The 119614-nt window shown below is 40.5% G+C and overlaps 1 protein-coding gene across 3 annotated transcripts; it reads right to left on the reverse strand.

Annotated features, from left to right (window-relative positions):
• Positions 1-28966: 28966 nt before the first annotated feature.
• Positions 28967-86292, reverse strand: GABRG1 (gamma-aminobutyric acid type A receptor subunit gamma1; the record flags this gene model as incomplete). 3 transcript variants are annotated; one of them, XM_082482687.1, is made up of 10 exons in its annotated part: positions 28967-29245; positions 34176-34387; positions 37505-37657; positions 37787-37924; positions 39206-39288; positions 42367-42587; positions 58421-58456; positions 58676-58743; positions 69084-69232; positions 86201-86292. In XM_082482687.1, 10 exons carry the CDS (start codon positions 86290-86292, stop codon positions 28967-28969), a joined length of 1431 nt encoding a protein of 476 aa, XP_082338813.1. The 3 variants fall into 3 exon arrangements, with proteins under 3 accessions (XP_082338813.1, XP_082338814.1, XP_082338815.1); XM_082482688.1 differs by lacking the exon at positions 58421-58456; XM_082482689.1 differs by lacking the exons at positions 58421-58456; positions 58676-58743; positions 69084-69232; positions 86201-86292 and having other exon boundaries at positions 34128-34387; positions 42367-42494.
• Positions 86293-119614: the final 33322 nt, after the last annotated feature.

Raw genomic sequence — 119614 nt, forward strand, 5'->3', positions numbered from 1 at the left:
TCCCTTGGCCCCTCAAGGAGCCTGCCTTTACCTTTTTCTTCCTTTTCCATCACTTCTGAGAAGAGTCCACCTTCTTGCAGGTAGACTGGATTTGATATTGGCCTTTGTGCCTGAGAAAGTATTTGAGAAAGTATTTTTTCAACAGATGAGAAACGCAGTCAGTAATGTGGAAAAATAGTCTCGGTCTTTTGTTTCTGAGAATACTCATTTCAGTGCTCTGCACTAGAATTTTGTAAGCGCACAGGGCTTCAGAAATAATTTATTTCTACAGTCCAACCAGCAGCAGTCAAAGTTATAAACAGCTGAGGATTGCGTTGCTACTAAGAACAAAGAGAACTGAGCAGTACTGTAGTATTTGCTGAGGGCAAGCTTAGTATTGACGAAGAACCCAAGTAGAAAACAAAACTGGGGCATGAATTCACAACAGATCCAAGTTCACCTGGGGTCAGCTTTAGCCAGCGATTGTTCCTCCACGAGCTGACCTTTAATGCGCTATAGGCCATTTTGCTAGCAAGTACGGAGTCACACATGATGCAGGCTAAGAACGACGGTGTGCGACCCAGCCTGCGCAGTCTGCCCGTCTCAGCTGGTGCCTGTATATGAATTCCGAAAAGGGACAGAGAGAACCAACACCAATCCCAAAACTGGGAGGCCGCGCATTGGTAGTACAGTTCCCGGTCATTTTTCTTCATATGCAGAACTTGAACAACATACCTTTTATCCCCTCTGCCCCAGTCCACAGCACTTTCTTCAAGCAATACTTCAGTAATTTCATGGGCAATCGTACTCTGGAATGACACTGAAATTAAAATTTAGCTGATATAAGCCATTGATGCAGAAGTAAGCAATCAAAAGGAAAAGAACTGATTGTGTAGGAAGCAAGATAAACCGCGTGACCTGAATTTTAAAAACCTCTCCTTTTATTAGCTATATTAGCTGTTTGTCTTTTCCCACCACTGTCTTGAAACATGAATGCGTGCAATGTAAAAGAGCATCATGCAGTGGTGATAACTATTTTGGAAAGGACATAACCTTTTCTTCTTGGACATCCCTGTTGAATTCCAGCTGATGCCTGCTGATGGAGACTACCTTTGCTCTGTCGTGCTGATGAGCCAGTCCTGCAGACGCAGCAGGGTAACTTCTCTCTCCGTTCCTGACATTTGCTTACTTACACCTATCACAACCATTTGCCAGTGCAGCTGAGGAGCTTCTTCCACCTCAAAGTCCACTTTATAAAATGCTGTAAAACATCTAAGGACAGCTTTGGGTTTCACTAGTCTTGCAGTAATGTGGACAGAGCTGTAAAAGCATCCTACCTAGTGGTATTTCTGAAGGAAGTGGTTTTACGCTAGTGCTCGCTCAGCTGCCCAGTAACCACTGTTTATGGAACACACACAGAGTGACAGGTGTTAAGCTGTGCTACCCAGTTTCTCCTGATCATCTTGCTAAGCATCTGAATTCCAAGTAAGATTATGTAAGAGAATAAGAGCTGATTTAATTTCACAGTGTAAGTACCACAGCACAATACTTGCCTCGTACCAAGTGCACTTTGCTCATTCTTTTTTTTTTTTTTTCATCTATTTCTTTAGGAGAATGTTACAAAAATACTAAAAAAGCTTTTTTTTTTTTTCACTAGATTTCTTAGTGTCAAGATGCTAAATCATGTAATTTCAACTATGATGAATTATTAGAGCTGATTACTGAGTCTACCACTTGCTCTTTGTAAATGTCATGGGGGAAAAAACCCAAGGTACTGAACTTAGAAACATTTGCAGACAAAGCATTTGCCCTACTAAAAACCACAAGCTCTGTTCTTGTTTTAAAGTAAGTTTAGAAGACACATTTGTATAGCAACTAGCAGACAGTAAAATCACAAATTCATCTTACAGTTTTATATCTTTATTCTACAGTTACCAACAAAACATGCAAAATTTTACAGGATATTTTTTCTTTCTTTTTTTTTTTTTAATGCTGCTTTGTTACTCAAGTTACACATACACAAAGTACAGATGAGAAGTTCTAAATCGGTAGCAAAATAAAAGCACTTATTAGAAAGAAATCAAAGCTATAGTGTAGAAAGTCCCATACCTCTCTGATGAAGACATTCTAAATGGAAGTGCTGACAGTCACATGGAGCAATGACAAATCACATCGTACACTATAGGACAGAATCAGCTGGCCAAATCCCTGATCAGATTTGAACACAGTCTGGTCTCCCATCACCAGATTCAGTGAAGAGGCATTATTTACTGCTCAGTTACTGATTTTAACCCCATCAAGAGACAATGTCAAAATGTTGATCATTTCACTAAGGGTCAGCTGGTTCTGTTGGTGAAAATATGCTTTCGCTTATGACACACAATTCGCACAATGACTGAGTTTTTTTGCAGGAAATGCAAGTCTATTTAAAAAGAAAAACAAACAGCAACCACATTAATCTGTTTCTTTTAATCTGAACTATAATACAGGATTTACATCTTTTCTCTACTGGTTTTCCAAATGTTTTAATCGATAGGACATTTTAAAAGTTTTCATTAGCACTTTACCATTGTCTATTCCTACAATGAACTGCTGATAATAATTTGCCAGATAATTTGACATTAAGGCCCAAGTTTTGACTGCAGTGTCTTCTTTAATGACAGTTAATTCTTTTCTACTGTCATTTGATAAATAAACAACCTTTTCCCTTTTTCAGTCAGGTTTCATTTGAGTGAACAATGTCTAAGGCGGCATCTGTTTTACTTGCATCATGTTGTTAAACTTTCTTCTTTTCCATATTTTTTCATGGTACCTAATTGGCATGAGAGGAGTTTTACTGCCATAAGGTCACTGGGAGTACTTTTTAGCAATACCATTGTCATTCTAGCAGTTATAATCTTCTAATCATTAGTTTTAATCATCAAAAACAAGCAGGCACACAGAAATATGCATTTAAATGGTGTCTGTTCTCTTTTTTTCTATCAGTTGTCTTTATCTGTATGCTGGTACGTAGACACTTATAAATGAGTCTGTGTGGAAGCAATTGGTCTTTGACTGATGCTCAGACGCAGCAAAGATGCTCCTGCATAATCAGAGAGAGAGAGAGAGAGGAGTTTTGCCCTCCTAAACTTGTGACGGGCAAAGGGAATTCACAGCTGAGGGGAGCTAAATACAGCTCTTCTTATCTCAGCCACAAACATCCTCTTCTACACTGCCTGACTGAGCTTCACCATAAGAGTAAGTTTCAGGTAACTATATCCCAAAATAAAAGCTCGGTTATTGCAGATGCAGTTTGACGACTTGCTTTGCAGTCCCAAGTCAGCAAAGGAGTGGGCATTATGAGGAGTGGCAGAAATAACTCAAAAGCAAAAAAATCAAGAACAAATAGACCAAGTTTCAAGCCCAGTACGCTGACCTGGGTCAAGGCATTTAAAATGGGCTGAAGAGAACACTTTCATTACTGTTTTTCAGAGTTGTTCATCTCTTCTTGCTCTTTTTAATCCCCAAGGCTCTCACATCAGCATAAATTAAACCTCCTGGAAAACAAATGTAGTTCTAGGAGTCTGCAGTATCATCCAGTCTCCCCTGATGCTCCTTTCATGAATAGGAGCAGCCGGTATTATCTGATGGTATTTCATAAACAGGTCAGAGCAGTAGAACGAAAGGTGAAAACCAGAAAAGGCACCTTTCTGCTGTGCTGAAATACTGTGATCCTCTGACATTCTGGTTTTTGAAAATATACATGGGAACAAGATTTGTGGAGCTATACACATACATCACCAGTCTAAGAACTGATTCTGTACCAACAGAAATTAAGTCTTGGTGATTTCAGACAGCTTCAAGATTAAGGAGATACAATTTGAGGTCACAATTTTGGATTTCAGCGCTAAATGTCTGCATGAATGCTACTTCAGGAATCTGAATCCTTAATCCTGGTCCCTGATCCTATCAGCCTTGCCAAGACCTGGCAAATTTGCACCAGCGTAAGCATATTTGAGACAGTTCTTTCTGTCACCTTTCTAATCAAAAGAGTAAAGCATTTTTATGAAAGAAAGTCTGTCTTAGTCTACCAGTCAAATAGTCAGCAGAATGTAAATGGAGACAGAGACAGAAAATAAAGGGGGCTGGGGAAAGAAAAGGAGATGTAAGAGAGAAAGAGAAAAGAAGGAACCCATATCACACATTCGAATCTAGTGTTGTTAAGTTCAATGGTGGAAATACCTCTCTGACTTATTTTGGTCAGGATGTCTTTCAGAATAAAGTTGAAGGTCTATTGTTGTTGTGATGATCAGAGATGGTGAGAGTAGCAGCTAGAAAGGCAAAACTCGCCTTCTTCAGTTCACCCATGCCTGCAGCATCATCATCAAGTGAAGGTCTACAAGAGGCAGAAAGCCTACTACTTTGTTCCTCAGTTTCTCACAAGAGTTTTCATATGTGTATGTGTAGTTATCCTTCTTGCTTATCTGACGTGATTTTAAATACAGACCTCTGAATGGGCAAATTTAGTCCATCTTTAAACTGTTGCTGAATATTAACGTTTGTCTATTGAGCTAAGCTGGATCTTTGTTTCCTAGGACAACTTGCCAAAATTCCACATATTTCTGAGCATCTAAGCATATTTCTACCATTTAGTAACATGAACTGCTGCTGAGCATTACACTGGAGTCCCCATAGCTCATGCCAGAGCCTCGTAAATGTCTTGCCAAGAGTGGATGCAGGGGCAAATAAAAAAAAGGAGACCTGTCCATTATAAAGCCAGCTGGAAGATGGCAAGCTTCCCTAAAAAGAAAAGAACAAGATATTGGAGAAAAAAAAATAGATTTTCACCTTCCACTAGATTGTTGAGACTAACGGAAATCAGAATATGGAAGTCTGGTTAGGGGTCAGCTGGGAGCTCAGTGGGTAGTATTTTTGGTTTAGATCACTTTTGTAGCTGAGAAAAAGGGACAGTGAACTACAAAAAAAAGGGTGCTGGTTCATTTGAGACCTTTTTTTCATAACTTCAGTTACAGGGTGTTTTAGGAAATAACCATTTTGCATGCATGCAAATAGCTGTCAGGCAGATTTAATCAACTTAAGCACCTCAGGAAGTACCTCTGGGCCCTGGTTAAGTTGATGAGACCACTTATCTTTCTGAAATGGTGTATTTCAGTCTTTAGAGACCAAATTCCATTCAGCCCTCCTGCAGCAGCTGTGCTAAACCTCGAAGGCCTTTTCTTGGCCATGTCTTTCATTTGGAGCTCCTGTTTTAAATTGTCTGGTCTACCTACATAGCTTAGTATTCCTCCAGATCATAACACTGCTTAATGTAATGCGATGCGATGCAAATGTCAGCTTGAATCACTGCTAAAAACAAATGACACTTTTTGGGGCAGCCTAGGAATTAGAAATGGTAAATAAATATTCTGCTGTCAGCACGTCTCTACATCAGGCTGATCAACAGTCTGGCCTTTCCCTGCTGGTGTACTCTGCACAGCAGCAATTTTGCTTTCACGTTTTAATAAGGCTGGCAAACACTATCAAGGGGGCTAGGGCTTTGAAATGGTAAATATTCAGTCTCGTGAAAGATGTTATCCTTGCATGAAACAGGATGAGTACCATGCATCTACAGGGACAAATCAAAACAATGTGGTCTGAAAAACTATTTAGGTGATATAAATAATATTCTTCTTGACAAAGGAAAATTTAGCTCGTTACCAGACTCCATTGCAATGGCTTGTTACCAGTAGCTTTACTTTAACTTGGCCATTCTTAACATCACTCAAGCAGTTAGAATAATTTAATAGTGTGAAAAACACATATAAATTGACCAGAGGAATGTAGCTTACTGACTGTCAGAAATTACCTCTAAACTTTGAGGTTTGCTTGCAGAACTTGCAATTCATCAATGATTTAAATCAATGGTAGTACACTGATACTCAGTGAAGATGAGCTATTTTGTGATCAACAACTATGTTTTTAGACTGCGGCTCTCATTCATGAAGATGAATGACCAAATTTTAACCTCCTGTGATAAGAAATGCATGGTTTCTACAACATCCTTGGGTCCTGGAGGACTTCAAGATGGAGGGTGGTCTTCTCAGTAGTCATGCCATATTATATTTATCCTATGACTGTTTCATAGTACAAAATGTTTCAAGTTTCAAAACACTTTCACAAAGTTTACTTCTCAAACTAAATTTCAGGCATAGCTAGGAATTTGTGCAAGACTCCCTGTTGGGAAGAGACCAGGGTCCAACTGACCCACCACAGGACACAGCTGAGCCCATCAGACAAGCTGATGGCATCTCTGTGAAAGTGTATTTTTAAAAGGGCAGAAAACACAGCACAGGTGGTGGAGCAGGGAACAAAAGAGTGAGAAACAACAGTGGGAACACCAAGGCCAGAAGAGAAGGAGAAGGAGGAGATGCTCCATGGCAGAGCAGATACTCCTGAAGAACTGCAGCCCCTGGAGAGCCCAAGATGGAGCAGAGGGCAAATGTGAGGAGGAAGGAGTGTCAGAGAGAGCCACTCTTTCCTTGCACCACTTGGTGGGGGAGTAGAGGAGTCTGGAGTGAAGGAGTGAGGTTAAGCCTGGGAAAGGAGGGAGGAAAGGCATTGTTTCAGTGTTTGTCCTTTTGCTTCCCCCTACCCAAAACAGTAATTAAGTATTTATTTTAATTTGCAACAAATTAATTTTCCCCAACTGTAGTCCGTTTTGCCTGTGATGGTAACTGGCAAGGGATCTCCTTGTCTTTATCTTGGCCCATCAGCTTTCTCACCCCGTTTCTTCCTATCTTTACCCCCTCAGCTAGCTGACAGGAGGGGAGAGTGCACAAGCGGCTGGGTGGGCATTTAGCTTCTGGCCAAGGCTAACCCACCACAGACACAACCATTTTTTAAAAGGCACTAGAAGCAAAGCGGGGGCATTTTACCTGCCATCCCAGAATAATCAGATACTTAACCATAGCAAAAGAAAAACATTTCAAAGGGGCTTCCTAGCATTTCTACAATACAGGAAAGGAAGGCTTTTCTGCAGATCAATAACAAAGGTTGGTCGTGCTGCAATGACAAGAGCCGTCCCTTTCCAAAGCAATATCCTCACAGCTTGATTCACTTGTGTAAATGTCACCAGGCCTAAATTTCTGTGTTTTGTTTTGTTTCCTTGCTTCAGTCTTATAAAAGCTCCTGACAGAGATATGGGAACAATTTGCTAATGTCAGATGTCTCCATAATAGGATTGCAGCAATTCTCTCAAGTTCCAGTTTGCAGATGTACAGAACGTTCTTCTTTCTACCTCAGAAAGAGCAAGATTGTTATTCTAGCACAGCCCGAAGAATAGGATAGCACACATACCAAATCCCCTCTGGATGGCACTCTGGCTTAGAAACATCTTTTTCTGACCAGAGGGTAAGTCAGTAAAATTATGACTAAGCCATTCTGGCTACTAAGTAGAAGTAGTCCCAAGCCACTGTAATCTGCTTTGTCTCTGACAAACAGATCTTCTACTACAGTAATTAAAAAACATTATTTGCTACAAAGGCATTTCAGTAGGATTTCTTAAACTATTGTGCCAAAGAGAAGCCTCAGCAGCGGTTGAGATTCTTTCCCTTCAGGTGTGCCTTTAATGAACTTCTTTACTTTCCCAAAGATTTAAACAATCAAATCAGAAAAAAGCCTATAATGTGATCAAGACTCATCTTAAACCACTTGGAAATATCCAGCAGGACTGTACACAAGATTATCTAAACCCTACAGTTTCAATTGCAAAGGAAGACTTGCTTAATATTTCCATATTCTCTTTTGTCTGTTCACTCTGTGAACTGCAGAATTAAAAAAAAAAAAAAATCATCTACAGCCTACAAAGAGACTGCAATTCAATTTAAGTTCAAAGCAAACTCTATAAGATCCACAACAGTTCTCCCTGACTCCATTATTTATCATCTTCTGTACAAGCCAAAAGCCTAACCCAAATGATGCTTTTATTCAGGTCCTACACAATGGATTAGGGCTTTCTAATTAGTTCTGCAGATGTTCCTGCACCAAGCTTAGGCTAAATTATTGCCTAGAAGCACAGCTCCAAACAAGAACTGGTAGTTTTGGATGAGCTTAGCTTTCCACAGAGGCACAAGTCACTTCTGAGCAGCCAACAGTATATGTCCTCCAATGCTCTGCTGGTTGGATGTGAGATGTGGGGGAGAATAACTTGTCATTTTAAGGCTGATTCAACCATATCACTTCCAACTTATCCCTGTTGTAACTGCTGTAACATGATCCTTGAAGACAGATCCCTGGGCTTTCAAGTTTCAAAAACATTTGTGAAAATCTCCGCGAGAAGCCTACGTTTCATGTAGAAATGTCACTAAACATGTTAACACAACTGTTACCAGCTATCTACGCAGCCGGAGGCGTTGTCAGGCTTCAATAACTTCCTACTAAGGAGAAATCTCTGATAAATCTCTGATTTGTCCATTTCACATCTACCTGAGCCCTAGAAGGGGTATAAGAACTTCCCCACACACAGCAATGCAGGAAGAGTCCTAGCTCAGGGCCTTACCTCCAGCCAGCACTTCTGCCTCAAGAACGGATTATCAGCGAAGACAAATCACTGGGAACCGTGTGTAGCTACTCATGACAGAAGCTCCTAAAAATTTAAACAAGTAATGTGGAACGCCATGTGAAAGATACATCATACATTGAGAAGAGCTTTTTGGATTATGGGCAGAATGGTCTGATAATCTCTTCCATAGAATAAAGCGAGTTCACATGCAACGCACGTAGCATGGGGAATGAACAAGAGGAGTTAGAGACGTGCATATGCCTGCAGGACTATGATCTCACTGGCACCACAGAGATCCAATTCAATTGATTCAACTCAAATGGTCAATACAGCATATGAGACAGGTGAAACACAGAATCTAAAATAATCTGTATTCATGGAAAAACTACAGCCCGCAGTTGGATTTACAAGAAAACCTAAGGGAGCTGAACGCTCACTGTTCACTGTTTTGAGGAAGTGCTTTTCCATTGTAGACATGTTGCCATATATGCAGTTAATAAATATTTTGGTACTATAAGCCTTAGACCACCTCTTTGACATCTCCAGATGAAGGGCTTCTTCCTTACTCACGTCTTCTGGGAAGAGCTCCACTCAAATTTAAGGCTAAACATGGAAGTATAACATGAACAGGAGTTTTAAAAGTATTGGGAGGCAATTCAGAAGGAAAGAATTGGTACCACGTGAATATACAATGTTAATTAAAATACTGGACATAGAGGTTTCCTCTCAACTAGACCACTCATTAAGCTGATAAGAGAATATTGTGCTCATCCGCTGCATTGAAGAGCTCTCAGAGAACATTAAGAGCTCCAAATACAATTCAAAGATGGCTCTGAAATGAAAAAGAGCTATTTTAGCCTATCATAAAGAGGATTACATTATATGATGGAGTAAAATGTCAAGTTCCCTTCCAGGTAGAAGGTATTGGCTACTCACAGGTTCATTAGTTCTTTAGACACAAACACTACAAATACACTGACTAGTACTTTTAACCACAGCATTCACAGAGAAAACAAGCAACAATGAAAAAGGAGCAAGAAAAACTGACATTTTTCTCTACATTACCAAGTTAAATGGAAGCATCTCCCTTTTCTGAGTTTTAAGTCATGCACAGGCACACTTGAAAGCCTGATGCACTCAGACTTATGTTTTTTGGATTCTGTATTCCTGTATGAACTATATGAAATGTACCTGTTTATGATATACAGTAGGTCATGCCAGATAATCTCCTGGAATCTCCTCAATATCCCCAGACAGCAATAAGAGCAATATCTCTATGTTCTGGAAAGCAATACCTAAAAGAACATAAACCTTTCAGCAACAGGTGTTATTTCAGTCTCAGATGAGAGTCCTCACCAGTTGTTTACCCATGTTATTCACTGACTACGGATTTTATCTCCCTAAAGCATCCTTCTTGAGCAACTTCCTTCTTCCTTAAACTAAAAGTGATTTGTCCAGCTGTCCTAGAACAGTAAGTATACCTTTAAGGCATTGCCACCATGCGAAAGAAAAAAAAATTATTTGTAAGAAAAAAATGAATAGAAGATACAGATTTTCAGGAAAAAAAATGTATCGTGGTCTTGCTAGAAAGAAAGTTAAGGACTTCATCTTACAAACGAGTTGTGTAATTAGTCTCTACTTCTGAACTGAATCAGAAAGAAAAAATGTACAACCTTCTTTCCTATACCTCAAATATCTCTCTGCTTCAAGTCAGGCCAGAACTCCATTTCCTCAAGACCCTCCACAGCTTTGAAGTAGAAGATACCAGACACAGCTTCCATTTTCTGTGTCCTGAGTTTATCGTTAGGCAGTCGTTTAACTCCATCACTTTCAGAAGGTGCCTACTCAGAACCTTGTGAATAAATGCAACTTCGTGTGCACCATAAAGGAAAACATTTTTAAACAGTGAGACCTAGTAACTTTTCAACCAGAAGTTTTTACACAGTTGATCTTCTAGTGTATTCCCTGTTTATTAAGAAAATTTGTATAAATTATAGGCTCCAAACACCTCTTTCCCCTTCATAAATGAAGGAATGATTCCTCACTTATCTCATTGACAGAAAAACCTTCCTAGTAACAAAAACTATTGCTACTGGTGTTTTCAAGTAAGTCCAACTCTTGGCCTTGTGTCAGTTTCTTCAGATGACCTTTTCCATGGACCTCCGTGCATCTTCACATGGTGCACAGGACTGTGGGAGTAGAGAACCCACAGGTGACTGCATGAGTGGGTACCACTTCTCTGAGCAAAGTGCACAGCTGCTCCCCCAGGTGCATCGCAGTCACACTGCCACAGTCTACTTAGCTTTAATGTAGAGTAACCATCCTACTTCTAATTGGAGGGTCTGTGTGCCATGTAGACCTACTAGCACCGTCTAGAACTGAAATTAGTGAGATTCTTGTCAAACGCTGAGATCAAAACTGGCAAATAAAAAAAAAAGTCATATTTGACAGTGGTCTTTTACTTCATAAACATTTCTAAACAGAACAGAAAGACAGACCTATATTCAAAATAACTAAAATTCATAAACAATGAAATTTTCGAGACTAGTTTATTTTTTAAAGAGGTAGTTCTGAAGGTATTTTGACTTCATTCATTCATTCATTCCTCCCTTCTTTTCCTTCCTTTCTTCCCTTTCCTTCCCTTCCTTCCCTAGCAGATGAAAGTAAACATTTGAAATATTTCCCATGAAATTTCTCTGCAAAATCCTTCACCTCTCCCCAGAGAAGATCTGAACGGTTCAGCTGTCAGGTTTAGTTTATATACTTCATCCAACAATTTAAAGCAACTACTCACAGTCCTTTAGGTATAGGAAACATCTTCCTATCTTCCATAAGTTCCAACCTTTGGATCCTGAAATACTTGTTCTCTCCTTCTACGACCAATTCTTGCCTCATATATATCTTAGCATAGCTTTATCTGTTCTTCCTTGGCATAGTCTCAGAAAACCTTCCCACCCTATTTGTAAGCTTTCACAGGCTTCTTCATATAACCTTCTTAGATATACCGCTTTAGCTTTTTCTCAGGTCCATGCAGAGAGACACAAAACTCATTTCTGCTGCTACTCTTCCTGTTGAGGAACTCATATCTGAGAAGGAGAAGATGTAGACAGTAGTCTCTGCCTTTTCTGGTCACTCTTCAGGCTCTTTAAACAGAAAGAGCAGGAAACCCTCATTCCCTCTTTCCTTCACTTTCTGTAAAAGCAATGTTCACATCTCATACAGCTCTTACGCTTTCCCAGCTTTCATGATGAGAAATACTACACAAAACATACTTTTGTGAGTAGTCCCTTGCAACAAGAGTGCGCTGACTATTCAGATCAACAAAAAAAGATCTGAGTAAATTGTTCCGAATACAGTTTCTGGTAACAAGGGTTCCACATCAGAGATACTGCAGTATTTCAGATGATTTGGGTTTCGTGTTAAATCAGGAAAAGAGAAAAGGTTTAGTCTGTAATTCTTTTTCCCATAATATTCAAGATTGTCAAGATGCAGTTTACCTCAGACAGTTTGAATCCGCTTCAACCACTATTTACTTGATCCTAACATGCTTTGACATCAGTCCCCGTAGCTGGGTTCCCCAGCAGCTAATCATATTGTTCTCAAACTTTTATGCCTTGAAGACTAAACCATAGGGTGATACAGTGAAAGGTATAGTGTCTTCCACTGACATTTAAAGTTTTGGTTCGCTCCTTCGCTGCTTGGATCTTTCTGCTTTCTTTGCTTCCTCTTTCTAGGGAAAGGCCCCTGTAGCAGGAGACTGTGAAGAGACTGTTCTCGGAAAGCTTTATCTGGGTAACAAAAAGGAGTAAGGTGGCATCCTCAGTTTCCATCTCCCAGTGAGGGTGTCTCCAGGTAAAATGTGACCTTCATACGGCCTTTCCAAAGGGAATAGCGACTCCTAGAATGAAGCTTTGGTTTACCACACAGAAGACTATCGTTTCTCTGTTGGACTATGAATCATGAACTGGTGGTTTATTTTCAGTCTAAATTATCAGCTAATTATTATTTCTCAGGCAAGCAATAATCCTTTTCATGAGGGAAAGCCTTCAAAGGGAATATTTTCAACCAAGAACACAAAGAGCTTAAAAATACAAAGCAAAGAAAGGTTAATCTCAGCTTGGTGCAAGCTTTCTCCCTTCTCTAAGCAGTCCAGAGCCTCGAGTGGTTGGATAGGCCTGGAATACAGAGATTTTCATTTACCCTTCTGCTATAATCCATTCAAGATGTACAGTTGTGTACCTGACTGATTGGTATTTTAAGGGTAGCAGTCTGAAAGTGAAATGGTGACCAGGCAAGATAAAACAGAGAGACCGAGAAACAGAACAGTAAAATACATGATTTTGGGTTAGCTAATAGCACTAACCAGGAGATATTCTGCAGAATTAATTCTACAAATGAAGTTACTCTGGTATTTTTCACCAAGCAGGAAGGATATAGATATTCTCTCAGATATTCCTTTCTGGTTTCTGAAGTACCGCGCCAACCAGCCCTGAGAAGACGCCAGTGTGAACTGTGGGGTTGGTGTGGAGGGAGAAAAACAGTAGTCTCCTTCCTCCCTGTGAGCCATTAGCCTCTGAGCAGAAGGCACCGCTGCCTTTCTCCCAAGAGGCAGGAGACTGGAGCAATGCCGGGAAGTCTGCCTGTCGGCTTTTAAAGCTTCCTCTTCCCCCACTGCGTTAAGCAGAGATGCTGGAAAGCCTCATGCTGAGTGGAGCAGCTGATCACGAAGGTTATGTGCACAACGCAGGGCAGGTGTGCCTGCAGCACACCACCAGCATGGGGCTGACACCTGGGGAGCTGCCCAGAGCACGCTGATGGTCCACCTGGGCCTCCTGCCCACAGAAATCACCGAACAAGCAGCAGGGTTTATTTGGGTCCTGTCACAGTCTCCCTTGCCTGTCTGATCCCAGCGTTGAGTCAGGATGCAACTAAACCCTACTCTGGGAAAGAAAAAGCACGAGCATAGCTGTGCCAAGGATCACGGCACTCAGGAAAGCACATCTCAGGGGAGCACGGCATAGCGCTCTTCGTAATGCCGAGGGGTCCTCAGGAACCCACATCAATCCCTCTCGCCCCTCCAAAATTCCCTTTTAGACTGAACCTTTTTGTCCTTCATTGTCATGCTTTGCCAAGCGAAGGTCAAAGGAAATTATGCAGCTGCTTTTTTAGTCTGTCACAAAACAAGAATCCCAGAATTTTCATCTGATTTTAGTGGTACTTCTTAATTTCTTGGTCCAGTCCTGCCTGTTTCTCTATCTTTGAACTTTTTTGGGGTGCCTGAAATGTCGAGCTGTTCATCTGTCTGGCTGATAGCTCAAAATGCCATGCAAGCATCACTTCATAGATTGATGGGGTTTTTTAGTATTAGCTCAGCTCATGCAGCTGAGTTCCCCCAAGAGGGAAGTGGAGGTGGGGAGGGGCAGAAGAGACAAGAAAGAATAATGAAAAACCCTAATGCAAGTGAGAGATGTGAAGCAATGGTATCACCAGATGCTAGAACTTGCTGGGATAAGGAGCTGAAGGGATTGCTGAGAGGTGAGAAAAACATTTACAAAATCAAAATACCAACTATTGGGGGAAAAGAATAATGTGAAAAAATTACAAGATTTTACTCGTTTTTAACTAAGGATTAGAAATTGAATTGTAGCAGATACCCATAACCTCTCAGGTGTTGTGTTTTAGCCATATAGGCTATTCTACAGCAGTGATGATTTCCATTCACTTGCATCTCTTTTAAACTCATTAATTATTGTATGGCTTCTAGTTGTTTATCTCCCTACCCAGCATTGAAACTTCTTTAGAAAAAGGGAGCTGTTGCAGTGTACAAAGACAACCCATGTGAGTTCTACACAGTGGTGTAAAATGTCATTCTCTAAACCAGGTTTGTAACAGAATAAACGTGCCTCCAGTGCAGAGTTCGTGGGAAATATGCATTCAGCATTAGCGAACCTGTCTTAAAATCTGAAGGAGGTAGCTAAGGATATTTCTGTTGTGTGTTCCCTCCACTGCAGTTAAATCAACAATCCCAGTCTCTCAGTGGAAATTACAATGATCCTCTTGATCAAGTTCTGAAAACAATGCCTGGCGAAGTGGCTCCTGTCCTCTTTCCTAAGGCAGCAATAAGATGGTACTGGCTCTGCGCTAACTAAGATATTAAAAGGTTTGCTCCTGGAGAGAAGTAACGTGGAATGCTTCAGGACACAAAGTCTGCAGAGGGTACAGAAAGCTGAGAGATGGTAAAGGCAATCATACACTGAAGAATTCATAATTCCCCCTGATTGAATTGCATACTAGGTGGTCCACATAGTCAAATACCATTTATTTCTACACATCTTCGCAACATCCAAGTTTTTGCAAGTTCCTAACTGCCGCCTGTATCACAGGACACTCTGGCTGATAGTGAGTGCACCATTAATGGTTGTCTGCAGCCCAGTTTTTAACCACTAATCCCCAGTAGTCTGGAGGACAAGTCAGTTTTGATGTATAACTTCCCTTAATGTATTTTTTGGAATACTGTGACGATAACACATGCACATTTATCTTCATTGTTGCTGCTGGGAAATTTGCAGGTTTTCTGTAACAAGATTTTCCCATTTAGTTCAATAATCATATTAGGATTTTAAAGCACTCTGTGTTATCAGAAGGCAGCAACAAACCTCTAACCTAACAAATGGCACATGGGTGAAGATATTTTAGCTAATAATATTTCAAAGCCCTTCTGCACATTGCTGTAGAATTCCAAATACATGGAATGAAACCCGGTTCTCAGTAGAGATGACTCTACTGTTAAGTCACAAACATACATACTCAGCGCAACTGACTGTATGGATTAAGTAGCAGCTGCTGCTGAGAACAGTCCTGAACGTTCATTGACAGTCTGAACGATGACGGTGCGATGTCACTATGAGTTTAATATCTGCTGAGAAGGCTGTAATTCCACAAACAATACTTCTTTAATGCAAACCACTGGTGATACTTCTCACCCACGTCAGAACTACAGCCCTTAGTTATAAAATAACTTTTGTCATGCAGTTGCAGCTGTAAGTCAGTGTAATTCTATTGATTTCAGAGGAGTAATACTGCCTTACACTGAGACTCTGCTCCTGTCAACTTTTAAATAAAATTAGTCTTGCTACACAGACCAAACTTTGCTATTAACTTTATTTATTCTCTGACAGATTTTTTTTTCCCGGTCATTCAGACCTTCGGCAGTGCTGACCTGCACTTGTGACTACAACTTAAGTTACTGCAACTATGAAGGTCTTAGAGTCTTCCAATACTGCCTATGGGACAAACTGCAAATAAAACCAATATTAAGATAGTGTGCTTTTTTATCAGCAACAGACCTGAAACAGGCAACAGATAAGCAGGATAAAATTGCTTTTGTATATTATAATGAATGACAACAGAAAGATATCACTGTACTTAGTTTCATGCCTCTTCCAGATAGTTTTCATATTCAGAGGATACTGGTCAGGTAGCTCTGCTCCTGATTACTTCTTGAGGTGAACCCTGATCACTAAGTTCTTCTGAGGATCTACCTTCATTAATGACTGTTTTATTTATCTTTTAATACCTGTGGCAAAAAATATTTGTATTAGTAGGGAATTTCCAGGCACACAACTGGCACCTGCCTCCTTAATCAGTATAGTTCCCACTAAAGAGATGCGCACATTTTCCTTCTCAGAATTGAAGGTCAACAATGTCATTTGTTCTAGTTCTCTGACAAGTCCTTCTTTACAAGAAGAGCTGAGTCCTTTCCATTCATTAATTCAGTGTTAATTTTAACAGCTCCATGAGCAGCATTATTGACATCTTACGGACAGAAAACGAGGAACAGGGAAAATACTAATTTCAAATAAAGCAGAAAATATTTGAGTCACGCAGATTCAGAGGTAGAACAGGAAAAGGAGAACTCTAAAAGTCCAAGGATTAAGGCTTATATCTAACCTTTGATTCCTGCTCTGAGCGTAGCCCCCAGCATCCATCTTAAGCTAGGGTTTCTCATACTGGTGTCTAAATAACAGTTAGGAGCAGGGAAATAAGGTCGTTACGGAGGTGTCTGTGTCCCTACTTGTTTACCCATTGCTGGTAGGAAGCTTAGTTAAATATCTGAACCTTTCCCACATTATCCATCTTAACATGCCATAGGGAAAATGCATTCAAGAACCCAACCAGCTTTGAAGACAGTGCCGCTGAGAGCTCACTGAGCTCGACAGTGGGGCCATGGAAGAACATCCCAAACGAAAATAATTTTGAAGGTCATTTTGTCCTTTCTGTCTTTTGACATCCTTAAGAGAGCGCTAGGAAAGATCTGGTGCTTATTTACCATTTCTTGTCAGATGCCTTCACACCAGACAGAAGTCTCTGAGGGGTTCATCAGACAGCAGGAGGCTGATATACTGCATGGTCAGACTGCTGGTGGTGTGAGGGGGGGAGAGGTCTCATTTCTTATGTCAGCGTCACCTTCCACAGTTCTCATCTGTGAATGTGTGAACTAACCCAGGACTAAACAGAAAATTATAACATGAAGGTGCAGAAGCAGGTAAAAGGATGGACAGTACAGTGGATGTTCAGGAGGACAGAGTGATTTCTAACATAAGGAAGAGAACCAGGTATCAGATTCGCTCAAGAAAGTTATGAGAAGGTGGTAGCTGATAGCTCTAAACAAGGAGAAGGGATGGGGAAACCTGAGGTGGTGTTTCTCGCAGGAGGGAATACATGAGACAACAGAAGAGCAGCAGCTAACCTGGCACAACCCATCAGCGACTGGTAACAGATTAGGAAGATTTCCAGATACCACTGTGTACCCAACATTAACTAATCAGGTCTGAACGCTGTTACCATATGGTGGCTGCTCACTGGCCTGTGTAGAACGACTTCAGTGCTGTCATGGTTCGGCCTCAGCCAGCAACAGAGAGCCACGCAGCCGCTCGCTGGACTCCCACCGCCGCGGGAAAAATCGGCAGAAAAGGGCAAAACTCGTGGGTTGAAATATTATAATTTAACAGAACAGCCAAAGGGAAGAAGAAAGACAGACAATAACACCGATAAAGGAGTATAAGGACGCGATTACAGTACCGCCGCGCAGCGCACCGACCGGGCCCGCTCCGCCGCAGCCCACCCCCGGGTGGCGACTGCCCCCCCGCCCCCGGCTCGCGCCTCTTATAGCCCGGGCATGGGTCACGTGGGAGGGAACGCCCGCCTCCCCTGCCGGCTCCTGGGGGGGTTAACCCCATCCCTGCCGGAGCCAGGACAAGTGCTCACAGGGCCCTTCCCAAAAGAGAGGTGAGAGCGCCACAGAGGTGCCCCTTACCAAGGGCAGCTGGACGGGCAGGCTGAGGGCATGCAGACTGGGTTCCTCCCTCGCAACAAGCCCCAGTGCGGGACCTCCGGGCGGGAGAGGGAGCCCAGAGACAGCTTTACCTACTGCTTCGGAAAGTAGCAGTTGCTGCCTTTCGAGTGGGATTGTTAAACACCCACAGGTTGCACTTGGACAGTTTGACCTCCTCCACACTTGAAAAGAGCTCTTCATTTTCTACTGAAGATATTATTAGCAAATAATAATGTTGCCTATTACTAAGAAATATTTATTTATGATGAATTTTGTTTACTAACTATTACAAATTAAAATCTAGTATTAGCTATTAATAAGATAAAGCAGTTGGGAACTCTTGAAAAGTTACTGCCTTATTCGGGTTCGGCACTGACAATTAGTAACTTCAGTCATCAAGGCTCGTGCCCACCCCAAGTCTGAGCAGCCTCTGTTTTGTGGAAAATAATATACTTGTCAATGAGAAATGAATTCATTTTAGCTCCTTGCAGGCATGTATTGCTGAAATTCACCCTATTGACAGTAATAAAGAAAAATATTTACCTTAAAAATATAGATGGCGAATTTTACTTTGAGGTCTGTACATAAAGGCTTTGCCTAATTCCCTCATTCGTCAACCACTTCAATACTGTGGAAGCTAGAGGTTTGATTCTTTCGAGCTAAAAAGGCATTCAAAACATTATTCTTCCAAAGGTTTGGTGCTATGGAACACCACAGTTTATTGTACTGTTTGTACAACAGCGAGGACACCAACAATCTAAAAGAAGGTACATAGATTCTAGCATACATTAAGTAACCTTAATAATTTAAGTAACAGCTGGCAAGATGTAATACCGGAGGTAGTTACCAGGGAAAAAAGAACATACAATGCTAAAGGGAAGGCGGGTGTTGCTGGCATCCCTGACTTTAGTCTGAAAAGGATGTACGAGACGCTGCAGAAATCTGTGGCGTCTTCCAGAACTCTGAGATACTTAAAGCATCTTTGACCCCTTTCCCAGAGTTTTTATGTTAACTGCATCCCTCATTCATCAACTTTCCACACTCTGCTTGGAATGAATGAAAAACATTCCCTGAGACTGACCACACGGGGAAGTTGACGCTTACAGGCGGATCCTTCAGTGGGCCAGCAAGGACAGAGAACAAAAAGTATTTGAGGGAAATAATGAGGAGTAATTTTCCCCTGGATGTTTGCTTTCAGTGTGACCCCTGCTCCTTGCCCCCGAGCACATCTAATATAGAAAGTTACAGCCTTTTCTAAAAGTGACAGACAAGACAAAGAGGAGGGAGCCACGCATCATGGCCGTGCGGGATCCTGGAAGGGGAAGGAGAGCGGGATTTGCCAAGCACCAGCGCTGGGAGAAGCGAAGGGGCTGGGGGGGAGAGCAGGACCACTCCTCTTGGCAGTAACAAGCGAGAGACCTTTCATTAACTCACTGCTATAAAACTAGTCCCATTCAAAATGGCTGATAAAGTGAAATTTTAGCTCCAGAGCTTTACTTCTGTGAGATGACCGACGTTCTCTTTACATTATTACTTCAGGAAGGAAAGAGAAAGAAAGAGGAGAGGAAAGGAGGGGGGAAGGAAAAATTTTAAAGCAAATAAAGGCATTGCTCTTGGTCAGAGCAGTGTACGAGACTATTTTCACCAGAATGACTGTTATCATCATGGTCCTGAAGAGAAAAGAATATACGGCATGTAGAAAACAAATAACATCAGAAAGTAAGTAGCCAGGCACTATTTATTTTTTCACAGTGTAACCAATCAACTTCACAGCAGATACAGTAAAAACAATGCATTACAACTGCTTTACAAAGTTCAGTGTTGAAACTCTCTTGATTCTTATCAGCTTAAGAGACATCAGAACACAAACATCTAATCTGTTCATTTGGCACAGAACACATGGTATTCAATGGCATTTTTTTTTTTTACTTATTTTTATTTTTTAAGACTATGGCTTTCAGAGTTTTACATTTAGAAAATTACAGGCCACATCTCGGAAACATCTGTATGAACCATGCACCAGGGTGCAAGCACATTTCCATTCAATGCACAAGGACTAGTGCGACATTTATATGAAAATTCAATAGACATCAACATTCACAGTACAGTCATGAGCTATAAAACCTATCCTTCGGCCTACTGTCAGTCCTCTCCTGACAAGAGGTTTTTGAGATTCTGTTTTTTCTAGAAGCCCTTACAACCCAGCTCTCTCCCATAATCTTACTTCAGAAAGTCTCTTTTCAAAGCCTTGAGCAGCCAAGCCCCTTCTGATAATGAGCGCCACAAGCACCTCCTTTCTGAGCTTGTTAGTATTATTCCTGGCATCAGTCTTAAAGTCTCATCAGTCCTCAAATAAAATCAGCTTTTAGCAGCTGATGTATCCTGCATGAGGTATACTGTTGTCAAAAAAAGCCCCACAGGGTGAAATCCCTCCGTTTGCTTTCATCTCTCCCCAGACCTCAAGAAAATAAATTAAAAAATAATAATAATAAAAAAAATCCCACAGGCAAGAGAGAACAAAAGGCTAGAAAATTCTAGCCTTGAACTATATTTGAACTTTCCACAATATTCTATAGCAATCTAAACTTTACATTTATTTAAAGCACTGTAAGTGATGCCTAGTTACTCACTTTGGGAGTGCTTTAAACTGAAAACTTAAGGGATAATTTTTAGAAAAGGCTAAACGTTCACGATCTGAAAAGCAGGCCCGTTTCACATCTCTTAAACTGCACATTGGAAAATGCCGAATCCAAAAACTAAGGGTTTACTAAAAAGTCTAAAACTCTGAGTCGATCTTTTACTACAGTAGCAGTAGAGTTCCCAAAATAAAGAGCAGAATCCATCCACTCCACAAACGCAATCACAGGAATGTCCGCAGCACTGAAGGAATTTGCTCCTACCTGTATCTGTAAATCAACTTTTTACCAGAGGGAATGTTTGTGTTTACCTTCAGTGATATCAATGCCTATCTTCAACCACAACATTTGTGTTCTCCCTTTCTTCTTTAGTGAAAAGGAGTTAAATTTAAACTTAATCCACAAGACCCATCAAATGGAGCGATAATTATTTTAAATTTCCGAACCATTCCTACCTTCTAACTGTGCAAATCTAAATGGGGTTTTTTAGGACCTTTTTGGTCACATTTAGAATATAAATATTAGGGGGGAGGGAAGCTTGTTAAAATGACAATCAGAACTTCGTGTATATGTAAACATTTTCCTATCTTGCTTTTTACATATGGATATATACACATATGTCTTTGCCATTGCCAATATAATTTCTATCACACTCACAAGTTCTCAGCTGTATGGGATTTAGTCAAGAGCATTATCAGTTTATCATCTCTGAAGTTTTCTGGTTCAGCCATGCTCATTAATAACGCTGTCAAATATTAAAATGATGATATCAATGTTTCATTCTAACCTGGCAGACAGACTTTATCAAAATGGAGAAGCAAATAACAATCAATTTAATACCTGCAAATGCTTTAGTTTTGGCATTGCACACAAAAGATTACGGCATTTTAAGAGAGGCCGAAGAAGTCATGGCTTAATCACATTAAAAGCCTGTGAGGATACCTTGATGTTTCCAGGTAATTGAATATAATAATGGATGAGTGCATACCAAGACTATTGGAAAAGTACCAAATAACTGAGTAGAACTGTAAATATCAGCACACTTATAATGATAATAATAATAATAGTCCAACTGAGGAGGCTTCTGGAAGGAAAACTGAAACGGAAGAATAAATTTGCATCAATATCGTGTATTTTATATATAATCCTTAGAAGAAGCACTGAGAGTTACACAATTTATCTTAATGTTCCATACGTTTTTTAGTAAGTTATCCACAAGGGCTTTAACAAATAATTTTAAAAGGAACATTGATGCGCAATATTGCAACACTGTCCACTGGTGCCAAAACACTATCAAATTAAATGCACAGTACAAATGTTCACTTAGGTAGTTCAAAATATTAGCATTTTTTAAAAACAGAATGAAAAAAAAGATGCACTAGTAAGGGGCAAACTGTGAATCACTGAAACACTACGTGAACTATAGATGCCAAGACAGAGACTTGCATTAAGAGTGCAATTGAATAATGGAACTTCAATATAATAAACACTGAGACACAAAATAAATCGATAAGTGTTATTCTTGAAGGATATTTCTGTAAATTTAGGTTTTATTGCATGCATTGTAATCGGTTATAAAACTTCTATCATGGGGAATACAAATTATAGAGGTATTATTTATTTAATTGGAAACAACAATTAAGAACAGATATTAGATTTTTCAAGATAGGAGTTACCATGAGATTGTCAGATTCTGATCCCTCTGTTTCATTTAAGGAAGTATTTATATTATATAGCAATGTAAACTGTAAGTAAATGTGTCATAACACAACCCTTTATGTTCACACAAAAAAATCTAAGCATTCACAGCGGACAACAGTGGTAAATGCAAAAGATATTGTGAAGATGCACAAACCATTGAGATTTTTTTCAGTGACTAAAGCGTGAACACAGATTGTATAGTTACACCAGGCCTATGAATATGCAGATGTCCACGTTTACCTGTCTTGGAAAATCTGAGCCATAGTGCTGGCGCCTTCATTGTTCCCGCTCAGTGGCAGAGGGACGAATATGACTTTACCTGTTTAAAATGACCGTGACCTGTTTTCTGCTGATTTCACAGGCCAAAAGATTCCTATTTACCGTCTTCCTAAGGAGGAAAAACAATTCAAGGGGAAGTAGACTTCTGCAGTGAAATAATGACTCATCCTCCCTTCCCACCCACAGTAGCTGGTTTGGGGTTTTGTTTTTAAATATCGAATTGGCAAAAGGAATATATCTTCTGCAGGGGCAGTACTGGTCATCGTTGTTAACTGTCTTCAGCCTTTTCAAGTCTAATTGACAAAGCGATCCTAATGCCACCCTACAGAGCCAGTCTGCCGCCTCAACTGGAGCAACTGAAAACCACTCTTCCAATGCTTGGTGGCAAGACATCTCACACCTGCAATGCCCAGACAGGGAAACTTCACGGGGAAACCTTTCCTTTTGAATTCAGCAAGGCTCAAACTGTGACGATAAAGATCATTCTGTGGAGCTAGAAACACATAAAAGAATTGCTTCCAACCTGCAAAACGTCTGAGTCTCAGGTAGGCATGCAGAGATGTATGGAAAAGCAGCTACTACAAAGAATTGCAGAAGAGAAGCCTTATTACTGTGAGCAGACTCCTGTCTTTCTTGATCTTGCCAGCTATTGGCATTCAGGCCCTGTTGTCAGCGGCACAACTGTCCTCATTTACACACACCATATGCCTACCCTTCTGAAACTCTGGACTAAGAAAAGGAACTGAGAGGAAGAACACGGTAGAACAGTTTACAGGTCCTCTGTCTTACATCCCCTGTGGCTCTCGTTGCACAGCTCAAGTAACGTTGATCTACCATAAGCAAAATTTGCAGGCAAAGCAAGATTTGTCACTGTGAAGGGGAACAAGATTGCCCAGGAATTTTACAGATTTTTTTTTTTTTTTCCCTTAAAGTGCCTTGAGGCTTTTAAGATTTTTTTAGAAACAATATATTGCTAACAGGCAACAAGATCCACCCATGGAAAAAAGGGCTGAGTCCTTTAGGCTATTACAGTTTTAGATAAACTATTACAGTTTTAGATAAACTATGTCCACGGGCTGTCTGAGGTTTCCTCTAAAGCATTTGTAATGCTCTGGCTTTCTCAGTGAGGTTTACTAGTAAATAACATCAAAAGTTTAGTATTCACTGCCTTTTCACTAGCATCATAACAGATCCAAAAGACAACTCAGATCCCACAATACTGAGCCACGTGACAAGATTTAGACACCTTGCCCAGGAGTGCAGTCAAAACTCTCCCCCTATACCATATGGGGAATGCTTCACCGCCTCATAACAGGACAGTCAACTCAATGAAACCACTCCTGTGCAAAGATAAACATCAAGCGCAGAGATGCTCTTCCATCATTCTGGAAGTTACAGCACACAGCCATCTTCTGAAGGGAAGCATGTACCCCGTTTCAAATCATAGTCTAGCAGGCAGAAATCACCCTTCCTTTTAACCAGAAACTATTACCGACCTTCCCGGAGAACACCAGCTATCCTAGTTCATGCCGGACGTGATCACAATCCACCTTTCCCACTGCCTGAAGGAGAGAGGGACTCAGTGACTGAATACAGTCTGGGTCAGGTTTACCGTTCCCAAATGTTTTAGCCCTCAAGGGCACTAAGTGATGTAGACACCTGGGTACTAGCTCTTTCCCAGTGTCTATTGTACCGAATAATGCTCAATAACTTTAAAAATAGTTGTATCATTAATAACAAAAGGAGAAAAAGTGTAACCTTTTTCTAATTTAACCTGATTTCTGATTTTCTGTCTGACATTTCACCAGAACGATCACTCAAGATAACTGTCTATTGCTCATTCCGTTTGTAATTGATGTATAGGAAATGCACAGATATTTATTATTTTTTTTTTTAAGTAATTATGTTGCAGGGAAATCAAAAGCATTATCATAGATACCAGTGAGAAACCTATTAACTAAATATAAGTCACTCAGATCCATGACACTGGATTCTGGTATCACTTCCCCTTGCGACCTTTCCTCCCCCATCTCTCCCCTTCCTCCACACCAGCTTTCAGTGCAGATTCTTGACGGAATTAAATACGCCCATCATAAGAAGCCATCCCTCTGCCTCCAGCTGCAAGCTCCCATCACCAGTCTTGGACCAGAACAAACGGTCAGAGTCTTGCGTGTTCACTCAGATGATCCCACCCATCTGGTTGAAACATTAGCTTATAAAGAATAAAATAAAGATAAATTTTCAGGTTTTGATTCATCCGGCAACACGGCTTTACAACTGCTGCTGCTGGCACAAGTGAAGAAGAAGCAAGAGATGACTGATAAAGGAAGGACAGATCTACTCCTGTCATTGACTTAAGCCACCCGGGTAGCAAGCCCACGGCGTGAACCAGTGCAAAGGCCTTTTCCCAAGCTCAGAGTCTGTTCTGCCTCTCCCCATGAGTCAGTCTCCCCACAGCACGTTGTTTGGGGTATGGGGACTTTCACTGAGCATTTTCAGAAACAGAAGCACGGCAAGTCCCTCTAATTCCCGGCATTGTATTCTGTAGCTGAGGAATTCTACCTTAGTTTCTATTTTCTATATCTTTTATAATGACTACAAAATACAGTATTATTTCACAAACATGAAAGATCACATTTAATATATAACTGAGAGAAACTACAATGAGATAAAAAAAAATTTATATTAACAACTATTAAAAAAATAAATTAGATGTATTTGCACTAATTCTCTGGTATTTGGCAACAGTAAACTGAAATGATGACTGATGCAATTAAACAAAACATATCTTACTTTAGGCAGATAGGTATTTAAATCCAGACTCCTCCTGTTGGGCTTTCAATTGAAACGTCAAAGGTATTCACAAATTAAAAGCACGGTTCATATATCCATTTTGAACAAATCTGTTACTACCATAGCAAATAAGCAACAGAAAACCCTAAAAACCGTGTTGGAGGTGGTTCTCCTTCAAAGTCTTACGCAACCCTATGTCTCTGAATGTCAGAAAATTGGATAAGGTTAAAGCCTTTGAAGCGCATCAACATGTGAATATAAAAGCTCATGCTTTGGTTGCACCGCCACTACATAAAACAGATTCATTCAGACACAGAAGACATGCACTGAAGATAAGTGAGGTACAATCACAGACAAAACCTTACCAAAAAATAACACACTGAGCAGTACTCACTACTAAAACAGACAAGTGGTGAACACTAATACGGAAATATCAAGGAAAAGTCTCTTTTTTTTGAAAAATACATTTCAGGAGATGCCTAAGATAGGTGCAGTATAAAACAGTTTCCTCAGACTTTCACCTCTTTGCCTTTATGGCAGTTTCTCCTCTTATGTCCTTCTCTTTCAGTGAGAAAACTCCTTACTTAAGAGGCTCTGGCTCACATCCTCAGTGTTCAATCATTTGAGCTACTGAACACTCATTATTGAAATTAGTGCAAATTAAGCATGTGATAATGGCATCAATTCAGCATAGCATCACTCTTTATGACAGTACATAAGCACACGCTTTTCTGAATTCTGGTCTAATTACAGTACTGATTAGGAAAAGGTTTAAGCATGTGCTTAAGCAGTTATGGTCAGAATAATATGACTCCAAATACTGTGATCCCAGCTATCAGTAAACAAACTTTCATCTTGATAGGTTTGAAAAATTATTTCAGCATCGAAGTCCAAGTAATTACAGTCTCTGTTTCTTGCCGTTTTTCTGAGTGTCACTTAGATTTTTTGGAATCGAGTGTTTCCATGCAGGTTAGAAAGAAAACACGTAGGACTAAAATAACACATTTATTACATGCCATGTTACAGTTCACTGCGTTCCCATTTCTATTGCACTCACAGCACTATGGGAAACTAAAATTATTTCATCAGAAACAAATGAAGTACACAGAAAAGTTTGTCAACAGACAGAAGCAAGTGTATCCATAAGCCAAACAGCCATAACATTCAATAGCTTTAATACTCCATTACATTGTTTCATAGAAATTAGAGATGAAAGACTTCTTATCCATCCCTTGCCAATTCAGGATGTTTTCTGTTCTCCAATTCAGTCACTGGAGGCTGACTGGCAACTGACAACCACATGAATAGAAAAAGCTAACTAGATGTGCCAGAGGAGAGCAGGCTGTGAAATTTGTATTTCCCCTTGTGAAGTGCCAAGTTCTTTCAAGTTCCTTTTGTTTAAAGGTGAATTAATGAAAATCGGGAGCTCGCAAAATCCGGGCCTTGTATTGTGTAGCGAGCGGACTGCTTTTCAAGTACAAATCCAACATACTGCTGCCGAAGCCACCTTCATCCCTCCTACAGAGGAATGTGTTTAGTGTGCTGTCAAAAAGCATCAAACTGCACTATGGAATTAAAACTGACACATTTCCGTTGTACTGAACATTTTCTGAAAATGAGACTCTAAAGAAACAATACATTATAGTAGATCAGTGTTGTTAATGATGCTGCACTTCTACGCTCAGCCAAACAGTCAGAAGAAGTTGGTGCCTAGAAAGGTCACGCAACAAGTAATGTCAGCTAACCTTGACAGCAGGCTTTCAGATTCCCTCAACCACTTTCATATTTCATCAGCTAAATACTGAAATAGAGTTTGCATTAATATGGGATCACACTTTCATCCAGAATCACTGCACATAGTCTTGCATTCTCTATTAAACTTTGGGGCTGAACACTGCAGCAACATTTCATCTGAAATGTGTATTGCATATCATGTCTTATTATGTCTGGTACCAACCAGAATATGAAAATACATTAATCTTTTTCTGAGAAATTCAGAGGAGGGAGCACATTCAACAGAAATATTGGGGGGGAGGGGCCCTTCATGTATCATTTTCTATTATTAGCCATTAATCATGTCTTTATCTCCAGTACTGAACATCCTTACCTACAGCCAAATGCTAATCCCATTAATCCTCTTTAAAGATCTGTAAGGTCTTCTGTGTAATTCTGACTTTTACTTAATGCATATCTTAATTTTACAGTGATTTTTGCAAGCTCACTTGAGACCAGTTTCTTTTTGAGAAAGGAGGAAAACCTGCACTTTTCCATAATGAAGACAATGGGTTTAAAAATAGAAATGAGATACTAAATGCTGCCAGCCAGCAACAGTCGACACAGGGAAGTCAGTCCAGAAAGGCTACTACCGAGGAATTGCTACCAAGGTGAACACAGAAAGGCTGGAGAACTGGTCCTATGATCTGGGGGGGGGGGAATACATCCCATCTTGGAGAAGGATCTGCAATGCATAAGGATTATTCTTACCTGCACCCCCACCCACCCCCTCCCAGTAACTGGGCTTTTCCGTTAGAAACAAAGAAATATCAGGGAGGTAATTACACAGCAATCCATACCACAGGTTCAGTAAATTCGTACCATTTGGCATTGGCTCAGTGAGTAGCACACACAGTAACAAGCAGAATCTACGAAATCACACTGTATGCAAAGTGGAGTAGGTCACACACTACACTTTCGGGGCTGGAGATTCAACACAGTGGCTTTGAATACAATGACTATAGCACTGTTGCAGGTTTTCCAAACTCCGATGATACAAATTCTACCAAATGACTTTTTCTCTGGCCCCAAGTACGAATCAGGCAAAGGAGAGGGGAACAGGAAGGACGTGAAGAGCATTATGCTTAACAGCCAGAATCTCAGTTAGCCAACATCAGTCCGGTTTCCATGAAATGAGCAAGCAATGGCAGCTGGGTAGGAAGTTTGGAAAGTTGTAGCCCTCTTGGAGAACTTCGGGGAATTCACAACAGTGAAGTAATGGCAGATGGAGCACAGACATGAATGTAATCCAGGGTTGAAAGCCAAAAGCCTGTATCAATGGTCAGGGAAAGACAAGCTCAGAATTACCCTTGGGGGTTTTGTGATATATCCATTTCTCACTGCTCTAATCTCTGCATTCTGTATAAATCTGAATGTGATTAATTATGACTTAATCACTCTTCTTAACATACTGCAGAGAACAAATGGCTGGTTGAAAAATAGAAATGTTCCATTTCAACTTTTTTAAATCAGGGATTAATAAAATCATCACCTTATGGATGAAATGGATGAGAATAACTAATCCCATTTTATTAAGGCTTTCTTTGTAAAGGTGTAAGAGATGCTACAAAATTCATCTGCATTATCATTGAGGATTAAAATGGAAAGCTTATGTAGAACTGCCCAGTTAAATAGCACAGCCTCCTGACTCTGCATTTTGTTAAAGCTGGACAAAAATACGTGTGTGTTCAGGCAAGTTAAATCTTAGCGATATTTATTTTTAAATTTTCTCTTCAAAATACCAGTATCAGTTCTATCGTTGATCACAAGAGGGAGACTGCATCACCATATTTCCTCTCATTGTTTCAAATTTTTAAAGCATCCAAACAATTTGAATCATTTTGGACCAGCTCTGATCTTTGACTGCTCACTGAAAAGTGTTAATGACTGTTCAATTAGCATTTCTTTCTGAGTTTGTCAAACCTCTGAAACTTAGAGATAGAGATATCCAATCCAGTAAACAAGATTGAACAATGCAAAGGCAGTTGGAAAGAAGATTCGAGAATAGGAGTCAATTTTTGCAATACGGATGTGTATTCTTCCTTCTCTCCAAGATCCTGTGCGGCAGTCTTCAAAACAACAAAAGAAGCTAGCACAGTCTTTCCCTTCTAGGCACTCATATCCATAATCATCATCACGTTCAGGGAGATGATTAATGTTATTAATTGGAATTAGAGTTGATCCAGGTCGAACAGCAATTGCAGGTGGTTTCTTAAGAAAAACAAAAAAGAAAAATAGAGTTTTGCGGGTTATTTTTACCCTCACATTAAATAATTCCATAGGCTTTCCACAGCAAAGGTCAATATAAGCATCTTCATACAATATACAAAAATTCTAATATTAAAGGAAACAGTTTGGGGAGCTTTGTGAATTATGAACTGCTGTATATAATTAGCTCATGCAGGCAAAAGATCATGAATGATTTTCACCTGCCACGGTGAACACTGGGTTGTGCTGGGATTTGGGAATAGTGGATAATTAGTTACACAGACAGGGTTGGCTGATCCCATCTACACAACACAAAAGAACATTCTGAAGTCAGTCACAGCTTGACGACTGGGTCACAAGCAAGTCCACAGGCAGGTCATAAGCATCACTACCAAGGGAATGATGGTTCTCCCATCATTTAAAGTCTTTAGAACAAGACTGGATGTGTTTCTGGAAGCTACGTTTTCACCAAAAAAAAAAAACAACAAAAAACTAATGGGATTAGTACAGCATCACTGGTGAAGTTTGAGAGACTGAGGCACATAAGCCCAGGCTATGTCATCTATCCCTCTGATGTTAGATCCCTAAACAATATGCCCCGCCTTGAGACACCAAGACATAAGACTCCTTAGAAGAATGCCATTGAAGGCAGTGAAACTGATTAATTCAGCTCTTAATTCTTACTTTTACTTTCTGTGGGCATAACTCAACCCTCTTGCAATCTGGTGAAAACTCAGTGTCATAGATGTTAAAGTTCATAAATAATTTTCATAGAAAAAATCTGGGTGCCTTATTGCCTAGAACATGCACTGTTTGATATTCCCTTTCTTGTGACTTTTGCCTTTTCACCTTCCTTTTGCTTGTCCATCTTTCCCCCTTTTATTATTTTGTTTCCACGCAGTTCTTCACTCTTCATACTTGTTTTCCTGAATATTTCAAAAGACATTCTCTTTCTCTGTCTGTCCTTTTTTCCTTTTTCTAAATCTCCTAGCCTTTTTAAACTAACCCATAATCCTCTTTCTTTCAACCCCCCATCCCCCACCCCCCCACACACCTTTGGCATCTTTTCTGAAATCTTCAGACTGAAGATAGGGGTTACATCAACATTACTCTTACATTGTCTTCTTTCTTTTCTACCTTCTCCGTATTTTGTCATGTAAGGAATAAATACAGCAGGAAAGGATGCACTCAGAAGAACTAACTGGCTATTGAAGTGTAGAGAAGAATCTCTCTTAAACAATTAGACGTGACAGGCAATGAAAAGATATGAAAAAAATACAAGAAGCAGGAAGCCACACCACGTACGTTCTTGTTATGTTTCAGAGTCCTGTTGTCCCACTTCCAGAGAATTATGTTGCCCAGTACACAGATCTCTATACATTGTTAAGGAGGCACTATTGCTGCAGGGACATTTCACCCGACGTCCCAAGGGGTGATGTTAAAGCAGTACGGTATCCACCGCGTTTTTAAATGGCTTTATTTAATAAGTGTCTTTAGCAGAGGAATTTCCACACAGACTGCTGTTTCAGCACTTTTTAGACATGATGACCCAGGGAGCTAATTATCATCCTAAAGGACCTCGTTATTCTTTTCAGTAATGATAAAATACTGACAATGCTCACAAACAGCAGTTACATGCTTCTACCCTAACGTGAGGCACTGCAAACAGGGCTTATTTTTATAAAACATCAAAAGTAAGATCAAACTTTTTTTTTTTTTTTTTTGAACTTACAAAATCATTATTTTGTTGAAGATATACGGGGAAAGATGCTTATTTCTGATTCAGGCCTACGCTGGCTTTGCAAGGATTTTCTGACTGTTGGTTCTGCCAAAGTAAGATTCATGGCACGATTCCTTTCTACTAGTGGGGTAAAACAGGAATCCCCAACTGTGAAACACCGTGGGAGGAGGAGGAAATAACAGCACTGCTTTTCACTGCTCGTGTCACCAGCACAGACTGAAGCTGGCTACTGAGTACAGGCCTCTGAGACAGGCAGCAAGACGGTGCCATCTTATAGGTCTCACTACCTGCAGGGAGTACTTAAAATGAGCGTGAGAAAGAAACAACGTGAGGGAAAAGGGGAAAAAAAGAGCAACACCTCACAAGAAAATGAGGTCCTATCAGTTGGCCGAGACTTAAAAAGAAAACCTAAAACCATGGAGATAGAGTAGTACATGCTGATTGTTCGTGTATGTGCCTACTGATACCATAGATAAAACTCCACATATAGAGAGAAACATTTATGATACACTCTGATAGGACCAAAACCAAATTATTCTGTATTAAGACTAATACATGTATAAAAGAAAGCTCTGTTCTGTGGAGATCACAGCACAGGTGATGCATTCACTTCAGGTGAAATGATGATCAGAACAAGATCCACAACTAATTAAGTTTAATCTTTCCTGCCCAAACTCATTATCGTTATTAATGTGGATTTACATAAGCCAATTCACTCTACTTTTTTGTGAATGATGCCAGCACTTATTTTGTACGATAAAACTGCTGTAATCATTTGTAAAATCTCACCATTTTTTTCACATGATCATTTATTGTACCTTATTGGCATCAGTTGCTGGAATAATAAGCTTTTATTGCATTTTGCAACAGAAATAGAAGACCTAGGCAAGGCAAGTTTTCCAAGGAAAAACCACCTGTAAATGAGAACTTTTCAGAAGGAATTAAAATGGCTATTTTAATTAAATTGTTGTTTTGAGTTACATATCCATAACTACAAGAGACAAAGAATGAATAGGAGTCTTTGACAAAGATAAAGGCAGGGGGAGGATTGGTAAGTGTATGACTTCCTACTAATTAATCAGATGGTTCTTTAATTCTTCTATTTGGAACGAGAAATTGTATAGCCTTTTTATAAAACCTCACCAAAAAAGCTATTTATCAAATTAGAATCCTTGCATCTAAGTATATTCGATTTAACACTACCCCCCCTTTTTTTAAAATAATCTCTTATCTAGTATGGTCTTATAGCCATAACGTCCTGAAACATGTTTAAAGAATTCTGTGTGAAAATATGGTTGTTTTTCAACTACCTAGAAATAAAAAGCATACTTTAAGAACACAGTAAAACACAACTGAACAGTGTTTTGAGTATTATATTGCTAATTTTAATCTTAGTCCAAACTCCAGCTATTTATTCTGTAAGTGTCACAGTTTCTATCTCACCGTTATTCTACGTTTTAAATTGTCATATGCACTGAAAATCTCAAAGCATTTGACAGATTATCGCACAAATAGCTGATGTGTGAACAGATTCTGGAAAGTCTCATTACTCCATTCGATAGAGTACACTTGCAAAACACTTTGACGGCTGTTGATCTGCCAGCAGCTGATCTTTAATATCTCCCTGGTTTGAATAAGCAGTATTTCATCCCCTCTTCCTTTTCTCCTTGTTGCTGAGAGGAGACCTATTTCAGCTCCCTGTTCCCTAAGTGGTGTTGAGACCTCATTGCAACAACGTAAAATTGAATCTGCTATGCTGACACTGGGGAGTCCCCCAAATTCTGCAGCCTCTGTTCTCTCTTACCCTTATCACTCCGTTTACCCACATTTGCTTCTACCGCTAACAAGAAGGAGGTTTGAGGTTTCCATTTTCCAGTTCCCTTGGCTGTGCTGGATTCCCTGAGGATCACAGTGATGTCTGACCAAGGCAGTATTAACCCTTCACCACTCGCCTTGTCCTAAATACACAGCTGATCTGCTCAGACCAGCTCACCGTATGAAACGTAAGGACTCTCATTTCCCCGGTATTAAGCCGCAGCAGCCCCGCAGTGCCCCCCGTAAGACAGTCTCCCACAGCAGCCCCGCTCGAAACGGGTGCGCCGGTGCTTTCCGACACTAGTCGCAGAATGGATATGGTTCATAACAGGATTTCTGCATCTCCTTATCCAGGCTTCTGTAATTTCATTTCAATTTCTGTTTGATCTTACGCAGGTGGTATTCAGCCTTCACCCAGAAAAGACAACTGATACTATGATTCAACTATGCGCCAGCTTCCTTTGATGAAATGATCTGCAAGGGGGCTTTATAACATTGTCCTTCTTCTTATTCTCTCCGAAAGATGACTACAATCAAGCCTCAAATATTAAGACTAGTGTTTGAATGAATAAGATATTTAACACCTTTACCTCAATGTTTTATTAGTTTAAAGATTGGCTTTAAATATTTGTACTGGCATCCAACAATAGATCCTTTGGAAGTTCCAGTATTCTTACTACACGAACAGAAAGCCTCTTAAAATTGAATAATACTTTTTCCTAGGCTATGTGGGGATTCACACCGTACAAACATCAACTTGTAAAAGCAGAAGGTTCATTTTACCAGAAAGAAATATGGAAATTAAAAAAAAAAAAAAAAAAAGAAAGAGTTAGAGTAGACTTTCTGAAGTGGAAGGGAATCAGAATACTGACCAATAATAAGCACTTACTCCTTTGCAAAGCTGGCGAGGTAAGACCCAAGTTAGGTGATGCAGATGCAAACAAATCCTCATACCTTCAGTCCATTTACATTATCTCTACTGCTACAGTCACATCTATGCTTCTCTGCCGGGTGCTGTTTTCAGAAGCACTGTGCTCAGACAGAACTGTCTCCATGGGCACACACTCCACGGGCACCTCTAGGAGCACCAAGGGCTTGGGCACGGCACAGAAGCACGGAATAGTATATCAAACTGTTCTCTCGCTTAGGTTTACGTGTTCTCATTCATGTATTAGTGGAATGATCTGAAACCTTTGTTCATTAGTAGTATTTACAGAAAATTAGTACAAGCCCCAAACTCTAAAAAAATGGTAAAATAAATATTAGCGTTAATTATCTTTGAACATAAGCCCTTCTATTTAAGAACCAGTCTCTCAAAGTCAATGCTACAATAAAGAACATTCTGGGTTTTTTTTTTTCTTGTTCAGCTAAACTTACTGATGGCTTAGATTTTGCCTTCTTTTCTTTTCCTTTGTCCCCTTTTCGGTTGCTGGTAAAGTAATGCAAGGTGCCATATTCCATCAAGGCAGCAAACACAAAAATGAAGCAAACTGAAACAAAAAGGTCCATTGCTGTCACGTAGGAAACCTTTGGGAGTGACTTCCTAGCAATTGTACTCAGCGTTGTCATGGTCAGCACCGTTGTAATGCCTGTTTGAGAAAGAAAGAAAAAAAGACAGGAAGAGGGAAGTGTATAAGCAACCCAATCATATTGTCGCAATGAAAAATCCTCAAATTAGCCCTTAATTCATTCATGAGGCACTCAAGAACTGAGCCACAGCAGGGTTCACCACTGATCACATCCACACACATCGGTGCTATTGTAAGAAGCCACCTCTATGGATCCAGCAGCCACCGTGGGATCGTACAGAAGACAGCACATTTCACCTTCGGTTTAAATCTCTCCCATTTTCAAAACACACTGAATAGACACTGACACTGAGAAAGTTTGTGTAATTTTATAAATCTGTTATAGAATGCACTGATAAAACAAATACAACAGACAAACAGGTACAAATGAGCACACAAATTTTATAAACACCCAAAAAGTCCTTTGGCTCTTGAAAGATTAAAACATAGAAAAGGACACATTCAGAAAAAAAAGGTGTGTTATTTATCAATGATTTCAAACTTTCGGAAAACAAGAGAAAAGAATAACATTTTCAATTGTTTGCTTCTGACATGTAGCAGATCAAACTAGATGACCTTTATGGCCTTTCTGGTCTCATTCTCTAAATTACTAGGTATTTTTTCAATACTACATCGTAAGTAATAGAAAATGTTTCCCTTGATTTACTTACATACAAGTTAATTAAAAGAACAAGCTGGCCTTAACAGCAATGTGTTCAGAATCTCAACTATACCACTCTTCACTGGTTTAACATTTAGGTGTTAACACTTTCTTCTTACATTTGATGCTTCAGGGAGATGCAAAGCCTTTTTCATAGCAGTCCAATATTAATACGTGACCTTTCCTTTGGAGAGCAATACTTGAACACACAAATAATTTGTTATTTACATGCAAAGACCTATTGCAAAAAATGTGTTACGCCACTGTGAGGCTGTCTACAGCTTTTAAATCAAGGCATGGAATCAGGGGTTGCTATGGACTGATCCTGCAGCAGGAAAGCAGTGGTGATTTTGCGACAGATTTCCCAATGAAATTACATGCCTAAAAGGGCAAACAGATAACCACAGAGTTTTTCAAAAGTGCTTCGCTGCCACTAGATGCTTTTGAAAATCAATTAGGCATTTCTCCGCACAGTTAAATACCTAAATACTTTTAACCATCTCAATCCTTTCGCTTTGGGAAACCACAATCCGCCAGGATCTTCCAACATATACGGAAGGAAAAGGCCCAAGACTTTTCAGTGTACCAGAGCCCAGCACAGCCTCCAGGTGGGAAGTCACACCCCACCGTTCCCCTTATGGACTTCTGTTCAGAGAGGACAAAAGGAGACATGGACTTTCCCAGTCCCCTCCACCATGAGAAAGGCACACAGGGGGCTGTCACGGGGAGCAAACCTTCCACAGCATCACGACTGCTTGCCACGATGGACCCGGCTTAGTTTTGCCTTTCTTGTCTTCATTCATCAGTGTTTTTCTATAAAACTGTGCCTATTTGACTGGTATTCTCTTTCTTCTTCACCGGAACATCTGCATGTGAGAAAAGTCATCCTACAAACGATGGCTTCTGCATGTTCACACAAAAGCAGCTCAGAGTTAACTGCAGGGAGCTGTAAATATGATATTGCAAACCTTTGTAGTACATCTCAAGTAGATGAAGGTTAGTACTGCTGAAGTGGGAGCATGAAAACTCTGGCTTAACCATGAGATCAAAGGCAGATTTGCTAGGTTCACGGCACAGAAAAAGTACTCTGTAAAAAGAACAAATTGGATAGACAACTAGGAGGATACCAATACAACAGTTTTTCCTGTTATAGCTAGTGTCTTCCCAGATGGTACCCACAATTATGTCCAACAGTCAGTCAAAGAAACCTCATAATAAATTTCTAAATCAAGATTTGAATCTATCAAGAGATAAATTTCACTTTATTCAAGATTTTAGGCTCTCTTCGCTAAATGTTGCAATACTTCGAAACAGCATAAAGTTAAGATCCAAGACTCGGATTTTCTTCCCTTACTTTTTCAGTTGGCTACTGAGCTGTGCTCATTTTTGCTTACTTTACTTCCTGGCTCATTAATCTTGCAGGCTTGACTCCACAGTGGCCCAGTTTCAGTGGGAAAGGCTGGGAGTTAAAGCCTGGACTCACCCTTCTGGTAGGAAACGCTCCTATTACGTGGGAATGCTGTGTTCACAGTCCTATAAGCTGATGAGGAAAATTAACTTACACCTCTCGCTTCCTAAGATACACTCTCAGCTCTTGATCTTTCCCCCAAAACAGGTCGCACTGCTGTCACCAGTTTTACTAAAAGCATCTGTCACTACTAAGCTCAACGTTGCCAGTCCTGGAGTCCTGTGCACTCCACGCACCCGTCTGTCGCGCTTTATGTGGGGACTATGACTCTTCTCCAAGTAAATCCTGAACAGTCAAATGAAGGAGACTGACACAGCGCTAAACAGGTCAGCCAAGACAACACGAACACTGAGTTATCTCCGTAGCAGAACTTGCAACACACTTCAGTACTGTCTGTAGTAAAAGCAGGAGAGTGAGTCAGTTTTTGTGAGTTATGTGCTTAGCTGCTTGAAGCGCAACTTTGGTTGCAAATTTTCTGTCCTATTCTGGGCTTAAAAGAACAACTGAAAGAAAAAAACCCAAAACACCACCAACAACAAAAACAAAAAAAATTAAAAAAAAAAACAATAAAAAAAAACAATTAAAAAACAAAACAAAACAAAACAGATCTTCATGGTTTTCGCCTGTGTAGCAATGATGTCCTTTGTTCCATGATGCTAAGTGAAGTTTAATCATACTTGTCAGACAAATAATTGCCGTATTGCCATCCCTGGAGATGACAAAAAGAATATAGAGGAGAAGAAAATGTATTTATATGAACAACAGCAGATCCACAAGGCTTGGATCAGGATTTCCGGATTTCCAGATTTCCATTCTCAGCTCTCCCTCCCTGGGCCCTGCTGTGCAACCACAGCAGGATGCTCCTACTCCTAATCCCGCAGTTCAAGAGAAAGGGTGACCAATGGTCACAATTTGAAGGGGAACAAACTGTGGTTAATTTACTCCCTGCTGCAGATTTGTATTCCTGGGGAGTACCAGACCCTTCAAGGTTGAAAAAAGACATTCTTACCCAGAGAAGTCCTTGCAGGAACTGCATCCTTATTGATCCAAAATGACACCCATGAAAGAACAACTGTGAGTATACAAGGAATGTATGTCTGAATAGTAAAATACCCCATACGTCTGCTGAGATCAAAGAAGATTGTCATAATAATATAATCACCTATAAATCAAAAAAAAAAAAAAGAAAAAATACTTACACGTCATTGAAAATGGTTTTCAGTTGTATCTTCATCTGTTAGTCTTGTTCTACATTTTACTACATTAAATAAAACTTAACACTTCCCCTTACCTGACAAGGTATGAGAAATTTCAGTTGTATTTCGTAACCCTACAAATGCAAACTGATACAATCTCCAGTATTTTGGATCTGCCACTTCAACAGAGGTTTTTTTCCATTTGTATTCAATTTCATTTCTGGGATATCCATCTAGAATAAAACAGAGCAAATCAGGCATTCAGCCACAATGTATATCAAAACATGTTTTGTGATCTCTGAAGTTGTTTATAAACTAAACCAGGGCTATACATAAAGTGGATCAGAGAGAAAGCCAAACTTGAAATTTAACCCCAAAATACCTACCATCAGTTTTAAGCCTGGCTAAATATATGATTGGCCAAAAAACTATGTGAATACAAACATTTTGAAAATATCTACACAACATTCTGGAACTCAGATATGAAAAACTGGCTCAGAATTGCCACTATGAATTAATACACAAATGTAATATACATTGTCATTAAAAGACTACAAAGAGCTTAAAAGGACTGACACTAATTAGTACCTAATTCGATAAAATTCCTATTGACATTTATTGAAAATTTCTTTTTCTATTATTCCCAGGATGGATTCTTGTGGCCTGATTCACTGTCCAGTACTTCAACTTTAAGGAAGTGCAACCTTTTTGATTTTGACGTGACTCACATGTTGCCCCACATTATCTTGCAGAAAGGCGGAAATGAAATTAAGCAAGACTCGTTTGTGTGGCACATCTATGTAATCAACGGAGCGCTACCAAAGCTCATTTAGCTAGAAGCACTGAAGATGGAAGTACTAAATGAAAATATTAATTTAAAAAGAATCACTGAAGTTTGATTTCATTGCCTATTATTTTTCACATTTAGGAATAGGTCGTTTAGCTGTGTTCAGGTGGTTCAGGTTTCTTTTTCCAGTAATAGCACAATTCCCCTAGGAACATCTTTTTTTTTTTTTTTTTAAATATAGTTTATATTAAAGAATTGAAGCCTGAAAGTTGTGTTTCTTGCTCACATAAATAAGTCCCACTGAAAGGAGAAGGATTTCTTATACTGATTAAGCACTTACAGGAACAGGTTGAAGAAGACAGATGTTACTTTTACTTTTAAGTATATCACATGGAACTAATTCAAAGCTGGCAAGTCTGGCAGGCATAAAAAATAAAGTTCTTCCAGGGCAATAGATTTTCATTAACTGGAATGGGCATTGTATCAGTCTCTTAAGCTATACAATTATTTTTAAAGTTGCAACTAAATAAAATGCATGTAATTCAACTCATTCATCACTGCATTTAATAATGCATTAAAAAATGCAATAAATCTAATCAAAACATAAACAGATCAGTTCTTTCCTTCACTGCAAATCTTTAAGAAGTAAACACTTGCTCTGTTGCTGACAGAATTTAAGGAAATTTAAAGCCTGAATGTAAAGAAAAAGAAGTATTTTACCACCTACAGCTTGAAAACTCCAGTGGGCAGGAGTGTTCATCCATAGGAAAGTTATGAAGCTGAAGATAACATTCAGCATTAATTGTCAGCCTGATCAGAAAAGGAAGGGGAAAAAAAAAAAAAAAAAAGAAGAAAAAAGGTTATATTCAGCATCCAGATACTTCAGACTAAATAGTAAAGAACACGCACAGAAATCAATTTTGCCAATTAATGGATGTTATGCATAGCCAACTGTGTGTCTGCAAAAAGCATCCAGCGTCACCGCCAAAGAACAAAAACTCTCATCATACACAACCTGAGGACCTGTGTTGTTTCAGCTGTCATTTTGAGCCATTTCAAAAATTTCAATTTATTTGGGGGGATCTCTCAGCTCTCTACCAGAAATAGGGGGTAAAAGGGAGGGACTGAAGGCAGGTCAAGGAACGGAGTTTGTCATAGCAAATAAAGGAAGTTTCTGAAGAACACATTTGTCAGGTCAAATTGCATTTGGCATCATTGCATCTGGTGGCTATATACACGAGAGACAAAGTGGGGACACTCTTGGGCTTGGTCTGTACTCACGGAAGCAGCTCTGCTGAAGACAGTAGCATGGATAGGAAAGAGCAGACGATATTTCTGCTCATTTAATGTCTAAGGCATTCAAGCAATTCAGGCAACTAATACACATTTTTAGAAGTAGTTTAGGACTCATACTGGTATCAACTGAATCACTGCTTTTGAAAATACTATCACAGATTTCATATAATCACAGAATCATAGAATAGTTTGGGTTGGAAGGGACCTTTAAAGGCCATCTAGTCCAACCCCCCTGCAGTGAGCAGGGACATCTTCAACTAGATCAGGTTGCTCAGAGCCCCGTCCAACCTGACCTTGACTGTTTCTAGGGATGGGGCATCCACCACCTCTCTGGGCAACCTGTGCCAGTGTTTCACCACCCTCAGCGTAAAAAATGTCTTCCTTGCACCTAGTCTAAATCTCCCCTTGTTTAGTTTAAAGCCATTACCCCTTGTCCTACCACAACAGGCCCTGCTATTTCCAAAGAGCTTCTGGGCAATCAACGCAAAACCCAGTTCTACTAACTTCCACTAGGAAGCTAGAGTAAAGGGCTAGATTCCAAACTGCCTTATTTGCTTTTAAAATACCACCTCCTTTGTTGGTAACACTGTGAAGAAAGTCAGAATGCCTTTTAAAATCAACTTGGAAACTTACCGTAATGCTTACATACTTGACTGTATGCAATACCTACACACTAGACAAAAAGGGATGGGGAAAGGAAGATTCTGCCACACGCTGCCAGAACACTCTGTAAGTCTGTGAACAAAGCAGTTATTCTACACAAAATATCACTAGGACCCTTCTAGACATTTGTCCTGCCTAAGAGAGAGGTTTATAAGGGAAAGTGTATTTCTTGCTCTATACTGGGGGGGGGGGGAAGGACAATCCTCCACACACATTTCCAAGTAAAACACTTGCATCCCTCTGAAGATGCTTTGCAAATTGGCCAACTATGGTATATGTATTTATTGCCTTCGTTTTCCATTTTCAACCTTTGGATAGTCAAACGCTCAAAGAAAAAGAAAACAAAACCAGACTTCTATTAAAAGCAACAGAACTAGGTCTGGACTCACTGATTCAATGAACAGACCAAGGACTACCCTCATAGAAAATTCAGTAAACGCCACTAAGAGACTCATCACATCTGCTCCCTGAATTACCAATGGGGAAAGAGTGGTAGTACAGGGGAGCGCTGTGAATTTGGAGCACTGTCAGATCCTATTGTTGCTCCTTCAATAACCAACATATGAAGCTTTCAATGTTATTCCATCTTACACCAAATTCAGGCCGTATCCTCACCTATACAGATGTTTACATGTTACAGTGCTGGATGAATGCCTGTTCTGCTGGTTTATTACTAGCTCATTGCCCTTCACAGCTCATACTCTAGCACAATAATTCCAACCAATTGCTCTGGGAGAGCTCAGATGGGTTTTTTCTGGTTGCGTTTGTTTCTCTGCGTTACTTATACCCTGTTTAAAAGAAACTGTACACTGAAACATGTCCTTTCATGGACAATGAAAGGGTAAAGTCCAAGTATGACTCTAGAATTGTTAGCTACAAAAATAAAAACAAAAAAATATTAGCATGTCAACAGAAGAGGCTTTTTAGAGATTTTTATAAACACCAACATATAATAAACTGTTTAAAAAGTGCTCTTCAGAGATATTTGTATGCTCTCAAATGAAGCATACTAAGAAAAAATTGAGTGGAGAATCCTTTTGACACATCCCAATTCTTCTTATTTCTGATACAGAAGACTTTTAAAATTGTTCATACAACACAACTAGCCTCCATATGAGAACAGCATAAACGACTGAAAAGACAGTAATTAAAAGGTGCTACTTCTTGTTTAAAATAAATAAACTCTTAAGAGCAGAATCAGATTTGTGGCATCCTCTGCATACACTGCTTCTTGATCAGCTCCTTATTTATTGCAAGATTTTTCAGGCACATTTAAAAAATATAACTGAGAGATGACACTAAAAAGCTTTCTGTAGACTACAGCCTTTCAAGAACTGTTTGAAAAGTGACTCAAAGATCGGTACAGATAGCCTAGATGGAAAGCCTAAAACCAGGCCAAGCATCCCCCATTTGCCAAGAAGAATTATCACCAACATGTTTGCTTTTGCGTAATTTAGATGAACAGATTTGTTGATTTTAATAGTTTGCAAGGGTAAAAATGTTAAGAAGAATATGCAGAACTGGGGCCTTAGCTTTAATCAAACTTCTTATGATTTTTAGTATCTGAAGCATTTCATATTTTACTTACAGAATATAATTTGGTGGAAATTAGATACTGAACTATTTAGAACAGAAAGTCTGCAAAACAATTTATGATTAGATCTGCAGGATGTTAGTGACACACCACCATGGCGCTATGTGCCATGTAACATCTTTTTTTTAATCTTACCTGTACCTAAATGAGATTAAAATTTGCTGTCTCTTTAATTGTCTTTACCCTATTATACAGGTAATATATTTCCTTTCTTAAACTCCTTGCAAATTCCTTTGGTCCACAACAAAAGAGATGCCAAGAATTTGATACATATTCATTTTTTTCATATTCCTGGTCATAACAGTTCTATTTTTTTTTTTCTAATAAAAACCCACCTTAGAGTGTATAATACTCTTCCATCACTCCAGATTCGAAGCAAACGATTTGGCGTTGTAATCCAGTGAGCATCAGATTTCCTTGAGTTCCGGAAGAAAGTGTCTGGAATCCAAATTTTTCCAACCATATTGCTATTAAGCATAAGCACCTTCATTGAGCTGTTAAATTTTAGACGACTGTCATACCAAGTCTGGGCAAAAATTATGTCTATAGTGTATTCCTAAAAACAGAGAAACAACCATATCTATGTATACGTTTACCAAAGTCCGCAAGCCAACAATTTTTAATTCATATATAAATCTGAGGCCACTACTTCTATTCTCTTTTGCCATAGCACACAGCAGCCTATAACCTCAAACAGAGAAATTACAGGCTGATGAAAGACACACACAGCCTTCCGTCCCTACCTCCTCTCCCCCGGCACATTTGATTAGTTAAGGAAGAGCAGACACGATGGGAACCTGCTGTAACTTGGAGGTCCCCGCACAGTGCCACCACCTTTGGGGCCCTTAGGGGCAACCTTAATGCTTCAAGAATAGACTACGTTTGTTAAGACACAGATTCTACATATCTTAAGAAGCAAACCAAATGAACTTTCTATATTTTTTTCCCAAACCTTACAACAGGCAATTTAAGATCCTTCAAGAAATTTCAGATTTTGAAAAATTCATGAATATGTGGGACATAGTTTGCAGAACTAGCTGTTACCATCTGCCTCCTATATCTACCTACATACACACAAAAGTATACATAATCGTCATCAGGCAGGAAATTTCCCTAAAGCAACTCCACTTTACTTATTAAAGCCTCAAGAAAGCTGTTTTTGTGGTAGATAGCCAAATTCCTCAGTAGACTTCTGGCCAGCGAAGAAAGGTAAAAAATAAAATAAACAAATAAATAAAAGGAAAACCCAAAGCCTTTTAATGAGATAATTCTTGACACGGTAAAACTTGGGGGAGATGAACATTACAGATGCAATGAAAGACTGTTTTTCAAAGAATCCAGCCAGTTGTTCCTGCACTCCAGAGAAAGGAGCAACGCAGCAGCCTCTTCTCTGTTGTATTTGTCCCAGGTCCAGACCACGACTCTGACCTCAAGGGCAACAGGCTCTCTACTTGATGGCAGATGTGATCTTTCCTGCGTGGCTGCCCCATGAGGGCTCCAGTGAGCAACTCAGCAGCTCCTCTGCGGGGCAAAAGAGCTGGAGACCAGAGTTAGACACTTGGTGTTGGCTGTTCAGCTCCCAGTCACGGGATGAGTGGGCAGTGGGAAGAGAGAAGACGACAATGGTTCGAACTCTTGCTTGAGCCAAAGGCGTCACTCCTAGTTTACTTGGTCAATAAAAACGCACCATGCAGACAGTCACTTCTGGTTTTAAATAAAATGAAAGTGGAAAGCTTTGCTGGTTGTAGTGGGGTTTTTTTTGTTCATTTTACTTGTAAATTATCACAGCAGCCAAACTGTACAAGTTACAGACTCCTCACACGTTTCTGCAACTGATACCACCCATCTCCCAGGCAAGTTTGTGAAATCTGGCACTTCATCCTTGAGAAGCGCCAAGGCATATATTCCAGGACTACTTAAATCTCTCTCAATTCTCCCACCTCTCCAGGTGGGAGAAGAACAGGTTCAAGAAATAGATACGCGAGAGGGAGGCTTGCCCTCGCTCTGTGATGTGTGGCAGGTAAATTACCACCTGGACTGCGGTAACTCAGTGACTCTCAAAGGTTATGAATAACTAGTGTATGAGGCAAAGAGTGGAGGGACAGAGGGAACAAAAGGACTAATTGAAAATTCATTTTAGAGATGACTTCGCTCTAAAATTCTGCTTATTCCTTGAGAGGCACTGCCATCAGGGGAAGATTCTGCAGGTCAAAACACGTCCTTGATTATTTTATTGCTGTGAATAACATTCAAGACACCTGTGAAAACCCAGGGCCTGTTTAACCTTAAAATTCAGTTTTCTGTGCTCATCTGTAGTGGTTACAACGGGAAAGGAAACTTGCCTTGCTCTAGTGTGCATAAGAGCCCAAGGCAGTGCACCAGAGAAGTGTTTTAATGGGCTTAAATGGAACAGAATGAACAAAGACTTATGTGTTGCCTTTACAGTACAAATAGGAGAAAAAAAAAAGAAACCAATGGGGGAAATCAACAGACGCGACCAAATTTATGAAAAGAGCAGACTGTCTGAGTTTGAAGGTGCTACTCTAAGCAGCCACTTCACAGTAGGACTGCATTTTCTGAGAAAAAGAGATTTATCAAAGTGTCATTACAGTCAAATCCACCCAGAGCAAGAAAACTCAGGTTTTCATAGAATACCAACCACCCTAACAAATTAAAATAAAACAGGAAGATGAACTCACAGATTATTTTGAACACACAAAGGAAAGGAACAGCCTCAGCGGACCCAGATGCTCATGTTCTCTTACCTTTCAGTATTAAATGTTTTTATCACACACATGTATTACAGGTGTTGTTTAAAGAACTTTAAAAAAAAAATAAAATAAAAAAGAAAAAAACAAAAAAAAAACCAAAAAACCCACAACCCTTTGTTGAAATCCTTCATGAAACATTTATGACTGTTCAAAGAAAATCTAATACATAATAGTTTAATATCATAAAATTAGTAACTATTTGCTTTCAAGAACCTTGCTGAATGTATAACAAGAGATCCACTTCCTAGCTTCTTGTCACATACCTGCAGAAGGTGGTCCTCCATTCGTAAGCTGACACTTCAGCACCCAGACACCTCCCTCACCCTCAGGGGTCAGCCAACCAAAAGCATAATCCCACTATGCATCCCACCTGAAAGATGTGGACTTCAGCATCAGACGGTGGGCAGCAGCAGCAGTTCATCCCCCTCTTCAGCAGGGATCCAGAGTCAGTGCTGCCTGATTTCTCTCAAGAACATTTATTCCATTTCTAACATCTGCCCTGGTGGACATTACTACCTACTTCTTCGGCATATCTTTTTGCCCTATGCTTTCCCGAGACCTCTCTGTCTTTGAGGGTCCATAATACTTCCTGAAGCTGCATATATTCTTCACACAACGCATCTTACACGGAGTCATATTTTTAACCCATTATATTTATATTACCTTTCACTCAAGTGAATCATAGAACCATAGAATGGTTTAGGTTGGAAAGGACCTTAAAGATCATAGAGTTCCAACCCCCCTGCCATAGGAAGGGACACCTCCCCCCAGCCCAGGTTGCTCAAAGCCCCATCCAGCCTGGCCTTGAACACCTCCAGGGATGGGGCAGCCACAGCTTCTCTGGGCAACCTGTGCCAGTGCCTCACCACCCTCACAGTGAAAAATTTCTTCCTAATATCTAATCTAAATCTCCCCTCTTCTAGTTTGAAGCCATTCCCCCTCATCCTATCACTACATGCCCTTGTAAGAAGTCCTTCCCCAGCTCTCCTGTAGGCCCCTTTAGGTACTGGAAGGCCGCAATAAGGTCTCCCCAGAGCCTCCTTTTCTTCAGGCTGAACAACCCCAACTCTTTCAGCCTTTCAGAACTTTAGCATAATGTCCAAGCACATACATGTACTCACATTGTAGAGGTGCAAGACATGTGAAAATGCGACTCAAATGTATATTAGCCTCCTTTCCGACCACGAGCTTCCCTGCAGAAGAGGCCAGGTGGCATAGGTTCAAACAGGTCCCAAGCAGTCACCAAGCGCAGGCAAACATACAGAATGGTCAGACAACTAAGAGTTTGGCAGCATGCAGCTGGGACAGTATAGATGCTTGAGAGCAAAAAGCTGAAAGGCCAACTATGCTCGGGGCGTTATCAAGAAAGTTGGATTATTTCTGAAAATCTAGTTTTGAAATGAGCCTGAAATTTTCAGATTTTATGGATTCATACACTGAATTCCCTTAAATTTGTATCTCCTGAAAAGTATTTCATATTTCCTTTTGAGAAGGGGAAATATGACTTCCTAAAATTTGTTGAAAATGAGGTAGAAAAATCACTATACTTTTCTGGGAGTACTTTTTTTCCAGAACTAGATGAATAAAAGCCCTATCTTCTTTTAGATACCATATAAGCAAGCACAGCAGCAGCCAGATTTATACAATATTCTTTTAGTGCAACAAATGCCTCTGAGCTTCTATTTCATTTTCCTTGTTTTCTTACAAAAAAGTAAAAATTAACGCCCTTATCACTACTTCTATTAGTCTTTCATCAAACTCACCATCCACTGCCACTGTTGTCGTGTAACCATAAAAATTGGTTTACTACTCTCTCTTTCAAATGAAACATGATAAAATAGCCATGCAGAATAAAATGGAATCAATCTATGGCTGCGTTAGTCACAGCCATAGCAAAATGCATGCTTATTCATATTTAGCCTCTCGGGGTTCGATAACCACAGTACACGTTAGCTCATATTTGGCATTTGATTAGATCACTGAATTCTTTTTTGCACAGCTGGCATAAAGAGGCCACCTGCCTAATTATTTACAGATAACCACAATCCTCCCCCATCTCTTTCCTCTCTAAAAGATCATAACAAACTCCAAAGGCTCAGAACACAGTGACTAATCAGAGATTACCACTAAAGGGCCAGGCAGCGAACAAACTGTGAATATTGACAAGCAGGCATATAGTCTGAGAGAAAATCATTTAATAAATAAAAGCAATTACTTCAAATAAAGTAGGAACAGCTACTGTATGGGAATAAATGGAATCCTCAACATCGGTTTCATTGTCACGCACAATTCAATTACAGTCAGACACGAAAACAGGCCAGCGGATTGTTTTATTTATTGGAAAGCTGTGAAAAAAAGGGAGGCAGATTCCATCCTACACAAATCCCAACATAATATCAGTAAGGGTGAAAAAAAATCTCACAAAGCAGAAAACGTTTTTTCTTGGATATTTGGCGTGGCAGTCTCACAACCGATTCGGTATTTGACAGTAAAAATTACGGAGAAGTCAAGCAATGGGTAGCTAAATTGTTGGCTGGATTATGTTAACTGCAACACATTGTGTTTAACAACAGGAAAAAAAAAACACAAAAACAAATGAAAAGTCCCAAAACCAAACTCAGAACTGACAAATTGTGTTAGTGAACTACAAGCCCGCAATACAGTTCATTACCAGTGAGTTTCAGAGAAAAATGAATAAAAGCTTACTCCCGTTATTTCATCTTTGCTCAGAAACCCACCCCAGCTTTTCTCCCAGACTGAAAATTTCACCTGAAGGGCACCTGGAGTTTTCTGGAGTGCAAAAAGCTAATTCAGAAATCTGTTTCATAAGGAGCCCCTGAACTCAGTTCAATTACCAAGTTAATCTTATTCAGTTATCTGAGCTTCAAGATATTTTCCCCATTTTTCTTCATTCTATCCAGGTTTCTAATTCCTTAAACTGCAACTTTATATGAGGTAGGCAGGGAATTCTTCAGAAAAAGAAAAAAAAAAAAACAAAGAAGGGGAAACTAAAGAAAACGCTCTACCAACCTATATGTTTTGACATTAAGAGATGTGATTTAATATCAAAGACTCAGTCTAGTATTCTGATTAAGAGGTTTAAACAACAAAGTCATAAACAAAACTGGTAACCACATGCTTTCCTAAGAGGTAAGCACCAAATAAAGCATCAATCATTAGCCAATTTATCTTCATCTTCCCAGTGCACTGCCAATAAACACTCGTAACCTTTACCTTTTCCCTTACCCAAATATCTCCGGACATCAATAAGGGGCTATTAAGTAATATATTAAAATATTTAACCTATCTTTGATGTATAACTGCTCTTAACAAAACATCGAAAAAGTGGTTGCTCTCCCTGTTGGGTTACTTTAAATGTCCTCTAAAAAGATTTTTGAGCTGCTTCAGGGCCAGGAATAATTTCAGCACTTTATACCCATGGCTGGGACTGAAGCAAAAGTAAAATTTCTGGGTTTGGTGAACCATTTTAGTTTGCTCGCTACAGCAATCTAACCCTAAATCTCACCTTAGGGCGAGATCTAAAAGATCCAACAATCACAATGATTCTGACGTGCACCTGTAACATTACAGTAATGACACTGCAGCTGCGGAAGAGGTGGAGGCTGCGGGAAATACACTGAACAGAAGTGCACAGCATCTGCTCCCAGAGCCCTTTAACCGGTTAGATTGTTATAATTGTACAGATAATCACGCTGGAAGATGCTATGAGAACATATGCACGGGGTAAGTGGAAGCATGGCAAATCATATCTACAGAAGGTGAGGGAGTACAGCAGGACCTACTTAGGCAGAAAAAATCTATCACTCTTCACATCATAATTTGGCATCTGGGCTTATCCAGTCCTTATTTTGAACATGCAAAGTGACAGATGCAAACAACAATATGAATAAAAGGCAAGATTTATTTCAATGCTTTGTAGATTAGAAACTATAATTAAAATCTTGCCAATAGTCAAAAGATTAGCTAGAAAAGTAACTAAAGCACTTCAGAAAAATCTCTGCTTTTATTTGATCAGCTTAGACTTTGGGCATTTGAAGAGAGCATAAGGAGAGGAAGCAGATTATACAGATATAATCTATATAAATTCCCACACTGAAAATGACACAAAAAGTTTTGGTTTGCTTTTCAATTGAAACTTGAACATTTCAGCTACTGCCACTCATAAAAAAAAAATTAAACTACAGAAAGAACCAGAGAAGACAACTCGGAACAAAAAAAAATACATATATATTAAAAGCCCAGGAGTGAATACCGGTATGGATTAAGGGTTCGGCTTCAAGGTTGTCAATAGTGATTTATCAACTTCATTAAATATATTTTCTAAATTCTGCAGCTACATCTATGTAGGTAGACTAGAGAGACTCAAGCAGTCAAAATTGGTCCTACAAACAACTTTAGTGACAAAGCTGCACATTACTCAAACATACATGGTTTTCTACAGTTGCCTTTTATAAATAAACTAGAAAGTCTCAAACACAGTGCTTCTCCTTTCAGTATGGCGCAACTGCTTTTAAAGCAAGATTAATTGCACAGTTACCCTTTGCTCTTTTATTTCCACGATTTTCCTATCATGCTCCAAAATCCCAACACTGATGGCAAGGAGACTTATCCAAGCTTGGTTTTACCCTGCAACTCCTGTAAGATACATCTGCCTACTTGAAATACAGCGCTCCTTTTAGTTTGGCTTTCTGGTTGATGAAGCAGTCATGCAACTCCAAATATCAATCATCAGCTACACTGAAGATATAAGAGCACGGACAATTGTTAAGAACTGCCTAAAGGAGACTCTACTTACTTACTGGTCCCAAGGGCAGAACCCTTTGTGGCGATAACCCTCTACAGTAGAGACGCTGCTGTTATTCGAAAAGGTGAAATCTCCTGCAGCACTTATGGTATGCCAGTGAATGACAAAGTCCAAAATACTCCAAGAAAAAGCGATTTAGATGTGCATTCTCCATGGTGGTCAAAATAACCATCCAGAATGTATGAGACTTGATGAAACTTCAAATCATACAGCAACAGAATAAAAATAATGAAGGCCAAGATCAATAGGCAGGGAAGTTACATTCACTTACCAGCAGAAGGACATTGCATTTCTTAATAGCTATTTTGCCCATTCTTTCACCCCTACCAACAAGGAGTAGGGCAACACTCTTTCCAGGAGTGGGTCTACTTCCTTGGCAAACAGCTTGGAGGTGCTGCTGCAGGAAAGGGCGTCCAGACCATTCCCCTGCTTTGTAAAGAGAACTTCCCATAGAATGTACCGTCAGGAGAAAAATCCTGTTCCCATCACTGCCCAGCTTTTAACAGAGGTTGAGGTTTCGTAGCGTCAGCACAGATCCCGGCACCAGCCGTTGCAGGGACCAGTGAACGACAGCAGCTTTCCTCTGGAGCGCAGCAGCAAAGGATGCAACGATAACCTCTATGGTAGGAGCCACTGCCGAAGACCGTTTCTATTGCAACAAGCTGTTACCGGCTATTGTCACAATCAAAGCACATCCCCTGCCTTTTTTCCCGAAACCCAGTTCAAATCTAGGCCAGCAAAATCATTCCCAGAACTGGAATGCAGCATCACGAATTTCCATATAGACAGACAGATTAGGAATTAATGACAAAGAACAGGTGCGTAGTGTCTTCAAACTGTTTATCATCTATTTGACACAAAGATAAGAGGTACAAGACAAAGAACTAAATGTAGCTTGTCTCAGCTGCAGTCACAAGGGAGACAACCACAGCAGAAGCAGACAGAAAGTATTTGGAGAGGACATTAAGGCATCGGAAGTAATAATAAACTGTATGTCAGAGCACCCAAGCAGTCCGTGCAGGTTTTTGGGGGGAAAAGCACGAGTGAAGCACTGTTCGGGTTAGTTTTAGCACTGGTTGATACCTCTACCTTCTCAGTGAAGTGCTCTGTGGTACTTATATTAACATCATTCTTGGTTTAGATCATCTCAGATCACAACTGAATTGTGCATTCGCTCAATACTGCTTATACAGGATGCACATCCTCTGCAAGGAGCTTATGGTTTGAATTTAACACAAAAGACAAGCTTTGGGGCATAAGTAACAGGAAACAGAGAACCCAATACCAGTCAGAAGTACAGGTAGCCTAGACAGAAAGAAAGAGAAAAAAAAAAAAACTAAGTTTCAAGGGGAACATGATGAGAAACAATGAAGCAGCCTTGGAGGCATTTATAGAAAGTTTCTTTCAAGCATAAAGGGCAGCCTGGAAGAAAGTGGTATGAAAAGTTGAAAGGATGGGAGCAGAAGCTAGCAAGATCTGAGATAGGAAATGGCCTCTTGGGGAAAAAAAACAACTAAAAATGGTTTTGAAGTGCCTTGAAAGTGAAAGGAAACTGTTTACATGTGAGGTGCAGTGAAAAAGGAGAGAGAGGAAGAACCTGAGCAAGAAATGACTCAGTAGAAACAGTGGGAAATCCTCTCTGTAGGACATCTCTAGATGGTAGGAATGGAGCAAGACTGCAACTGAAAAGGTTACAAAAACACATTATCGTAACAATGGGAGTCTGGACAAGAGATTCCGAGTGATGGATTAAAAAATAAATAAAAATAAAAACCCTCAAAGTTGCTTTGCAATCAGAATTTGCAAGGCTCCAACTGAGACCCTACTCTGGGTTCTAAGAGCCATCAAATCAGAAAATTTTGAGATTTCAAGCCTCAACAACATACAGAGTAGTGATTGATCACAGCAACTGAGAGCATGGAAGGGGTAAAAAGTGGGAAGATTTAAAGCTATGATTCAGCTATATTGAGTTAACTAAACATCTGTGAACAGATATGAGGGACTCAAGGCAATATTTCGAATTGGGAAAAAGGAGAGACACAGAATAGCAGGCAACTGGAACAGAAAGGTTGCTGAATTTGTGGATGAAACTACCAAGAAGTAGTTGAGAGCAGAAGAGAAGGTCACCATGGAAGACATCCTGAGCAGAAGTACCAAAGGAAGAGTTCTAAGTACATTCACATCAACACGTAATTAGATAAAGTACTGGGAACACAAAAAAATAAGGTCCTTGCCCACAACACACTGACAGACTGACCACAGATAAAAAGGAATAAGCTTTTCAGAATTGTTTTCTTGCCCCAACCATGCCCACAGCTCAGGACTTCTGCTATTTCTTTAACAAATTAGCCTTATGCAAATACAGAACGCTATCATCTCAAATCTCAGATACTTCAAAGGCAGTTTGGTTATTACTCTGGCTGTGGATGCTAAGAATCTGAGATGATATAAACTGGATTTCCAACCGGTACATACTGGCACACTGTACTGATGTCAGGGGAGTTAAGTAAAGCAGTATTATTTTTTTTTTCATTATTTATATTGAAACGATGCCAACTGTGGCTTAAGTGATACAATGGTACTATACAAAACCAGTATTTCCTAAAGTGTGAACTAGTCTAACACAAAATTTAAGAGTGGGCCACGGCATATAAAAGCTGCAGCCTTAGATTATAACATTGCTAAATGGCAGACACAAATTAGGGCACGTTTTACAGCAAAGAACGTAGGTTTTTCTGGTGTCTTCTGTAGAACCTTAAATACCTGTCCTGACTTCATATCTATTAAGGTACAACCCGTAAAGTGCAGCTGAGACTAAGCCAAGTACTGAACGCTGTTTAAAGTGGGGGCTGAAAAGATGCCGGTACTCTGCTTTGACTTCAGCAAGCTATCACAACATGTGCCTGTCATACAACAGCCGCCTTTTCCCTCATCCCTCGCCATTCCCTTCAAAATGATCACAGAAATTGGGAGTGGCGCAGGAACTGCTGTGCTGAGCCGGTACGAGCAGAATATTGCCTGTACTTGGGCAATTCCCCTGACAGCGAACAGGGCAAGCTTAGAGCTGCCTTGCCATAGCAGTAGGCAAACTAGCCGCCTGCAAGAGCCAGACTAATCAACGTAAGCTAATTTTTTCAGAACAAAACAGAGAACGTTAATGAAATTGCATTTGTCACGTATTACTCAAGTTCCTAGAGCTGGTAAAATAAGAAATACTAACAGACATATGGGTTTTGACACTTCAAAATATATTTCATAAGAAAGAAAAAAACAACGCTCAAGCCTACTGACGGAATATTTACTCAGCTGCTGTAAATGAACTCTGCGTCCGTCAATCTCAAACACTCATCTGAGTAACAGCCAATTAACTCTGACCACTTGCAGTGCTGACAGGCACCAAAATGACTGGAATCTATCTCTCCTAATCAAAATAAAAGAGTGAGTTGGGAAAAAAATATTATTCTAGTTTAATCCAAAGAAGATGCTGTGCAATAAGAATGCGGTAATACTCAAAGACTTGCTGGTACTTTTTTCCTGATTTATGAACACATATTATTGCCATTTGAAAGAGAACTGAATCAGTTTGCGTAAGATGCACACACCTGACTCTCCGAAAATTTGCAGTGCTTGAACACTGAAGCCACACAACCGTATGAAACCTCATAAATCCTCAAACATGGGCAGGCGTGCATCCTTCATGTTCTTCCTCTCAGTCTGTCATCATAAAGCTCATAGAGACAACGGTTCTCCGCAAAACGGTCTTCGTCAAACATGAAAGCAATTCCAACCTCCGGGAAAAGCTTCAAATGCAGTTCACAAACCACAACAAGCCCTATCAAGCGGTGTTCACCTGGGCCTGAAATATTACTACACAGTGCAGCATTTAAAGAGCACTGTGATTTATGATGTTTGTTTCTTGTATGGAACTACATTCACTTAGACATGCAGCTCTCTGAACAGACAGACAGGGAGGCAGAGAGAGAGAGAGTTCGTGTTTTTCCTTTTATACACTTCTTATTTGGATTTTTTTTCCTATTGTGTTTGTTAAATCCTTAAGTCAACGTGACGTGGTTCACACATGTAAACTGAAGGACATGCCTAGGTATCTGTAGGATCAGGGCCTTGCTAATTTCAGCATCTATTTCTGGTTTTTTCTAAGCCTCATCTTTCCTTTATGCTAGTTACTATTCATTCAGTAACAAACCATTCAATGTCACTCAAAAACAGAGTTAAAAACCCATTGATTTTCAGAATAATGCACACAAAGAGTGTGCATCTTTGACTACTGGATTTCAAGGTACCTTCAGATAATTTATCTTTGGGTCATGATTACTTATATTCTAGTGTGCTTAATGTTAATTACCCGGCAGTGTAAAGTAAGAGTACAAAACCCTCAAACCTTCAATACAAATTTAATGACTAGTAGAACAAGGGCAGTGACACACCTGACCACAAAGCATCCTCCACAAGTACAATAACATTGAGGAATCTGGATTAGGATACTGATTGCATTGATTCTTCAATACCTTAAAAAAAAGAAATAAAAATCTGCTGCTAGTTACTGCAAATTGAGCATGAAATGGAATTTAGAAGCCAAAGGATACTTAAAATTCATCATCAGCGCATTCTACACAAAGTCATAAATGGTACCATATGACAGGAAAAATTGTATCCTAGCAGTGTCCAGGCCATGCAGTTTGTGTATCAAAGCAGCACATTGTGTATTCAGTGAATATCTGATTTGTTCAGTGGTTTAGCTATCTTGTTAAAAATAAGAGTGCTCGGCTTCAAAGTATGGCCTTCAGCTTGTGGCCGCAGTAGCCTTCAATGGATAACTAGCAAAGATCATGCAACAAAAGCTAAATCATCCGCAGAAGAGGCAGAAATGTTGGGAAACAACAAGGGAACCGAACTGCTTCAGTGAAGTGCAGTCCTAGCAATTTATCCTGGAATTTTCAGTCTGGACCTCCTGATACCGAGTTCCATTAATAAATGCAAAAGCTGAATAGAGAGCATCATCTCAATCCACGGCAAGGGAAGAAAAAAATACGTAGCTCTCTAACGTGCTAAAATGGCAATGACAACATAATGTTTCAAAATGTTAAATCATTACTCAAAACCACACAGAAAAGCAGAGGAATTTTGAAACTTAATTTTGTTTCTGTAAACATACATATTTATATATGTGTACACACAGACATATATAGCCAGACAGGTAGAGCATTTTCTTTAGGCTAGTTTTTAATCTATCTATCATGATGTCTACGCATCTCTATAGAAATGATCTGCCTCTTTCTAACCCTTTCCCTGTTTTTGTTACTTGAACATTGCTCCACTATTTACTATACGAAACTCGATTAAATAAACTCTCAGGACAGGGAAAGTATAATCTTTTCTCTTTGCTCTTCATTTTTGACACAATGATGCAATACTGCTTCTTACTTCAGGAACTGCTCCTCTATTCCTTCTCCAAAAATTTCTCTCGTTTGGGGTAGCAGTCTTTTATTGTCATGAGAGTTTTGATCAAACAGAAATTACAGGATCGGGTATTCTCTTAGTTAAAGAAAGGTACAAGTGTCCCGGAGGGCTGCCATGCCTCTCCCAACCCACTGAACTTGCATGGTCTCGTCAAACCACAAAAGCTGTGGCGCTGGCGTGGTCCTCCCCTGGGCCCCTTGGGCCACCAGTTGCACAAAACATTATGTATTTATGAAGATGTAGGGTTAGGGGGATGAATACAGGGCAGAGAAAGCTAACGAGGCCCACAGGCAACATGGATCAACATGCTTATCTACACAGGGACCATATATCTTGGCTCTAGTTTGGAAGGAAAGAGAAAGGTAGCAAGAGCCGAGTACCTCTACATTAAGTGCTCAGCTGAGTCAGCTTCCCCATAGAAGAAAACCAGGCTCTAAATATTCATTGCATGTCTAGATTCTGCTAAGGAATCCCTAGACCACTGCAGAGCTATTGAGGATCAAGACTTTGGCCATAAAAATGTACTTAGCTGCACTTTACATGGTTGCTGTACGATGCATAGCACAGGTTAGCTCTACGGGACAGATTCAAAAATCTTTAGACTTAATGAGTAAATACTCCGCTGATCCAGATGCTTGTTAAAAATGTTCACTCAGGTTGGGGCTGCCTAAAGAGATCACGTGCTGTAGAAAAACTTCTCTTAAGCACGGGGTGTCTAAACCGTCTAGAATTTTGTGTAGATCTTTGTTAAATAGTGAAAGCCAAAACACAACAGCCTTCAAAAAAAATTCTTATGCACGCCATACATACATTTAAAGCCTCCCTTTTGTGAAAGTGAAAGTCTATCAGACAGCAAGAGGAAAATAGACTGAATTATAAAAAAAAAATCAGTTTCCTCTCATATGTCCTCTGAAGCTTTCAGACAAACACACTCCCTTGATACGCTGCTTCAGCATCATTCTCAGAAAAAATGCTCTCTACATCATGCCATATTGTATCCAAACTAAATAGTTAAAGAACATCATTGGCCAGAGTGAACTAACGTATCTGGCAAATGAGAAATCCAATGGGGAATCACAGATATGTGTTCTCACATTAAGTGAACAAATGAAGGGCTAAGGACAGCCCTTGAAATTGAAGCAATTTTTGGATTATTAGTTAACAATCTCAAACAATATTGACTCCAGGGAAAGTGCCTTCCTAATGAAACCAACAGCTCACATAATGAGAGCTTACAGGGTCAAATCTGTAATTATTTTTTTTGCTGAGAATGTTGTCTCCCAGATTAAAACCACCTTTTTCAGAAACCTTAATCAAATTATTTGCATATATATGGTTTTATGTATTTTCACAAACACTTGATTTTTGTAGTGATGTTAGACGCTCATATGATCCAGGTTCCTGGAGTCCAAGCCCAGTGAAAGCAATTGCTCTTTTATGAAGGCCATAGTGCCCCTAGACTATAATTTAAACTGCCAAGTAGTTCTCTGCCCATTTTTAAAAAAACATATAATAGTTTTTAAAGTTCTATGTCTCGATGACATTTACCTAATTACCCTTCGGTGGCGTACTTCATTGTTATCTTTTATTTTTTTAACAGAAATCAGAAGGTTAGAGGGATAAACGTTCAGTTGATACATATTATAACCATTAGGATCTGGCTCTCTAATGAAGTGCCTTTTCAACATGGTGCCACCCTTACCTTGGACTAAAAGCCAGTATGACTGGTTTCTACTAGCACCACGGCAAGAGCATCACCACCCAGCTCTAGGACAGCTCTAGCAGATGGGGGGAAACCTCCTAAATGAGTGACATGAAATAGTCCCATGGCTGACATCGTCATTACTGTAAGCGCAGTGCGTGATAGCGCTGCCTCCCCGGCTCCGGGCTGAGCAAGCAGAGGGCAGCTGTGGGCAGAGGAGAGGGCACGGTGTATAGCAGCAGGGAGATTGCCCAGGGGCTGCAGAGACAAGAAGAGGGCACAGGAGATGAGGTAGGGCCACCCTGCAAAGCCAGCCACATGCTGGTTCTTTAAAACTGGAAAACTGAAGCTGTAAGCATTTCTCATTTTCGGTTGCAGTGTATGCGATACCTACTGGCCACAGGCTGAAGGACTTGTGTTGGTTACTGGAAAAGGAAGCCCCTACCATTTGCTATATCCTCCTTACAGGTAACCGCCTGTCCACACATTTTGCTCCCACAGTAAATTCCTTCAGAAGAGGATAGGATGGAGAGAAGCAAAAGAGAACGACCGCAGTAGGAAGAGAGACAAAACCAAAGACACCACTTATACCGGACATGGAAATTGAAAAGTTTCCCCCACCCCATCACTCTTCTGCTCTTTCATGCATTTCTTTATGTACCGTCCTGGCCTGAAACATGGACTTCCCTGCCACAGCCCCAGGTAATGACAACCCTAAGCCTGTTAGACCATTATGCTGGAATGAATATCCTTTGCCGCAGATCTGCATCATCTACTTTTGGCACCTTTATCCATAGTATCTGAGTACCACTGGTTTTTCCAGCTTGGCTTCCCATCACTGAAAGTCAGTATTCCTTACCCAAGCATGACGACAGATGTGTAAACCACAAGATCCTTAAGAGCAATCTAGAATTACTGTGCTTTCATCCAATGCTCATAAGCCCCCCGCACTGGCATACTCCAGCCTCAGATTGAACAAAACGCTCCTCTGCCGTGCAAATTCAGCACTGTCAGCAATTCCCGTAGGGAGGACGAAAAAGGAAAAAGGCAAGAAGGGGCTGAGCTCAAACTCACCTGAGGGCCCGTCCCAGTCTTAGTCCTGGGCAGCAGTCCCCAGAAGTCATGCAACATGGCCTTTCTAAAGCCTCCGACACCCCCATTTCATACAATGCACATTGTGACAGAAAATCTAAATGATCTAAGAAAAGACCACAGACTCAGCTTCCTCATAAGTGCTGTTACCTCAGTGTCGGTACCAAATAGACAGGTCAGATCTCAACAGGTCTACCAGAAACTAGATGAGATGCATTGCTTAACTTCTGAAGAAATCAGCTATGTGTAGACACACACACACGCACATACACACACACACACTGAAGAGGGCCCATAAGACTAAATAAGACATGGAAAAAGAAGGACAAAAGAGTCGCGTTCAAATTTTTCTTTCTATGAATTTGAAAAATAATAATAAATCACCACACTGAAAATAGTTTCATACACAAATGCTGGGTCAATTGTTATTTTTCTTAATCCCAAGAGTAGTTCCAGGAAATTATACTGAGCCAGAGATAAACCAAGTTAAAACAAACACAATGAAAATGTTTGACACAAACCAAACTAAGGAGCTGATATAATGACCTTTGTGTGGCCTCCTTTTTTTTAAAGAATAAATATATTTTTTACATTGCAACAATTTCAAATAGAGAGAGCTTAAATGGGTTTCTGCAATAAGCACAATAATATCCACCAACACATAAGAGTACACAGTAAGAAATAATGAAAATTATTTGAATGAGATTAAAATTATTTCATAATATTAACCCATAGCATCATTCAGATAATGCACTCTGTCAATAATCAGAACTTACCATATTGATTGGGTCAACTGGGCCAATGCTGTTAACATAGACATCTGTTTCAATTACCGTAGTTCTCACTAAACAAAACAGTAACCATAATAATTATATATTTAATTATCTCTGTACATTGTTAGTGTAATTTAACCTATTTACTAAAACAACAACAAATCTGATATTCTTTTATTAGATTCAGAATAACTAAATCTCTGGTTTGTTCATTCTGCGAAGGATCACATATGACTTGGCTCCCTTATTCCACACAAATTGTTGGAATTATCAACATGAATTTTTTATTTCATAATGTAATCCCCACCTGTGCTTTGTGAACAAATACATGATAGATATAAAAGGTATAAAAAGTAAAGGAAAAGGGGGGAGGGGGGGAGGACAAACCAAAAACTCTCTTCCAACATAAAAATTTAATCATAAACAGAAAAAAAAAAATGTTGGGAAAAAATTGTTCATACAACAAACCGTGAGGTCTGGGAGCAGATGTGTTTATCAGCCGTAAGGAATCAATATGCAGTACTTTCTGTCGTTTCCTACTGAAAATGTGTAACAAAAATGAAATAACTTTTCGCCACAGATTTCTTCAATTCATGCAACTATAGCACACATAAGGATTACTAATGTCCTTTCATCAGCTTGATTAATACACTGCTTCGAACTCCAAATTGAAAGCTCCTCAAGTGAAAGCAATTTAAAAGTTAAACATTTCCAAACTTATTTTTCCTTAAAAAACACAGGGAAACCAGTCTCACTGGGGAGTCAAAAATTAGCTGTTTTAAAAATATATTCTCTTATAGAATATATTCTTTTACTCTGTACATTTACAGAAGGGCACTAAGTCTAAGTGACTTCCCATGGAAGTCACGTCTGAAGTACACGTAGCACTGATAATTCAGTTTTTTTCCTCCCAACAGGTTTATAGGGGAAAAGGGTACAAACAGAAGAGGTCAGGATGCATTTTAACATCATCAATTTACCCAGCATTTTCTTCTAGCTTGTACTGGAGAGCCAGAATGTGGACACAAGAGGATGGACATATGTCCTTGTCCCCACTGGAATGAAGAGGGTTAATAATAAAGGCCTTTCTCTCACGATCAGGCATTTTAAAATGAAGCATTTCTGTCCATCTGCAGATTGAAAAGGGGGAAGGTACAAACAAAAAGGCACTTTGATTTCATAGGAGAGGGACCCCAGGTCATCAGATTTGATTTCTTTATACTGCAAACCATCAGAGACTGCCCAAGTGCTCTGTAAGAAACCTAAAATCTTAAGTAAGAGGATTTTTCAAATCTCAAAAATCTAAAACTCAAACAGACGCACAGAAAGAAACAGGATATCATTAACATGCTTGCCAGCTACAATGGCAGGCAAGATACATTTCCTAAATATCCTAAGATACCTTTTCCCTGCCAATCTCACTTGGGAGGAAATTCTCCCTGATTCCAAATCCGATTACTGGTGTGACCCTGAGCCTGACAGCAAGACACACCACTGAGGCCGCACAAAGGATTTTCTGTACGACCACAGAGCACAGAATCACTTGATCACCGTCCTGTCCCCAGCATGCTTCACAGAAAGTTTAAACAGGCTCTGGAAACCAATTTATTTCCTGGGGGGAAAAAAAATTAAGTGCTTCCTGAGCTGCAAATGCTTTCAATATCTTCAGGCCTCATAAAGGAAGGGGGGCGACACAAGAAGTCATATCCACAGACCAAAAAATCAGAGGGGAAAAAAGTGTATAAGGCGTATGTGTATATACACCTATGTTTAATAGAACATATTTTATATACACCACATCTTGCAAACAGATATCCCCTTCCTTTAATTCTGCAACCCCATTTATCTATATAACAGCAACCTCACTGCTAGACTAGAACACAAGGAGGTGCATCAAAGTGTATCTTGCCTTATTGCTCAAGCAATGCTGAATCCACTATTTTTTCCCTTTATTAGTAGAAAAAGTTTAATTCTCCTTAGTGTTGGGAAATTTTGTTTTGTTCTGAGGTTCAAGTCTTTGACTCCAACTTTCAGTACTGCCTAGCCATATATCACAAGTCTTCCTCAGACGCAAGAGATGAAGGTCACCTCCAAAACTTGCCTTCAGGGTGCTCAACAGTTCATACTGCGTACTGCAACTGCAACCTACAAATAATCTGTTCAGCTTTAACTTCTAAATTTGCTGCATTTTTTCCAGACCCGTCTTGAAATGTGGAGACCAGGACCGGAAATTTTTGTAACAGTGTTATCAGCACTGCTTGAACGTTTCCAGATTTCTACTTGTTGTGTTCCTTTTCAAAAGGGGACTTATCTCAGGACAGTGCCCAGGGCTGCATAGCTAAGATCTTATACTACACAAAATATCTAAGTTTTCCGCTAAATCACTGCTTTACTTCTCAGAATCTCTCACCTTGAAATATCATAGAATTATAGAATGGTTTAGGTTCGAAAGGACCATGAAGATCATCAAGTTCCAACCCCCCTGCCATGGGCAGGGACATCTCCCACTAGACCAGGTTGCTCAAAGCCCCATCCAGCCTGGCCTTGAACACCTCCAGGGATGGGGCAGCCACAACTTCTCTAGGCAACCTGTGCCAGTGCCTCACCACCCTCACAGTGAAAAACTTCTTCCTAATATCTAATCTAAATCTCCCCTCTTCTAGTTTGAAGCCATTCCCCCTCATCCTATCATTAAATGCCCTTGTAAAAAGTCCTTCCCCAGCTCTCCTGTAGGCCCCCTTTAGGTACTAGAAGGCTGCTATAAGGTCTCCCCAGAGCCTCCTTTTCTCCAGGCTGAACAGCCCCAACTCTTTCAGCATCTCCTCATAGGAGAGGTGCCCCAGCCCTCGGATCATCCTCCTGGCTCTCCTCGGACACGCTCCAGCAGCTCCATGTCCTTCTTATGTTGGGGACTCCAGAGCTGGATGCAGTACTCCAGGTGGGGTCTCACGAGAGTGGAGTAGAGGGGCAGAATCACCTACTTTGTCCTGCTGGCCACACTTCTTCTGATGCAGCCCAGGATACGGTTGGCTTTCTGGGCTGCGATCGCACACTGCTGGCTCATGTTGAGCTTCTCCTCAATCAGCACCCCCAGGTCCTTCTCCTCAGGGCTGCTCTCCAGCCATTCCCCGCCGAGCCTGTATTTGTGCTTGAGATTGCGCTGACCCAGATGTAAGACCTTGCACTTGGCCTTGTTGAACTGCATGAGGTTGGCTTGGGCCCACTTCTCCAGCCTGTCCAGGTCCCTCTCGATGGCACCGCTCCCCTCCAGCATGTCTACCTCACCAAACAGCTTGGTATTATCGGCAAACTTGCTGAGGGTGCACTCGACCCCACTGTCCACGTCGCCGACAAAGATGTTGAACAGTACAGGCCCCAGTACCAACCCCTGAGGAACGCCACTTGTCACTGCTCTCCACTTGGACATCGAGCCATTGACCACAACTCTTTGAGTGAGACCGTCCAGCCAGTTCTTTATCCACCGAGTGGTCCGTTTGTCGAATCCATGTCTCTTCAATTTAGAGAACAGGATATCGTGTGGGACAGCGTTAAACGCTTTGCACAAATCCAAGTAGATGACATCAGTTGGTCTTCCCTTGTCCACTGCCGCTGTAACCCCTTCGTAGAAGGCCACCAAATTTGTCAGGTATGACTTGCCCTCGGTGAAGCCATGCTGGCTGTCACCAATCACCTCCTTGTTTTCTACATGCCTCAGCAGAGTTTCCAGGAAGATCTGCTCCATGATCTTGCCAGGCACAGAGGTGAGACTGACTGGCCTGTAGTTCCCCAAGTCTTCCTTATTTCCCTTTTTGAAAATAGGGGTTATATTTCCCCTTTTCCAGTCAGCAGGAACCTTGCCAGACTGCCACGACTTCTCAAATATGATGGCTAGTGGCTTAGCGACCACATCTACTATCTCCCTCAGGACCCGTGGATGTATCTCATCAGGTCCCATGGACTTGTGCACCTTCAGATTCCTCAGGTGGTCTCGCACTTGATCTTCACCTACAGTGGGCAGTTCTCCATTTTCCCAATCCTCGCCTTTGCACTCTGCATCATGGGCAGTGTGGCTGCAGTCCTTGCCAGTGAAGACTGAGGCAATAAAGTCATTGAGTACCTCAGCTCTGTCTCTGTCCTGGGTAACCAATTCTTGTGTTTCCTTCCGGAGAGGGCCCACATTTTCCCTAATCTTTCTTTTCTCACTGACATACTTAAAGAAGGATTTTTTGTTTGTCTTAATGTCCCTGGCCAGATTTAGTTCTATCTGTGCTCTAGCTTGTCTAACCCGATCCCTGGCTGCTCAAATGATTCCTCTGTATACCTCTCAGGCTACCCGCCCCTGTTTCCACTCCCTATAGGCCTCCTTTTTCCTTTTGGTCATGTCCAAGAGCTCCTTGTTCATCCATGCAGGCCTCCTGGCTTTTCTGCCTGCCTTCCTCTTTGTAGGGATGCATCGTTCCTGAGCTTGGAGGAGGTGGCCCTTGAATACTAACCAACTTTCTTGGACCCCTCTTCCCTCCAGCGCTTCATCCCATGGCACCACACCAAGCAGATTCTTCAAGAGACCAAAGTCAGCTCTCCCAAAGTCCAGGGTGGTCAGCCGACTGCGCACCTTCCTCGCTGCCTCGAGGATCTCAAACTCGACCATTTCATGGTCACTACAGCCCAGGCTACCCTTGAGTTTGACACTGTCTACCAGCCCCTTCTTGTTGGTAAGAACAAGGTCCAGCATAACTCCTCTCCTCGTTGGCTCCTCAGCCACTTGGAGAAATATGACCACCAAGCTTCCTCCCCTCCACCTCTTTTTTCCCCCCTCTCAATTTTTGTGTCTCCAGTTTTATTGAAGGATCAAATTATTACTCTGCAGATACAATCTCTCCCTTTCCAACAGTCTTTGTGTCATCTGCCAACTTTACGACAAAAAATAATTGCCAAAATCATTCAAAATATCATTATTTTTGATCAAGAATTTCCTATGAGACCTACTATAGACAGCTCAACCACTGATATTTCCTTATTAACAACTAAATTTTGAGATCTGTCAGTAAGCCAGCTTTTAATGGGGGCTGTGTCAATTTTATGAAATTCCAGCTTGCAGCGAGCAGTACTTGATCTGCCACAAGGGCTCTCCTGTAATGTGCCACCGAGTTCAGTTTGCCTTTTCCATACTGCTCTGAGTAAGATTATTAGAGCCATTAAGAGCCAGTGAAGAGTCTGAAAATCTGCCTCTGTTGAAATTATTTTAATTGACCCAAATGATCCAGAGAAAGAGACACAATTCAAGAAGACTGGAGAAGGCTGTTAGTTACCTTAGTTCTTCTGTATGGTACAGAACAAGTACTTATGTGAATTATAAGAAAGAATTCATTCTTCTCATGTTCTTGAACTAGAAGCGATACGAGTCCACGAAAATGATGAATGCTGGAGGAAAATACATTCTTGATACTCAGTTGACATCCATGTAATTACTATTGTTCATTTACTCTCCACAAAGAGCTAACAGAGAAAGATGGTTTGAGATGTTTCTACAGTAAATACTTCGTATTTTACTTCAAAAATTTGGTATCAGCCTTGAAAACTTTAGGACTAGGAAGAAAGCTTTTTAATACATCCTGCATGAAGTGCAAAACAGCGCTGTAAACTTAAAGAAGCTTCTAAGGAAGGGGAGAAAGGGATAGAAGACTTCAAATTTTTACCCTGAAAGACAATACGAGCCAGGCTAGAGCAAAGTAAGAAGGTGAGAGGACAGCAGATTGCATATTCAACAGAGAAAGAGAAGAGCACCAAGGGACAGCTGTTCATCAGCTCCTAACGTGGCTGAAGCACACAGAGAACATGTTTGCTAAGCCCAATCTAGAGAGAACTGCTCGCTTTCTGATCTCCTACTTTGACACCTTTTCTTCACTAGACTGAAATTCTCGTCTTCTGGTTTGAAAGGTTTGACTGGTATTAGGCATCACCTAACCCAAGCACATAGCTAAGGACAGGCTTCTCCCAAGAAATAAATATTGGAAATAATTGACTCTTGTGCCTGGAATTCAAGAGCAAGAATGAACTTCCTGACAAGCAACAAGACGTGGAATTTCCCAACAAGGACCAAGACCTGGAATGAAGTCTCTCTCAGCAGGCGTGGAGTACTAGTCTTCTAGTAAGGGATGATGCACCTTTGCATATTCTGAACCCCAGTTTGAGTTGAAAATCTGTATTTTGAAAAATGTTTACTCTCGATTAGAAATATTATAGTGATAAAAATCTACCTCAGTCATTGACAAATTATTTTAGTAATTGCACTTCCTATCAAAAGTGCCACTTTTTTAGCCTGTATTTATCCAGGCCCAATTTGTAGCTTTTGATATGTGAAATATCTCTGTCTGCTACATTGAAGAGCTCTCCTTATCAGTTATTCTCAGTTTATAAACCCTCATCTCCTGACAGAAATTATTATCATTATTGTAAAAGTGCAGAACATTGCACTTTTTGTTGTTTAATGTTTCTTCATTTTCATTACTCCGATCCTCAACATTACCCAACAGGGTGTTAGTCCATCTAAATCCACTAACAAGTTCCCGTAATTTGCCACAATTCCCCATTTTGGAATGAAGGTCTAAGATATATCACCTTTTTTTTTATTACTACTTATGCTATTTAAACTAAGACTGCTTTTGATAATTTCATCCAGGCTTATTTTCTTTCAGCATGTTTTCTATAACTCCTCATTATTTGCCTAAAGAAGCATCTCTTCTTGGTGATAAAGCAGTTATTCAGCAAATAAATTAGGTGACTACCACATTCAGGAATAACAGAGACCTTCAATGCGTAACAGTTTTTAATGGAATAATACAGTTCTCACAGCCAGTTACCTAAGAGTATTACTTATATGTCTATCTATAATAAAAATTCGGCCTCAAGTGTCTACAGTAGGCTTCCAGCTCCAAGTCTGAAGAATTTTTTCAAAGCGATTTTGATGAAAGCAGAGCCCTGTTCTCCACACTACTTCTTTTACCTTTTTATGTAAAAGAAACCCATCTTTAGCAAATAATCCTACATCACAACTTTTATTATTTCCATCATTTTCTATGCAGTGCAGACATCCAGTACCTTTAACATTCACTGCATGTACTCTTCTACATCTTGCTCTTGTATTTCCTTCAGTTCCTGCAAAATACTCTTCATCTCAGAATACATACCCCTCTACCTTTATCTGATATTTTCCTGCTTATTCAGGCTTATTACCTTCCTGCCTATATCATCCTTTCATCAATGCTACATTGTTCAACAGAATATCCCCCTAATATACTTGTCTTTTCAGAATTAGTGCTTCTGTTAGTCTCTTGAAAGTCCACTTTTTGTTCACGTATCCTTTATATCCCCGAGTACAGGACTTTTCACATTAGTGCACTGAGATGCAATTGCTTACTCATGCCATGCTTACAGGGCAATTACAACTATCCAAATTTCTCTAGGTATCCAGTTTCTTTATGTCCACAAGCAATCATCTTCACTATTCTTAAAAATTTTATCAGTGATGACTTTCCTCAAATTGTTGATTCAAAACACTCCATTAGAGTTGTAGATATGTGATGATTATTCCTTATTTTGAATTAAACTTTCAGATTGATCAGTTGTGTTTCACCCATATAATACATAACACCGGACATGAGACACAGCTGGAAAAGACGTGCTGTATATTGACAGGCTAATATTAATATATCAGTGTCCTTAAAGTGTGAGAGACGGAACAGTGTGCAGCCAGAATTCTTTCCTTTAAAAAGGAAAGTTGAAAAATAACAGTTAGTTTGATGTAGAACTGAAGCTAAAACAGTGCGGTTATAAAATCAGGTAGCCAAAAGGTAACGTTACATTGAGACTAATTCTGCTTTACTAATATATCGACATTCCAAGGTTGTTATCTATAGTTAAAGGGACTTATACTACAGATAAGAGACTTCATCTGGTAACTACTGTTACTCCGTACTAAGCAGAAGGTACTTTAATACTAGTTCCTTTATGCTCCAAACACCTCAAAGTATATTACATAAATTGAGTTAAAGACTAGTAAGATTAATAAACATAGCAAAGGGTAGCAGTTAAGAAATCACTACAACTTGTGGGTATCTGAATGAGACAGAAAGCAACAGTGTGGTTTTCTCCTATTAAATTTCAGTATTGCCTCCGAGGTTACAATTTTTGTTTGGCTCTCCTTTACTATCTCTCTCAACTAACTGCACATTTAACAATGAAACCCCTTATCTCACCCTGAGATGCTGAAATTCTGTGTCAACATCAGGAAGAAAACAAAAGTCCCCTCTCATATTCAAACCCCAAAAGTCCAAGTTCAAAACAAAAAAAAATGATGCTCTTGTAACTGAGCTTTGTAATCCAATAGTAAAAATGTTCTGTGGGATATCGTTGCTTTGAAAGATAATTAGAATTCCAGTTCAATAACCTTGTTGTACAAGTACTGACATATACTCTGAAGATGTGGAATCTAACACCAGATTTTATCCACATAACTGAAGCAGACTAAGATGAATGCGCTGTAGCCTGATTTTGTTTTTCTGTCTGTTAAATATCTGCTGCAGTTCCCAAGTAGCTGGACAGAATGCGATGCCTTCACCCAAAGTTGGAAACTTCATCTTATGTTGTCCAAAATTTCTGCCCTATGGCAAAAGTCTGCAACTTCCCCTCCATCCAGAAGAGAGTCAGTCTTAAAATACTCCCAAATGTCTCCTGGGCTCATCACTCTGGCTGATTATTCATGAACCTTATGTTTTAATATACTGGATGGAGGCAGGTCCCAGGTAGCAAAGGTCAGATTGGTAGAGAAGTATTGCATCGAGAGAGAGAAGAAGCAAAAGAAAGAGAGCATTTATGTGAGAGAAGCGAGAACCAAGTGTCTTCTTCCAGGAACTGATATTTGGAATCCAAAACGCTGCGCATTGAGTTACTCACAAAAAGGCACATTTCTTGCCCTACCAATATTCAGTACATAACCAGAAAAGTGAAGGTAAGGATTACACCAAAATTCTTCTGTGCCCATCTAAATCCATTTGACATCCATTTGAGAACTAACTCCTCTTCCTCTATTTTCTCTCCATTTATCTCTAAGTTTTATAGGGAGGGTAGAGAAACAAATTCTTTCTTCTTTCATCCCCACCTACCAGCTAAACATTAGAAGGAATCTTAGTGGAGGCAGTTTATTCCCTCATAATCCCTTTGCTGTCTGTTGCATCGAGCAGTCGGGGAAAAAAATCAGTAATGCTATACATCTGTCACACATTGAGAATTTAAGGAAAAATATCCTGGAAGACCTTTCTTGTTGTTTAAATGTTTGCAGTAATTCAATTAAATGAATGTGAAGGCAAAGACTTACACAAACTTCATGAGATTCACATGTGATTATATTATGACAGTGAGAGAAAAATTGCCATTCAACATCTTCAGGGTAACAGTCAACAATAAAACAGAACTAAGAAATTTGGGGAAGAAAACAATTTGTCAGAAGCTTTCAAAAGAAAATACTAGTTTGAGATTGCATCTCTCTGTTCTCCTACATAAATAAAATGAACCTAGATTGTTGTATTGTTTATCATATAAGCAGCTTACAGACTCACATGGCATTCCTTTGATAGGGAATGCCAAATATTTAACAAATAATTATGTCCTCCACCTCTCCCTTCACAGTTCAGGGAACAAACTCAGAGAAAATAAATTCTTTTTCTTAGTTTGATCCAGCATGCACGTGGTAGACAAGAGCTGGCAAGGTTTCATGTGTACCATGTTTTCAACACAAGATTCTTCCAAATATTTACACTTAATAGCTATATGCAAATTGATGCTTTGACTATTGAAAGCCAGGTTTGCCTTCCTACTAGCTGCAAAGTTTGATCTATAATAATGCACTCTTCCTTCCTATATTCCTTTAGAAAAGATATAGTCCCAAGTTATATTTTTAGATTCTTACGAAGTATTTTAAAATCTGAGCTAAGGGAAGAAGAAAACTGAGTTGAGTTAAATTTGGTCAAAATACACACTTACAATGCATTTTCTAAAGTAAGAGTAAACATATCTAGGAATAATCCCTTAATAAATTCTTACATACATGAGATCAAATTTTAAATAACCATGGCTGGTTTATATCTGTCAGATCTTAGTTAAACAAAGCCCGCTGTCCCCAAAAAACAATATTTTACATAAGAAAAAAAGACTGTAAATAGAACATACAAAATCTACTCTTGCCTAGAACATTATTTCTACCGGTTCCAGAAAACCATTGCATTTAATTGCTGTTATATTTGCTTGCTATATTAAGTTTTAAAAATTACATTCAGTGGATTTTTGTCATCTTTGACAAAATGCACGCCATCTCTCGTCCACATCTTCTATTTACTGAATTATTTTATGGGCTTACCCCCAATATCCGGCCGAAGCTTATTGTCATATCCTTGAAGTAAGGAGTCCAGTATGTGAGTTACATCCCCACCATGAATCTTTGGTGCAAGGACCCACGTTTTATTCACCGTTAGATCTTCATCATCCTCATCATCTGCTTTATCCGCTCTATGGTGAGTGAATAAAAAAAGCGAGGTTAGGAAAAAAAAAAACAACAAACAGTGAAACTAAATACACAAGAAGCGAAGAAGAAACTGATAAAATATAGAACACAGTTTAGGGTATTTTATAAAAATCCAAATGCATTCTAGTGCCAACAGAAAGAGGCAGACCCTTATTTAAAATACCAACGCTCTGGTTTATGGCAGGAGAGAGTGTAAGCCAATAAACATATCAACAGAGGCATTAACACATCACCCATACAGAAAAACTCAAGCCATGAGTCAAACCCATAAAAGCAGCAGTAGGCATCCTCTTACTGTCAGCCTTTTCCTGTTTTAAGACACAAAATGTAATTCCCAAGCTTTTCCCCACATGTATTTCATTTTCAAATCATGGTACTAATATTTCTAAGAGGTGCTTAATCATGGTCATAGGTACATCTTGGTGTCAAGAACATTAACAGAATCTCCTTCCTAGTAGGCGCCGTTCTAGCTATGATATAAAAAAATAAGACTTGCATACTTATTCAACTCTGTTCAAAATTTAAGAAAGCAAACAAATGTTAGATCCACCTACTGTGACTAAGCATTCACAGAAGCTGCAGTCGTGTCAATTATGGATCTGCATGTATACATCGCAGAGTTAAAATGCTGTACCATTCCTTTCAGTTAAGATCATTGGTTAGCTCCCTATTTTATCGAGATTAAACAAATGTACAAGGAAAACACACATTCATTTACTGCCTATCTTTTAATGAGATAAGCAGCAATATATAGTTAATCATTAAGTCATAAGAAAAACATCGCGATACCGTGGTTGCATCTGCAGATTCACTCAGAGGTCAAAGAACGCCTGGAAGTAGTTTTCTTTCCATTTGAATCAAACGAGTGTGGACTGAAGTATTCCTCCAGTGCTAAAGTTTGCAATCTATATTACTCATCCAGCTTATTTCAGGGAACTGCTATGGGCTTCAAGTCAAGCAAAGTGCATCAGACTGATAGCAGTAACTCTGACAGTCACATAACGTCTCTTCACAAATGGACACTGGCTAGCAATTATTACAGAACATATGCAATCCATATAAATCAGTTCCAATGTTAACATAAGCCCAGATATTCCAGTAAAAGAAAAGAATTAAATTAATGTCCTTGTACCAATTTGTAGTGTACACCAAAACTAAAAATGTTACTGCTATATTATTAGAAAGGGATTTAAGGGCTTCTAAATTACATAGACATATGCTGCCCTCAAAACTAAGGGTGGAATTTCTCAGTAAATTTGCTACAGGAATGAAGACCACCAACATGTTCCATGTGGAGACAACACTACGCTTTCAGGGAGAAAGGACAGAAAAAGTCAGAAAAGGACAGAGAAGGGGTAGGCGTGCCTGGCTTTTCTTGCACTCCGTTGTGGGAAGGCACCAAAACAGCCTGTACTCGAAAGATCTTGCATTACAGCTCAGATAACACTAGCAAGTCCCACTGAAAATCAAAACTATCATGGCTGTGGAAACTGCTCGGTGGTTTCGGCGTGCCTGCTAAATTTGGGAAGTGCAACAGGGAGCTCACCACAGCTCAGTAGGTTCCCAGAGGATGAACAAAAGGCACTCCTCTGAAATCGGGACTTTCATACCTAGCTTGCTGCAAACAAGTCACAAGAGCCTATTATAGCTGAAAGTAATACTCAATCTAAATACAAGGTTCACTGACAGCTTTCCCTGTAACAGTCTGAAAAGCGCTTTCATTCTTTTAAATTGAAATGCACCATAAAGTACTTAATCTTTACTGCACTACATAGACATTATAGAAATGTCAGATATTAAATATTTAACATTTCCCATTAGCAGGATCCCACTAATGGAAGCACTAAAAGAAGTAGAAAGCTAAGTTTTGTAAATGCACACTCTTTTCCCCTCACAGCTACCTATCGCCATCCCTTTCATGTGTCTTTACCACGCATTTTTATTTATATATATATATACTTTTGGTCTTCTTGCACTTTATGTCATCTAATTAGATAAATTAGCTTACGGTTGCCAATAGTGCAGAGGCAATCCCAGCCTTTCCCCAGGGGCATTAAGATGATGAGAAGTAAAGCTTAATTTGTAAGCAGCTCTCTAAGGAAAGAGACATGCCCGCTGCAAAAGTGACCTTTTCTTCTTCCTCTTTTTGCCCTCCATCCCACAAACAACAGAAGTACAGCAAAACCACCAGAGCACTGTACAGATCCAGGGCACCTGACTCTTAGGACCAGCCCAATTATTTGCAGAGAATTTGAAGTGAGGATGACACAATTTTGCCCCATTTTAATGTTCTTTCCACATCGTTATTGAGAATGGCATAGATTTAGCGAAAACGAAAAGTACAAGAGGTCGTGCCAAAGGCCCACAGCCACCTAAACCTAAGAGGAGTTACAACCATGATACCTCCACTCGTAGTCGCTTGAATATCTTGACATTTTGAAGACTACCCAATTTTATTTATAGATTCATAGGACAGCTTGGGTGGGAAGGGACCATGGGAGGTCCCTAGTCCAGCCTCCTGCTCAAAGCATGGCCAGCTTTGAGGTCAGACCAGGCTGCTCAGGGCTTCACCGGGTCAGGTCTTGCAAACCTCCAAGGATGGAAACTGTACAACCTCTCTGAGCAACCTGCTCTCCACTTCTCTCTTTCTGGCTATTTAATATGTTTATATAAACTTGGAATTAACAAGAAAAAAAAAATACAAATACACGTCAGGTTTTTACTTGCTTGATTGATTGATTGGAGGACCTCTGGTCCTCCAATTGTAAAGCTCTGAACTACAAATAGGTATACAGATGAGGACACTGATAGCTTACGGAAAGCTATTAATAATGCAATACCAGGGGGAGAGGGAAAATTCCATCCCAACATCCGACAGCTTTTCCAGTCACTGCCAAGTAAATCTGTTTAAGGAGGCACTTTTATTAGAAACAACATTTTACTCAGTATCTGACAAGACTCTTGACTTAAAATGCGCATTTCCTACTATTTACATGGAACTACCTGGTTTTACCGAGAAACTATTATACATGAAAAAAGTGCCAGCTGTTAGAAAAGAAATACACTAGACATCCTTACCAGTGCACTAGGATAACAACAGTTTGTGGCTCACTAATCCATCAGCTAAACCAGCAAAGGAATCAACGAAAATCAGGAATTAATATAACCGTGTGGAGGAACTGGACTATTGCTGTTCCACACAGTGAAAGGAGCTATTTTCACTCTCTCTATTCCTATCTGACTGGCCTTTTCAAAGATGATTGACTGTGATTAACCCATCTCGCTACCAGAATACCATCTTCTTAACTCTTCTTTAAAATGTGCCCGAGACCATTGAGCACATAATAATGACTATAACATCTCTGCAGTGCTGAGGGCACCCAGTTCTACACTTTTGATTCCTAAGCTGTAGCCACTGATGTGCAGCCACAGGACTCAGATAAGACAGGAGTGATGCTGGCTGGAAAGAAGAAGTGACCAGAATATACAGAAAGTCTTCTGTATGCACCCAACATCTGCCAATTTGAATTCTCTATCCAGAGATAGGAGGAGGTTTTTTTTGGGGGAGGAGTTGCATAAAGCAGCTCGCTCCCATGTCAGAGCAACTAAACACACAAAGGCAACAGGACAGACACAATGTACATATTAATTTCTGGGAATCTGAATTACTGATCTTTGTCATACTAAATAGATTTGACTCACTCTGTTTCGAAGGTTCCCTTCAGAATCTCACAGTTGGCAGGACCAGTTGAGACGGTGTTACCAGGATCTAACTGAGGCTGCTAGACCATGTTCGTGAAAGAAACATTCGCTTTGGAAAGTAAGAAGGTTCAAAACTCTTAACCTTTTCCCAAGTTTCTGTATGTCTCACATTGCAAAGTCCAGCTTTTTCCCCAGGGTTTGGAACAGGGTAGAAGGAAAGACAGAAGACAGCAAACTTCATTCCAAACCATAAAAAAAAAAAAAAAAAGTTAAAATTCAAGTATGCCATTCAAATATTTAGCAACAGTTAACTTGGGATGAGCGCCTTTTTACATCTTTGCAGTTAAAATAAATCTAACAAGCCCATGAAGATTAATGTCAATTAACTCCACCCTCACTTTAACTGTTGCACTTTCTCCTCTCTCTCACAACCCCAGGAAGAAAGGCAAAGAGGAATTCTTTTCCTTTCTAAGTTCATCTAAAGGTTATTTCACTATACATATAACATAATACTTGATCCTCTCTCCATTTACTGTAAAATATATTTTCATTGAAGTTCACTCAGTAGGTCTTTTTGAGAATGTCTGTAGAGACAATGATTTAGAACAAAATATGACATCAGACATCAAAATACTTCTGTTCCATGGCACGAAGCTATTTTACATCTATTACTGCAAGTGTTAATCCTAATTTTAATGATTTTATAAATAAGGAAGAGACCTAACTTCTTAACACGCTTGTTGTTATAACACTTCAGCTTGCCTCATAAACTCAACAGTAAACTGCATGTACACAGTTAACAGTAATTAGGCAAAAAGTGCCCTAATTATGCTCTCTGTCCTTCAACTAATTGGAGACATTACCATGACTGATAAATCCCTGAGCACAAGTGACTAATGACTAAATAAGTCTTTCCAACATCAGGCAACATGCTCATCTTCAAATATTAATATCATAGGTCGTTGTTCTCCTTTAAATAGAAGAAAAGCCAATCAGATGAGCTTTAGGTTGCAATTAACATCTGTCAGGTTATGTAATGAACCAGAAAGAAATGGACACAGTAAGAGTGCTCCTACTGCTGTTTGCCTCATGCATATCAAAGTATTACACGTAGAACTACGCATATAGCATAGGTGAGAGCATTTAAACACAGCCAGAGATTAATTTAGTTGTCCATTCCCAGGCTCCTGTTCTGACCAGGCACACCTGAGGGTACCCAGTCCTCCAAGCGGGGTTGATTTATAGGGAACCTGTAGACTTCTGGAGAAGCGGTAAGAGACTGGGCTGGGAGACTTCGTTATCTTCACCGACATTTCAGGCCTGTGCGCAAGCAACTCAGTCAAGGCCTCAGTGACGGTGAGGTTTAAACACCGCTGCACAGTAGCTGTGTCTATTTGGAGACACGGTGTTCCTTCCGTACAAGGACTGCTCTGATGATTATTTAATAAATAAACAAATAATTGAGAAGGACAGTCAGTATTTCACATAATTTCTATACGGAAAGAGCTGAAAGGAACATAACATTTTCATTTTTGCCTTACACGTGCCAACGAAAACCATGAGACTAGTTGTGTTTTAGTTCATTTAGCTGAGGAACTTCTCCAACAGCAGCCAAAAGCAGTTGCCTCAGGCCTTTTACCAATACAGGGGTAGGGCACAGTGACACTTCTCTAAATCATGAAACGTGCCTTAAGACAATTGTTATTCACTGTTCATGCTTCCCAGCATATTACATTTCTGTCCTGTGTCTAGGTATAATGCAATTTAACTTTTGTTTTCCAGTACTTAAAAAAAAAAAAAAAATTACAGTTTGTCTCAACTTTCAGAAAAAGTGGTAGTGTTTCCCAAATTGTAAACAAGGGAGAATACTTTGTTAGCAACAATACAACTTCAGAGGATTGCCAAAATACTGCATTTAACCAGACAATGCTTCCTAAGAAGTCAGTCAAGACAAACAAGGTTTCCAGGGAAGGTTTCCAATCTGTAAGACATCTAACCAGACTCCAGCTTACTCCAGAGCACTGAAGACAATGTGCTCGTATGTGGTAAAGAAGCATATTTCATGGCCCCATCAACAAGAGTTCAGAGGTCGTCTGACCCTCGCCAAATCCCATACGTGAGAAAAGACATAGAGCATTGCTGAAAAACGAAACATGGTCACTGACACCCCCACATCCAGAGGGGGTGATTTTTACAGATGCTGGTGATGATTCTAATTCAGAAGCTAAAAACGTAAGTACTTAGGCATGTGTCATGTGCAGGACCAGGTATAGAAGAAAATCTGAACTCTAGAAGGATGATACTGGGGGTTTCTGTCTCAGCGCCTAAAACAGAAGAAACTTCCTTACAGAGCATGAAAAATGCAACTTCATCATGGTAGGAATCAGCAATTACTCTTATCTCATATACATATTTACATATTTCCTTGGGTCTCCCCATGATAAAACAAGGGCCTCACACAGACTTCTAGTATCCCTCAGAAGCTGAAAAAAGGCTGGAACTCCTTCACATACACAAATATTACTTCTTTTCAGTAGCAGCAATAGCAGCAGGACCACATCGTCATGACTGCCAGAATAGGACACAATTACATTTTTCTTCAAAAGATTTTCTTGAAAGATTTCTTCCACTGCTATCTGTCAGGGCTGGACGGTTTAAACATCTCCAAACTTGATGGCTGACTTCATACTCATCAGTTCTATTACACTTCTGCAGAAGTGAACTCCCTTTGGCATTTCATCATCAGCTTCTTCACTGATGTGCTTTATTCATCGCAGAAAATTTCTGTAACTGCAAGCAAAGAAATGCAGCTACTGAAAATACGACTCCAGAAAGTATTACTCGCTCTTCTTAATTCTGTGCGATTAAGTCACCGATGTTGTATTCCTTCATCTTCAACCCTCCTAAACTGGTTTAGGTGCTCTCTTGACAAAAATCTCTTTTCTCTTCCCCCCATCCACTCCATCTCAGATGCTTTTATCAATCTATTTCGCCCTCCTTCTGCCTTGCCGGACTCTGGCATATTCTTTTGTCTTTCAAAATGTATTTTTCTCTCCCACCAAAGTATGTTTTACTTAATCCCTACATCTTTTTTTTCCAGTATACCTACCACGGACTGTTAGATCGATCCTTCTTCTTGGATGCACGTACTGTCTTGTGCTCTTCGCCATCTCTAATCTCATATTTTTCTGCCTATTTATAATTTCCTGCCCTGTTTCCTCTTTCCCCTCTCGTTCCTGAGTTTTTACAAAAGAGATTAATCTGGACATTAAGTCAGCTGGAAAATTTTCAGGGAAAAGCGTGGAAAAAATATTAGAAATTCTTATACAGAAAGAAACATTCAATTTTTAGGACAAGCTACATAAAAAATTTCAATTACTATTAAATAAGTAAAGCTTTGTTAAAAAAAAAAAAAAAAGAGCAATCACAGCACTAACAGAATAAAAGCAGGTACCTCTGCTGTTCATTCCCTGTAATGAAAAGTGTTGCCTACATATTTGAGTGTTTAGACTATCAGACTTGTGGTATCTTAATAATATCACAAGCATCAGGTGATCAAGATCTTTTGAGTCATTACAGCTTTGAAGTACATCTCTGAAAGATATGAAACATTTTCTCCCCCACACAGTAACTTCAGTACAATTAATTTTAGTCCCAGCAAGACCTTCACTTAAAAGCATTATCACATTTCTTATAAAATGATCTTCAATACCTCTGTGATACTAACATAACAAAAACTTACCCGAACAGAAATTACTGAACAATACAGACAGATTTAACTCTGAACACTTAATAAAGGCACAACCTGACTGCAAAGAACATTTATAGAAATCTGAATTTTTAGCATTAAGAACAACAGGTATTATTAAAGATGTATTCCAGAAGCACGATTTTGTTCTGAGATCCACACAATTTGCCCTCCTCCAAGTCAACTTTCAGACAATGCTATATATTATTTGAAAAGACACTGGTCAAATTTGTTATTAATTCAAATGGCTTTTAAAGATCTCACAAAAATAATCAGCTGGACTTACAGCATCACAGATATTCTTTATCCATCACTCCTCTGATATAATACAGAGTTAATCTTCTCTCCTTGAAAGTTCATCCAAATATTGATACACTGAGGCCAGTACAACTGCCACCTCTACTCCTATCAAGTTGCAGTCCAGAAATTAATTGAAAATTTTCCCCACATCTGTCTAGCCAAGTAGAGGTAATTCTCTGTGCCAGTTCAGAGCTGCTGGATTCTCAAACATATTCAGCTTGATTAGTATAGTGGTCTTTTATCAAATAGAAGATTTGAACACCTTAGTAAAAATAGCTCTTTACCTCCGTATGTGGTCACAAACATGTTCTTCCCAGCTTTGTAGACCTGATAGAGACAACTACTTGTTTCTGCACTGCTCTCTTTTATGCTATACAATAGAGCAAGAACCTTGCACAAGTGAAATAGAAAACCATATCAAAAAAAAAAAGAAAACAGAAAAAAGAAAAAAAATAAAGTTGATTCCTGCCATTTTCCACAGAATCACGCAATTTAGAAGGGGTCTTTGGAAGTTGACTACTACTTAAATGAGGGACAACACTGAATTCAGACCAGGACGCTTAGAGCTTAGTCCAGTCAGGTCTTTGAAAACTCCATGGACAGAGATCCCACAGCCTCACTGTTCCACTGTTTAATTATAACTTTTTTTTTTTCTTTACACCTAGTTGGGATTTCCCCTGTGGCAATTCATCACCATTGTTCCTCATCCTCTCACCACGCACCACTGCAAAGAGCTTACCTCTGTCTTCTCGATCATCTCCCCATAAGCGCTGGGGGCTGCTATTGGGTCCCTCCAAAGCCATCTCATCTCCAGGCTGAACAGCCCTCTCCTCACAGGGCAAGTGCTCCTGCCTGACCAGCTTGGTAGCCCTCTGCTGAGCTCCCTCTAGTTTAAACCCAAAACTGGATGCAGTACCTAGATGCAGTTCAACAAGCGTGGAGCCCTTGGTAAGTGAGGGAGACGATCACTTTCCTCAATCTCTTGAGAGTGCCCCTGGCCACGCAGCCCAGGAGGCTGGTGGCCCTCTTTGCTGCCAAGGCGCCATGCTGTCCACCAGGGACTCCAGGTCCTCTTTGGCAGAACTGCTCCCCAGCCAGCTAGTCCCAAGTCTGTCCTGCTGAGGGGGCCATTCCACCCAGGTGCAGCACTTAGCACTCATCCTTAATGAATATCCTAACGTTCTCATCAACCCATTCCCCCAGCCTCTCCAGCTCCCTCTGAAGAGCAGCCCTGCCCACAAACATATGAACTTCGCAAAAACAATCTTTTAACGAGGAAAAAAATAAATTGTCTTCAGGAAAGGCTATGCTAATATCATTATTCCTGATGCTCTAAGCAGTTCTTGTTCCACCCCAGAGAAGCAAGGAAACGGGACACACTTCTCCCTTCTCTTTCCTCACCTCAATTATTCTATGCTCTGATTACAAACTTGCAGAATGTGTTGTGTGTTTTGTTTTGGCTTAGAAAAGCTGGTTATCTTATTGATGACAACATCCTGATTCGCCGTGTAAGTAAAGCTCTTCCTCTGTTCTGAGAAAATCATTACCACAATATCCTAAAGCAGTTCTTTGCCTAGGAAAGCACTTGAAAGTGCCCATTATCCTCAGTAAGTAGGTCTTTCCTTTCTTCTAGCACAAACATTGCTAATGCAAGCTGAAAAATTAGTAGAGGCCCTTATGCTAACTATATTTTAATCTATGAGATCAAGAGCATTTTGTCATTGTAAAATTTTCAGACAAATATATATTCATCTTCCTCTATGTGACGGATGTCTTTTAAGGAGAGCCTTCCAGCCATTGCATGCAACAAAACCTAAAATTTATCAGGAAGATAAAGTAAGCCTTAGGATAATCTGTTCTGCCTTGACTGAAACTGAAGTTTAAGCCTACTAAAATCCTTGGGGAGATTTATTTCAGGTGGATTTGAATGAAACCTAGAAATGTAAATTGGTAAGATTTTGTGGGTTTTGGCCATACCATGCAATCAAATAATTAAAATGTGAGGAGCTGTACTCCACTGGTGATCCATACCAAAAAGAGGGGAATAAATGAAGATTCAGAGAACAGAAGATAAAAGGGTAACGATAGCAAATTATAAAGCCCAGGTAGATATAACTGAAAAGGGACAAATGGTTTTAAATAAAGGATAAAATATCCCCAAACTGCTAAGGAAGGACATGATGATGAAAATGCATCACCTCTCTAGTTATCTGACACATGTACTAACCGCAGCAGTATCAGACCTCCTGGGAGTTTCAGAGGAGGATCATCACACAGAGACAGACACATATAAATCCACGTGCCACGTGTCAGCAGCCCGTTCAAGAGACTGCAGATCCCTATCTACACTTGACTGATGAAAGGTTAATTGTCATCAAATTCAGAATGAACTGATAGATTGGTGATGGGTTAATTGCTTTGATCCAAGAAACAACTTTCCATAGTGGAACTAGACTTGAATCAAACCTAACATAAATGAATGCTGAGAACCATAACTTCAATAAAAAGGAGTTACCCTAATTAAATGCCATCCCACAGTCACTATAACTTTCATCAAATTGTAAAGTCAACTTTGTTAGATTTCTACTTTAAAATGTCACCAGCATCTCAAGAAATATATAGAATGATTTCTCCTTTACAAGGCATTTTCAGTCATTTATGCTGCTGGTATTTCAATATATTCATGTGAACATGTGTTCTAGCACAATTCATTGCATATTTCCTGCAATATCTTCAGGTAACTAGGAATCTACTACATCCCTTCACAAAAACAAGCTTATCTGAAACAATTCCAAATTCTGGTAAACATGTGAGCAAGTATCAGGCTCCTGCCACGGCAGTCAAAGAAATATGTATAGACTGATGTAGCAACAGAATCAGAGACTTGCACTGAACCACACACCTTAATTGTGGCTTATAGGGGAATCTGGCTGAAAATCATGGAAAAAGCCATACAACTACAATAACCAGGCAATGACAACATGGCCCTAGGAGAAACACAGTGAATGGGTTCTACTGAAATTTTAGTGTAACCGTCACTAGGCAATTATGGACTAATCCAAAGGTCAAGGAAATTAATGAATAATTGTACAAAGAGGTGAATATACTCCATAAGGACTAACGTAAATACCTAAGCCATGTCCTAAAAAGCTTGCTGTCTCTCTCTCTCTGAAAGCAAAATTTAGTGTGTATTAAATACAACACACATCTTTTACAACAGGAGTATTCCACCTCTCATCAGACGGTGACTAAAACTTGTGGCTGCCGGAGCTGTCCCCCGCTGGAGGCAACCTGCAGGCCAGCAGCTGGGTGGCCCTCACTGACAAAGCAAGAACCTCAGGTACAGGTCCACAGCTCAGGTACAGACCTGCAGCGGGTCTGACACAATCCAGTACATACCCGATGGCTGTCCGCTGGTGAGACCAAGTACTCTTCTCCCCCATGGAAAACACCGAGGCTGCTTTATTTTTAAAAACATCTACGTAATTTATTCTGCTATGTAAATATGGCATCAGGCAATGAAGAAAAAAATTTGTCATGACTTACAGTGACAGAGTTAGCTACCTAAATTAATACTTAATGCTACAACTTTTTCCTAATATAAATTCCATCCAGATGGACTTTATTCTGAAAGATAAATTGGACCATAATATTACATTAATAATAAGACTTAATCCCTCATGGTACGCTGCCTTAAATAAGAAAAGTATATTAAATGAAAGGACTAACAGTCTATTTAAGACCTCAAATAATTTAATCCAAAGGGGACGTATCTCATGTTACCTTAGATCTTTCCTATTCACTATGTCTGTCTGTCTTCCTGAAAATAAGAAAAATAGCTGCATATAAATTTAGAAACACAGGATTAACCAGTCACAGCTTACCAGAGATGAATGCAGTGACACAGAAAAGGATCTGAGGATCAAGGCAGAAAGCAAAAAGAACATGAGATACACCGGGGCAGTACTGGAACTAATCCTGGGACAGAGTATCTCAGCAGCATGAAGCAGTAGTAGGGAAGCAATATCCTGTGTCTATCTGCCATTAATGAGGCTAATATTTATATAATCTACCCATTTTTCAAGCCTGCTCTTCAAATAAAAAATGGAAAGGTTTACAAAATGGTTAAACAAACAATTCACTATTTTCTGAAGAAATGTAAATAACTCAGTTTACTTATCTGAGAGAAAAATGTAAGCCGCTATCAAGTTACCAATTTATCAACTACGTATACCAGGGAAATACTTCTAAGAAGTTAGTATGACTGCATCATGGGTAAATACAATTCAATGGAAATTTCCACTCTGCATAGAGTATCTCCAATTGTGACACATTTGTATAAAACTTTCATTCTGGACTAGATCATTCATCCTGCAACAAGTGCTAGGCATATAACTGCACTGCAGCTTCTCATCTCCAAGAGGTGAGGAAGTTTCTCTGAGCAAATAGTCTACAACATATCAGGAAAAACTAGGCTGGAAAGAGAAAGACAGCAGGATGTTTTCTAACCAAAATGTTGATTCCTTTAAGAATTTTCAGGTATCATTGGAGGTGCTCTGAGTTCTCATCAAGGCAAGACTTGGCAGAGGCACACAGGGCAAGGAAGAACTTTGGTGATTGGCTTTCCTGCTGAAGAGCAGCTGGCTGTAGACCACACTCTGTTCCTGAAGAGCCACTTCAGCCATGGGTCCGCACCCTGAGGTTGCTCTGTAGAACCAGAGGTATGAACCAAGACCTGGATTTCCCCACAGAGAGATGGTCGTGGGATCCAGTGGCTGAGCCAGCTGTAGCAAGTAGCGCTGGGAAAAAAGCCGGGGGGGGGGGGGGGGGTGTCAGCTGGTAGAGGAAGACAGGAGATCCACTGGATGGAAACTGAGACAAGAAGTACTGTACAATACTTCATCAGATTCCTCCTCCTCCTCAAATCTTTACGCAGGGACTTAGAACAGTTATGCCAAAGCAACAAACCTGATGCAAAAGCCAGGGTACATTCTCCAGTTTTTTTTATTCTGATATCAGACTGGATTATCCCAACAGAACCTACTGACCTGAACATCCACCAAAGAAAGCACTTTTTAGTAACTATTTCCTATTTCTTTTCATCTTTGCCATATCACTGAGATTTCCCTCCTCTTTCAGCCCTATTACAAAAGTTCGCCTGTGTAAAAATGCGAAACTGGGACTTCCCTGTCATCTCCAGGTTAATTCAATTGCATCTGAATTACTCCTTACAAATTATTACCATTCAGAGAAATTGTTAAGAAATAAACGTTACTGTCACTGTCATCCACCACCCTTTGAATGGATCCTGTCACTGTGCTACATACTGTCATTTATAATTACCACTTCTCGCTGCTGCTCTTTACCAAATAAGTTATGATATCGTTATTTTACCTAAGTACATGCTCAACTTAATATGCAGTGCAAGAAAGGGCTATGCAGGTAATTGAAAAAGGCCTCGTACTCTTCTCTCGTAAATGTGACTACAAAAACGGTTCTTTGCCCACCTTGGGAGATGCTCACCTTTGTTTTTCTGTGAGTTCAACGCACATGACTTTATATATATATTTATACATATATACACACACACGATAGCACAAACCAAGGCAATTCACTTTCAAACAGTGCATATGCCAAGTCCATTTAAGTAGTTCTACCTGCTGGCCATAGAAACTAGGTGTTGTATTTCACCCAGATTATTACAATTCCTCTACAACTTCAAAGAAAACCCATAGATTCCCCAACCCCCTAGTAATTTACTCTGGGGCCGGACTTATGCATCCAGAAAAAAGTTGACCAAAGTCACCGAGTGCTCACCTTTCGCCTTTTCTGTCCAGCTCAGAAAGGTTTGAATTGGTAGCAAGGGTGCTCTTATTTAACTTCAGGCATATTTAAAAAAATCAGGAAGTTAAAAGTAATTGAAAATGTAGTTCAATTATCTATGAGAGCCTTTTTTTTTAATGGATTGCCATAGTTTGAAGGTTTCCCTTAAAACCATTGCAAGAAAATGGTGTGCAAAGAATATAAAGTATTTCTCAATATTTATGTCTCATTAAACTTTGTAATAACAAAAGGAAATATTAATAAACTTTTTATAAAATAAACCATATTTTAAACCACCGGGGCTGCTAAATAACAAGTTTTTCACTGTCACATCATGAACAAAGCACATAAGAGTGAGGATAACAATGAATAAAAATCACAGATGTTCAAATGAAACAGTAAATCACTATTATCGAGCATTAAGAAACCCATGTTGTTATGACAGGCTTAACTCTGATGCAGGAATTTATATGAGAAGAAAACGTAGGCCGTATTATATAAGTATTTTCCTAACAGATACTTTGAAATGGAAAAGAAAATATTAGTTGACATTTGCACCTGCTGACAGTTACATTGCAATGGATCATTTATAATTTTTTTTTAGAACATCAGGTTACAAAACTAAAGGGAAGATATAGACAAAATTAAGTTCGCTTACATTATACAGTTAGGGATGCTGACCAGTACGTACCATTTAAAGCAGTATAAATTAGTATAAATTAAAAGAAATGTTACAGTTATGCTGCACCTGTATGGTTAGTACTAAGGAAATAATATTAATTATATTGTCAGCTCTTATGCTCTCCCTATGAATTATCTATTTATTTGAGTTCAACAAGAATAATGGCTTTGCCGAGCATTTAGGACTGCAGTGACTGCTGGGTAACTACCCTGTTCCTGCACATACCTTATAGAAAGGCTCAGAGCCCAATTTCTGCTACAGAAGAGATATCAGCTATTGACAAAAAGAGTCCTTCAAAATACTGACTCACGAAGTTACATCAAGCGCATTGGCCATTCCGGTCTGTTTGTGGTGCATGTGCGGAACCGGGGGAAAACAACTGTTTTATGGGACAGAGTTCAACTGCAATGAATCCCTTTGGCGAAGGAAGTTCAGTCTAATGTCACGCTACAGCTTTTGGGGCAGTACATTAAAAGGATAAACTCTCGGTTGAACTCAACTTCCAATATCCTTCCACTTAGCTGAAGCTAAATGGCTTTAGCTCCATTTGTTGCACCTGAAGGAACTTTCCTCCCACTCAGCAAAAAGTGCTTTGTGTATAAATGCATACTAGAAGTGATGCCATTTGCAACCTCTTGAAAGTATGTGTTGAAAAGGTGGGTTGGCTCTTGCAAGATGTTTTCAGAAAAACAGACAGAATTGGTGCAGCCTGGTCTGTTCTTGAGAAAAGCATTATTTCTGTGGTTTAGTTTGAACTTCAAGGCAAAGCTTGGGCTGAAACTACAGAAAGGCATCCAAAGAAGCAGAAAAACAGCATTTCCATCCTACTTTGTGGCAGGCTGCTAAAGGGCACGAGAGCTCCTGAGCTCTCTGCAAGCACACCTGAGTTGTAATGCACTACATACCAGAGAATCAGCATCTGAAAAACACGTCCATTTGTGGTCACTTGAAAAAAAAAAAAAAAAAAGGAAAAAAGAAAAATCTCTCAAGCACCATTTTCCCATCTAGCCTCTGAATGAAAGGCAAGCTTGAAAATAGTTGATTCGGATACATGGATTTTTATACCAAAGGTTCCATTTTATCTGGAACACAAAATAAAATAGTGCATGGAAGTTACCTCTTTTTCCCACTGAAGACTTCTTATCAACTTATTTATAAATGCTACTGTTAATGAGATGTATACATAATAATCTACACCTAGTCCTGTAATCCCAACCACATTTCGACAACAAAAAAAAAAAACAACTTTTTCTTTTAGCTAGTCCTCCTCCTTTGTAACTAAGTCTTTGAACTGATAAATTAGCATGCATATTCTTTTCTCTCAAACCACTTGATAATTTCTTTCATACCTGAGGTACAATATGTTCATTAAGAAACATTCTGAAGATGCACAGCTGCACTGCTATAATTTCCATCAATGCTTTTGAAAAATATTTCCATAATATGCCAAGGTTTTAGAAGACACAGATTAAGAAAAGTGTCATCAGTGGTGTTTCTAACTCGGATAACACAGCAGCCTTCTGAAGATGAGAGATGAGCTGAGATCAACACACTTCACACAGACTGATAAATCGTCATACAGTATAGGGAAGGGGTCTAGAGTCTGATGAACTTAAAAAATGTTTAATAGATTTTTTTTTTGCCAGCCTTTATACTACACATTTTGTATACCCTCTTAGAATGATAATTTGGTCTATCGTTAAAAAGAAAGACACACTGGGCAACAGTCAGATACCCTTTCAATACTGCCTTGTGATTTTTATGAGAGTATAACCTGTGGAATGATTCACACTAGCTCTGAATTATTAATGGAGTTGAACGATCAGATTGCTTTTCGTTAAGTTGTTATGGGTACTAATAACACATTTACGCAGCAGTACCAAACTGTTGTTTCTTCACAGCCCTTCCCATCAATTTTACAACTGTCTCTTCAAAACGCCCGTTTCCAACTTCTGGGACTTGAGCGGCTGCCCGGCACCATCCCACGCGTGGGCCCCGTCCCGCTCCCGAGGGCTGCAGAGGCACCGCGCGGGATGCTCCGCTGCGGGGACAGCACCGGTGACGAAGTACCGGCACCACCAACTACGGTACCGCGGCATTACCACCGACCCAGGCTGGACCAGCATCTTCCGAAGCAGCCAGCCGGCAGCGCCGCAGCATCCTCTCCCCCCGGCAGCCGCCGCCGAGTCAGCGGGGCCGGCCAGGGGCGGCGGCGGGGAGCAGCCGGTGCTGCGGGGAGCAGCTCCCTGCGCCGGGGGGCCCCGCACCGCCCCCCCGCCCGGCTGTGTGTCCGTCCCCCCCTCCTCGCCGTGGGGGACACACGCTTCCCCCAGCACCGAGCTGAGCCCGGACTCGCTAACTCGCTGGGCGAACAAGTGGGATGCGGCAGAAGTTTAACTTTGCCGGTGCCGGCTGCCCCCGCAGCCGCCCTCGGGACCCGCCGCCGCAGCACCGGGACCTTTTCGGGTCTTTTGGGGTTTGGGTTTTTTGTTGTTTTTTTTTTTTTCTCTCTCTTTTTTTTTTTTTTTTCTTTTAATATAAGTTTGGCGGCGCGTAGCACGCCCCCTTCCTCCCCAAGCCCCGCCGGAGCCCCTCCAGAGCTCAGCCCGGGGCGCGATGCGCAGGGAGCCGAGAGCCGGCGGAGGGTGCGGGCGGCAGCGGTGGCGGTGGCGGTGCGGGGGTCCCCGCCGTACTCACCCGCTCCCCAGCCGCACGGTCAGCAGCAGCAGCAGCAGCCGGACCCCGCGGCGGCGGCTCCAGCGGGGCGAGGAGCCCCCCCAGGCATCCATGGGCGTGAAGGCGCTTTCCCTTCCCCGAGTTTTCTCCGGAGAGGCTGGGGAATAGCGACCCTGCCAATCCCACCGTCCCCCCCCTCCCCGGCTCACGGCAGGCAGAGGGAGGGGAAGGGGGGGGGGGGGGCGGGAAAGGGGGGGACGGAAAGGAAAAAAAAAAAAAAATAAAACACCCAAACAGGTAGGAACCCACTCTACAAGGACCGAGCGACTCGCCCAATAGGCTCATCAGGTTGCTCCATAAATTATCCTAAAAACTGCCCGGCGAATCAATCCCGAGCAGAGGTGGAGCCTCCTTTACTAGAAGGGAAACATGCTTGGGAGGAAGGGTGGCATTGATTTGCTATTTCCTCCAAAGAGGGAAATAAAATAGGTCTTATATACCTATAAATACACGAAATATATAAAATGTTGAATGTATATTTAAAGCCACATCTATACATGTAAATCTTTCCGTTTCTTTTTTAAAGCTACTCAGAGGGCGGCTTGCAACCTGAGCGGCAGCCCCTCGGCCCTGCCAAGCCGCCGGGAGATGGGCGCGTAAAACCCGCGGAGACTGCGCGGCCCCGCGTCCGGCACCGACGGCGATTTTGGGGAGGGCGGCACCAGCCGCGGGGAAGGGGGGGACCCTCCAGCCCCTCGTCCGTCCCCGGGAAAAGGGGCTCGCTCCTCCAACCCCGGTCGCTAAAGCCGTGCTGGAGGCAGGCGGCACGGTCGGCGCGCAAGTGCCACCGCGGAAATTCCGCGCACCCAAGAAACGCGAGTCGCGCAAACCCGGGGAGGCTGCAGGCGGCTCTGCGCGGCCGCGGAGCGCCCCCGGGGGGGAAGGGGGAGGAAAGCGGGCGATGCGCGGTGCTGCGCTGTAAAATGCGCTGGGGCTTGCTACAACATCCAAAACGCGCTTTTTTTTTTTTTTTCCTTTTTTTTTTTTCTTTTTGTTTTCTTTTTTCCTGCTTGTCTCCCCTCTGCCGCTCCCTCCTCCTGCCTCTCTCGGGAGACCTACGGGGCAAAGTAGTCAAAAAAAACCCCAAATAAATACCTCCTAATATAACCTCCACCAAAAGCAAACCCGAGGCAGAAAAAGCAACCGCGGTGGCGGGGGGGAGGGGGGAAGGGGGGGAAAACGACAGGCGGTTACGTCCCCGCGGGACTAGCGCCTAAATAAAGCGTAATTCTTTGCACGGCTTCAGGGTCGGATGGCCCCTGGATCCCTCCCCAACCCAATTCCCCGGCCCCGGAGATGTCCCCGCTTGCAGCTCTCTATGGGGCACCCCTGGAGTAACCCGCGCTGCGTGATTCTTAGCGCGAGGAGCAAACCGTTTTGCAGTCGTCATCATCATCATCATCATCATCATCATCATCATCATCACCCTTTGAGTCAAGATGTAACTGCACAGAAATGTAAATAACCCCCCGTTCAGTTGTTGTTCCGATGAAAGGCAGTGCTTTGGTTTGGGTTCTCCTGCTTCTTTATACGTCATCACCTGGCTATTATTTTATATACACAGTTTACAGCTGCTTTAATGGTTAAAGAAACTCACCACGCTTCAGAGAGCTGCAGTACATTAAATGAAAATTCAACGACTTGGCAATTAATAGGCTGTCCTGGGGGTACAGGCAGAAGGTAAAGGCACATATTATTGTATGACCTGAGGTCTCTTTATTGGTGGATTAACGCAGCAGGCAGCGTCCCGGTGTGATGGCAGAGGCATGAGCTCAGAGGAGAGAACATGCATTTATTACAGAGTAAGCGCAGAAGCAGCTCCCCTCCTGCAGCTGGTGGCACTGGCGCCAAGGAGCAGGACTGCTGTCCCCCTCAGCAAGAAAATAAGCACAGCCCGTTCCCAAGTCCCTTTCTCTCTGGGAAGTCCTTTTGCCCCGAAAATAGCCCTGGTCTTTAGGCTTATTATGGATTGATCTGTCAGATTGACTGCAGTTCACAAAAAAATGCCACGAACTCTTTCTTATGCCTCTGCATTCTGATGTTTATGGAGCCATTAACACTCTTTACTAGTCTATAAAATTTCATCCCATCAGTAAAATATATTCCATAATTAATGTGACTATGGAGAAAGTTTGACATAAGAAGTTTAAGACTATTTAAAGAATTACAAGACATCTTCTTTCTACATGAGCAGTTTGGAACATATATTTAAAAATACTTAATTTCACCCCTGTGTAGGTCCAGCAGCTTGCTAGCACTGAAGAAGGTGGAGGATTGCAGCTAAAATAACATGTAGAATGAATAGTGAGAAAATATTGTTTTTCATTTGATTTCTGGGTTTAGAATGCTAAAGCACATAAAGGTGCCATTAAAAATAATTCAAAATAAAACTGGTGTCAATGAGGTTTCTCACATGACACAAGACTTAGGATGATATCAGGACAAGCTAGTTTCAGAAAGTCCCACATCCGAATTTTCCTTTTACTTCACCGTAAACAACAGAAATCTATCCCTCGCAAAACTAGAGAATAAAATATTCCATGAGGAAGTAAAATAGTAGATAAAAAATAGGTTTAAAATTTTGAAAAGCAAACAGGAAAGAAAAATAATAAAACTTCTTTAACTACCAGAAGAAAACTTGAGGGGGAAAAAAATCATCTCAGACTGTATTCCTAAGGAACAAAAGACGCAATAAAGGAAAACTGCAAAATTGAAAAGGGGATATTGAAGAAAAGCTGGGGAAATTACCTAGACAAGTGTCAAAAGAGGGAGATGCTGATGCAGGGTAATAAACTAAAGGACAATGAGTTACCAAGGCCTGCTCATCTTCATCAGCCATTTGGTACTGGAACAGCTGACCTAACAACAATATTTAAATTCTCAGTTGAAACCATCTTCTCCTGCACCGAATAGGAGGGCTGTCTTTAAAAAAAAAAAAAAGAACCGAGGTGAAGAAAGGGGTCAACAGTGGAATTTCGGGCCTGCTAGGCATCACTTCAGAAGCAGCAAATTGAACATTGTTAATGTACAGGCAAAACTGTGGGATTCAGATCGCTGTTATTATTGAAGAGGCACAAACCAGAATGGCTTCTGCAAAGGAAAACCACTGTCTCTAACTTCTTCAGTCATATTTAATGAGTCCGGGAAGAGAAGAACAGGGCTGCATAATTCACTGTCTTTCAAAACCCTCTTAAGTCTATCAGTTATTTGTTAAAGGAGCTGCATAGTTACAGGGTGAGTAGGACAGTAATGCCATCTTTCAGAAACTGCTTGAGACTACTATCAGAGAGGTTAACTTTCCGCATTAAAGAGATGAATCATGAGTTCTTATGAATCGTCTCTTGAGATACTTTTATTTAACCGATTCCTCACTGAAACAATGGTTTTAAAGACAAGAAATAGAAAAAATTGCAGATGAAATTTTCAGTTTGGTTAAGTCTGTAGAAAAAAGAAAGAATACTGATTAATTCATCAGAGTATAGAAAATTAATTATAAAATGGGAAGCAACGGCATGTTGGCAAACAGAAAAAGAAAAATAATTGAAGGGTTGAATCTGGTAAAGATTTTAAGTAAGTATAAAATCACATCTCAGCTCTGCTGCTGTCAAACAGTGGAAGACTCAGAGAAAGTATTTATATTTAACTGTGAAATTTCTCAAGGACTGTAGAGCAGCACCCATACAAACACCCAGAAAGCACTAGTTTGAGCCGCTGAGCTCCTACATTCTGCCCAAGCTCATCTGAAATCTTTCTCCACCCTCCAGGTTTGAGGATTGCAATATAATACCAAATGCAATGTGAAAGTCCTCTAAAATACAGCCAGGGTAGATCATCCCTTTCCTAACTTCTTAAAAGCGTGAGAATTGATTTGGATTCCACACAAATACACCTAACCCTCTGGCACTGTAAAAGGAGCAAAAGCACTTAGCACAAGCTTGTGATTTCCAGTCTGGAAGCCACCTATTCAACTTCAGGGTACCTACAGTCTGTAACGCATCTCAAATGACATGAGAAAGAATTTTTGTGCTTAAAGCTGAAATCCAAATAGAAGGAGAAGTTAAAAAAAAAAAACAAGTAGCTAATACCACTATATTTTGCACCTGGAAGCCTTCATGCCTAGTTTTGAAAAGCATTTTGATGCCTCAAAATTTAGTTGTCCTAGACCACAGAGGAACCTAGAAACACCCATATGTAATTGTCCATTGTTGACATCACACACCTGCTGTATTTTTCTTGGACATAACTACTTTCCTGACAGGAACATGTGGAACAATGGCAGGTTTGTGTGCCCTTTGAGTGCACAAAGAGCTTTGAAAATCTAGCCCTAGTGGGTGGCCCATCTTCATTCACTGATGTTTGAGGGAAGTTGGTGGTCTTCACTCATGTAGTTGTGTAATGAGCACTTACCCTGCTGAGAGCAAAGTCAACCAGTGCATGGAGAGGGAAGAGAAAATCATTATGGTCTTCTCTCCTCCACCCAGAAAAAGCATACAGTAGCAAGAGCTCAAGGACCGTTGCAGCCACATCTTCAAAAGAGTAGATCCAAATTTCTGTAACACTTTTTTGGTGAAGTTTGTAGACCTTAGCTGTGGATGCACAAAGCCATTTCCTGTGTGTACCTCGCCCCTTAGATTCATAGAATCATAGAATGGTTTGGGTTGGAAGGGACCAAAGATCATCACGTTCCAACCCCCCTGCCATGAGCAGGGACACCTCCCACTAGACCAGGCTGCTCAAAGACTGTTTGATTTATGTGCTTGCATTTGAGTAAGCACAAATGCAAGTAGATTCACATGCACAGTATTGTAAACATGCACCCCAAATGAAAACAGTTCCATTCTTCTTAGGGCAATTCAGAACAAGTGGTTTTAAATATGCATAATCATCCTTAATCCTAGCTGAATGTTTAGTCTTTAAGAAAATTCAATCCTAAACAGCACAGTAGCCTACTGTTGCAATAGATGCAAAAGAGCATCTAAAGAACAAAGGAAATAAATGCAAATATTTTGACACTGGCCTTTTAAAATGGGGCTTTAAAGATGAGGATGGTGGATCTCCATGGGAGAACTGAAAGATGCAGAAACGTCACTTCAGTGCAGCTTTCATATTGTGATTAAAACCACAAAATAATTGCGTTCAGTGAAACAGTCAACATCTTAATAGAAAATAAATTATAAAACTCTCACTTCCCATAGCTAAATACCATTTTAATTAAGATTTCATCTCCGATACATTGATTTAACTGCTCACTCACTTATGTTATTCATTAAAATGATTACTAACAGTACGACTTTAGCGGCACTTAAAAATTACATGAGAGAAATAATCTCAAGTAGAGAACGATGTATTTAGGAAAGGAGAAGACTGCACCCATCTTTGCATCCAGGGGAGAGGGGAAGGGTTAGAGCATGTGAGAGGATATTCCTTTACAGGTAGCGTGTTACCCTTCTTCTCCTTTTAAGCCATGATGCAATGAAAAACAAATTGAAGTGTAGGCAGATCTATGGTAACTAGGCTGAAGTGCTTAGGTACAGAAATATAACTTCAAAGCACAAGTATTCCCTTGGTCTATGGCTGTTGTCACGGCCTTTCACTAGACCTCCAAGTATTTTCAACATGAGTCAGAAAACAACCAACAAATACATTCTGATCCTTCCTCTTTTTGCAGGGTATAAATCCACAATCCCTCCCTCTTCTTCTCCCTAAAACCACAATTTTGCCTTTGCCTCTCCCTCACCTTTCAACCAATTTCCCAGAAAACAGAGGCCAGGAGCCTGGATTTCTCAGGCGCCTGGATTTCTCAGGCGCCTGGATTTCCCTCCTGCCAACGCACATCTTCAAAGACAGCAGACTTCGCTAGGGAATATGGTGGCCGACGAGAAGATGGATACTTGCAAGTGTGAGGCACGTGTGTGTTGCAGACAAGGCAAGGAGTCATACAGGGGACCGGGGCACCAAGGTGCACTCTAGTTCATTTAGGAAGTTCAGTCCAGCTTGGACTACCCCAATGTCATGGGCAGGAGGTGAGCACTGGTTCCATCTCTTCTCCAGTCTAAGCTCTATTTTCCCTAGCAAAGAAACAACGTAGTTCAGCCCAGTGAACCACGGTGGTGCAAACGTACAGAGAGTTAATTATACACATCCACACTTCAGTTCAAATGAGGTGCACACTTTCAAAGTGAGCCTCCCAACCATCTCCCCCTACTGAGCTTTAGCTGGCATAAGAGAGGGGCCCTGGAGCACGTGAAGATGCTCGCAGCATCTTTTCAGAGGTGCTTTCCAGGAGTGCTGGAACCTACTGTGCTCCAGCACTAATGGGTCTTCAGTTTATGGGACTAGATTAGTGCTAGTCTAAAGTCAATCCCCCCCAAACACACTTACTGTGGGTGTTGGGTTCTCAGCACCAACAGATTTCTCCCCAAAGACCTGCTTCTATTTCACCGCAGTATTTGCCAATGTAGCCGAAGACACAGTGAATTATTAGAGGACGAGGACCCCGGCATGAGTCATAGCAAATCAGCCTGCTAATGTAAGTGCTCCCATATTTTGAAATCATATAGCAAAGAACTCTTTTCTTTTTGCTGATTCCTCTTGTCTCCAGGTAGGATGGCAGTTCCCTGCAAACGGTAAGAATAAGAATTGTTTCGCGGCTTACAGAATGGTCTCAGGAGACTAATATTTGATTATCTGTCTGGTCTTATTTTGTTAGAGGCTAACAGGGCAGCTGTTCTACCTGACTACTGCGAGCACTTACTGTTCCAGCCAGATCAGGAGGACAAAGACATGTGAAAATGAAAAATAATGGGGCAGGCAAAAGACTGTGGTCTGTACTTTTTCCAGTTTCAAAAAGATTCGGTTGATACTTGGCTCAGCCTTTGTTGAAAGTTGAAAGTGGCTTTTCAGCATACCCTACCCTGACCAAACCTCCTTGGAGTATAAGAAGGTTTTTTTCATCTGCAAAGCGCAAGACATAAAAAGCTCTCTTCATAAGACTGGTCTGCCTGATAATTGAAAAACTTTCTCTCCGGAATGCTGATTTAAAGTCTTGGTAACAGAATCCCATAGCAAATCTAAATGAAGGGTGATATAATTGCTGTCCAGAACATTAACACTCCTTCTGCAATATATTGTGTCACTCGCTGAACTTCTATAATTGTTATTAGTTGACCTCTAGACCTCTCAATTGTAACAGAAGCCTGGCATATTTAGAGATTGCTTTCTGGTGTATTAGATTCTATTGTGCTGCCTTTTAAGGAGGGTGTACATTCTCTGAATTTGGACTAATTTTCTCCTTCTCTTTTGCATCTCCACCTTTCTTCTTAAGGTTCTTTTTCCGTTTTCCCATGATTGGTTACTATAGGACACTTTAAAAAACAAATGTTGAGTTTCCATTTTGAATACATCACAACCATCAGTATCTCCCGTGCTTACTAGGGAAATAAGCAGAGATCTGGCTGAGCTTCAAATTGTTTTAATTGTTATTGACTATTCACTACATAATCAAACAGAACTGTCCTGCAATATAGCTTGATGTAACCTCAGCTGTCAGGTCAGTAGATTTATTCACAGTGGCAGGAATAGGTCAAAATGCATCATGTAAAACCCACATTGCTTCCCAACTTAATTATTGAGAGACAAAGAAAAAAAACCCAACCTTCCTAAGTAGTGTGTCATGACAGGTCCTCACCAGATTGTGTAAAGAAAATGCTGTTAATTACCATTAATCGTTTGCTGATGATATCAAACACGTCAACATTAAGCAGAATTGAGAGAGCGTGGAACCTGAAGAAAAAAATGCATATTCCACTGTTTCAAAATGCAGAAGTCTGCTAATCTTTTAAATACGTATTTCATGTTTTCAAAACTACTCCATTGCATCATCAGTACAAAAGTGCTTTGATTTTTTTTTTTAACGTTTCCCAGAAAAGAGTATTATTCTCTCTCAAAGAGTACCAGAAAGTAGGACTAGAAGACCCTTAGTCTTTGGTCTTTTCTCCTAGACAAACTCTTGCTTCTGCAGTTGTCTTCAATCACTGACTTGCATATTCTAGCATCTGCATATGATGGAAATTCATCATTCTAGCATGACAAAAAATTGTTGCTGTGCAGAGATAATTCTAGTGAATGACATAGAAATCAACTATTTTTAAAAGTGGAAGAATTATCTTATGGTTTATCATATGTTCTCAGGAAGGTCCTTATCAGTGTGATTATCAATACCAATTCACCCTTTTGATTGGAGACTAATGGAACAGCTGCTTCAGTTTGTATCATTGATGACTCTATTATTCTTGAGTATGAGTCTTCCCTGGGGTAATTCAACCATTCTCGTGAAAGTATCTCCTAAAACAATTCCACTGACAAGACTGGTGATACTCGTATTGTCTTCTGCTTCAGCTGTGTTGCAAGTGATACTCCGGATGTTAGTGTCTTTGATTTCCCTAATAGCTGTTAAAAGCATTGCATGTTTTTGTGAAGCTTCACCTCAATTACCACACTGTATTTACTATGTAAAACAGATTCTTTATTTAGTCTGAAAAAATATAATTATAATTTAATAAAATAAAATGTAAATTAAAATTCTTTTTCTAATCTATTCTGTTTCATAGTTCCTTTACTTTAAAACTTTTCTTCTAACTACTAGACCACTCTCCATTGTCTTTGAACGGTCATGGAGAACAGGAGAGGTGCCTGAGGACTGGAGGAAGGCTGACATCACTCCGATCTTCAAAAAAGGCAAGAAGGAGGACCCAGGGAACTACAGACCAGTTAGTCTCACCTCTGTCCCTGGGAAGGTTATGGAGCGACTCATTCTGGATGTCATCTCCAAACACATTGAGGAACAGGAAGTTATTGGAAGTGGTCAACATGGATTTACCAAGGGTAAATCATGCTTGACCAATCTGATAGCTTTCTATGATGTTATAACTGGTTGGCTGGATGAGGGGAGAGTCGTAGATGTCATCTACCTTGACTTTAGCAAGGCTTTTGACGCTGTCTCCCATAACATCCTCATTAGGAAGCTGAGGAAGTATGGGCTAGATGAGGTGACAGCGAGGTGGATTGAGAGTTGGCTGCGGGACAGAACTCAGAGGGTTGTGATCAGCGGCACAGAGTCTAGTTGGAGGCCTGTAACCAGTGGTGTCCCCCAGGGGTCAATACTCGGTCCAATTTTGCTTAATATATTCATTAATGACCTGGATGAGGGGGCAGAGTGTATCCTCAGCAAGTTCGCTGATGATACCAAACTGGGTGGGGTGGCTGACACCCCAGAGGGCTGTGCTGCCATCCAGCGTGACCTGGACAAGCTGGAGAGCTGGGCGGAGAAGAACCTAATGAGGTTCAACAAAAGCAAGTGCAAGGTCCTGCACCTGGGGAGGAAGAATGCTAGGCACCAGTACAGGTTAGGGGCGGACCTGCTGGGAAGCAGCTCGGAGGAGAAGGATCTGGGGGTTGTGGTAGACAGTAAATCATCCATGGCCCAGCAATGTGCCCTTGTTGCCAAAAAGGCCAATGGAATTCTGGGCTGCATAGGGAAGAGTGTGGCCAGTAGGTCGAGGGAGGTCATTCTCCCCCTCTACTCGGCACTGGTGAGGCCACAACTGGAATACTGTGTCCAGTTTTGGGCTCCCCAGTTCAAGAGGGACAGGGAACTGCTGGAGCGAGTCCAGCGAAGGGCAACTAAGATGATTAAGGGCTTGGAGCATCTGCCTTATGAGGAAAGGCTGAGAGAGCTGGGACTCTTTAGCCTGGAGAAGAGAAGGCTGAGGGGAGACCTTATGGCATACAAGTATCTAAAGGGTGGGTTGAAGGAGGCTCTTTTCAATGGTTCCCAGTGACAGGACGAGGGGCAATGGGCACAAGTTAGAACACAGGAAGTTCCGTTCAAATACACGGAAACACTTCTTTACGGTGAGGGTGACAGAGCACTGGCACAGGCTGCCCAGGGAGGTTGTGGAGTCCCCTTCCCTGGAGATTTTCAGGCCCCGCCTGGATGCAGTCCTGAGTAATGTGCTCTGGGCAACCCTGCTTTGGCAGGGGAGTTGGACTAGATGATCTCTAGAGGTCCCTTCCAACTGTGAAAATTCCGTGATTCGGTATTCCGTGATACTAATCCTTTTTCACCATTAAGCACTCATTAGCTCCTGGCAAAGTGTTGTCCACCCAGATGTCAGCCGCCTTCTTTAGGAAGTACTGCAAAGACAGCAGTATGTGAATGGCTGCCAGGCTCAGTGTGTCACAGGTCTATGACAGCTGTCGAGTAGAAGCTGCCATTCGTGCAGAATTTGACAGTTTTTCCCATAGCTGAAGAATTCCCACTATCCATCACCCACAACTCTTTATCATAGTCCCCACTTCCTCCCAGATCAATACCAGGACCTGGATGTCTACAAGAAAGTTTGCAGCTCCTCCTGGATCACACTTTTTCTGCTAAGAAAAGATTATTTTAAGAGGACCATACACTCACTTCCATTTTTCCGACTTGTAACTTTCTCGCCCCAGAATTTTGTCAAAGTGTCTACTATAGTATCAGTGGCTTTGTATAATTTCTTCAACTACCTTGTTAAATTTCAGTGGTGCTTGCACACATTCCACTTAGTCAAAAGTGCAGGGTTTAAGTGTAAAATCTTATGGAAAGACAAAAAAAGACAGACAGATATAAAGGCAGTCACTCTTGTCGGTGTTGTCTTTCTGCAGAGCCTTGTTTCCGTCATGAACCTTGCTTGCCTTTACTCATTCTACAGATTTCTTCCGGTAAACTCTTATTTTGTCTTCTGATAAAGTCCTGCCTGCAGGTTTTGACATTTGTAGCCTGGACTGGGAGCATTACCTGAAGTCCAGCTGCGCTCTCTAGCTGAACCACGGCAAGAACGAGAGACAGCTTTTAGCTGGTTCAAGGCTTTGCTGTAGGTCCATAGTCTGGGTCAGCAACAGAATGAGATCTGCCCCTTGGAATAAATGTAGCACCAGTGGAAAAGGCGCATTCATGCTGTCTCTTGCCCTTGAGTCACTGCCACGTTATGCCGAGCAGTAGTCCCTGCGTAAGCCCCAGATGAAGTGAGTCAGAGCTGCACAAATAGCAGGGATTGCCGGAGCTGACTGCAATTGCCAAATAGTTCTGAGTCGCCGTGGTGTAGTCCCCTGCCCAATAGATATCACACAACATTTTTGTCATGGTGAGTAAACACTAAAAACTGTCTTCAAAAAGTAAAGCCGCTTGCCTTCTTGGGACGATGGAGATTCCTCCTAGCAGCAAGTATCCTTGCTGGAGCCGTGTGTGAATGTCCGAGCCAGGAACACCCATTTCTTGTACTCAGAGTAAGCTGCCTATTCACAAGCATATCATCGTCAAGATTTGTGACAAGCCGGTGACCTTACGTACTGCATCTGTTGAGGACAGATGAGTTCATTAATCCTATTCAAGCCCTTGGTGATCAAGAATGTATTGAAAATAAATCCATAGGTAAATTGCAGCATAGACTTTTGATAATACAAAGTGGTACGACATCTTACTAGATGCACCTAATGTAATATATGTTGTTGTGATTGCCTTTTGTTCTTGTTTAGAGGCATTTGAAGATAGCAGGATAAGCTTTTATCCTGTAAGAATGCTTCCTGAAATATTGTCAAATTTTCCTTGGAGAAGTAATCCAGGTAAAAAAAATGACTATACAGAAACAATCTTACTGCCTTTATCTCTCCATAGGAAAAAAAAAAAAAAGTAAAGTTTTAAAAAGTCATCTACGTGGTTTACTAGTATGTGTGTTTGGAAAGCAAAGTAATTAAATCCAAGTTATAGCTTATCTTCTGGAAGGTACAACTTGACCTCGTTAATATCGGTATCTACAAATGGAGAGGCGCTCCTGAGAATAAGCAAAATTATGTCAGTAGCCAAGTGCTAAGCTAAAACTAAACTGATTTATTGTCCTCAATTATTTAAGCTACCACATTTCTTTATTAGCACACATGCTGTCCTCTCAGCCATAAGTATGGCGTTATGACTGCAATGCTGTAGTGCTCCTGGGATGAACAGGTCAGAAAAAGTAAACTAACACACAGGTACAAATTTCATGTTGTAAATTGTGATGGGGGCTTTTAATAGTAATTTTCCTATCAGAGTAAGAGAAAATCATGCTGCTGAACCTCCTTCTATTTTATACCTGCTGTTTTATACAGATTAGCTAGTTAATCTGGTGGCTTCTTTGTTTACATTTGTAGAGGTTTTAAGAAAGAAAGAAAAGGCAAGAAACAAAGAGTCTGCTGCTGTAGACATCGATCACATGTATTCGGTCTTGGTGCACATATACAGATCATGGTAAGACCTGAATTGGCAGCCCTGTGGACTTCTATTTACCTGAAATATAGGTACAGCACACGTAATCCTGTTGCACAGTGTCTTCTTACCTATGGGGTGCGAGGGAGTGACAGCCCAGCTCATTCTTTTGGTCTAGACATTTATGCTGTCTCTGAATCTGATAAATAAATCAGCTAAAATTAACCATGAGAGTCATTCTTCATACTGAAGAAGTACCATCTCACACCAGGAGAAATGACTTCTGTTACTCTTACTCTGCCACCAACTAAGCAGGTGACCACTGTTGGAAAGCTCGGTGTTGTATGACTACCTCAAGCTCTGTGATTTGCAATTCTGCATTGGTCCACCCAATATAAAAATATTTCAAATATTTTTTCTGCATTTGTGTCCATGAAACCAGAGATATTTATAATGTTACAGCTATTTTAACAGTTAACACTTGGGAAGTGAACAACTAAGATGCCAGTTTAGCAAGTGACTACACAAAAGTGACATACAATTGACTTTGATGTTGTTCTGAAATGCTTAGGTTAAGAGATTTATTTTCCAGGACCCTTATGTAGTCCATGGAGAGGGAGAAAATTCTCTTTTGGAGGATCCAGTTTCTCTTTCTCAGCTGCATAACAAATATACAGTTTGGCTGCATGACTAGTCCTTCTCTCCCATTTCTTCCGATGTTGTTCACTGTAGATGGCACTACTGGTAATTACTGCTTCTGACAAATCAGTAGAGTGTACTCAATTTCTGGAAGCTCCATATGATCAGAATCTCCCTTCTGCTTTATGGCCCACTGTACAGCCTCTTCTCTCCACAGTGCAGCTATTTGGAGTGAAACCCCACACTTCTCTAATTCACTTTGAAAATCTTCAAGTCATAGATGAATGTGCCCAACTAACTCTACCTATCACTTCTCTGAAGGTGAGTAGGCCTTTCCCACTTTCATCATATACATGCCTGTGGCAATTTTTCTTCTTCTTCACCCTGCTGGCTACAAGAATAACCGTAGTAACGGACAGCATGGTACTTCTCGGTGTTTATCATCATCTTAGATAGGTGAACTAAACCCAAATGTTAAACTAAGAAGCTTCTACCATTTTGCGTGACATCCTTAGGTTTATGTGACTGGAAGATGTTTCCAGGCTGGGTCTGCAGAAGGCTTTCTGTCCCCAGTGTGAAGTGCCTGTCTTTGCTTTCATGGGACTGAATGCTTCTTTACCCATTGCAGGATGCCTTGCCTCTTTCTTGTCACAAACTGTCCATCTAGTCTCTCTAGATAGACAGTAGATCGCAGCATCTCCGTTTCCCACAGCAGAGAGAGGTATGTGCAAGCTAAGTAAGGAAGATATATTTCCTTCTGCCGTTTCCAGTTTTAGTCCTTCATCCATGGCTATAGGAGCATTCATAGTCCTCATCCCTCTAAGTAATGGTGACTTTCCAATACCTTCTAGTCTGGTTTTAAATTTCAGATCTTATTCCTGCTTTTTTTGTGTAGGAGCCCAAAATATTCCTCAGGCCTGCAAGCCTGGAATCTTATACTGCATGTAGATTGCCCAACCTTATCCCCATATTGGTCTATCACCCAGGATACCAGAACACATCTGTTGTGATGATTTTTGTCTCTTCTGAGGGATATAAATATAAGATAGTGTGTTAGAGCAGCTGTAAAAGCTGGAGAAAGCATACAAGCCTGCAAGTACACGATGTCTTCACCAAGTCTGAAAAAATTATGAAAAATTTCAAGCAAAACAGAGGTTAAGTGCAGTTGCTTTGGATTTAGCATAGTTGTATTTGTCAAACAGACAAGTTGAAAGCAAAGAGCACTTAGCACCTGTTCAACAAAGAACTAGAGGAGGTGAGAGATGAGGTAGGTTGGTTTAATGATCCGTTTGCAATGTGGTTCTGAATCAGAATGTTAGGTATAAGTAGCTCTCTGAATTTTTGGTTCCTGGACTAAGAGAATTGATGTTTGGTGCCTGAAGCCCTGAAGAAGGGTCAACTTTTTTGAGCAGAATTCTCAAAACACAAGGGGAGTGTTCTGCCACCAGGTCTTCAGACACTATTTTTCCATTAAATGCTGTAAGTTTTAGGACCTTTTAATGCCTTAAAGTCTTTCACTAAACCCTCCTCAACTCCTTGCCAAACTTATTCAAATATTCTTTTAAAAAATCAGCTCAAAATCTTGTCCCCTGAAGAGCTTCTACTAATACAGCTCTTAGGAGTTTGCTTCCCAGTTCTCCTTCTTCTCTGCAACAAGCTTTACTTCTTCCCACAAATTTTCCTGGTAGCTGGGATGTTTTATTTTTATAGTTCTTTCTCCTAATGGAGCCAGTCCACTGTTTTTGGTAAGGAATTCCAAATCCTATTTGGAATACATAATTGTCAAAATGTCTTGTCTTGGATGGGAGCGGACTTGGTAATAGGCATATCAGGCTGCCCTTGTTCTATGTTACTAACCTGGTGGTGTCATTACCTGTGCAAATCATAAAAGCATTTCAAACAACTGTTAAGCTTGCGACCAGAATTAAATCACGTTTGTAATAACAATGAGTTGGAATCAGTGAGTTAGGAATAGCATCCTAGTGCTGCCCACCAATGAATTTTGCATATGCAGTTCAATCAAACACAATTACTCCGCTGTTAATCCCACACAGCTTTTGACAACGTGCAAAGTTCACTAAGGATTTGAGTTCAACTGTTCAAATCTGCTCTGAGCTCTAGAAGCCACTAACTCACACTGACAAATTATAAACATGCATTAGGATGGTCACCAAAAGTAACACACTATAAACTCTTTAAAATAGCTACTCCAATTCTAGTGACTGAAATCCCTCCTGTTGTAAAGCAGTTTTGATAACAGTGATCATGCCATAACTAATACATATTAATAACAAGTGGTTACCAAAATATATTGGTATACAATTAGATGTGCCTGTGAAACATTCTTTTTGTGGGGTGAACTCTTGAATAACCCTTGAACGAGGATGTACGCTTGACTAGGTTGTGCTAATATAACGTTAATTACATTATTGGGAAAGTACAGCTCCAAGACTTTTGAAAAAAAAAAAAAAACAAACAAAAAAAAATCCAGGGCCCTTGAAAAATTCAAGCACAAGATGATAGAATGGGCCTTGCAATTGCAAGAGCAGGTTGACAGCAGAAGCCTTAGGGCTACAGACCAGGGTAGTACTGGATCTAGGGATAACAAAGACAGCAAAAGACAAGTATCCGACACATGAAAAATATGCCATATATCCTAAAACTCAATAACAAGAAATTTGTAGACCGCTGAAGAAAGACCAAATAAGTTTTTCAGGAAACATATAAAAATAACCCCAAGTGAAACCAGAAACGAGGAGGAAGAAGTCCTACTATAACCACCATGTTCCTGCCAGCAAAGCACCTGAGATGCTGGATCCGTCGTATAAATCCACTCCACTATTATGTTATGCTTAAGAAAGAGTAACAGCGTCAATCTACTGAGCCAGAATAAAAAAGGTGAGCATAAAAGAAACAAGGATAGGTACTAGGAAGTCTGTGTTCAACAATTGCATTATAGATGAGAAATAGCTGTAATTAGATAATTTTGACTGTGTGTGTCAACATCATTGTAACTAGATTAGCAATGTCTTTGATTACATTTCTAACACTTTAATTGGACTATCAATAAATTCTTGACTTTGCATAAGGTGTATTTCTTTAGCCCACATACACTGGACAGAGCGTTTGGTCTGGTAACCCACCCTTGAGGTGTGATTGTAATTTGGATGTATTGCTCCTTAAAGATGTGTAGTATATTTTGGGTACCTTTTATTCTTTTGCTTCTTAACACATATATCCAGCGTGATCATATACAGATTAATAGGATAGCTTTTCTTTTAATGAAGTGCTGTGCATATATGAGGGCCTAGGGAGTAGGTGTGTTTCGTCACCTTTTATGCCAGGACAATCAGAATGAGAATAGCGGCAATTTGGTGAAAAGACTGTCATGGTTACCCCCAGCCCCTAGAGGTCAAACTCTTCCCTTTGCACAGAAAGCCCTGCTTCCTCCTGACTGCAGAAGCCTTCTATCTAAAATGATAACGTTTCTGAGACACAAGTGAGAAAACCAGACAAAAAAGTTCCTTATATCTTTGATATTTGTTTGGGGATAATTTCACTAGTAGAGGCAGTTTGGGGAAAACAAATGTTTATAAAATAGTGGCAAATATTTATGAAATGAGCTGCTGGAGTCCTTGATAAAAATCACAGCCAGTCAGACCAAGGCACAGTTACTGAAGAACAACAAATCGCTTTGTATACCACAGCACATTCTTTATAATGTATCTTTAAATATAGCAGCCCACCAAATACGTAACCCCCGCAAAAGGTCTTTCCAGGGAATTGGTGTTTCTTTACCTCCCTGACGTGTCTGATTCCTTCAGTTCACAGAATTTCTTAAATAATCTGTCATCCTAACATAAGTCAATAATCTTTAAGGAGAATATCTTCAGGAAATTTCCTTTAAGGGAGTAATACGGTAGCTTGTGATTAAATATAGCAAATTATTAATGTGTTTGCTTGTTCCATTCCCTATTCTGAATTGCCTAAGCGTATTTTTTTTCCCCTGTATCTACTTTGTAGGCATTCTTTCCACTTCAAAATAGCTGTGTTAGTCATAAAGCATAAAAGAGCTATAAAAGCTGACTTTAAGTGGTGTCTTAAAATCCCTTAGGTACCATCCAGCATTCAGCAGATTAAAGTAGTAGTTCTTCAAGACTGCAATGACATCTAAGTGTGGAAACTCACTGTAGGAAAAGAAAAACAAACTGTTGGATACTATAGCAGACAAACAAGTCTTTTAAAAGACAGCTCTTGCAGAGCACAGTCACTACCTGGGTATTAATATATGTCTCAAGTCATTTTTCATACACTCTAAAGGGAAGTGCCTGGGATAAGACAAGGCCGCTTGTGCTCCCTCATCCTTTACGCTACGCGGCACTGAACTTGGCGACTGCTTAGTCATCTCCCAACTGTACCTGTTGTTCATGGAAAACAAACCGTTCCCACTTAAAATTCATTGCAAAGTTACCAGCTGAGCTTTAAACACAGCATCTTGAAGATGCCGTGGTGACTGGGTATCGTGTAGCAGCTCTAACATCCTGACAAAACCTGCTCTGTTTACGGACAATGAGTTCTAAATGTTCTTTTGCCAACAACCATAAAACGCTCGTGCCAATGAAAACGCAATTAAAACGCAAGCAAGTTGTGTCGGTAAATTTAGTAGCAAGAGAAATCCACAACAGAACCGAGGAATGACATTTGGTGACGCGTTACCCCAACAACTCCCTTTCCGGGGCTGAAGCGCGAGCGGCGGGGCACTGCCTGTGGTCAGACTCCCGGGAGCTTTACAGTGTCGGAGGGAGGAGCCTCACGGGTGAGCAAAAGCCTCATCAACCTCAGAATCGAACTTCAGAAGACATACCTGCGAGAAGGAGATTTTGAAGATAACCTTTCTTTGTTATTATTTCTCCAGAAGGAAATGCCGGGACCGTTTCACTCTTCCTGCCCAGGCAAAAAAAAAAGAAAATACAGATGGGTGCTTTGGGCGCGCAAAGTGAGAGGAACTCTTGTGAGGCAAGTTAAAGGACAAGCGAAATAAAATTGTTTTTCATGCAATTCTGACTAACTGAATTGGGAATGGAAAAGCTGAAGGAAAGGAAAGGTAAAAGTCTGAACTGCATTTTATCAAAAGCTGTAATGTGATCTGGTTTAAGAGAATTCCCTGGAGACCAGTCCAAGGAATTCGAGTGCGAGAATTAATATACTCTATCACTCTACGTTTCAGAAATAATCTGAGACACTGGGCAAGTTGGAGGAGGTAGAAAATACCTTAAATAAACTTAAGTTAAATATCCCTTGTCAGGATATTGTGAGTTTTATGAGCCAAGAAGCTCCTTTAGGGCTATTTAATACTTGCTACTATTTCTAATTGTCTCCCACATTATTCCAGTACTTAAACAATTCCACTTGCTTCTAAATGAAAAAAAAATATAGCAAGCTACTTTGCCAAAATACATCAAGTAAAATGATTGCTAACATCTGATACACGTAGAGGGAATTTTATTCTCAAAGGCACTTCTCAGGCACCTACTATCTTGCTTTCAGAACAAATGTACTCGATCATTTTTATTACAGAGTACTAGCATGGGATTTGCTGGGAATTAATAAGGGTTTGAATCATCTCTAGGCCCTTTCTGGGCAAATTTTGGTTTCTGTAGAAAAAAAAAACAAAACATGTAATGATATGGATCCTCTAATTGACTTAAATGCATGTTCTCTTTTATGTCTTGGTAAGCTCTCCCACTCTCCCCAGGAAACGCGCTGTAATTCTCCACCACAGGCTTTTGGCATAACTTTCATTACTGCTGTTTCCTCTTACTTGAGCCCTCTCTTCTGCTGAAAAAAAACAAAAAAAAAAAGGACGGGACACACTAACCTGCCGCCTGCCTTGCACAGTCTGAAGTCAGTTTGCAAAGGAGAAAGAGGGGAAGCGGAGAGCCTGGCTGCTCGGGCGCAGCAGAAGCGGTGGCCGTCCCCCGCCTGCCCTTGCTGCCCCGCAGGAGCAGGGGCTCGCCTCATCTTTCGCACCCACCTGCAGCCCCGAAAGCTCCTGCTTTATCCCTTCCCTGATCCTGCGGCTGAGCCGGCGTAGGGGAACCAGGTAGAATTTCTCAGATGATTCAGAGAAGCGAAGGAAAGGATTATGGCTTTACATACATTATAAATGCTTACGCCTCCATACCTTCAAACTAACGGCAAAGGATGTTATGTAGTTGAGGTTTGCCTGTTACTGACTTCTCTCTGATGCATGAAGAAGTTTCTGAAAATAAAAGTGCGTCTTCCCCAGAGTTCTGTGCTTCAGAAGTGAGGGGCGCATTGAATCTCATCTTCCGTGGGTCTGAGGGGAGATAGGGGACTCGGAAATGCTCTTGTAAGCTCTCACAATTTTATAGAAAGAAATATGATGTTTAGTATTGAATCATAGAATCATAGAATGGTTTAGGTTGAAAGAGACCTTGAAGATCATCCAGTTCCAACCTCCCTGCCATGGGCAGGGACACCTCCCACCAGCCCAGGTTGCTCAAAGCCCCATCCAGCCTGGCCTTGAACACCTCCAGGGATGGGGCAGCCACAGCTTCTCTGGGCAGCCTGTGCCAGTGCCTCACCACCCTCAGAGTGAAAAATTTCTTTCTAATATCTAATCTAAATCTATCCTCTTCCAGTTTGAAGCCAAGAAAAAATCCATTTCACTAAGCTAAGAAGGAATTCACTAGAATGAAACATGTTAGGAAAACAACCAAAACCCAAATAAAAAAAAAAAAACCTGAACACCAAACCTCCAAACAAATGGAATTGAAACAAGCAATTTTGGAAAAGCCCAAAGCTATAAAAGATTGGAAAAGATCGGGAAAAGCTTGGCACTAAGGAAGAATTCTTTTCACTAATCTATGGAAAAATTAACTAGGATGAAATGTGCTAGGAAAAAAACCAAAATGAAACAAAAAGCCCTGAACCAAATGGAATTTAAACAAACTGATTTGGGAAAAAGCTATTTGTCCTCAATTGCTCAGCAAGTTTTCTTTGAGAAAGTGCAAGTTCAATAGTTTTCTGTTTGTCTGGCTTTCTGCTTTGAAAAAAAAGCACGAAACAGAAATAGTTTTCTTTTGATAAAACCCTGCTTGCCTTCTACATGCATTACAAAGAGCTGAAACACAATAACAACTGCCTTTATCCTGCACGAGTCACCTTGAGAGGTACAATCTAACCCTGAATTTATTGATGGTGACTATCAAGTATGACTATGAAAGGGATATATAGTAGTGAAGAATGAATATGAAATACATTTTAGTTGAAGCGGTACATTATTACATAACCTCCCCTTTGTTATATAGCCTCTTGTAACCTGATAGAAGGCTGCAAGAACAAAAAGGGAGGCACTTTAAGTAGAGGAAGGTTTTCTAAAAGTCAACTGTAACAAAAGCTCCCTGCTCAAGTATAAAGTCCAATACAGTGCAGCCCCCTCTTCCAAAATCTCCGTAACATGGCTTCTGAATCAAAAGCACATCTAAGTATTAAACTTTTTGGGAAGAAAAAGGTATAGAAGAAGAAAGACAAACTCAGAAAAACAGATAAATGTTTTTGCATGAATTGTAAAGAATCTGCATTTCTCTTTCCTCATGCGTGCTTGTGTGGGAGGAAACACGCCCAGGTGAGAGCTACATCTCTGCACCATCATCTGCCCGGGGGAAGAAATGAAATCAAGGGTCCATTTATTCAGAAATTTAAGCAGGATGTGAGTTGCCATAGAAGTCAGCAATACATTTCCCTAAACACTTAAATACTTACTTTAAATTATTCATAAATAATACAATACTGATATTCATATTCTGTCGCATTGGGTTTGAGATAAATTTGACTTACTCCCTAATTATCTAACTAATGAGAATTCCCTGGACTGAATTTTTGATTCACAATGAGGGAAATATACCATGAAATGAAAATACAACTCTCATCCCACATTAAATTTACTGAAATCCAGGTGCCTGTTAAATATTTTTATGCTTTAAAGAGTATTATACAGTTGCATGAGCAGAGAGGATGAAAAAGTTATACAGTTTTTATATTTTGCTAATATCAATGATGATTACTTTAAAAATAATCCTTAAAGCATCAGTGATCTCTCTCATAGAAGACTTTTCTCATTTATGTTGGTTATAGGTGTTTCCTATGAATGAGAAACTTTGCTTTCATGCTTGTGTATACAATGTGGCTTGTGCAATCTCCATTTTTAACCCTAATTTGATGGATGGACCACTCGATGGATGAGGAATTGGCTGGATGGTCGCACTCGAGGAGTGGACACCAGTGACGAGTGGCGTTCCTCAGGGGTTGGTATTGGGACCGGCACTATTTAACACCTTTGTCGGTGACATGGACAGTGGGATTAAGTGCACCTCTGCAAGTCTGCTGACGACAGCAAGCTGTGTGGAGAGGTCGACATGCAGGAGTGAAGGGATGCCATCCAGAGGGACCTTGACAGTTTTGAGGGATGGGCCCACGCAAACCTCATGAAGTTCAACAAGGCCAAGTGCAAGGTCCTTTACGTGGGTCAGGGCAGTCCCAAGCACAAATACAGGTTGGGCAGAGGATTGAGAGCAGCCCTGAGGAGAAGGACTTGGGGGTGTTGGTTCATGAGAAGCTCACCATGAGCCGGCAATGCGCAATCGCAGCCCGGAAAGCCGACTGTATCCTGGGCTGCATCAAAAGAAGTGTGGCCAGCAGGTCAAAGGAGGTGATTCTGCCCCTCTACTCCACTCTCTTGAGACTCCACCTGGAGTACTGCGTCCAGCTCTGAAGTCCCCAACATAAGAAGGTCATGGACCTGTTGGAGCAGGTCCAGAAGAGGGTCACAAAGATGATCCGAGCGCTGGAGCACCTCTCTTATGAAGACAGGCTGAGAGTTGTTCAGCCTGGAGAAGGGAAGGCTCCAGGGAGACCTTATAGCCCCTTCCAGTACTTAAAGAGGCCCTACAGGAAAGCTGGGGAGGGACTCTTTATCAGGGATTGTAGCAATAAGATGAGAGGTAACAGTTTTAAACTGGAAGAGGGTAGATATAGATTTAGATTATATATAAAGAAGACATTTTTCACTGTGAGGGTGGCAAGGCACTGGAACAGGCTGCCTGGAGAAGCTGTGGATCCCTGAAGCATTCAAGGCCAGGCTGGATGGGGCTTTGAGCAACCTGGTGTAGTGGGAGGTGTCCCTGCTTATGGCGGGGGGTCGGAATGAGATGATTTTTAAGGTCCCTTCCAATCCAAATCATTATATGATTCTATGATTCTAATTTAACACTTTACTGAAATGATCATAGAATCATAGAATCATAGAATGGTTTAGGTTGGAAAGGACCTTGAAGATCATTGAGTTCCACCCCCCCTGCCTTAGGCATCATAGGCATCATATTTCTGGCTTGGCAAGAAAAATGTCTATTGTGCTTTTTACTGAATTAATTTTTAAAACAAATGTATCAGTAAATCACATTCCTTTATGTAGTCAGATTTTCTGAAGCATCAATTCTTTAAAGGTAAGTCAGACTGGGAGGCAGTCCGGATTAGAAATAAGAACATTTTCTAAGATTTTATCTTTAAAATCTATTAGAAATATTTAAACATACAAATAATATACTGAATTTCTAGGCAATTTTTTTGTAACTTGCTATGAAAATAGTGTGAGTCATGTTCTGAAGTATTCTTCTTGATTCCCCCTTTCCAATTATTTCCCAATTAAAGTAATTCTTTTCTTAGCTGCTTTGCACATTTTCCTTTTCTTTGATTCCCTGTGGTACTGTACCATACAACAGATGTGATTTCTATAGCTTTTTGCTCTTTCATTTAAACCATTTTCCTTTTTTTTTTTTTTTTTTTTTTTTTTGGTAGGGAATTCACTGAGATGTCGTTTGAGTGGGATGCTAAACAGACATCCAGGTTATTTTTTTACAGCCTCAACATTGCATTATATTTTAAAAGCTTTTATGCAAAATGGCAAAATATGAACAATAATGGTCCCTGAAGGCTAGATAATGCCTTCAGGCTTAACTGTTAGCGTCGTTCCTTGATTAGGTAGATTGAAGACAATTCTCAGTGCAATTCCTATGAAAAAAAGTCATCGTCTTTCCTGCAACAAGACAGCGCTATGGACCGCTGCAATGGGAGGACCGAGCAATGGCCTCACCCTCACTCCATCCCATCCTTCTTCCTTTGGGACTGCAATTAAGCTTACAAGTGAGCAGGTCTGACAGCAGAGAAGCAACTGTGGACCTTCTGTACACCTGCACCATGAAAGGGTGATCGGCAGGGCAATTATCTTCCACAGCCAGTTATCAGTGGCTCGCTTACTAAAACAAATAAACTGTCACAGATCAGCAGGACCCCACAAGATGTAGGACAGAGAGCCATTAAGCTTTGCTCACCTACAGTGGTCCCTCAAGGTGCCTGTTGGTGTTGAAGGAACCTGAGAACCTGGAGGCAAAAACCACAGTCACATAGACCAGACCTGCCCTTGCGGCCCACCTGGGCAGGAAAGTGCTTTATGAGGAGCTCCATTAATTTAAACAGGATTACCTGATGAAAGTAACCACCAAATGAGCAAATGAGTAAATCAGACCTGAAATGGGTAACAAAGAATTCAACTGAAATTCAACAGTATCCTGCTCTGTGTTTGGGTCACTACAAGTTTCCCCTAAATGTAGGCCTACCTAGTGCCTTCCTCTGGGGAGTAGTCAGGTCACTGTTGTCAGAGGCTGAAATGACCCCATGACAGGGAGCCTTTGAAGTTCAGCAAGGTGGGAATGCAACCCAAACCAGCCTTCTTCAGCTGTGACCTAGGAGCGCTTGCTCTGTAATTCAAGCAGAAGTCTGAGCTAGTGAGGCACAAGGTGGAGGACTGGTACTTAATATTGTTTGATTTTATATTTTCCATAACTGAAATTTGACGTGTAGGCAATTACAGATGAGAACATCACATAGCTTCTAAAGTCAGGTGCCCACCAGGTCAAAAAATCCTACTAGCCTGTGCGACTCCAGCCTCCTTGGTTGTTTGGCATATAATGCTGTACTTAATTCCAAAATCAAATGCTATGGTTTTCCTCAAGAAATGGCTACAAAGCAGACTTCGTCATCTGATGGTAATTTCTTCTAATACAGGTATGTAATTCCAATATGCACTGACCCATTGCCCCACTGAAGAAATCTTTAGGTGGACTGAGCCTTTTGTTTTAGATTTTATATGTGGCCTACATTTTAGAAATTGTAATCAATAAGTGAACTTGCAAATTAAACCATTAATCAATGTGAATAATATATATATCATGTATTAATTAGAGTGAAAACTTATAAGATTCCTTTACCACTGATCAATATAAATTCTGATGAAGGAGACTTCTGAATGTTCTGAACTGCAGTATTCAATCTGTAGTTGAATCACATACCACAATGAAAAAAAAAATAAATTAATCGTTACTGGAAAATGTAATTGGATGCAAGGATATAATAGTCAATTGGTGCTGGAGCAGGTGTAAAGGATTCAGGTATAATTACTACCATGACAAATCAAATACCAACATCCAGTGTGGGAAGGGAATAGTTTATCCACCTTTATAAAACAAGTCCAGCTAATAAAAAAAGGTGGAAACTCTGAAAAGATCAAAATCTGCAACAGGAGTTAGTGGGGTAAGTAATAGCTGAGACATACTTCCCATCATAACCCAAATACACTGCTAAAATTAACAAAATATCGCTCATAGTAAATTCTCATTTAATTATGATGATTCCTTTAGCATTGATAATCGCTATTTCATCAACAGTGAAATAATTAAAAGAATATTGATATGTGCATCATAATCGTTGGCCTTGAAAGTTAATATGTTGCCATCATTATAATTTGGCAACAAAGCAACTATGCTTCAGGTGTAAATACTTAGGCTTTAGCAACAAGTGTAATGGGTGAGTAGTGAGAAAGGCAATAATTTCAAGTCGTCAGTGCTTTGTGGTATTGTGATAAGCTCAGAATAAATGGAGATCACCTAATTGTCACTAATTCTCTACAACAGTGAATGGACAATTTTGAAATTTTCGTTGTGAAAATGGAGAGTGAATAGCAGGCAAAACATCGATTCAGTTGCAGGATCTTAACATAAAAAGGGCAATTTCATGCAACTTTAGACTAATAATCATACAATATCAAAGTGTTATAAGATATCTAGTCGTGCAATAAAGAAGAAAGAGCTGACAACATGAAACATTTGAAAAGCCTTCTCACACACTGGCTTTTCTGTGGTGGACAAAAGAATTCTCCCTACCACCACCAAAACAAGGTGTAGCTGCAATTCTAGTCTGTGTCCCACCGTGGGAAATGGTCCTTATTAGAGGACAAGGATCTACAGCTTTCCAATAACTTTTATAAGTACTTTTAAATAAGTTCTTCCTTGCCTTACAACCTGCAATACTTAGTTCTGTTTGATTCATAATAGTGTAGGACTACATAAATCTCAGTTTGCTCTTCTCTGTGATTTCCTCTTTCCCATCTCCTAAGCACTATAGACAGTTAAAAGTATGTATTTGTAGCCTAGCAGAGGAAACAAACCTCTTCCTTGCTCAAATGACTTAAATTATCTTAATTGGAGTACCACTTAAATGATTAACTGATTAGTCCACAACACACTAAAATGACACTTCTCAGAAGTGATCTATTGAGTCAGATTGCAGATTCAGGGAGAGCTGTAACTTTTGGTGCTGAGCGTAGAACTTGGAGGTTTTCTTCGCAACTGCAAGGAATAGAAGCTGCTGTTCGAAGGAAAAACGAGACATCAGCGTACAAGGTAAGAAACGGGGCAGTAGTGATGGTCTGCCTACTGTGTTGGCTGTTGTGGGAATTCGGGACATACAGCTATTTTTTCCTAAATTTGTTTAATGTAGGGAAAAAATATCTGTAGAATTAGCAAAAATCCTAGTACCCCTAAAATTAGTGTCCTACTATATGCAGCTAATGCTGGAAAAGGTGCAGCACTTGATGCCGCACTTTGATGTGTAATGCCACGCACACACACGTGTCCCTGGAGTTCAATGGATCTGTTCACATAAGTGCAGTTACTGCTCTCTCCAGCAGGATACGGGCCATGGAGTTTAGACAGCCAACTCTGCTTTTCTGGCTGGCTAACCAAGCAGGCTGTGGGAGCGTGCTGCTAAATATAAAGAGAACTCAGTTGATAAAGAAGCTGCTGATAGACAGGAAAGGTGCCTCCTATGAAAACTATCATACAAGTTTGAAATTTTTTTTAAAAGGCTAAATTACAAACAAAAATATATGCTAATAACAAGGTGGGGGACAGACCCTGGAGCCAAAAGGAGCTTCACCAATTGCAGGAATCAGGCCAGGATTTCACCCAAGGATTTGAACAGCGACAGGGAAGGGAAAGCTGAGGGTTCGGAGCTATACTACGTCCTTCCCTCACCTCTGGATGCTCCTTCCCGCTCTTTCCCTTTGGCTAGCACCCGCTCTCTGTTTTAGCTCAACTGGTCAAATTAAGGAGCTAATCTGGAAAGAAAAAAAGAAAATCAGCATTTAGTATCACTATTAGTAGTAGTGTTTCATCATTTTGCACTATTATACCTATCCAGATTAGGAAACTTCCTCATTGATGGAGGAAGTTTGGTTCAAGAGGCGTTAGTTGTTATGCTCTAGCTGTTTTAAAATGTGATGCAAGCAACGGTTTTTAGTCATTCACAAATTATGACACAAAAATAATTGCCATAAAGCCGTGACTTAGGCCCATAGCTTATGCAGAACATTTCTCTAATAATGCATGGTTCATTAATATCAGGTATAACTTATGTCCCCTGTTCAATGTGCATTAGGTTTTTGGTTGGAATACGTTTTACCACGATATTATACTCATGGCTTGCATAAAAGCACAAACTTGCATAACAAAATCCAGGCTCTACCATACTTATAAAGTATGACTGTCACTTCTAGTGAAGCACATGTGGACCTATGCTGAGCTACAGCTGTAGCAGGTTATATTAAATTCTGCTTTCTGAGCCCATTGACACTGTGTATGCTTTATTTGCAGTGTGATGTGTGATTAAAAAGCAAGTACTAACCAAAGGCTACGGAAGGCTGGCAATTTGGTCAGGTTTGGCAAATTAGCAAGGTTGACGTGTTAACTCGAGCTGTGCTGAATCCTTTGTCCCCTCCTATCAGGCTCCTCATTTTCTGAAGGAGAAAGCAAATCGCTGGCTACACTATAGTGATCTGTGTTTGTTCCCACATGGAAATGGACTATGTTTCCTCTGTTGCGCACAACCACTTCTTTCTGTGTTTTAGAATTCAAAGATTGAAATATATGCATGCATATCTGCACTTATGGATACCCACATAAGCCTTCCTACATTTGTTTTTTCATTTGGGGTTGTGTTGTGTTTTGTTTTGTTTTCTTAAATCAAGACTATTCTTAACTTGTAGTTTACCAAGAACCAAATCCTGAACTTTTCGCATTAGCTAGGTCACTTAGAGGGCAACAGAAAGGAAGATCAGTCACATACTGCCTCAGGCTCAATTGTAAGGCTAGGTATATCTTTGGGAGCTTGATAAATTAAGTTCTCAATGTATCTATAGGCTCCTTTTTAAAAAGCTAGGTATTAATTTCTTTTTGTAATAGACATGTTCAAGTCAATCTGTTTCTAGAGTTAAAGAGCTATCATTGTGACTTCTAGCTTATTCATACTTTCTCTATATAGCCTGTGTTGGTAGCAGGATCTGAAGGAAACCTTGCTGCTATTCTTACAGATTTTGGGTTTGAAAGTGAAGAGGGGAGGAGTGCATTAATTTGCAGCCATGTGTTACAGGGAATGACATTGTTGGTATCAGGTTGCCCCACAGTCCACCCCAGCAAGGAGGCTTCAGTGGAGTTGCATAATCCAAGAGGCCAAAATGATCTCCTCTGATCAAAAGCAGAGATCTTCAGAGCTGGAAATGACTCATCTTAGGGATCTGTAGATATTCAGATTTAACACAGAACTTGGAGTTGATAAATTCCAAGGCAGAAAGCCAAGAACGCATTTGCAGAAGAGGAAATAAGATTCAACCTAGAGCTTCTTTAATTTTGTGCCATGAGACACAGTGATCTGCTTAGAAAACAATGTAATACCTGCAAGTTCATTCTTCTTTCCAACACCAGCTTTGTCAGCTTTTGCACAAAGTCACAGGATCACTAAAGTTAGAAGGAACCTCTGGAGATCATCTAGTCTAAACTCCCTACTCCAAGCATGTGACTTATAGCACGTTGCTCAGGATCATATCCAGACGGCTTTTTGAATACCTCCGAGGGTGGAGACCCCACGTCTCTGGGCAACCTGTCCAGTGCTCGGTCAATCTCACAGTAAGACAGGTTCTTTTGTGTGTTTAAATAGAGTATTCTGTATATCAATTTGTACCCTTTGCCTCTTGTCCTTTCACTAGATATCGCTAAGTCTGGTCTGGTCTTCTTTACTCCCTCAGATATTGATGCACATGGATAAGATGCCCCTGAGCTTTCTATTTTCCAGGCTGAATAGTGCTAACTCTCTCAGCCTTTCCTCATATTTCAAAAGCTCCAGGTCCCTAGTCATCTTTGTGGCACTTCACAGGACTTGCTCCAGTATGTTCATGTCTCTTTTTTTCCTACAGAGGAGCCCAGCACTGAACACAATACTCCAAACACGGTCTCGCCAATGCTGAGTAGCAGCTCAACCTGCTGGCAATGCTCTTCCTATTGCTGCCCAGGAGGCTGTTTGGACTTCTTTGCCACAACAGCACATTGTTGGCTCAGTTTCCTGTCTACCAGGACCCTAAGGTACTCCTCTGCAGAGCTGCTTTCCAGCTGGTGCATGGATTTATTCTTCCTCTGATGCTGGAATTTGCATTTCGCTTTGTTGAACTTCGTAAGGTACCTCTCTACCCATTTCTCCAAACTGTCAAGATTCTTTTGAATGGCAACACAACCCTGTGGCTTATCAGTCACTCCTCCCAATTTTGTACTGTCTGTGAGCTTGCTGAGGGTGCACTCCATCACATCACCCAGGTCATCATTCAAGATTTTAAACAGCATTGGCCCCAGTATCAACCCTTGAGTAAATAACTAGTGATTGGCTTCCAAGTGAACTTTGAGCTACTGATCACAGTCCTCTGAGTCTGGCAGTTCAGTGGCTTTTCAGTGCACCTCACCTCTACTTCATCAGTTTTTCTAATTGGATGTTATAGGAAGACAGTGTCAAAAGCCTTACTGAAGTCGGATAAACAATATCGAGTGCTTTCCACTTCTCCACAAAGCCAGTCTTCTAATCATAGAAGAGTATCAGGTTGGTTGATCATGATTTCCCCTTCATAAATCAATGCTCACCACTCCCAATCAGCATCTTGTCCTGAAGACGTTCGAAAATGCTTTCCAGGATTATTTGCTCCATTACCTTCCCAAGAATCAAGGTAAAGAAGACTGGCATGTAGTTCACCAGACCCTCCTTCTTTCCCTCTTTGAAGGTAGGAGTAATATTGGCTTTCTTCCATTCCGCAGGAACTACTTCAAATCACTGACTTTTTTCAAAAGTAATCGAGAGTGGCCTCACAGTGACATCAGGCAACTCCTTCAGCACTTGTGGGTGCATTTCATCAGAACCCATGGACTTGTATGTGTCCAGTTTGTTTAAATGTTCCCTATCCTGATGATCTTCCATCAAGGCGGTCTTCCTTTCTCAACTTTCCCACTGGACTCGGGGGCCTGGGATTCCTGAAGGTAGGTTTTACCAACAAAGACCAAGGCAAGGAAGGCATTGAGTTCCTTGGCCTTCTCCATGTCCTTCGTCACCAGGGTCCCTGAGCCATTCAATGCAGTGGGCCTGCATTTTCCCTAGTCTTCCCTTTGCTGCTGAGATACCTATAGAAAGGCTTTGTTTTGCCTTTCCTGTCCATCATTAGATTTGACTCCGGGTGGACTTTTGTTTTCTCATGACTGTCTCTGCATACTCAGACAGTGTCTCCTATATTCCTTCCAGGTCACCTGGCCCTGCTTCCACCTCCTGTATGCTTCCTTTTTATATTTCAGTTTATCCAGAACCCACTTGTTCATCCATGCAGGCTTCCTGCTGCCTTGGCTTGACTTGCATGCTGAGTTGGACTTTTCTTGAGTTGGGAGGAGGAGATCCTTAAAAATCAACCAGATGCCCTGGACCCCTTTTCTTTCCAGGACCATCTACCAAGGGACTCTTGACTCAAGCACACCCCTCAGCAGCCTGGGGCTGAGTATGGAGTTAGCACTGTGTGGAGATCAGAGTCAGGGCCAGCCTGCTCTCTTCAAGTCCAGGGCTGACATCCTGCTTTTTCACCTTGTTCCCTCCTCTCAAGATCCTGAACACCACCGTTTCATGCTCAGTGCACCCAGGGCTTGCACATCCCCAAGCAGGCCATACTTGTTTGTAAGTATGAGCGACAGCAGTGCATCTCCCCTTGTTGGTTCCCCCATCACCTGTGCCAGGAAGTTGTCATCAATGCACTTTTTTTTTTTAAATGCTGTCTCTTAGTGGGAGGTGTGAAGGTACTCTCAGCTTAGGTAAACAGCAGGGTCACCAGATGGATCTAGTTTTTGATATTCCCGGTACCACTTGGTCGCCGGCTCATTAGTGGACGCTTATTCTAGTGTATTAATGCTGTCAGACTTCTTTTCTTTTAAAAAAAAAAAAAAAGAAACATTGACCACCACACACAGCTGACAGTAAAAGCAGTTGAACTCTACCTATAATGCAACGGGCAGCATGGTTTGACTCTAAACTTCCATCACTGTCATTTCTGCAAACACTAACCTGTTTAGTGTCAGGTGGCTCTGATAGAAAGGAAGAACAGAAAGGGATTTTGAAGGATAATGTGTTCCATCAGAAAGGTTTAACGGCAATATGCCAAGCCACAACTTAGGGGAATTTTCATTGCCAGTTCTGACTATCTCAAAATATTAACTTGGGGGAAGGGAGAGGAGTGCAGCAGTTAAATAAGTTGCTCTGCACAAAACAGTAATCCTCATAATATTCAATCAAATTCTTTGCCCTTGCCACTCATGTCCAGTATTAGCCAAAAATGATACTAGTCTTTGGAAAGTGGCAGAGACATTGAATTCCTTCCTCTTCAATAATTTATACCGGGGTCTCAAAAGATCTACAAAGAAATTGAAAGCAGAGTTGCTTTTCAATATTTAAAATGTTATGAATATTCATCTTTCGCTTTTACTGTGGCTTCTATCCACCGCAAACGCAAAGGATGACTGTTCAAAAATGTTTTCCATGCTGGATCTAGTTAAATACTTCTCTTTTCCCATCTTTCTCTGCAAATATTACTCTGGGCCCCTGTTTATTTCGTATCTGTACATAAAGCAGGGTGTTGAAAAGAAATCCTCATTCATTACAATCTAATTTTTGGATTAAAAGTTTCCTGGAAAAATATATTATATTATAGACCATTTTCTGCATGGCTATTAATCCCTCAGCTTTCCATAAGAGCATAAAAATGCTCTCTGATACTGGTGAAATATTCAGAAAAAAATATTCTAACCAAAGAAAAACGCTTTCCAATGGAACAATAGCTTTCTTTGGACGATTGCTAATATGAGAGCATTACAAGTATATTTTGCCCTCCAAGCATATTTGGTCTACATATATTTTTTGCATCCATGAAGAGGGAAATATATAAAGAGACAAGCAGAACAGATTGCTTCTTCACCAATAACTTCATCCTTATTTTTATCATAGGATGTTGCCTTGCTTTATATTACAACATTCTCTCTGAAGGGAAAGAAACAAAGATGAAGTCAAATTCATCCGGTGGCTCGAGGAGGTGTTATTTGCAGAGTCCTAATAAATCAGTAAATCTCTTAATAAGGAAATACCCTGAACAGATACATAAGAAATGTACGGGTCATACAACCGAGATAGGACCCTGTCGGTACACACTCAAAAGCTACTGATTTACAGCTCTAGGGAAAAGCAGGGAGCAATGCCCAAATAACACAAGTACATACCTATCAGTGTGTTTGAACAACCACATCCAGCTTCTTGCTGGCAGCATCCCAGTGAATTCCATGTGTCATGGGTTGGCCAAACTCTAAGCACCAATTGAAGGAAGGGCTGTTTGGTTTGGAGCCCTGGCAAAGAAATGGCAAGCTATGCAATGGCAATAAGAGCCAGTCCCCCCCCGTTGCCCAGTATATTGCTCAATATGCAGCATGTGTGCTGTTCCTAGGCTTTTCCCCAGGAACAGTGCTGGTGACAGTGTTGTCCTAGGACCGGAGTTCACTGAGAGTGTTGTACTTCAATGTCAGTCTCTACTGCAGGAAAGGGATGCTTTTCCTCACCTGATATAATGTGTATTTCCTATCACCTCAGCACCTGAAAATTTACTGTGGGAAAGAAAGGGCAAAATGTCCCAGTTTGATTATGTGAAGATACGCAATAGCAAGGCTCTTCTACCGCATCTTGTTAATGGACAGAAGTCATCGTACACATGCAAAGGATGTTGTCCTGATTCAGAGAAGCACGTAAAGTTTGTTATCCACCAGTCTAAATATCTCTTCTGGGGTACGAGTAAGTAGGATCTGAGCAGTGATCTTGCTCAGAAAACCCTAGGAAAGCCACTCTAGTGGTGAAGCCCGGGCCCAAATGTTAGTGTTTTCAATCTCAATTACAGATAAAGCCAAACCACTTAGGGCTACAGCCTGGACTATATACATATGGACACTCATCCCAGAAGTCCGAAGCGATAGAGCAAGTAGCAACAGACGCAATTTGCAACATGGAAAAATCCAATTAAATATAAAGAAATGTCTTTTTGCCATGACGGAGGAACAGTGACCCAGGGAGGCTGTGTGATCTCCATCCTTGGAGATGCTTAACACTTGTCTGGAGATGGCCTCACACAACTTGGCGTAATGTGGCTGTGCTTTGAGTGGGGGATTTGACAGGATGACCTCTAGAGATCCTTTCCAATGTAAATTATTACAACTCTATCTATTTGCCGCATAGATTGCTCACACACTCTCCCGGCATTCCCAGGTATTCTGGGAGAGCATTACATAGCCCCACCCCCGACACGAGGAGCCCCAAATCCTTTCTGATAGGCAAGATTTCCGTCTTCCATGAAGTACGCTTATGTGTTTGTCATGTGAAGCTGCTGCTACACAGAAAAAGACAGGGCCACCCCTGAAGTATTTGTAGCCTTTCCCCTGAAAGACTTGGAACTCGGAACATTTTAAAACAAACAAGAAACCGAAACCAAACTCACAGCCTGCTAACAGGATATACATTTGGGGTTGTTTCCGAGTAAGGTTTGTTACCCCACCTGCTCCCACAGATGAACTGAGCTCTCTAGGAGGAGGTTTCTTAGGTTCTGCGTTAACTGGTGGTTAGTGTATACCCTGCAGCAATGTGTTTTATAACTTTCTGAAAACATG

This window comes from Vanellus vanellus (assembly GCF_965231255.1).
Source record: "Vanellus vanellus genome assembly, chromosome: 4".
Taxonomy (NCBI): Eukaryota; Metazoa; Chordata; class Aves; order Charadriiformes; family Charadriidae; genus Vanellus; species Vanellus vanellus.